The sequence below is a fragment of the Equus quagga genome, chromosome 3 (assembly GCF_021613505.1).
Source record: "Equus quagga isolate Etosha38 chromosome 3, UCLA_HA_Equagga_1.0, whole genome shotgun sequence".
Taxonomy (NCBI): domain Eukaryota; kingdom Metazoa; phylum Chordata; class Mammalia; order Perissodactyla; family Equidae; genus Equus; species Equus quagga.
The window spans coordinates 124603024-124747202 of NC_060269.1; the positions used below are offsets into that span (position 1 = coordinate 124603024).

Genomic DNA, 144179 nt, shown 5'->3' on the forward strand with positions numbered 1-144179 from the left:
CCTCTGTGGCTGGGGGCCTTCTGGGGAGGGGAATGGGGCTGTGCTATTGGGAAGGCCTGGTGTTGATGAGGGTAAGATAAGAGAAGGGGGGTGTGTGTGTGTGCACACACGTGACCAGTCACCCCTGCCCTCACTCCTTTCACGGCCTTCCTTCTAGCTCTGCTTCTTTCCACATCTCCTCTCAGCTTACAAAGATTAAAATCAGTGGTTCTTAATGTTCCTTGGGCCTCATCCTGAGAGTAATACACATCTAATACACACAGAAAATGTCATATCATATATCAGGGGCCCTGGGACCCAAGATTAAGAATATCTGACCTGTAGAGTTTGTAAAAAGGCAATTCAAAGAAAAAATTAATATACTTAGCCAACAAATATGTGGAAAGATGGGCAAACTCAGTAACAATCAATTGAGCCAACTATGAGATAACATCTTTCGGCTATCAGATTGGCAAAGATTCAAGAGCTTGCTAATACCAGCTTTGGCCATTGTAGGGGGAGATGAGCGCCCTTGTGATGAGCGTAAAATGGAACAACTTTTTGGAGAGCAACTTAGCAGCAGCTTTCAAAATTTTAAAAGCATAGATCCTTTAACCCAGTAATTCCAATCCTATGAAACTATCTTTTAGGAAAACAAACATAGGTGTGCAAATAGTTAAGGATGTTCAGTGCAGCAATGACTAGACAATTGGAAAATGCCTAAATGACCACTCACAGAGAAGTGGTTACATACATTTGGGACATGTCCATCCCATATAGTGGAATACTATGTAGTCCCAAAGAATGAGATCGATCTGTATTGACAATATATTAAATGAAAAAGGCAAGTTGCAGACCAATATATGTAACACAATACATTCTGTATTAGAGCACTCACAAAAACATCTGTGTTTTATATAAATGCTTTTATATATATTCGTGTATGCTTAGAAGATATGTATACATGGATTTACATGAAACTTATAAAAGTGATTAATCCTGGGGAGTAAGATTTGGTTGAGGGGATTGGGAGGTGCCCAGAATTTTTCTTTTGTGCATTTCTCTGGTGTTTGAATTTGTTTTAACATTAGCTTCATTCTTAAAAAATAAAGGTAACATAGGAATTCCCCACCTTGAGTTTCTTTTCAACTATACATCTCTATTTTAAATTTGAGATGGGGGGAAGAGGCAAGTGGCAAGATGTGCCTCAGTTTCCTTCCCTGATTAAAATACTTCAATAGGGCCTGCCCAGTGGTGTAGTGGTTAAGTTCACATGCTCCACTTTGGTGGCCCGGGGTTTGTGGGTTCAGATCCCTGGCCCAGACCTGCACACTACTCATCAAGCCATGCTGTGACAGCATCCCATATACAAAATAGAGGAAGATTGGCACAGATGTTCGCTCAGTGACAATCTTCCTCAAGCAAAAAGAGGAAGATTGGCAACAGATGTTAGCTCAGGGCCAATCTTCCTCAAAAATAAATAAATAAATAAGTAAATAAATCCATGATGTCCCAATGTGTTGAGGATCAAGTCCAAACTCTTTAACTTGGCACTGCTGGTTCTTCTTGATTTGGCAACTTGCCTGCCCCTCCAGTGTCTTCAGCAATCCTCCAACTCAAAGACTGCCCTCACTGGAACTCACTAGGACGTGGAGTTCCCAGGATTCTCCGTGGTTTCTGGTACATGTTAGCTTTACACAGGTTGCTCATTTACCTGTAACAACATCCTCAGTTGCCTAACACTCATCCCGTCCTTCAAGACTCAGTTTAAGCATCACCTTCTCCAGCATATCCAGCCCACTAGCCATCTGCATCCCAGTCTGGGTGGGGTGCTGCTCCTCTATGCTCCCATGTCCCTAGGCATACCTCCTGTATTATATCATTTGTTGTGTCCTACTGCCACTTTACTTTAGTGTCCTGTTTCCTCTAGGTGAGAACACCCTGAGGGCAGAGGCTGTGCTTTGTGTCTCCGTGTCCCCATTGCATAGCCCAGTGTCTAGCCACGGGAGGCCCTCACCAAGGGGCTGTTGGATGGTAAAATGCTCACATCCCCTTTCTGGGATCTACTCATTGGCAGCCTCAAAGAAGTATGAGAGACTGAATTTTTAAATTCTTCACAAATTACTTTTTTACACAGAGCCTAAATTAAAATTTAGAATCACAAAATCACAGCAATTTAGAACTGGAAAGGACTTAAGAGTTATCTAGGGGCCGGCCCAGTGGCATAGTGGTCAAGTTTGTGCAGTCTGCTTTGGTGGCCTGGGGCTTGCTGGTTCAGATCCCAGGTACGGGACCTACACACCACTCACCAAGTCATGCTGTGACAGTGTCCCACATGCAAAACGGAGGAAGACTGACAACCTTCCTCACCAAAAATAAAAAAGAGAAAGAGTTCTCTAGAGGAGTCATTTTCAATCAAGAGTCCATGCACTAGTGCAAGTTTTCACATTCCAAGGCAAAATGAGAAAAATAGGAGCAATGGACCAGATTAAAAAAAAAAAAAATCAGGTTAAATGCATTTGGTGTAAATGATGCTTTCTTATTCAGAGGTTATGTCTCCCTGTCATTTTAAGGGAATTTATGAATTATTTGCTAGGAGATTTGGTTTTTTTTTTTAGTTTAATTGGTCTATAAAATCAAAGAATCTGGAAACCTCAGCTCTTGTGTCTTTCTTTTCAGAACTAAGACCCACAGAGATTATGGCTTTGCCCATGCCGAAACAAAGAAATGAAGATTTCAGTCTGGTATCCTTCTGCTGTGGTGTGTAATGCAATTGTGTACATATAAAAATCTTATGTATATTTGGTGTGATTGGTTTTCTGCTCAGCATTTTAAATTCAGAAATGAAACAATCAGTGAGCCTATTTGTTGTATTGCAATCAGAAACAGGCTTGCTCTCTGAGAAGTCTCTATAACCGTACCATATTGCTATCTGTCAGTGTTTGGTGAGGTTTTAAGACATGTCAGAGTCTTGAAATTATCTATGTGTAATATTATTCACTTTGATATGGAAATAAGACCTGTATCCTTTCAATTTTTCTTTGCTTCGTAAGTTTGCAGGTGTTGTAAGCGCTTAAAAAAAAGAATTTAAAATGACTTTGGATTTGGCTATTGCCTTAATTCTGATTTTAAACATCTGAATACTGCCAACTAAGAAGTTCCACTTCTTGGGGCCGGCCCCATGGCCGAGTGGTTAAGTTCGTGCACTCTGCTGTAGGCGGCCCAGTGTTTCGCCGGTTCAAATCCTGGGCGTGGACATGGCACTGCTCATCGAGCCACGCTGAGGGAGTGTCCCACATGCTACAACTAGAAGGACCCACAATTAGGAATATACAACTGTGTACCAGGGGGCTTTGGGGAGAAAAAAGGAAAAAAATAAAATCGTTAAAAAAGATAAAAGAAGTTCCACTTCTAAGAGTTTATTATAAGCAAACCATGAGAGGTGTGTACAGAGATGTATGCATAAGCGTGTTCATTAAAACATTTGAGGTAATAAGGATTAAAAAAACATAAATGCCCAATAGTAGAGAATTGGTTAAATACACTTCAATATAGTCATTCCATGAAAGGTGTTTTGGTTATTAAAAATGGCCATATTTTTATCTTCTTCTATAAACTTGTCTTTATTTTCTAATTTTTATCTACCACAAACATATTGTACTTATATAACTAAAAAGTTTTAAAATCTGCCTACCAGAGTGCTTTGTCCAAAATGATGTTCCGTACTTGTTTTTCTCATGCTTTTGTCCAATTTGACATTATTGATTAATATAATTTGATAGTCGAAGTTCAGTATATGCAGACTCTAAGGCTTAATTTTTCAATTTTAGTTTTTACATCCTCCATTTTTACGTAGTCTAGCTTAACTTCAATGCCTGACATTGAGCTGCTCTAGGTCAGCACATGATCCAAAGGAAAGCCGTCATTTTCATTTTGAACTCTGTGCTCTCTGGCAAGTTCATATTTGAGGCCTGTAGATTCTCATTAAGTATCACTAGGAACAAGCACAACCATAAACTCAAAGATCTAGAAGACATTTGAGAATGTAATCAATCTAAGTATTCCTTTTTCGTCTAGACTTGACTACATCATTGCTCAGAATAGGAACGTTGGCCATGGGATTTCCCAGGGTTGCAGCCTATTAGCCTGAAAATCAGAGGAACAGCATCCTTAGCATTTCCAGCCCCAAAGTAGTCTCTTTGAAAGAGGAAGACTAGAGGTGCCAGACTGCATCATAGCCATGCATGCCCGTGTGTGCACCTGTGTGTGCATGAGTGCGTGTGTATGTGTGCATCTGAGAGAGGAGAGGGGCGAGGGAGGGATGGTGAGTGGGGTTGTCTAAAGGGGTTCTGGTGTCTTTGGCACCCTTGGCAAAGGTTAATTTGCCCTTTTATAGCTCTTACAGCCTCCAATAGTTCTTCCTAGTAGTTGTTCTACTTTTAATTAGTTAATTAATTAGTTGTTCAGTGTCTGACTCTCTTTCTAGAAGGCAAGAGACATGAGGACAGGTACCATGTCTGCCACCCCCTCCCCCAGCTACCCAGTACTTAGCTTCTTGCATGTATAGTGAAGATTTAATAAATATTGGTTGAAAAAATGCCTATATGGGTCTTAAAAACCCCTCTTTCTTTTTTTCTTTGTCTAACAGCTTCTATGCCTGCTGGAGCTTATCTTCCTCTTCTTCCTCCCCTTCTTCTTCCAGCTGCTTCTTAAAGCCCGGTCTAGAGCAGACGGGGACCATTTTGTCAGACTGAAGGAGGTGCTTAACGGTCACTTCTGCCTCAGGAGGGTAAGCCCACCTCCATCCAGAGGTGGGACCCAGGCCTCACACTGTGTTGTGGAGGCTAGGATTGGTTTTTGCTCCTACCTTTCCTAACTGTTCCTATGCTGTAGATATTTTGTGACAAAAACCAAGCCTCTGGTTCAAGGGCTGCGGTAACACAGGCTGGAGCCTTTTCAGGAGGGCTGATTTGGATTATAGTGTGGCTGTGGGAACTCCAGCTCTCTTGTAAAGATGCGTGCATCCTTCTTCCATTTGTGCAACATGCTGTGCTTTGCCTCCAGAGAGCCTGGTGAAGGCAGAGATTTTCGTCTGTTTTGTTTACTGGTCTGTCTTCATCCCCAAGGGCAGTGCATGAATGCCCACTCTGTGGCACTCAGTAACTGTTGAATGAGTGAATGAATGATAAAATGAGCTCATAATGTTGAATGCCATCTTGTGTTCGATGTGCCGTTATGACTACAGTTTACCCAGATAAGAACTTGAAATGTGTGCTGTTTATGAAGAGAACACTTCTTCGCTCATCCTCTCCCCAAAATTATAGTTCCAGTACTCTGCTGCACAAGCTTTCTAAACTGGATGTCAATTCTCCCATTTTCCTTTACAGGACATGCCAAACTATGAATATTGGCAACCATGTGCCAGTCAGTATGTTGTTATAAATTTCCACATCTTCTGATCAGCCACAGACTACAAATATTATAAATCAGCTTTTTGGGGGGGGTGGTGGGTAAATGCTGTACCTGCAAATCAGTATTTTCCACAAGAACACCAATTTTTGCTATGTGGTTCAGAAATTAGAGAACAAATGGTGGTAATATATGCTAAACTTAAAATTAGTATGCCTCCTTTTGTAAACAACAAGAACTTGGTCACTTCCCAGTCTGCCTTGTCTCTCAGGAAGACCAGAGCTAAGATTTGTGCTGCCTCTTCTCACCCTCAATTTTCTGAAACAGAGTTTTCATCTCTTTTCCCTTCATAACTTGTTCTTTTAACTTTTTTTTTTAATGGCATTATGCTTTGTTGAGAGTGGCCTCAGATTCTTTTTGGTACATGGAAAATTATAATTAATAAGAAGAAAAATATTTCCCTGACCGTTCACAGGTGCTTTTCAAAGCCTGCCTTCCATGACGCTATCAATGCCTCCTTCTAATCGCTGGGTATTAACCCTCTTAATGAGCTGATTTCTCCAGTATCACAGACACTGGGAAATATGCATGTTATTCTAGAACATTAGAGTGCAGCAGAGAGAGCCCTAGGTTTGGAGTCAGCAGAGCTGGGTTCTTGTTACAACTCTACCTACTTAGTGGAGTGATCTTGGACAAGTCACTTAACCTCTCTGTGCCTCAGTTTCTCTTCTATACCTTGGGTGTAAGATCATGTGCTATACCCACTTCATTGGATTCTTGTGATGTAAATGAGATAATACATGTCCAAGTGTTTCATAAACCTCACTAGTGTGTGCATTTCTGGGTCTCCCACAAGTCTGTATGTTCCTCAAGATCAGGGCCTACCTCTTGTTCATCTTTGTGTCCTCAGGGCCTGGTTTGTTGATCTGAACTGAAGATGCACTTTAAGAAAGAGCACCAAATGTGGGTGACACTAAGTTACCCATTCTTTTCTTTCAGAAAAGTTCCACTGGTGTCTGTTCATTAACAAACCTTCGTTGGTCACTTGGGCTTAATTGAGTACCAGGTCCCTCCATGGGGACAGCTGGCCAATGCAGCTGTAGCCATTTCAAGATGCCCTTGACAGTTGGCCACAGAGGCAGCCTCCATCCCTCCCTGTTGTCTCCTGAACACAAAGGCAGAGAGGAGCTGCCACTTATTATCACATTTATTATGCTTGCACTTAATGTAGCATTTACTACGCACCAGGCACTATTCTAAGCTCTTTAGTTATCTATCTATTATCTATCTCTCCATTACAAGTAAGGAACCTGAGGCATAGCTAGTGTGTGGTGGATCCAGAATTCAAAGCCTGGCCATCTGGCTTCCAAGTTCTTGCTTTAATCACTCAGTTATATCACATCTTGGTGGAGAGGTGCGTACCTAACAGTAATGCAAAGTTGTGCTAGAGCCTCTTGTCCAGGACACTGTACTCTGTCTAATTAGAGAAGGATTCAGTGATTTTTGTGGAGTTTAAAGATAAAAAGTGTCATTAGTCCAGGCATGTTAAATGCAGTGTGCTAAGGCTTTGTTGGAGATCTGAGAGCAGCACAAATGGAGGGCAGGCGAGACTGGCTTAGCTGAATGAAGGTGCAGACAGAAGACAATCAGGAGGTGAGGTGTGGCAGCTGAGACCCATGACTTGGAGCTTGCATCTGATACCTGAGGAAGGTAGACTGACCTGGGTGGGTTAGGGAGGGAGGTGATAAGGTCAAAGTCCTGTTTGACCAGCGTGATGTGGGATGAGTCGGCATTCTTACAGGAGGCCTGCAGAACTTCATTCATTGCTTTCACAATATAAGAAAGTGGATTTTGTAACACAGGTGTCCCTATAATACTGCCCTGACTGTTTACTTCTGCTTCAGTCCCTGAGCATATGAGCAAATACTTCAGGCACTATAACGAGCAGAAACTTGAGACAGAGCTTATCTTGTAATGCTGGGTTTTGCATCATATCCAGGGTGTGGTGTTACTTTAGAAGGCAAGTTCAATAATTACGTGTTAACAGATTGAGCAAACAGTTCATGTGCCCTGAGAAGGTCAGGATTTGTACTTTGAGAGCCCAATGAACTAACTTATTCAGCTGGACAGCAGGCTTAGTACCTGGATGTATCAAATGGTCATAATATGGTCAACATATTTATGTATGTGCGTATGTATGAATTGAATATATTGTGTATATACACACATACATACACACATACATATATATATACACAGACATATGTATATACTTATACTGAATATTTATATAGCACCTTGTATTTAATCATACTTGTTTACAAAATAGCCCAGGGAAGTTTGGAGATCTTAAGTGAATCAATTAAAGCTAATTCAGGCAAGCCCAGGTCACTGACCCACCCAACTGTGTCCTCTCTTTGTTATATGTGATCTATTAAGTATAGTACTTTGTGTTTTTGATGTTCCCTAACAACATAAGGAAGTGACAAAAATTAACGTTAAAAGCATTAGGGTCACCTAAACTGCCTTCTTTAGAAAATAAAAATGCTAATTAGTTACAATCTTTATTCTCTTGCTCCATTGTTATTTCTCTCTGCTGGAGAGAGATTGGAACCATGTTTACTTCTCTGTTCTTAACAGGGCTTGTCAACTATTGTCACATAGTAAGTGTTTATAAGCATCGAGAATAATGATCCACAGCCCACACTGCCACCTAGTCTCTGTTTCCCTGGTTTATTGCCCTTAGATTATTTCTTCCTTTTCAGTTTTTGCATTTTCAAGGACAGTGCAAGCCATAATAGTTATCTGATTCAGGGCTTTTCAAACACATTTGAAATATGGCAATCACTTGTTATTCTAGCTTGATAACAAACCTAAAGTCAAGCTTTCAAGCACTGACTTGTCCTTTCCCACCTCCTTCCAGCTCCTACAGATTTAAAGTGAAGGACTTTGAAATTACCTGCTTAATTGGGCTACATGTCACTGCTGTCTCTTTAGAAGTGGTTTTAGGATGCAGGTGTTGGTTTTTTGGATCTCCTCTGCTGTGATTTTTACATGTCTTGTTTTCATTGCTACACTAGTTTTGCAGACCAGACAACATCCGTGGCTTCCCGGGGGGAGTGGAAAGAGGCACACCTTAGATTGTTCTACTCCCTTTGAGGTAGATGCCATCGGAGTTTGGCCCTCCTTTGCTTGGTTATTCAGGTATCCTGGACTTCAGTCTCTGCTCCTTTTGAAATGGTCATCATATGTCCACATAAAGACTTTTGGTTCACTTAGAGCAATGCCAGGAGAAGCATGAAATTACTTCCCAAAGGATGTGGTTCCTGCCCCCTCAGAACCAGAAAGGGGAAGGCCACATGTGGACCAGTAACCCATCCTAGCTGACTGTCCGTTTCCTCATTTGTAAAGTGTAAGCATCAGACAAGATTGCCTCTAACATCCTTTTCTGCTCAAATATTCTATGAGCCAGAGGAGACTAAGAACACATATAAACTGAGAATTCTGTGAGTTTAAGAATCATTTGGAAAAACAGGATTCTGACACCAGCCAACAGGACTGAGACGGAGTTTGCTGTCAAATGGAATTAAATTTGAACTCAGTTCTGCCAGATGCTTGCTCTGTGACCTTTAGTAAATTACTTCTCTCTGAGCCCTAGATTTCTCCTCTTTAAAATTTATCTGTTTTAGGGGCCGGCCCAGTGTGCTCAGCAGTTAAGTTCACACATTCCGCTTTGGTGGCCTGGGGTTCGCAGGTTTAGATCCCAGGTGCGGACATGGCACTGCTTGGCAAGCCATGCTGTGGTAGGCGTCCCACATATAAAGTAGGGGAAGATGGGCATGGATGTTGGCTCAAGGCCAGTCTTCCTCAGCAAAAAGAGGAGGATTGGCAGCAGATGTTAGCTCAGGGCTAATCGTCCTCAAAAAAAAAGAATTATCTGTTTTACAGCAATTCAAAGAGACTCATGCACCCCTATGTTCATTGCGGCATTATTCACAATAGCCAAGATGTGGAAGCAACCCAAGTGCCCATCAACTGATGATTGGGTAAAAAGATATGGTATATATATACAATGGACTGCTACTCGGCCGTAAAAAGGATAAAATCATCCCATTCACAACAAGATGGATGGACCTTGAGGGTATTATGTTAAGTTAAATAAGCCAGATAGAGAAAAACAAATTCTATATGATTCCACTCATATGTGGAAGATAAACAAACACATGGACAAAGAGAAGAGATTAGTGGTTACCAGGGGAGAGGTTGGTGGGGGATGGGCACAAAGGGTGAAGGGGTGCACCTACAACACGACTGATGGACAATAATGTATAACTGAAATTTCACAAGGTTGTAAACTATCATAACCTCAATAAAAAAATTTATCTGCTTTAAATTACTGTCTATGTAGCAGGGTTGTTATAAGGATTTAATAAATGTACATAATACATTTTAAGTAATGCATACCTAGCTGACACATAGCAGTCACACTGTAGATTGTAAAAGTTACTATGATGACAGTAATCTTATGAGTATATGGTTTTTGGAATAGCTAAGGGTTTGGAATAATAGATTCCATCTAAGGAAGATGGCACATGAAGAAGTTTTTGAAACTGAAGAAGAACTAAGAATGATTTTGAGGATAGAGTAGCTACTGAAAGAAATGATGCAAAGGATGTGATAAGAAATTGAGGTGAAGGGCACTGATGGACAAGACCATTTATTAACGTATTTCTAGCATTTGATGAGAAAAATCTCCTCATAATCAGTATAATGTCTTGTCTAGTGTTTTATCTTCCAGACACAGAATCATTCTTTGTATTCAAAGGTGATAGTATAATGATGACATATTGTTGCTCTTGTTATCCGTAATAGATATGGGTGAGTCTGAAAAGACCAACTCAAGATCAGCAGATCTTTCACCAATACCCAAATGTGAAGATTGGCTTTATTTTGCAGATACTATCAATGCTTATGGCCAGCCCTGGTGGTCTAGTGGTTAAGATTTGGCACTCTCACTGCCTTGGTCAGGTTCATTTCCAGGTCAGGGAACCACACCTCCCATCTGTTGGTTGTCACACTGTGGCAGCTCCATGTTCCTGTGATGCTGAAAGCACGGGTATTTCAAAGACTAGCAGGGTCACCCATGGTGGACAGGTTTCAGTGGAGCTTCCAGAATAAGACACACTAAGGAAGAAGGATTTGGCCACCCACTTCTGGAAAAAATTGGCCATGAAAACCCTATGAATAGCAGCAGAGCACTGTCTGATGTAGTGCCAGAAGATGAGAGGATGGTGCAAAAAGACCAGGCAGGGTTCTGCTCTGCTGTACTCACGGTCCCTAGGAGTCGGAATCAACTCCGACAGCAGTAATGATGAATCAATGCTTATGGTGCCTGTTGCTTTTACTTTTTCTGCAAACATCTGGATTCTTGGCAATCCCACCTTACTTTAGATCTTCTTAACCTGGGCTCCTCTAGTCTCAGGGGACTTTTGAAGTCCTTGAAATTCTTTGCATAATTGCATATATAAAAGCATATGTGCATTTGGGGAGGGGACCCTGGCCAGAGCAAAGGGATCAGACTCAAAAAAGCCAAAAACTGCTGCTGAAGGTGTCTTGGACTAGGAAAAATTAAAATGACTTCACAAGCTGAAAAATTGGCATAACCCAGACACAGGGAGTTCCCCCCAGTACCTATGTGCTTCTGTGGCTTGGTGCTTCCGCTCTCTCCTTTCCTCTAACAAACAAGGTTAAGTCTCCTTGGCAAGATTTTCACAAGTTCACATCAGCTCTTTTGGTGTAATCCAGGCTCTGGTTGAGTGGTCTGGAGTGTCTCTGGTGAGGGGACGTGGACACTTCACTTTCTTCACTGTCCCTAGAAAGAAAGGGCTTTTTTTTTTTTTTTAGGAACCTAAAGTGTCAGAGAATAAAGTTTTCTGGGAAAGAAATGAAAACTGATTTTGACAACAGCAACCTAAATGTGTAAAGTAAAAGTAGCAGGATGAGATTTTTAAAAGAAAAGAAGGAAAAGTGTTTATTTTCCAGCTTTCATTTGCAAAGAGAATCAGTCCTTTGTGCCTGGCTTTGCCTTCAGGCCTGCTGGGCTGCAGGGCCATCCCCCCAGGCAGCTCTTGGCTCCATTCACTCTCTTCCTCCTCTCCTGCTCTTCCTGCTCCCCCTCTCTGTCTTCCTCTTCTCCTTTTTCTCTCTCTGTCTCTCTGCCTCTCACACATGCTCATCTTTGAAAGGTGCAACCTTTGTTATAAAGCCAGTGCCAGGATTTGGACTATCTTAAGGAGATGCTGACTGCCATAAATCTAGATTGGGATAGCAAGCAAGTTTTAGTTAACCTGATTTGAAAATGCAAAACTTCTCTCTTTTTAAGAAAGGGGAGGAAATAAATAAACAGAATTTGTTGAGCCTCTGTGAGTCCAAAGCTGCTGTTAAGCTTTCTGAGGATCTCAAAAGCCCAAAGTTTGTTCATTTACTAAATTATTGTACAGTGCATATTAGATGCTGGACATAGGGATCGCTCTCTAGAAGTTTATCTTCTACTTTCAGAGACAGACCTCACATTCATGAAACAACTGAGAATAAGGTGCAGTCAGACTTCTGAGAAGGGAAAGATTCAGTGGGCTGGAAGATTACATCAGATCATCAACAGATAAATATTAAATGTCCTTCAATAGGGGAATAGTTAAATAAAAGAGGTGGTTCCAAATGATGGAGTACTATTCAGCAGCCAAAAGTAGTGAAATAAATCTATATGTAGCCACATGAATAAGTTTGAAAACATTGTTGAATGACTAAAGCAGTTTTTAAGATATGTATAGCATTATACCAAATATGTAAAAAAAGAAACCAGATAAAATAACATCATTTATTCTTAGTGTGTGTGTGTATATACTTCTTTTTCAAGATCTGAAAGGAAACACACTGAACTCACAATCATGTTTACCTTTGGGAGGGAAAGGAGATTGGGATAAGGATGCCTGCCAAAGAGATCCTTAGTTTTATCTGTTTTGTGCTGACTTTGCATTTGGTGATTTACTCTGGTGACTGGCAGTCTAGAGGCCCAGCCTCTGCAGAAAGCAGTTGATGGTTTTGTAAATATCTTGCCTTCTCCTAACATACCACATGACTTCCTGGTAGCCAGTGCCTCTCGGAGGTCCGGAGAGCTGGGTCTCTTCCATTTTTTGAGGCTTCCAGCACAGTAATAAATGAAGAAATGCCACAAGAATGTTATGACCAGCACAGTACATTTTAAATGTTTATATTTAACCATTAAAGTTGTGTGATGAGTCCTTTGTCTTCAATCTTGTCAGTATATCTCTGTGATACCATCAAAAGTCTACATTTTAAGTTGTGAGCCAACGGTTCTCCTGCTGTACTCCCCTAAGTGGCCCCAGGGAACCATAAGAAGACCCTGCATGAGACAGGCTGGTGGACTGATGATGGGAGAGCCTGTGAAAGTGAGTTCTGTTGCTTTCAGTGCTATCTCAGGGTTTAAGGTCTCCCCTAGGCCTGGCTTTTGGATCTATAGCATCTCAGTTTCAGCACTATGCATTTGTCAAAGAACATCAAATGGGGAAAATTTTACCTTTCCAACCATCTTCCCCGACCCCCATTCAGGGCATTTAAGGTCAAACAGGCTTTCACTACACACCCTGTGCTAGCCTAGCCCAACTCTGCCTCCCCCCATGCCCAAGGAGAGACTTGGGGCCAAATGTATTGCTGCAGTTTCATAGACCTGTAGAATGTCCAGGTATTTTATTTTTTAAGTAGGAAATGTTCATTCTAAGAAAAAGTTGCAAAGGGGCATAAAATATTAGAATGTGCATCTATTTCACTTTGTAGAAGGGAAATGGATTTCACTTTAAAGTCATTACTTTTGTGCTTGGTGAAATTCTTGCATAAATATCTGGAGAAGTTAATAGCTCAGGCCAATTATGAGCACACTTTTGAAATGTTTTGAAGGGGTGTGTTCCTCCAGTCTCCCTCTTTTTAATATTATGAACGATTTTATGTAGAATCTGAAGTGTTCTCATAATTCAAATTACTAGTCATTTGAAAGAATGCATCTAAACAAATACACTCCAAAGTGAACCAAATCCCTAATGTACATTTTATTGGATGAGAAGGCAAACAATATAATTATACTTGAATTTCTGGGAATCAGAAGTAGTCAAATAAAGTTTACACCAGAGCCCAGGGCAGGGTTTATAAGTTCGTAATACATGCGTTCATTTTTCCCAGCTTGGAAAGTTTGCTAAAATGAGCTGAGGGCTACTTCACCAGACTAACAAAAAGGAAAATGTCTATCAGTTTTTCTTTTGTTCTTTCCAGATCCTGTTCAAGAGTGCACTGAGCCAGCAGGTTCACCAGAAAGCTATTGAGCATTTGCTGGAGCACATTATGCAGGGTGAATTTCTTCTGGAATGTTGCCAAGGGTTTTTTATGCTTCTGTGGTAGGCATTTCTGGAACATTGTCGTTTAGCCAAGCAAAGAACATTTGCTTAAAGGATAGAAAATGTTTAAAAATTCTTGTTTGTTTAAAAGCAGATTAAATAGCAACATGATCTTAGGGTAGGGCGGCAAAAAACACTTATTTCTCAAAGTGATCTGATTAGGTTATTTAATTTTTTTTTTACTTTCAACAGATTCATAATTTTCCTATTAATACTAACTTCTAGAAAGTATCTCCCGGTGCCTGCTTTTCTTTGATGTGATTAGTTGTTTTTTAAAACTGAGTTTTCACTTTAGAGAGTTCTGACATTTGTGTATGTAGGAGCTAAGAAAACTTAGAGGTGCAGAGAATATGCTAAAATAGAATTTCTTTTTTCACTTTCAATTCCAGAACTATTCTGTAAAAAATAAAAAGGAAAACATGAACGTGTTTTTAAATTAGAGTAGATAATATTTTTAAAGTATTGCAAATTTGATTTTAAATTCCAATGTAAAAAATGCACATAAAAATACAATGCATAAATATCTCCCCAGAAATTATTCTCTAATGAATAGTAAACTCTGATCCAAAACCACCTCACTTCAATAATGTTTCAATTAGTACTAAAGTTCTCATCATACTCTCTGTGATACCTGATGATGTACAAGGGCTCTCTCTAAATGTGGCAAGGAAAAATCCCAAATATAAGAATTTGAATCTTGTCTCTGCTATTCACCAGCTGTGTGATCTTAAGTAAGTTACTTAGCTTCTCTGATCTTCAGTGTCCTCATCTGTAAAATAGGAATAGTAGTGCCTAGCACATGGGGCTGCTGTGAGTATCAGAAGTGTATGTAAGGAGTTTCAACAGTCCCTAGCATGTTGTAAGGGCTTAAAAAAAAAAAATTTGTTCCTTTCTTGTCTTCTTCAATTCATTTCACCAGTACAAGTCAATCTGGAGATTAAAATAGGCAAACCGTGATCTAAGTTAGGATTCTGTTGTTTTAGTGTTACGATATTTCTGGCTGCTTCATTTTATACTTGGATTTTGAATATCCAAATTTCTATAAACATTCTTTAAACAAAATTAATCTGTTTTTATTTTGATGAAGATAGGACTGATTCTGATATGTTTGGAGAACTAAACAATATGCAAAAGAACTTTGTTTCTAAAGAGCTGACACTATCATGAAAATGTACTTAGTGAACAGAAAATATGATGATACCTTCTCCAACTCAGTATTTAAATTAACTCATAAGGAAAAACGTGGCAATTCTTCTTTTATACCTAAAACCTGTGGAATTTGCTGCCTCCTGTATTCAGGTTTGGGCTGTGATCTTAAACTTGGCTCCCTTCAATTGATTTTTGTTGTCTTCTTGGCATGTTCCCACAGCAGAACCTCCCATCTGCATCCCGTACTGCAGTTCACAGTACTCAGCCCAGATAACTCTGTACTTCCAGGTCACTCAGGTACCCCTCACTGCAGGCTGCAGGCTCTCACGCCACAGTGTCTCGGCCAGTTTAGACACTGCAAACATGTGGGCGTTCCAGTTTCTGCTATTTTGTTTTGCTTCTTTAAAAACAGCTCTGCCCCCACCCCTGGCACGTCACCATTTCTCCAAGGCACTCATTGTGAGATGGGAAGGCTGGTGCCTGTCATTTGCATTCCAGATTGAAACCAACAGAATCTAGATTTTTTTCCCTTTCTTTTTCTTTTGTGCTATGACGAGCAAAAGAGGATATGAGATGTACTTATTCTTTTGTAAAATGCAGAAGTATCACTTCCAGGAGATGTTGCATTTTCCTCATTCATGTTGAGTTGTTTATGTAAACCATAGCCCCTATTTTTCATAGATATGTAGAAAGTATGAATTTGGTAGAGATGTTGGGAAGAGGAGGTGGAGATGTGGAAAAACTACTTCTTTCTCATTTGCCGTGAGGCATTTAATTCCTGGAAAGAAAGATGGCAAATAAACCGTCCTGCTCCTTGGGGCCAAGAACTCGTGTTATGTGTGCGTGTTATGAGTCTGACAGCTGCTAGGTGCAGGCTTATGTGGATATGGCTCTCTTAGCATTGGCGTTTGTGGTTCTGCTCCCTGCACAGCACGCTCTTCCAAGGCAAGGTGGCTTGCTGATGGACCAGGATCTTGGAGTAAAGAAGAATAGATTTGATAAATAAGTTCATAGCAGTTAACAATTTAATTTCTTTAAAAAGAGAATGTCAGGATAGAGTGTGGCCAAATTAGCATCCTCCCTCAAATGGATTCTGGATTGAGGGGTGGAGTTGGAGACAGATGTGATATGATCTAAATGGGAGTTCTTACATATTTAAAAATACTTCTTGGGAGGAGAGTACTACTGAGTATCTGTGGGTCAATATAATGCTTCTTAGCATTATAAGTTTTCTTGAAGTTAAGCATTAAGGTTTGGAGAGTTTACAGTTAAGGCATCAGCATTTCTTCCCACCTTCCCTCTCCTCACCGGCTTCTTCCTCGCTGCCCCTCTTCTCTCTCACAAAGGGCCCGAGACTTGTCTTCTTCAAGATGCTCAAGATGTCGTAAAGGACACCTCCAGGCAGACAAATGTGGATAGCCCAGAGTGGAAAGGGCTATAGAAAGGGTATGTCCCTGCCACAAAGGGCATTCAGAAGCATCAATCTGGAAAGTCTTCATGGAGGAGGTGTCTTGAGGATGACTAGACAAACAGGAAGTGAGGAGGGAGTGGTGGTGATAGGATCCTGTGAAACTAGTTCAGGCAAAGGGAAAAAGCGTATAAACACTAGCAGTAATAAGAGTGCCTGGTACTTGTTGAGAGTTCATTGTGTGCAGCGACCTGCTAACTATTTTACATGGATTATCTCATGTAATTCTCACATAAAATGAGATTTTATCTCTATTTTAGAGACTTTATCTCTAAAGAGATAAAATAGATTTTATCTCTATTTTAATCAAGAGAAAATTAAGGCAGAGTGAGGTTATGCTACCTGCCCGTAGTTGCACAGCTAGTGAGTAGGAGAGCCAGGATTGGAACCCCAGAGTCCAGGCTCTTAGTCTCATTGCAGAAAGGATCTGCTCTGTTTGTGAAATATGATTGGCTTGATGGAGTTAGAGCCCAGCTTGCTTCCTGAAGGCATGGTGGAAGATTGTTGGATTTTTATCTGAGGGACTGACATGTTTCTTAATGACAAGTCTGGTCAGAATTTACAACTGGAGGGTTTTTTTCAGGGGGGTGGTGAGGAGTTGGAGTGTGTAGGTGGAATTGCAGAGTTTTTTAAATTCTCTTGCTTATATTTGTATGGAAGAAAAATTTTTTCCTATAGTTTTCTTCTAGGCATGTGTGTGTGTGTGTGTGAAAGGTAACTCATAGATGGCCTGGACTGTGGTGGGGTGGGGAGCATGTTTGGGGGCAGAGGAACAGTTAGGAGACCACTGCCATCTCAGGTAAGAGATATTGATGATGTTGATGATGATGAAGATGATACTTACTGTTTAACTGAGCACTTACTAGGTGCCATCGTATCCTTATTTAATTCTCATAGATAGTCATATACTCAGTGTACAAATGAAGAGACTGAGGTTAAATAACTTGACCAAGTTCACACTGCAGGCAAGAGGCAGAGCCGGGGTATGGATATACGTCTGTCTGATTTCAGACTCTTAACCCTTAAGCTCTGACGGCATGCTGTAGTAAGTGAGGTAGGCATACTTAGGGAGGTGTAGGGCTCGTGAGGTGTCAACCAAGTGCAGAAATGTCTAGGAAAAAATTAATATATACATTTAGAAACTTGGAAGTTAAACGATGACTGAGTCCAAGGGAATGAATATGTAGAGGAAAAAGTTGGGTGAGGATGGTGTCCTGGGGACCAGTCCGTGGAGGGAGACTGATGGAGAATGGAAGACCATTGGAAGCAGAGGTGGGGAATAAAGCCCCTGCTCCTCAGCTCCGTGACTTGTCCCCTGGGTAGCTGTGGACAAGTCCTTTACCTGGCATGTCAACCTCTGCATCTGTAGAAAGGAAGGAAATAACCCACCTTCCTAGATGACCTCACAAGATCTTTTGTGAACATCAGGGAGGTGCTAAACAGAAACATGCTTAGGAACTCTGGAATTCTTTATAATATAATGAAGGCAAGAAGGGAGCAGTGGAGCGGTCTGAACCCAGGAGTGGGCTGAAGATGTTGGGGGAACAGAACTGTGAGCTCGTTAAGTGGAACAGGGGGAAGTTACTGAGATGCGCCTGTGGATTGGGTCCAGATGGAAACCCTTGAAGAAAGAACTCCCTAAGAAAGGTTCAAGAGTAGGACAAGAGAGGGAGGAACAGGAAGAGAGAAGTTCTGAGGAGTGTGAGGAGGTTGGTGCCACAGAAGAGCCTAGTCTGGGTCTGTAAGTCAGGGATTTCTGACCCTAACAGGTTCTTTGACCTTTAGCACATGGCCTCCACTTCCTGGGCCTCCATCTGGTTAGCCTAGATGGACCCAACAGCCCAAACTTGGAATGATAAGCACTGCTACATCTTACCCCGGGTCCAGGGCTGTGGGGAACATTGTGTTGAGAAGGGTGGTGAGGCCAAGAGAACAGGTGTCAGGGTGGCTGGGTAAAATGCGTGCACAGCTTGGGGGAGGGCGTCATCCACGTCTCACAGCTGTCTCCTCCAACCCTGGCCCAGAAAAACAGGAGGCTCTCAAACCAGGAAGCTGTGGAGGGTCCGAGGGAAAGCCTCTCTGGAATTCTGGGGACTAGGTAATCACTTGTGAGATGTCAGCCAAGAGGCCTTACCTCTGTGGGGCTGAGCTGGGTGGGCCCTTGGGAAACATCTCTGCTTTGTGAGGAGGCTGAAAGAGGGTGCCCTGGGAGTGGCCAGATTCTTCTGAAAGGTGACTCCTGGGGTCTGGGCCAAGAAAGGGTTTCGGACAGGAAAGGGGATTCACAACAGGGCATGCTTGAGAAGAATTGTTTAAGACTTTAAGCCCTCGCCTAAGCAAGTAACATGAGACTGGACCTATAAGTTACTTTGGCTATATATAGTGTGTAACCTGAAAATGCCTCCCCAGCAGCATTTGTGTCTTCGACCTCACAGTGTGTGCCTTACATAGAGGATGGAGTGGGGGAAGGGATTCCGCTGTGGACAGACAAAAGTGGGGAAGCACTGGCTTTGAAGACTGAATTTCCTCCGTTTTTATGCCTGGGGTGTAACCAGAGACCAGTGTCAACAAGGAATCTGGCTCAGGAACCCTTTTGTTTGCAGCTCTCCTTGGGGCGTGACTTGCTTTTTTCAGAGGTCAATGAATTGTAAATCGTGCAATTTCAGGTTCTGCTGAACCAGGGTTGGGGAGACTTCTGAGGGGGTTGGTGGGAGAGGGGTGGATGGTGTCACTCAGACATCTAGGACACTCTTGGTGTCTATCTGTAAAACCAGACCTGGCCACATGGAATTCTCCCAATCACAGAGAGCAGAAAATATATGTGAATTTGGGTATTAATGTCTGAATTTGCTATAGCAGTGGATCTGTGTCAAATCTCTCAAATAAGGTAATATACTAAGTTCAGAGGGAGTGAAAGCAATAAAACCAGTTATTTAGTATGCTTGATTACACTTTTCCGGTTATAGCTATTTGTTGTGGCTATGAAGGTATACACCCTGTGCTGTGGGGAAGGGTACCAAGCTGGGAGCTTCTAAAGGTCTTAATCATTTTTGATCTGCATTTCCCCTCCTAAACCCTAGGCTTAGCAAAGGACCTGATGTTTATTCATGTACTCAACACAAATTTAGTGAGCATTTATCTTATTCCAGCCACTGTTCAAAGGGCTAGGGAAATAGAAATCAAACAAGTTTTTGCCCTCTTGGAACTTACAATCTACTGGGTTGAGGCAGACGATACAATCAATATGTTGTATAATGTATCAATTGGCAAGAAATGCTATGAAGAAAAATAAAGAGGGGCACAGGAGTTAGAGAGGGGTGGTATCTCTAAGGAAGTGGAATGGCAGCAGAAGTGTGGGAGTGAGCCCCGAGGCTAACTGAAGGAAACCTGACCAAGACAGAGAGGACGTTCCAGAGAGGGTGCAGGAAAGTGGTGGGAGGGAGGTCAAAGGGGAGGCAGAGGCCATGTGGCGCTTTGTGGGTCACCACAAGGACTTGGAATTTTACTCTGGAAAAGATGGGAGCTTATGGAGGGTTTTCAGCAGAAGTGAGAAAGGATCATTCTGGCTGCTGTTTTTAAAATAAATTGAAGAGGACAAAGATGGAAGCATGGAAACAGGATACAATAATCTAAGCAAGCGATGATAGTGCCTTGGTCTAAGGATTTACCAGATTCTAAATATTTTGAAGGAATAGCTGGCAAGATTTTTTGATGAATAGAATGTGGGCTTAGAGAGAAATAAGCAAAGATGAGTCAAGATCTTGAGTCTGAGCAGCTGGAAGAATAGAGCTGTTGTTTACTAAGTTGGGGGAAGGCTGGTGGAGGAACAGGTTTGGAGATAGGGGATCCAGAATTTGGTTTTGGAATTGTTAAGTTTGAGATGTCTGATGGACAACTAGTAAGACGTCCAATAGACTGTTGGGTACATGAGTCTGGAGTTCAGGGGAGAACATGGGGCTACAGGTATAAATTTGGAAGTGGGAAGCACATAAAAAATTAAAGCTATAGATGGGATGAGGACACCTAGGAAGAGAGTATAGGTGGAAAGGAGAAACAATCCAGGACTGAGCCTTGGGAACGCCAACATTAGTGATTAGAGATATGAGAAGGACCAGCCAAGGTGATGAGGAGGAACCAGTCAGACACAAAGAGAGAATGATGTCTGGAAACAAGGGGAGAAGCTATTTCAAGAAGGGAGTGTCCAATTGGGTCAGATGCTGCTGATAGATCAAGTACAAAGAAGACTAAAAATTAGTCATTGGATATGGAACATGGAAGTCATTGGTGAGTTTCACAAAAGCAGTCTTAGTGGAATTGTGGGGATGAAAGCTCAACTGAAGTAGTTTCAAAGCATAATGGAAAAAGAATAAGTAGAGATGGTGAATATGTAGACAATTCTTTCAAGAAATTTTATTATAAAGGGAAAAAGAAAAAATTGAGGCAGTTGCTGGAGGGAGAAATATCAGTCTCTAACATGGCTCAATAGCATGCTAGGAGCTGCTTTTTAAACAGCAGGTCATTCTCTTCTGAAGAAGTCATCTCCAGAAGAATTCTGGGAGTCTCTCCTATGACTGTCCTATTGGGGCTTGCCAAACACTCTATACAGCATCCCTATCTGTCACAGATATCTCCAGCATCCTTGGGTCTGCCAGATCATAGGAGCCAAGGGGGGCAGCCTGAATCTGTCACAGAGCCCTCTCTTGCTCTGAGCCCCACTCAAAACTATGAGCTTCTTAAGTTACCCAATACATAGGTTGGAACAGTATTCCCTATTTCAGATTATGTTTCTCCAAAACCCAAAGGGGCTCACCAAACATTGGATTTCTTTCCTAGAAGTAGGAAGCCTAAGGTACAATAACTTGTTCTTTACCTTACAGGAAATGTCCTGAAATGCCTTAGATCACTGAACCCCTAAAAACTTCACTAGAGTGGGAGACATTGCAGGATCCTTTCTCAAGGGAACCCAGGCTTTGGGTCTGAGAACTGGCTCAGATATGGAAATTGTGGGCACATCAGCCTTCTCCTTGATAGCTCTTGATCTTTTTCCCTTGTTATGCAAGTCATGTAACACCCTTATTGACTGCTCATCTATCTCACTCCTAGGAACACCATGGTCTATTAGCCATCATCAAGACCTCTGTGTGTGTAGGCACTCTGGTTTCCCCTCTGGCTTGCTGCTTGTCATGGTTTATGTCCATCTTGACTCTGATGGTTAAGTGCTGATGTCTGGCCTTTGTTATTCTGGAATCCTATCATTCCCATTGATACTGGGAGTCCAGTTGTATGGCAGAGTCATCTATTCTCACCCTGCTCTACAGTGGACAGTCATCACTAAGCCTCTCAAAGATCTTGTTGCCCCTTACTGATATCTTCCTTATTGCCTAGAGAAGGAAATGTCCTCTGAACCCTCCCAGGAGACATGAGTCTCACATGATAAATTTGTTCTAACATTCTTGTCTCCATGAGCATTCTGACCTCTTTCTCAATATTCTGCCATGGTACTCCAGCCTCTCCCTGTAATTCACGGTGAGGTGTCATCATGTCCAAGCTTCAAGGAGCTGTTCAGAAACACGCTAATACTAACTCTGAGGGGGCTCCCAAGTCAATAACCCCTCTCTCACCTTGATATTCTGCTCCCCTCCTCTCATTCCTGTTTATCATCCTTGCAATCACTCCCACGTGTGTCCCCCTAGTTCATGCTAATACATCTTAACCAAGTCCTGCAGCTCTTTCTGAGGATGTTTTCTTCTGGATCGGGCACTCTACTTCTCCACTTGGGCACCTTGAGACCTAACCCCAGGTATTGGTCCAGAAGTGGTGGTTGGAGGCAGAGGTAGATCTTGAGGAGGGCAACATAATTTTGTTACAGTCACTCAAGAATCTAGTTTTGAGCCAGCCATGATGGCCTAGCAGTTAAAGTCAGCGCTCTCACCACTTTGGTGGCCCAAGTTTGTTTCCCAGTCGTGAAACCATACCACCTGTCTGTCACTTGCCACACTGTGGCAGTGGCTCACATAGAAGAACTAGGAGGACTTACACTGGGGCTTTGGGGAGGAAAAAAATAAAAGAGGAAGATTAGCAACAGATGTTAGCTCAGGGTGAATCCTTCCCTGCAAGAAAAAGAAAAGAAAAAAAAAAAAAGAATCTAGTTTCATCCAGATCTGGAGAAGAAAACAGGAGCAACATATTCAGGTTAATGTCAGTCAACTGATGGAATGTTTTAGATGAAGTAAGAGAAGTGAAAGAATGTATCCTTGGGCTCCAGGCTTCTCCCTGCAGGATTGAGAAGAAGGTGGTGGTGGCAACGTGTGGGTGAGGCTGGAGAGCGCTGTCGGAAGGAGGTTCAGTGCACTCCATTGGTGGGTTTTCACAGATGGCTGTGCAGTTCCAGAGCTCTGATTCCTGGAGGCAGAACTACACCATTGATTCAGACATCTGTCTGTTCATTAATTCAGCGTTTATTGAAAGCCTCTTATACTAGTCACTCTGTCAGGTCCTTGAGTTCAAAGATGAATAAAACCCTGTCTTTATTTTTCAGAAATTCAGAATGTAGTGGGAAGTGGAGAGAAATGCTACTGTTTATCACCTTACACATGCTAGAATAGAGGAATGTATAAGGTGCCATGGGAGTCCATAAGAAATAAGAAAAACAGTCTTGCCTGGTGGGTGTGCACACAAAAGAGTTATATACGGCCTTGTCTAGTTTCTTGTCCGGGCACACTTCCATTCCTCCTTTCTAGAGCCACATGGCCACAACCACTGGTCAGGGGTAACTTAAAGAATCCTGGCGTGGTAGCTCAGAGGACTGTGAGATCCATCCTCCTTTCTGTTCTCAGCATCTATACCTAGTTTTTAAATCTGTTTTTGTGACCCAACTCCTCTTGTCCCCCAACTCCATTGTCCTAAATATGTTTTCTACTTTTATACCTGTTGTACCATCAAAGATCCCTTGAATCCTTCTGGCCTAAAGTGTAGACTTTCGGGCAAATCCTATTTCCTTTCCTCTGTATCAGCTTTGGGAGAAGGGAAAGGTGTCTTAACCTGTGCATAGTTGGCACCTTGATTGTCTAATTTCAGCCTTACATTGTTTCCATTTTACAAATGAAGCCCAGGGAAGTTAAGGGATTTGCCCAAATTCATACAGCTAGAAATAAAAAAGTAGTATTTTGAATTGAGATCCAATATTCAGAATACTGATCGATAACTTAAAGGCTCCCAGGTGACCAAGCACATCTAAAGGATGCAGCCACAAAGCTTTTCTATTCAAAGTCTCCCAGAAGAAAAGTCACTAAGACTTTGTCACCTGGTTTATACAGAAGGCACATGTATATTCCTGCCTAGTAGATAATACTAAATAATTTTCCAAAGTGATTGCACCAATTTACATTTCCATCAACAGTGTATGTGCTAATTATCTTCCTTAATATTTGGTATTGTCAGTCATTTGAATTTTAGCCATTTTACTGAGTTTGTAGTAGAATCTCATTGAGGTATTAATTGCATTTACCTGATTATTAATCAAGTTGAGCACTTAATCTAATAAATTCAATATTTGCCATAGATTGTTTTTAGAGATACTTTCTCTCAGATTAAGGAAGTTCAAGGCTATACAGTTTCTTTTTAGCACGGCTTTAGCTGCATCAAAGAAATGTTAACTTGTGATATTTTCATAATTATTCGGCTCAAAATATTTTCTAACTTCCATTGTGATTTCTTCTTTGAAAACACAAGTTTGTTTAGAATGTATTTTAAAATTTCCAAATGTTGTGATTTTCTGAATATCATTTTGTTGTTGATTTCTAGCATAATTCCACTGTGATTAGGTAACATGCTCTGTATAATTGCAGTCCTTTAAAATTTGTTGAGGTTTGCTTTAAGACCCAGAATTTTGTAATTTTGGTGCACAAAATAAACGTGTATTCTACAGATTTTGGGTACAGTGTTCTTACAGGCCCATTAAGTCAATTTTATAAAGGCATACTGCTATAAATGTGAACTGATTTTTGTCTGACTATTCCATTAGATCTTAAAGAAGTTAATAAAATTTGAGGCTATGCTGTTAGTTACAGACAAATTTAGAATAGTTATGTCTTCTTGATGATTTTAATTTTTATCACCATGAGGCCTCTATCTTTAACATTGCTTTTAGCCTTAATAGTTTGATATTGATGTTATTATATCCGTGAGAATTCTTGTGTTTTAGACTTGTCTTTTGTAAATAGCACATGCAATTCCATGTAATTCAGTATGACAATCTTTGCCTTTTAAGCAGGGAATGGAAACATTTACATGTAATCTAATTTCCAGGATTTTTGGATTTAAATCTACCATCTTACTCAGCTTTTCAGTTTGTGCTTCTTGTTGTATATTACATTTTTTTTCCTTTCTTGCTTTCATTTGCATTGATTGAGGATTTTTAAAAAGTTATTCCAATCCTGTAAATTCTTGTAGTGATTACACTAGATATTGCAATTTGTATACCTGACTTATAAAATAACAATATTAATTTGTTTTTTTCCTTCTTCTTCTTCCTGGACAATGCATGAACCCTAAAACACTATAACTGTATTTATTTTGCTCCTGATTTAATTCTCTTGCAGTGTATCATAAATCTCTCTATAATTCTCCACAAGACATTATTTTTATTGTTGTATATAGTCACTATTCATTGATATTTATCATTCCTTCCCTCATTTCTGGCCTTTTACCTAGAATCATTTCCTTTAGCCTGAAGGCTATATATATGTCAGTTCAGATCTGTTGGGGCTAAATTTTCCCAGTTTTGGTTTGTCTGAACAGTTCATATATATTTCAGGAATAGAATTCAGAGTTGGTAGTTATTTTCTTTCAGCACCTTGAAGCTATTATTCCATTGTCTTTTGCTTCTAATTTTGCTGCTGTGAAATTAGCTGTCGGTCTAATATTGTGACTTTGATGGCAATCTGTCTTTTTCCTCTGGTTGCCTTTAAGATATTTTCTTTGTTTACAGTCTTTAGCAGTTTTACTATAAAGTGCATAGGTTTTTCTTATTTAACCAGCTTTAGGTTTCTTGAATCTGTCAACTGATGTACTTAATTAGTTTTGGAAAAGTCTCAGCTATTAACTCTCCAGGTTGTATTTCTGTTCCATTATCTCCATCCTCACCCTCTGGGACTTCAATTAAACATACGTTAAGACTTTTCATGGATCTTTTCTGTCTGTACCATGATCTGAGAAAAGATAAGTACAAAAACTGAATGTAAGCATTTTGAAGACTTTATAGCAATTGGCAGAGTAATTTTATGTTTTATGAATATAATAAAAACTTGGGCTTATATTCGGTATTTCTTTTTCTTATTTCATTGTTCTACTAATTTGTTTAAAATGAATTTTATAAAAGTATCAGCTCGTAACATTTTGGATATTTAAAAAAAATTTATTTGGGAAGTGCTTTTCTGTTATCTCTTATACTCTCTTCTAATTTTTTCCTTTGCTTTTTCTCTCTGTGCTTCATTTTGGGTATTTCTTTCTATATCACAAATTCTCTCTTCAGGTGTATGAAATTAACTATTAAATCCATTCATATGTGGATTTAATATATGTCATATTGTGTCTTAATTGGTTATTAGTAATTTTTAATTCTAGCATTTTCTTTCTTTTTATTGAGTACATAATAGTTTACATCTTTGTGAAATTTCAGTTGTACATTATTTCTTGTCTGTCACCACAGAAGTTCTCCCCTTCACCCCCTGGTAACCACTGAACTGTTTTCTTTGTCCATGTGTTTATTTATATTCATATGGTGTGTCTTTCTCGTCTGGCTTAGGTCCATCCATGTTGTTGCAAATGGGATGATTTTATCTTTTTCTATGGCTGAGTAGTATTCTATTGTATATATTTATACTGCATCTTCTTTATCCAATCATTGGTTGATGAGCATTTGGATTGTTTCCATGGCTTGACTATTGTGAATAGTGCTGCAATGAACATACAGGTACATATGTTACTTTGGATTGTTTATTTCAGATTGTTTGGGTAGATACCCAGTAGTAGGATAGCTGGGTCACATGGTATTTCTATTTTTAGTTTTTTGAGGAATCTCCATACTGTTTTCCATAGTGCTGTACCAGTTTACATTTCCACCAGCAGCGTATAAGGATTTGCTTTTCTCCACATCCTCTCCAACATTTGTTGTTTTTTGTCTTGGTGATTATAGCCATTCTGACTGGTGTAAGGCGATATCTCATTGTAGTTTTGATTTGCATTTCCCTAATAATTAGTGATGTTGAGCATCTTTTCATGTTTCTGTTGGCCATCTGTATATCTTCTTTGGAAAAAGGTCTGTTCATATCCTCTGCCCATTTTTTCATCAGGTTGTTTTTGTTGTTGTTGAGTTGTATGAGTTCTTTATATACTTTGGAGATCAACTGCTTGTCTGATAAATAATTTGCAAATATTTTCTCCCAGTTGGTGGATTGTCTTTCCTTCTTTTTCATGGTTTCCTTTGCTTCGCAGAAGCTTTTTAGTCTGATATAGTCCCATTTGTTAGCTTTTTATTTTGTTTCCCTTACTTGAGTAGACATGGTATTTGAAAAGATGTGGCTAAGACCGATGTCAAAGAGTGTACTGCCTATATTTTCTTCTAGGATTTTTATGGTTTCAGTTCTTACATTCAAATCTTTAATCCATTTAAAGTTAATTTTTGTGTATGGTGGAAGACAATGGTCTACTTTCATTCTTTTGCCTGTAGCTGTCCAGTTTTCCCAATAGAGACTTTCCTTTCTCCATTGTACGTTCTTGGCTCCTTTGTCAAAGATCCATAGATGTGTGGTTTTATTTCTGGGCTTTCAATTCTGATCCATTGATCTGTTTGTCTGTTTTTGTGCCAGTACCATGCTGTTTTGATTATTATAGCTTTGTAGTATGTTTTGAAGTCAGGGATTGTGATGCCTCCAGCTTTATTCTTTTTTCTCAGGATTGCTTTGGCTATTCAGGGTCTTTTGTTGTTCCATATACATTTTTGGATTCTTTATTCTGTTTCTGTGAAGAATGTCATTGGGATTTTGATTGGGATTGCATTGAATCTGTAGATTGCTTTAGGTACTATGGACATTTTAACTATGTTTATTCTTCTGACCCATGAACATGGAATATCTTTCCATTTCTCTATGTCTTCTTCAATTTCTTTCAGTAATGTCTTATAGTTTTCAGTGTACAGGTCTTTCATCTCTCTGGTTAAGTTTATTCCTAGGTATTTTATTCTTTTTGTTGTGACTGTAAATGGGATTGTATTGTTGATTTCTTTTTCTCCTAGTTCATTGTTAGTGTATAGGAATGCAACTGATTTTTTAAAATTGATTTTGTACCCTGCAATTTTGCTGTAGTTGTTGATTATTTCTAATAGTTTTCTGGTGGATTCTTTAGGGTTTTCTATATATAGAATCATATCATCTGCAAATAGTGAAAGTTTCACTTCTTTCTTTCCAATTTGGGTTCCTTTTATTTCTTTTTCTTGCGTAATTGCTCTGTCCAATACCTCCAGTACTGTGTTGAATAGGAGTGGTGAGAGTAGGCACGCTTGTCTTCTTCCTGTTCTCAGAGGGATGGCCTTCAGTTTTTCACCATTAAGTATGATGTTTGCTGTGGGTTTGTCAGATATGGCCTTTATTATGGTGAGGTACTTTCTTCCTTCAATACCCATTTTATTGAGTTTTTATCATAAATGGATGTTGGATCTTGTCAAATGCTTTCTCTACATCTATGAGATGATCATGTGATTCTTATTCCTCATTTTGTTAATGTGTTGTATCACATTGATTGATTTGTGGATGTCGAACCATCCCTGTGTCCCTGGAATAAATCCCACTTGATCATGGTGTATGATCCTTTTAATGTATTGCTGTATTCGGTTTGCCAATATTTTGTTGAGGATTTTTGCATCTGTGTTCATCAGTGATATTGGCCTGTGGTTTTCCTTCTGGGTAATCTTGGCCTCATAGAATGTATTAGGAAGCATTCCATCTTCTTCAATATTTTGGAATAGTTTGAGAAGGATAGGTACTAAATCTTCTTTGAATGTTTGGTAGAATTCTCCAGAGAAGCCATCTGGTCCTGGACTTGTTTTTTGGGGGGTTTTTGATGACTGTTTCTATCTCTATACTTGTGATTGGTCTATTCAGATTCTCTATTTCTTCTTGATTCAGTTTTGGGAGGTTGTATGAGTCTAGGAATTCATTCAGTTCTTCTAGATTATAGAATTTGTGGGCATATTGTTTTTCATAGTATTCTCTTATAATCCTTTGTATTTCTGCAGTATCTGTTGTAATTTCTCCTCTTTCACTCTTTCATTTCTTTTTTTCTTTCTTTCTTTTTTTTTAAAGATTGGCACCTGGGCTAACATCTGTTGCCAATCTTGTTTTTCTTCTTCTTCTTTTTCTCCTGTAAGCCCCCCAGTACATACTTGTATATTCTAGTTGTTTGTGCCTCTGGTTGTGCTATGTGGGATGCCACCTCAACATGGTTTGATGAGTGGTGCCATGTCTGCGCCCAGGATCTGAACTGACAAAACCCTGGGCCGCAGAAGCAGAACACGTGAACTTAAACACTTGGCCATGGGGCCAGCCCTTCATTTCTAATTTTATTTATTTGAGCCTGCTCTCTTTTTTCCTTGGTGAGTCTGGCTAAGACGTTGTCAATTTTGTTTATCTTCTCAAAGAAGCAGCTCTTAGTTTGCTTAATCCTTTCTATTGTTTCTTTTAGTCTCTATTTTTTTTTATTTCTGCTCTGATTTTATTATTTCCCTCTTTCTGCTGACTTTGGGCTTTGTCTGTTTTTCTTCTTCTAGCTCTGTTAAGTGCATTTTAAGATTACTTATTTGAGATTTTTCTTGCTTGTTGAGGTGGGCCTGTATTGCTATGAATTTTCCTCTTATGACTGCTTTTGCTGCATCCCATAAGAGTTGGTATGTTGTAGTTTCATTTTTGTTTGTCTCCAGGTATTTTTTAATTTCCCCTTTGATTTATTCAGTGATCCAAAGGTTGTTCAATAGCATGTTGTTTAGTCTCCACATATTTCTGACTTTCCCAGTTTTGTTCTTGCGTTTGATTTCTAGCTTCATAGCATTGTGGTCAGAAAAGATGGTTGGGATGATTTCAATATTCTTAAATTTATTGAGGCTTGCCTTGTTACCCAACATATGGTCTATCTTTGAGAATGTTCTATGGGAACTTGAGAAGAACATATAGTCTGCTGGTTTTGGATGGAATGCTCTCTATCTATCTATTAAGTCCATCTGGTCTAGTGTTTTATTTAAATCTACTATTTCCTTGTTGAATTTTTGTCTGGGTGATCTGTCCATTGAAGTAAGTGGGATGTTGAGGTCCCCTACTATTATTGTGTTACTGTTAATTTCTTCCTTTAAGTATGTTTATAATTGCTTTATGCACTTTGGTGCCCCTGTGTTAGGTGCATATATATTACGAAGTATTATGTCCTCTTGGTGGAATGTCCCTTTTATAATTATATACTGCCCCTCTTTGTCTCTCATTGTCTTTTTTAACTTGAAGTCTGCTTTGTTTGATAAAAGTATGGCAATACCTGCTTTCTTTTGTTGGCCTTTAGCTTGGAGTATTGTCTTCCATCCCTTCACTCTAAGTCTGTGTTTGTCTTTGGAACTGAGGTGCATTTTCTGGACTCAGCATATTGTTGGGTCATGTTTTTTAATCCATCCAGCTACTTTGTGTCTTTTTATTGGAGAATTCAATCCATTTACATTTAGAGTGATTATTGTTATATGAGGGCTTAATGCTTCGATTTTCTCTTGTTTTCTGGTTGTTCTATGTTTCCACTGTTTCTCTCCCTTTGTATTTCTGACTGCCATTTCATTTTGGTGGTTTTCTAAGGAGAATTTCTCAGTTTTCTCTCTTTTTGTGAACTATGGCTCTGCTCTGATTTTTCATTTAGTGCAATTCTAGCATTTTCATTGGCTTCTTTTCAAAAAATAGTTTTCGGTTCTCTGCCAAAATTTTCAAGGTTTTCTTTCATCTCTTTCAACAAATTATAGTTTTTTTTAAGTCAGTGTCTAAAAACTAATATCTGAGCCTCTGCACTCCATGGCTATGTTTTCTTGATTTTCATTCATGTGGTTTTGTCTCTTTGCTTTTCTACTTGTGTGTGTGTGTGTGTGTGTGTATTCAGATATTTTCAGTGTGAAGGAAAAAGGTTTGCACTCTTACCTACTCTTTGCAGTGTCTTCTATACCCTTGGTGCTCTCATAAGATGAAAACAGGTGAGGTAATAAATATTTGTTGTTTTAAACTGCTTAGTTTGGAGTCATTTGTTACTCAGCTGTAGGTAACCAGTACACTTGGGTTTGAATACCAGCATTGCCCTTTACTAACCTTGTGTCCTTGGATATAAGACTTTGCCTCTTGTAGCCTGTTTTCTATTTTTTTCAAAATGGTAATAATATCTACTTACAGCGTTGTTGAAGCACAGTCTCTGATATATAGTAAGTTCTTAATAAATAACTATTTTTATTTTTATTACATTTACTATTAAGTAAAGTGAATGTTTAAGAAGAAAGAAAGCTATACAGCAGATATAAAAAGCAAGCACAAAATCTCACAAAGAATAGGCACCTTGGGCCCTTAAGTGTAGGAGCATGTAGCTTTATCTGCTTTCCTTGATTCTAAGAACATTATGTGTCAGAGGCCACATAATGAGGATCATGAATTGTCTGAAAAAGGTTAGTCAAGTTGTCCCCAGCTACAGTGAGGGAAGAAGAGCTTTTTCCCTACCTCTGTTGGGTGCCAGGTGGGCTCTGTCTGTAGCTGTTTCCCCCAGATACCTCCAGCTGTTTGGGATCCCAGGTTAGGAATGGACCTGACCCATCCCCTTGGTGAGGACATGGAACACTAAGATGAACAAAGAAGTAAACCTCTTACTCAGATAGTTTAAAATTGTATTTGTTTTCCTCCCAATGGTTTTCTCATTAAAAATTGAGTGCCTGTGCCAATGCTGGCTACAGACAAGGCCTGGACATTCTCTCTACAGACAATTGCTGGTGGTCTGAGCTGACTCACCCCCACACCCTCACCTCCCCATGTCTCTTCCCCTGGCACCTGATTTTGGGAGGTTGGCATTCTTGCAGTAATCTCAGGCTGCTTCCATGAGCCCTGGGCAAAAACAACAGGGCTTTCTCTAGGGAATTCAGGAGTGAGCCTCATGATATAGCTACTGGCTTTTACCACTATTCCCATGACATTTGGGGGAGGGTTTTTCCCAAATAAGGGGAATTCAGAGTCCTCTTAGTTGGTGATGCTCTGGATCTCCACAGCACTAGAGTTGGAAATGTTTACACAGATACATTTCCTATTTTATCTGTCCTTTAGATAGGCATGTAGAGCATTCCAGTTCCATTAATGTCTTTCACTTCTGCCCTTTATCTGTGTTAAAGCCAGTTAGAGACACTGGTACTTGATTAGTGACCTTGGCATTGCTTGTACACCTTGTTGTGCCAGGAATGAACTGAAGATGGACTTGACAAGAAGCAGAGGTTATGGGTGGGAGACTTTGGCAGCTCCCAGAGGAGCTGTCCTGAGTGTTTTGTTAGGCCAGTTCATCCTCCTCTATAGCTTTCCTGTGTTTGTGTGGAGTTCAGTTCAACAACAACTTGTTAAGCACCTACTTTATATCAGGTCCTCTTCACAAGAAGGAGCTGGGGATACCAAGACTAATACAACTCTCTCCTTGCCTTCAAAGAGCTTAAAATCTTATTGGGAGAGGGACCTGTGATGGTGACTTCAAGATGACTGTAAATTCTTTTTACTCCTTCCCTTGAATTTGAGCTTGTCCTGTCACTAGCTTTGACCAATAAAATGTGGTGGAAGCAATGTTGTATAATTTTTGAGGTTGGGGCTTAAGAGATCTACAGTTTCAGCTTTTGCCACTCTTAGAACACTCTTAGAATGCTTCTTCTTGGAAGCCAGCCACCATGTAAGGAGTTTGTCTACCCTAAGACCACCATGCTGTGAGGAAGCCCAAGCTAGCCACATGGGGCTAAAGTATGAGAGGAGCACTGAGGCTCCACATGTGAGTGAGACCTCTATGGGCCTTCTATTTAGCCCAGCACCTAGCTGAATGCAGCTGAGTGAATGACCTCAGCTGATGCCGCATGGAGCAGAAGAACTACCCAACCAAGCCTTGCCTAAATTCTTGACCCATAGAATTGTGAGCAAATAAAATAGCTGTTGTTTTAACCCATTAGGTTTTGGTGTAGGTTGATACACAACTATAGGTAATTGAAACACACATGTGTTTTCTTAATGATGGAGGTATGCATAGGCTGTTATAGGAGCACAGAAGGTAACTGAGCCAGCCTGTGGTGATGAGAGGATGGTCATGGAATGCTTCCCAGAGGAGATTTTCTTGAGTAGAATCTTCTCTAAAGACATAGATTTGATCCAGGTTGGGGGAGGGTGATGTCTAGGTACAGGGGAACAGAGCAAAATAGCATGGAGGTGATTAACAGGGTGGTACATGTGCGAGGGAGCTTCAAGCAAGTGTAAGGCAGGGAGTAATGGATAAAGTTACAGAGGTGTTAATAATAATGATAGTACTGTTTATTGAACATTTACCATGTACCAGATAGCTATCTAAGGTTTTATATGTATTAACTCATTTAATTCTCACAATAACCCTATATTATTTATTCCTTTTCTACATTAGGAAAAAATGAGACACAAAGAGATAAGTAACTTGCTCAAGGGCACAAAGCAGGCAAATGCAGAGTAGGAATTTGAACTCAGGCAAGATCTTGGAGAACTCTGTGAGTCTCTTTAAAGAGCTTGTTCTGTAGGTGATGTAAAGTGACCCAGAGGATTTAAGGAGGGAGTGACATGGTTACTTTGCAAGATTTTGTAGTCTTTCTAATTTTCCTGACTTTGGTTATTTGCTTTGCCTGTTGTCTATTTCTCTATAGTGACAAGTAGTGAACTCTTTATAACAAACAGGGCCTGTGTGCTTATCTTTGAAGGATACAAAGAGAGAGGGAGGTATGGGGGACATGTGCTACTCCACAGCTGGTGATGGGCAGGGAGGGGAGGAAAGAATGCCCAGGGAGACAATGGTTGTGGTGGCCATCAAGAGAGGAAAATGGGCCACGTCCTTGACCCTGAGGAAGGATGAGAAGAGCAGCATATGGAGCCTGCCTGTTCTGAGAAGATCTTTTAGGCTGAGGCACAGACAGGCTCATGCTTTGCAGACAATCTGCTTTTCTCTCTTTCCTCGTCCCCATCAAATTTCAGGTGGTTAGCATCAAAATATTAAAAACAGCTGTTGGGTTCCAGCAGCAATTAGCAAAGAAGAGAGCATTTCACATAAATTTAGAGTGCTTATCTGGCCACGGCCATTGCTTCCTGAAGGGGTCCTTATGGCTAAGCTGTGGAATAGCTTCTCCTGCACACACCACACCCGCTTTCTCTCTGTTCCCAGCTCTGTCCACCAAGGGCCATAGAACAGATTCAGTGGAGTCTTAATTGGTGAGCAGACTTGTCACATCCTCACTTCAGCAGATTTTGTGCAAGAAGAGAAGAGACAGAGTAGGTAAGAAAAAAGAGATCTGGCTTAGATTCTAGTAGAAGCTAGGAGATCTGGCCCTCAGACTTAAGTTGGCTTACACTTGCTTTGTGTGACATGGACAAATGTCTGAAATTCTCTAGATCCCAAGGTCCTCATCTGTGATATGAGGGTGTTGGGTAAAGACTCATTTCACCACAAATAATAAAAATAACCATAGCTATTGTTTACTGAGCAGGTACTAAAAGCCTGATGCTGTGCTAAGCGCTGTACAGCTTATCTATTTAATCCTTATAACAACCCAAACTCAGTGAAGCTCACTGAAGACTTTCCTGATCATCCTGTCTAAAGTGCCCTGTGTTAATTATCTATTGCTGTGTAACAAATTACTTCAAATCTTATAGCTTAAAACAACAATAAAAATTTACAGTCTCATTGTTTCTGTGGGTCAGGAATTCTAGAGCAGCTTGGCTGACTGGTTATGGCTTAGAGTCTTTTATGAGTTTGCTGGGGCTGCAGTCATCACTTTCAATATGGCAGGTCAGCATTGGCTATTGGCAAGGTTGATGCTGGCTATTGGCAAAAGGATTCATTCGTCACCAGCCTGCCATAGGACATGAGACCATTTGAATGCCCTCACAACATGGCAGCTGGCTTCCCTCAGAGTGAGTGAGCTGCGAGAACAAGGTAGAATATCTTTTATGACCTATGCTTGGTCGCCACTATTCGTTACCATGGTCAGCTCTATTTGGTATGGCAAGGACCACACAAGGGCAGGAATACCAGGAGGCGGGGATCATCAGTGGCCATCTTTGAGGCTAGCTGTCACCCTCCTCCTAAATTTCTATCATATGACTGTGTTTTACTTTTAATAACACTTATCTGAAATTATCTTATTTGTGTGCCTGAGACCCATTTCCTCCCCAATAGAATGTAAGCTTCCTGAAAGCAGGGATTTCATCTCTTTTATCGCTGTATCCTCAGTCCCTAGAACAGTGCCGGGTGCATAATTGATGCCCAATATTGAGCATGAGATGGGTGCTGTTATTATGCCAGGTTCAGATGCAGAAACAAAGGCTCAAGGAAGTTAAACAATTTGTCTGAAGTCACATAGATAGTAAGTGTACATAAGTAAGTGTCTGTATAAATGGATTGTGTGTATGGTTGAGATTGTAATGAGAGAATGTGTGGAAATGGTAGCTGGATCATTAAAGGGGAGATAAGTTACTCTGAACAACTGTTATGACACAGACCCAGAGATAATACTTTGACCTAAGTCTTATTTGCTTCAAAATTCTTTGAAAAATTTGTCTCCAAGGGACATGCTTATTAAAATGACTAAGTAAGTTTTCCTTTAAAAATTCCACAAGCAATTTAAGTCATTATTTGACTAGCAAGTATATTGCCAAATTACACATGGCTTGCTAACTTGATTATGTTTGTGGGAATTATCCATTTTCTGGATTATCTGCCAGAAAAAGAAGAGTAGTGTCTGTTGGCCACCCACTTTCCATTCTCCTTCTCAGGCTCCTGAGGGAGGGGCCCTGGTATTCATCAAACATACAATGGGGCCCTCTTAGATCAATGCCTCAGCCACACCCTCTTTTGGCTGGGGAGATGGAAATTTGGGGAAGAATAGAGAGAAATTATTATGAAAAGCCCTCATTTACCCTCCCTCCTCTGAAACGTTCTAGGTGCTGAGTTTTGGGGCAAAGGACGTTGACTTGAGACCAGGGTGAGATCCAGGGGAAAGGCTGCTGGAGTTGGCTGCTGAGGCTGGCTCTGAGCTAGGCTTGAAGCAAAGGTGGTGGTGGTCTCTGAGTTTCTTCAAGGCCCAGCCCAGTTCACCAGAGTAGGAAAGCAGAGAGAGACTCTGTGCAGGAGGCCTACTCAGGAAAAATGAAAGAGTGCATTTAGCTTGAACGTATCCTCAGGAACCTGTGGGTAGCTGTGGTTGGTGGGACCAAAAGCATACCTGGCTAAAAGATTGAAATGAGCTTCCCCCTCAAATTAGTGAGTTGTCTTTACTAACAGTATCCAGACAGAGACTGAATAGCCATGTGTCAAGGAGAATGGCACTCTCCCTGTGCTTACCACTTAGGCTTACCACTTAGTTTATTCAAGGCAGATTCTAGGAGGGCCCCACCTTTCCTTTTCTATGAGTCCCTTTTGAGGAGCCACAGCATGGTGGTTAGAGCAAAGGCTTTAGAGTTTGCTTCAGTTTGTTCCCCAAGCTCTGGCACTTTCCATGTGACCTTAGGCAAGTTACTTAACTTCTCTGTGCCTCCATTTCCTCAAATGTAAAATGGGGATAATAATTGTTCTTACTTCATAGGGTAGTTGTAAAGATGAAATTGGAGTAATATAAGTAAAGTTCTTAGAACAGTACGTTGCATTCAAGAATTAATGTAACAAACTTATATGGAGCAGTATATATATTGCCACGTGCCAGGTCCATGAGAATGGTGAAGGATACCTGGTTCTGGCCCCCCGTGAAACTTATATTCTAGTGTGTGTAGAGGGTAGAAGACAGAATAATGCCCCCCAAAGATATCCATGTTCTAATCCATGAAACTAATGAACATGTTATGTTACATGGAAAGGGAAAGTGAAGCTTGCTGATGGAATTAAGGTTGCTAATAAACTGGCTTTAAAATACGGATATTATTCTGGATTATCCAGATTGGCCCAATGTAATCACAGGGGTCCTTAAAAGATGGAAGAAGGAGGCAGAACAGTAAGTGTCAGAGTGATGCCATGTGAGAACGACTTGACCTGCTGTTGCTGACTTTGAAGATGGAAGGGAGACAAATGCCGAGGAATGCAGGTGGCCTCTACAAGATGGAAAAGGCAAGGAAACAAATTCTCCAAAAGGAGCACAGCCCTACTTATATCTTGATTTTAGCTCACTGAGACCCATTTCAGACTTCTGACCCCAGAACTCTTAAGATAATAAATTTGTGTTGTTCAAGTCACCAAGTTTGTCGTAATTGATTGCAAAAGCAATAGGAAACTAATACTAAGGCAGATAAGAAATAAGTCAACAAATGAGTATATAATGTGATTTCAGGTAATGATAAATGCTAGGAGGAAAATGCAGTTTAAAGGGCTGGGGAATGATGGAGGTAGGGGCTCTTTCAGATAGTCAGAGAAGGCATCAGTGGGAGATGACATTTGAGAAGAGGCTTGAATGAAATCAAAGGAGAAGCCATGGATCTGCATTCCAGGCAGAGGGAATAGAGCCTACAGAGGCTTTAAGGAGAGAAAGACCTTGAATAGTTGAAGAATGGTCAGTATGGCAAGGCAGAGTGGGCAAGTGGAAAAGCAGTAGGAGGTGAGATCAGACAAGGCAGAGGTTGATCTCTACAAGCCCTTGGAGTTTAGATTTTATGGTAAGAAGCTTGGATTTTATTTCCAGTGTGATGAGAAACCATGGGAGAGGATCCGTTGGAGAGGCATGATATGAGATGATTTACATTTTAGAAAGCTCACTCAGGCTCCTGTGTAGGCAACAAACTGGAAGGAGTTAAAGAGTGGAACTAAGAAGCCAAATTAGGAGGATACTATGAAAAAGATGAATTCCACTTAGTTGGTGGTAATAGAGGTAATGAGACAGAGTTGGATTCTAGACATATCTCGGTGGTTAGAGCTTACTGGACTTTGTGATGGTTTGGATATGGGGTTTGAGGGAAGGAAACAAATCAAAAATACCTCCTAGGTTTGGTCTGGAGCCACTGGGTGAATGGACATGACATTTACTTACATGAAGAAGACAGGAGTAGGATAGGTTTGGAAGGTGAAAATCCAGAATACTCACCTAATAAATGCTTAAAGATCATTATCAATATCTGATACTTCTGACACACTGATCTATTGTTATTTCCCATCTCCAAATCTGTACTCATAATATTTCCTCCATCTGGGACTTCCTCCTCCCACTCTACTGTTGAGGGTTCAGTTCATATCCATCCTTCAAGGACCATCTCCAAAGTCACCTCTTTTCTACTTCTACTATGGAGAGATGTCTCTTCCTTTTGACCCTACAGAGGCTACTGTTTAAATCTCTTTAATAGTTTGCTTTTGGACCTCATTTATCTAAGTGCCTTATCTTCCCTACGAGATGGTAATCTCCTTGTAGGCAGGGATGTGTGTTCCTCTTCTTGAATTCTCTGCTGCATAATGGCTTGCACGTAGGAGGTACCTAGTAAATGATTCTGAATGGAATTGATTGTTATGGAGAGGACTGCATTGAGGGGGGAGTTGAACTAGGTATTCTCTAAGGCTAGTTTCGTGATTGAGATTTCATGATTCATTTGATTGCAGGTTGGTTGTCCCCACCACTCAGAAGGTTTCTAAGTTGCCTAGTTCTGCACTTGATTAGGGAATGCATGGAGAATGCAATCTACCTTCAATGCCAGCCCAAGGAACATTTTAATTAGGAAGGAAATATTGGGTTTGTAAATGTACACAAAGATGGTTTTCTGATGCCAAGTATAAATGGTTTCAGATTGTGTGCAGTTTTATATTACCTATCCCTACTTTCTACTCCCTCCCCACTCTAGTTAATAGGGCCAACCTTACAAGAGGTCAAAAACAGGAAATGATGGTAGGATGCCAGTATTGCCTTCAATTATTCCATTTCCACAACTGTGCAAGAGTCTCACATGTACTATATATTTAATGACTTAATTTTGGCAGCATATGTATGTATCCATTTCCAATGCCAGCATAGATATATTTTTAAAGATTGCTTAATGAAGCATGCAATTAAGGGAAGTTGTTGTTTTTAGCAATAATCTATATTTTTACTTTTATCTATGCATCAGCTTTTGCTACATGACAAGTAATCCCACAACATAGTGGCTTAAAATAACAACCACTAATTTAATTTAATTTTTTTGGTGGGGGGGAATTAGCCCTAAGCTAACACCTGCTGCCAATCCTCCTCTTTTTTGCTGAAGAAGGCTGGCCCTGAGCTAACATCCGTACCAATCTCCCTCTACTTTATATGTGGGACGCTTGCCACAGCATGGCTTGCCAAGCAGTGCATAGGTCTGCACCTGGGATCTGAATTGGTGAACCCCGGGCCACTGAAGTGGATCATGCGAACTTAACTGCTGCACCACCAGGCCAGCCCAACAACCGCTAATTTAATTCTTAATTCTGTATTTTGGCACTTTTGGCTGGGATAGCTGGGAAGGTCTGGGCTTGGCTGGCTTGGCTGATCTTGGCTAAGTTCACTTATGTATCTGTGATCAACTGGTGGGTTGATTGGGGCTGGATGGTTTGATGGCTCAGTAGAGGTGGCCAGGAAAACTGAGTCACTCTCCATAGGGTCTCTCCTCCTCCAGAGGCTAGCCTGGGCTTCTTTATATGGTGGCAGCAAGATTCCACAAGTGAGAAAAGAATTGAGCAAAGCCTCTTGAGGCCCAGATTCTGAACTTTACAAGGTTGCTTCTGCCGCATTCTATTCCCCAAAGCAAGTCAGAAGCCCTGCTTGGATTCAAGCGGTGGAGAAATTGCCTCTTGATGGAGGGAGAGTCAAAGCTGCATTGTATAGGCTGTAGATACAGGGAGGGGTGAAGAATTGTGGCCATTTTTGCAGTCTGTCACAATCAGTTCGGGTGCTTTTGGCTTAAGTAACAGAAAATTCAACTCTAAGTTGTTTAAACAATAAAGACATATTATCTCACAAACTAAGAAGTTTGGAGGAAAAGTGATTACAGGGTTATTTCAACTGCTTGGCAATGCCATCATGGTCATAGTTTTTCTTTTATTCAGCTTTCCACTCTGTTTTTCCCAGCGTGTTCAGTTTTGTCCACATTTTAACAAGATGTCTATGACAGTTTCAGCCTTTACTTATAGATGACAAAGTCCAGAGGAGAAAAATGGAAGTCTCTGTTCTGTATCTTCTTTTAGAAATGAGTAAAATCTACCCAGAAGCCCTTGCAGTCTTCCCAGTGGGTCCTGTTACATTATATGCCTGTGCCTGAGGATAAATGGATTGAAAATCTCTGCCTGTCAACTTTGTACTATTAGTTGTTGAGGTAGGAAGATGGGAATTAGAGGTGGTGAGCTATGCATACATTTCCCTCAAGAAATATAACAGCTTGGGAATGTTGAAAGTAGGGCAAGTTGTTCTACCCAGAAAGTAGCTTTGGGTTTATCCCTCTAGATAGTCCTAACATTTGCAGTGATTTCAACAACAACAACAACAACAATAATAATAGATGGTAAACATCTGTGCAAACATAAAACTAATTCAACTGGTAGGAGGTGATGTCTTTGGGTCAAGGAATTTCAAGTAAATTTGAACACATAACTTTTTAAAATCTCTGGTTACATGATTCTTATTTTGACTACTTATGTTTGCTTTTTGGACCATGTAATAGAAAGTGTATTTCTTTGAATCTTAGAGGCCACAAATGAAGTCTGAGTTTCACGGTCTTAAACAGTCAAATAAAGAGTAAAGGGATGAAAACACAGCCACCAGCTAGGAAACTTTAAAGCTTTTGTTTACAGAGTACATTTGTCCTTAATTTAATTAAGTCTCACAACTTCTATTAGTTCTCCTGTCTTTAAAATTTGACCTGGAGTGACATATATGGCAAATGCAAGTATCGTTTTTCTAGCAAGTCTCAAGTAAAATGTGCCTCTCCTTTAACTATTCTCCATAAATTAAATATCTTGTAAAAAGGCCATCACCTTAGCAACTGTCAACTCAGTCAACTTTGTGAAGCCAAGGTAAAATGGCAATAAACCTTCAGAAAGGGCCTGGGTAATTTTTTGACCATTAAAGAAAGTGAAAATTTTTTAAAAAGTGACTTCTGACTGTGCTTTGAGAAAGATGAAACTATGTAAATTTAAAGTAAACACAGTTTGAATTAAAAAAGAAGAAGTTAGCCTGAAAAGGCAAGCTTGAAAATCTCATTGTTCTACTGTTTCCTTCCATTTATGATTTGTTTGAATATCTATTTTCTCTCCTTGTTAAATTGCTTACACTTCAAAAGCTTTTCCTCTTTCTGTAAGTATCACTGTTAAAGTGAAATCAGCCAGTGCATTTAGTGAATTCTACACTCTGGGTTTCTTTTATAGTATTTTGATCCTTTGGTAGGATTTTGTCATTAGCACGCTCGTTCGTGAGTTTGGGGGGTTAGGGGTTGTCAATTCTCTCGCCTACAACAACTTAAATATCTGTGACAGGACTTTCAAAGGCAAACCACAGTGATTTTAGAAAAGAATTAACAAGGTGGGTAATTGGTCAACGATCAAATGTTGGTAATAAAAAGTGTAAATCTAACATGGCTGGCTTAAAATATACCATTTTCGGGGTCACACATCACAGAAGTGATATAGTTCAGACATCAGAGTATGATGCTGGTTTGAAGTAAATTCTGGGTAAGTTTCACCTTAGAATATTGGATATTTTCTAAGAACAAAAAACTACAGTAAGAAACAATCGTTTCTTGCACCCACCATACATATGTGTAGAAGAAAGCCTGAAGGAGTTGCCCCCAAACTGTGTTGACTGTGATTATCTTTGAGGTGGCTCTTGTTTGGGGCCAATTCCCCATTGTGCTTAGTTTTGGTAGAGTGCCTTGCTCTAGTTGTCTGTGGAAGCTGAAAGAGGAGCCCCTGCCTTGCTCACTGCCTAGCAACCAGGGTGTGGTCATATGAACTAGGCTTGAACATGGAAACTTCCACCTGGAACTTCAAAAGTTGGGTATATGACACAGGACCTGGAGTAAGGTGAGGCAAGTGAGGCATCTAGGGTGCTAGGGTGTAAAATTTAAGGAGACACTCATTCTCAGAGTCCATCTCAGAGTGCCAATCTGCATTGATATGACCCCGAGTGCACGAGTTCATGCCTCTTAAAATTTTTTGCCCTAGGCTCCTGACTTGCCTCCTCAAGTCCCAACCATGGTGACACTTGGACAGTCAGCAAGCAGATCACTGTGGGGGTGGAGGTGATGACAGTGGAATGATGGTAGGGGTAGTGCTAGTGACAGCAGAAACAATGAAGATGGAGGCAGTGGCTGTGGTGCTGCTGACCCCAATGGTGGCATCTTGTACACTAGGATGGGTTTGGCTCTGCATCCTGTGGCAAAGACTCCTGGTCCTCCTGACTTTGGTTTTGTCAGCAACTGAATAATCCTTCCAATACATTCCTTTTCCACTTAAGTGAATCAGACTTGGTTTCTGTTGCTTGCAGCCAAGAACCCTGACAAATACAGTGGGATTGTGAGCAATTTATTTTTTTTCTCCTTTATCCTTTTCTCTGTTTTTATTTTTCACGTATTTATCCACCAGATTACTTTTCATGGGAGGCCAATTATTTTTATCAACTTGTTCTGTCATCAAGGAGACCAAACTGTCTAGGGTGAGGTCCAGATTGAGTTAATTCAGCAATTCAGTGACATTAACATCAAATGCCTAGATTCTTTCCACCTCTCCACTGTTCCATGGTTGATGTTGACTTTATCCTCAGGCTAGTGGCAGCCTGGCTGTAGCAATTCCAAGAATTATATGCAGAAATGACAATGTCTATAGGAAGAAGAGAAAGGATCTCTTCCTATGATGATTTCTTAAGAATGAGGAACAATTTTCCAGGAGCCCCAGTGCCAATTTCACTCTCATTTTTTCTTTTTTGCTTTTTTTTTTTTAGATGAAGATGCCCGTTTTTTTTTCAAAGATTTTATTTTTCCTTTTTTTCCCCAAAGCCCCCCAGTACATAGTTGTGTATTTTTAGTTGTGAGTCTTTCCAGTTGTGGCATGTGGGATGCCGCCTCAGCATGACCTAATGAGTGGTACCATGTCCGCACCCAGGATTTGAACCAGTGAAACCCTGGGCCAGCGAAGCTGAGCGCCCGAAATTAACCACTTGGACATGAGGCCAGCCCCTTCACTCTCGTTTTATTGGTCAAAATTGAGTCACACGCGTAAGCATGGCCTAACTCTTGACAAGGGCAATTCTCTCCTTAGACCCATCAGACCTGTTCCTAGAGCTGGCATTGGTTTTCCCTGAGGCACGTGACACTGTAGAGGAGAGGAGAATAACTGAATGAAACTGGAATTCTCTTAGGAAAGAAGAAAGGTGCAATGGGGCCTGGATAGTCAACCTGCAGTATCCATAATTTACTTTGACTGCTTGTTGAATGCTCTGCTCGCTTTAGGGTGTGTGGCTACAGTCTGAGTATTAATGAGATCATGTGTTTTCTTAAGCTACTGTTAATTCTATCTTCTGATACCAGTTTGAAAATGCTGACTAGAACATAGTAAAACAGGGCAGACACTGTGGAAAACAGTAAGGCAGTTCCTCAAAAAATTAAACAGAATTACCATATGACCCAGTGATTCCACTCCTAGGTATTCACAGGGTCACAGATATTTGCACACTCATGTTTATAGCAGCGTTGTTCACAACAGCCAAAAGGTTGAAGAAACCCAAGTGTCTGTTGACAGACAAATGGAGGAATAAAGCGTGGTATATACATACATTGGGATTATTCAGTCTTGAAAAACAAGGAAACTCCGATACATGCTAAAACATTGATGAAACTTTAAGTGAAATAAGCCAGTCACAAAAGGACAAATCCTGTATGATTCCACTCATATGAGGTACTTAGAACAGTCAAATTCGTAGAGACATAAAGTAGAATGGTGGTTGCCAGGGGCTGGGGAGGAGGGGAAAATGGAGAGTTATTGTTTAATGGGTACAGAGTTTCAATTTCACAAGGTGAGAAAAGTTCTGCACAACAAAGTGAATGTACTTAATGTCACTGAACTGTTTGCTTAAAAATGGCTAACATGGTAAATTTTGTGTCATGTATATTTTACCACAATTTTAAAAACCACAAATTTTTTAAAAAGCCCATTGTGAGGGTTAGTTTCACATGTCAACTTGGCTAGGTGAAGGCCAGGTTGACCAGTTGTTTGGTCAAACACCAGCCTAGATGTTGCTGTGAAGGTATGTTTTAGATCCAATTAACATTTAAATTGGTGGCCCTTGGTTCTGTTTCTCTGGAGACTAATGCACCTATATTTTTCATAAACATTATGTGTTAATTATAGACATTTTATAATTAAACAAACACCCTCCTCTCTCTGTGACTAGAGGATGTGGCAAACCTGAAGACCCAGCAGCCCTGGACCAAATGTCTGTAGAATGGGTGGAAGTTGCATAGGAATAGATGAGGAAGTGTGTGGTTGGGAAAACCCCACAGAGCTTTCCCCGTGGCCTGGAATTCCCTCCTCTTACATAGTCCCCTGCTATATTCTTTATGAAACCACTCAAAACAATAGCTGGTATGACAAGCATGCAAAAAATGTTAGCGGCTTCTATTATTATTTCAGGAGAAGATGCATCTTCCCCAATCATAATATTTCCTTTTATGGGGAAGAAGCTGCACTGGGGGGATAAGCTGGCCTCTGTCTCGTCTTTCTTCTCACAGATGGCTGAGATTAGAAGAAGAAACCCAGTGTATTAGTCTCTTAGAGCTGATGTAACAAATCACCACAAATCGAGTGGCTTAAAACAATAGAAATTTATTCTTTTGCAGTTCTGGAGCCCAGAACTCTAAAATCAAGATGTGGACAGGGTTGGTTCCTTTCGGAGGCTCTGAGAAAGAATGCCGCATGCCTCTCTCCTAGCTTCTGGTGGTTGCCATAATTCTCGGTGTTCCTTGGCTTATAGATGCATCACTCTAATCTCTGCCCCCACCTTCACATGGGCTTCTTCTCTCTGTCTTCCACCCTTCTCTTCTGAGGACACTTGCCATTTGATTTAGGGCTCACCTTAACCCAGGATGATCTCATCTCAAGATCCTTAACTTCATCACATCTGTAAAGAAATTTTTTCCAAATAAGTTCACAGTCACTGATTCTGAGTGAACGTACCTTTTGAGGGGCCACTGTTCAAACCACTACACCAAGCATGTGTATTTCTGCCTCTCTTTTCGTTCCTTCTTGGGGTGAACCTGACTGCTGAGAATATGTGCTCGGCTCTGATTCTCCTGTTGTAGGTTTTATAGGAGTCTTGCCCTCCATTAGAAAGCCTGCCACGGCCATGCAATCCTTGTGATAGCGTGGATAAATCTATCCAATTCTCAGTTCAGAATTGGAAACACACTGACCTGCAGCCATAAAGCCTTATTCTTCAGTATCAGCTTTATCAGGTAAAGGCAATAGTTTGGTCTCCTATCTGCCCTATTCTTCTATCTTATTTCTCAATTGGTTTAGAATTCAGAAATAGAAGAAAGATGTCCTGTTTCTGGCTCCATTGAAAATTCAATTAATATTACTTATGGTCAGCTCAAATGTCAGCAACTTTCTAAATTTTTTCCCTCATGCACACAGGCAGAATTAGCCAGAACTTCTGGGCCTCCACAATCCTTCACATTATCTTCTGTTAGTACTTTTTCCCTTGGGATTACCATTATTCACAGGCTATCTCCCGTCTTATATCCTCTCAACCCCATCCCACCATGGTCTATGAATGAAGGATTAGGACAAGCAGGAACTATCCTTTGACAACCCAGACATCCTCCCAAGAATACTATAGCACAGGATGCATCATTAGCCATCATGCATCCTGTTATTCTGTCATGCTTTTAATTTCATTGTCATCTTTGTTTTCTCTGCTGTTATGGGTTGTGAATAAGAAAGGAAATGTCACTTTTTTTTTCTTTAACTGAAAGTGGGATCCAAAGTATCTTGTATTTTTTGTCAAACCAGATATGGTCTTTGCCTGCTAACAAAGGCTGGTCTTTTATACTGCTTTATATAAAAATTGAGAATTTTTTTACCTTTGAAAGGTTGAGAAATACAAAAAATGCGTAAGAAAGAACATAAAGCTCACACATTACTCTGCCATCCAGAGTCCTTGGCAACTTATCTTTGCAATTTGTTCTCTCTCTCATTTCCATAGATGAGTGCATAGTTAATTCACTAACAGTACTATATAACTTGTGTGTACTTAATTTTATTTAAGATTATATCAGTGAGTATTTTCCCTTGTCATGATACATCCTCCAAATCATGATTCTTTTGGAAGGCTGTATAATATTCTTTCTTAGAAATACAATTTATTCAATTATTTTCCCCTTGCGGGGTATTCAAGTTGTTTTTAATTTTTAGTTATTTAAAATAACTTTTTAAAAATATATTTTAAAAATATGTCACAATTCTGACATTATTTGTAGCAAAGTCAAACAGATGGTAGAACTTGATGGCAAACAATACAGTGGGACAGTGGAGAAAAGTCAGTGATGGCTTGAGTGCCAGCCTCAACCACATCCCACTTGTATTGCAAGCTGCTGCAGACCGTACTTCATGCATGGGTTGACATGATGTAAAGTGGAGCCCTCCTTCCCTGGCTACAGCCGATTGAAGTGAGAATTCATGCCTGACCCAAAGGCAGCCATACATGGGATGTCCAGTAGCCAACGAAATGGGCTGATACAAGAGCTCTGCCCAATGTGGTCACTGTATCTGAGATGATGACTGGCCAATCAAACAAAGCCTTTTTCATGTAATTTGAATTCCAGACCTATTGGGGACACTAAGCCAAAGGGTTGGGCAGAAATGGGCAGATGCCCTGAGAGAAGTAAGAAAGTGCTGTCCACATGGCAGTGGGAGCCACAACAAAGCAGGAGCAATGGAGTAGAAAAAAGAAATACAGGGAGTATTAGGCAGCACGAGCAGAGAAAACAGAGGCAGAATGTAGCTGAGTCACCATACTGGCAGAGCATTAGGAAGGGAGCAACAGATGCCTACTGCTGAAGCCATGTCAAGAAAAACAGGTGGCTGGAGGTATACTATATCTTGACTGACATCCCAGCTCCGCCAGGCAGCTGCTAAAACTGCTTCCTGCTCTTCCCCACTTCCTCGTATATCCTTACAATGAACCACATTCATCCGAGCCACCACAGCATGTCTCTTTTCCTGGCAACCTGAAAACGCCTAATCAACACCATATAATCATTTCTCTATCACGGCACATATCAGGTGGCCTTATGATGATTTGTTTTTATGATTCTCCCTGACTAGTCTTCTTAAGGTCAAAGATTGTGTTCAATAAAAACATCCACAGCAACCAAGACAGTGCACTAACACACAGTAGGTGCTTACTAATTGTTCGATGAATGAATGACTGGTGAGGAGCGTGAGTGTACACGTGGCCAAAACAGCCAGTGAAACACAAGGAGCTCAATTAGAGCATTTCTCAAAAGGAGATAGGTTTTTGGTTTTTTGTTTTATCTGCTGTTAATAAGGGGCATAAAACCTTTTAATCTCGTGAAATTTTTATTTAAAACAATGGCCAGGCAAAAATTCTCCGTTAATTTTGTTGTAAATAAAACACATCTATTTATATATATATTTATTCACCAAACGTTTATTGAGTCCTTTCCCATATCAGACATTACACTAAGCTCTTAGTATACTGCATTATACTAAGCTGTATGGGGAGAAAGCACATGATAAGATAGGATCCCAGCCTTTACGGAGCTTTCAGTCTAGGAAAGGAAGCACGCCTTCCACACCAAGAAAAATAAATAACGTGGAATGGCTACAGTGGTCCAAAGTGCTGGGGAACTTCATTGCTGAAATGTGATTTTAGAAAAGACATGGAAAGTTGCATGGAAAAGTGACAGCTCTAAGGAGATAGCAACATTGTCTGTCAACAGTGGTTGGTAATACTCTCTACGTTGTCAATTTAACAGAACATGAGCGTTAAACTTCAGACTTTTCCAAGTTGTTTGGAATGTAATAGGCTGTGAGCTCCAGAATTTACTTTTTCCTGGTAACATTCATCCACTGTCTTAAGGCAAGGTGTTGTTATTACTATTTCAATTGAGACAAGAATTCACTAATTATTTTTTCCAAAAGGAATCTTAGCAAAATAGTACTCTGATATAACAGAGTTGCCTCAGCTGGCTGATGTTTTTTCATAAGCTGAGTGAGTTCAGTTTGGCAACGTGGGGTTTCAATAGCACCATGCTGACACTTGCTGATAACGTGTCAGCAGTTAAGTTGAAATTTAAAATTGTGACTCAAATTGCAAAACGACATTTATTTCACTGGATTCAAACTTTGAACCACAATCACTGAGATATCCAAGTTTTTTTTAAAAAAATGATATTGTTGAATTTCTCATCATATACCACAGATATGTTTGAAGAGCCTCTTCCCAGTGAACCCGAATTAGCAGAAGATCCTCTTCACGGTTTATGTAATTAAACTTTGAAATAGAATTTCCTATTACTCAAAATTTTGGCCCACTTTCAAACTTTGGCACAAATTTAATTGAAGAATATCCTGAGTGTTGCAGTATGCTGTTTAAAAATTGGCTACTGGAGCTGGCCTGGTGGCGTAGGCAGCCTAGGGTCCGCAGGTTCGGATTCCGGGTATGGACCTATGAACTACTTATGAAGCCATGCTGTGGCAAGCGTTGCATGTATAAAATAGAGGAAGATGGACACGGATGTTAGCTCAGGGCCAGTCTTCCTCAGCAAAAAGAGGAGGATTGGTGGTGGTTGTTAGCTCAGGGCTAATCTTCCTCACACACACACACACACAAAGGTTACTATTTGTAACTGTTTACCTATATGAGCCAGGATTTTCTCAATACTGTGCAAATAAAATAAAATACAGAAGCAAACTGGATGTTGAGACTAATATAAGCCTGCAATTGTCATTCCTTATCCCAAATTTAAAATTTTTGCATTATATTTGCAAAATAGAGTAGACTCTTGTTTTTACCTGCCCAGCCTCTTTCCTTCTTCTTCTGGTAACAGCACCTTAGTTTTCCTCTGAGACACCATCCGCCTCCACTCTCAGTCCATGGAGACTCTAGGTGGGCACCGGTCCCACCATGACCATTCCGTATGTACCACTGTCCAGAGCATAATGACAGGTCCAGGCATGGGCCCACCGAGGCTTAGTTCTGGGACTGTGTTGAGCTCTGTTAGGAAGGAGATTGCAACTGGTAAAAATGGTTATAAGCCCAGAGCTGCTGGGGACCATGGCAGGGAGGAAGCCCATCTTGAGAATGGAGCAGCCAAATAGCGGGACATGGAGCTGAAAAATGGACAGAAAGCTTTGATCATATTCTTTCAGCCCCTCAAACAACTGATCCTGAATCCTGAAACTACTTCCAGATTTACGTGAGTCAATAAATCTTTTTCCTCTTCCACGTTTTTTTCCCACTGAATCAGTTTGAATTGGGTTTTTGGTCATTTGTACTTGAAAAAGAATCTTGACTAATGTGCAGACGATTATAATTTTTCTCACTGGTTAATTTAAGAATAAGCAAATATGATAAAGCTGAGATTATAAAAGTAAGTTTGCACTAATAAATCATCACTTCTCTTTATTATATACTTTCAAGTTCCATGTAAGAATCACTTGACAGAAGTTCTCTTGAAGTATAAAAATTTAAAAATAAATTTAGAATATAAAAATATAAAATGCTTACAACCCTCTGGCCTACAAAATAAGGTCAAGTGCATGCAGGTCATTACAGACCATTTGTAGTCTGTCCTGACCTACCTTTCCAGCCTCAGGCTTTGCAATCCCTCTGTGCCAGAATTCTAGCACTCTCTCCAGCTGCCTCTGCCCTTCAACTCTTCTAAGTCTTGCTTAGCTTGTACCCTCTGCTCAGAATACCCCCCTTTTCTAGCTGTTGGCTTTTTCCCCTTATTCTTCATGGTGCAACTAAACAGCACCTCCTCAGTAAAGCCTTCCAGTGTCTCCCCATGTAGAGTTAATTGCCCTTCCTTCTGCTTAGCCGTCATCACAGTCTCACCGGTATTATTGCTCAGGGTACAGAACTGCCTTCCTTCTAGTCTCAGTCACATGGGCAGGGCCTACTTCTTATTTGTCTCTGTATGCTTCCTGCTTAGACTGTCTGGCACCTAGCAGATGCTCAAGGCCTATTAGTCAAGTGACGATACAATGCCGGGACTTGGGGTAGCTTTTGCTCTTGTTTAGTGTCTTAGGTGCTACATGCCTTCCTCATCCAGGGTGGAAAGGGAGCTGTATACACTTAGTAGTTGTGCTGTCAGCATTCACAGTCACCAAGCACCATAAATGACCCATGTTCCACTCATTCAAAGAGTCCAGTCCAAGGGTGAACTTTTATTACCTCTATTTATTGACCCAAACATAAACTCCTTGGTTTTAATGGCGCCTTGAGCCAAATATAGAAATGCACAGATCAAAGAGCCTCCAAGGCCATTCAGTATTGTGGATAATATCATTCTTCATCAGTGTGTATTTTGGCTTAGGGGTTTAGTACTTTTTTCCTTGGTAGTTTCTATTTATCACAAGAATGGGAGATGCTTACCCAAGGAGTTTGCAAGTATTTCAAAACATGTTCGGCTATCAGGAGGCTTGCTTCATATCCAGACATACTGGGTGTGTCACCTTCTTAGGGCATCACTCATGCCTCGTGTCACCTGCATCAAGCTGCTTAATTGACTTGCGTGCTTTGGGCCACCTGATCTGGTAGTGACTTCCCGTGTTGCTTTCCTGAATAACAAATGATGGATATTATACTTACAAGTACTAACTACTCCCAATTTAAATTGGACTTGTTGGACAACAATAAATGCTCTTAAACTGGCCTTCTCCTTCTTGGAGTTTCTTGGGGATCAAGCACCCCACCCCATGATCTCCATGTTGAGGAAGAATATTACTGTGGACCCTTTACCCTGTGTCACAGTCAAGCCATCCTCACACTTGGAAGAAAACGCTGGTTTAGCTAGGGCTCATTCTTTTAACTGGTGGGTAATTAGTTGTGATGACCCAGTTCATACTGAATGATTAGAAAACAGCATGTGGAAAAGAGTGACAATACAAATGCTTAGGGTGTTTGGGTTGGTCTAGGGCCAGTCCAGAGGTATCAAGACTAAACTCCTCTCTTAGGGACTGAATTCTGCTGGATTGTCAGTGGTGGTGGGGGTGAGTGGGGGTGGCTGGCAAGAAAAGTGACAAGGTCCTATTCCCTTGGGCATTCCTACTTTGTTGGACGATGCAGGCAAGTTATAGGCTGGAGAATGTGCTGACATGTTAAAAAGAGATGGCCGCTCTGATTTTCCAGTGGTCAATCCCATCTTAAACCATTTTATTTTCAAATTGTTCTTTTCTGTTGATTTGATCATCTGTTCATAGCCCTCTCTGGGTTTACTCAATTGCCCCTTCCTAGCAGTTGGGGCCAGGGAAACCTTATAGGAGTCATAAAATCAAAGAGGGACAATGGTACTTGGAGTGGATGTGTTGCTTTTCGTGATTAAAACCTGAAAAATTCGGAAAAAAAATTTTCCTCCCATTCTCTTTAGATCTTTTTGTGATTGTGAAAGTGTAGAATTACACATATTTTAGAAGGTAGAATAAAATAATTAAGAGCATATGATCATAAGTGACTGGTCTATGATCTCTGGGACCCATTCGGGTGTTGTTAAGGAAACGGCAGGAGCATTGGAGTCTGCTGGACATGGGTTCAAATCCTATCACTGGCTTCTACTAATGTGCATAGAAGGATTACTCTGAGGTTCAGAGAGAGAATATGTATCACAGTACCCGATTCCTAATAGTGTGTCTTGTTGTACGATAGTCTTTAAAAGTAAAACTAATTGAGTATTTTTCTTGAGGCTTTGGTAAATACACACACCATGCAAGAGTAAACCGCTTACTATCCCCAGAGATTCTGCCATTTCTGCAAGAGAAGGCAGTGGTGGGCCGCCCTTTCTTTGCTTGCAGACTTCCTCTTACTGCATTTCGATCTTGAGGTTGGTGCATGTCTTCCTGTATCCTCAAAGGACTTATGGTTTAGTGGACACTGAGAGTAGCATCCACTTGTTCCCGCAGAGATTTGAAACAAGGGGCTTATTGGCCGTCCCACTCAAAAGGCCCTGGACAGGGAGAAGGAGAAAGAGGAAGTCAAGAGATTTGGCAGTTGGAAGGAGATGAGTGCTCTCTGTATCTGCCTGGCAGAGTAAACGCTCCTAAATGCAGAAAACATAATACTGCCTTTGTTTGCTGGCAGGTTGCTGGTATCTTTGGTTTTTAAGTTTTTGCCTGCTTCATAGAAGCAGGCAGAAAGCAAAAGATGCTGGATTCCCTTGAGTCTAGCAATTTGTAGTGCCATGATATTAAAAAATTATTTTAATTTGTTGGAATGCAAATTCGAGTGGAAAATGTGGAATTGTTGCATAAATTTGTGATATTTTTAAGCCTAATAGTCAAAAGCATTATAACTTTGTGAGAAAACCACAAAATGTGAAACGTTTTAATGCTGTTAACCTAGCAGAGTCCTCTGAATCGTGTAATAGGCACTAAAAGTATTGTAGACATTTATCTCTCCCCCTCCACATTTCCAGTAAAAGTGGGGGATGGTGAAGAAAGGCTTTTTTTGGTTCCCCTTTTTAATTAATTAATTAATTTTTTTGAGGAAGATTAGCCCTGAGCTAACTGCTGCCAATTCTCCTCTTTTTGCTGAGGAAAACTGGCCCTGAGCTAACATCCACGCCCATCTTCGTTAACTTTATACGTGGGATGCCTACCACAGCATGGCATGCCAAGCCGTGCCACGTCCGCTCCTGGGATCTGAACTGGCGAACCCCAGGCCGCCGAAGCAGAACGTGTGCACTTGACCGCTGCACCACCCGGCCGGCCCCTTGGTTCCCTTTTATGCCTTAAAAATTTTCAGTGCTACCTTTGTATAATTCATTGTCGTATGGGGGTGAATGCATGCATTCTGCCTCAGTTCGAATGCCGGCTCCACCCCTTATTCACAAGTCCCTTGACCTCTCCGTGATGTGGTTTCTTGTAAAATGGGGTTATCTTGAGGATTAAGTGAGTGAATATGTGAAATCCTTGGCAATAAAGCATTATATAAGTGTAATTCATTCTTCCTCTTTTTATATACGATCAGTTTATCCTCAACAAATTTTTGTGAGGAAGATAAAGCAGGAGTTACTAATGTCCTTCTGGGGAATATAGAGTTCAGAGTGATTTGATTCTGGGATCAAATATTTAGTAAGCTACAAAAATGGTATTCAAATTCAAGCATTCTGGCTTTCCACCATGTCTCCCCTAATTTCAGGAAATTTTATCCTTTTAATCTTCTCCTTAATGCTCAGGGAGTGAATTAAGTACAACTATTGATTGAATAGGCCTTCTTCAAATATGTATTTATTGATTGAATGGAATAACTAAGAAGTAGGTATTCCATAAAGTAACATTTGGTCAACTTTCCTTATATAATATCACAAACATTCAAGCATTTTATAGGAGTATTTTTTTCCACTTAGAGTAACCAAGTGTTTTATTGTTACTTTTGAGGTTAGATTGAATAAAGACAACTGATGCTTGAACCATTATTATGCCAAATTCAACAATTAAGTGTGAACAAGTCCACGTGCACGATGACATAACTCAAAAGCCACATTACAAATGATGCAGTCATTGAACACAGAGCATTTGCACAATCCGAAAGTATGATTAATCTCACAAGAGATCTATTTCCATATCATTTGTCCACTATGTGGCTATCATCACTTTTAATCAAAACTCTGAAGCCTGAATCACCCTGACAGGGCCTGAAAAACAGCAACTATGACAGGGAAGAAAATCTAGGGAGAAATTCCTTCATTTTGTTGATGTGTCTACTTGGAAGCTCCAGGAGCCGGAGAGGAGGAGGAGTTGATTGCGTCTGTGGTGGAAGAGAGAAGTCGGTGAAATCCACAATGACACAAAAGGGCCAAGACGAAGGGCAAGAGCTGCTTAGGGCAAAGAGCTTGTTAGGAATAGATCAGGTTTGTTGTATTTCTTTCAAGTCTTTAGAAAATTTAGAAAGTTGCTTTCACAGAATTTTTTTTTATTGAGAGGAACTTCAGAACTTATTTGCCACAACTTTTTCACTTTTTCTGGTCAAGTAGGCAGTTGAGACCCAGAAGGATCAGCAGTTCCTCCAATGTCACAAAGCAGGTTAAGCATAACCCAGTCGACACTAGGTCTTTTGGCTCTTTTTGTTTCCGCAGGAGCTCATTGCAGAATCCTGTGCCTGATACATTGTTGACACTCTGCAAATATTTGATGAATGAAAGAAAGAATGAATGGCCCTGTCTCTCAAGCCGTTTGTTTGTGGACCATTTTTGCCCCCCAAATTAAGAAAAGGTGAAAGAAATTGTGCTCTGCTTTGTAGTTGGGCACGGAGATTAAGACAGTAAAGTTTTTAGTTCTGGTACAAATGCAGAGACATCAGCAAAATGACCTCCCTTCTTTTTAATTTTTCCATTTGCCAAGGGGGAATCATCTAGCAGAGACGTGTCTGACAAGAGGGCAAGGTTCTGAAGTAGCCGCAAGAAGAAAAATCCCGGGTAATCCAAACTGCCCTTGAAACTCTCTTAGGGAGGTGCCACAAGGGAGCCTGGCATACTGTTTCTCAGCCAGTTTTCCCTCCATCATTGGAGCACTGAGCTGTTTTCTTGTTTGAATACCAGTGAAACAGTTAACTCAGATTTGGGGATCATGTATATGAAAAATGTGTATTTGAAGCAAAAGACTGCACAGTGGGGGCTGGCCCTGTGGCAGAGTGGTTAAGTTCCCGTGCTCCGCTTCAGCGGCTCTGGGTTTCACTGGTTCGGATCCTGGGCACGGACATGGTACCACTCATCAGGCCACATTGAGGTGGCGTCCCACATGCCACAACTAGAAGGACCCATAACTAAAATATACAACTATGTCCTGGGGTGGATTTGGGGAGAAAAAGCAGGAGGAAAAAAAAAAAAGATTGGCAACAGTTGTTAGCTCAGGTGCCAATCTTAAAACAAAGACTGCATGGTGAAAGACTGCCTGGTGAATGGTGTGTGGGCTCGGAGGCAAACCCAGGATGGGGCAGATTCATTGCTCCTGTCTCACGCTCACTCTGGAGCATTTGCTTTTTAAAACTAATATCCACCGCCTACTCCCTGTATATAGTTGAACTTACAAAAGTCAAATGAGTATAAGATTTGACTCCACTGTTCTACCTAGTCCACGGGGAGGACTGAACCAAGTACTAGTTAAGTCTTCTAGAATTCAGATCTATATTATGGGCATTTATTTTATTTGGTGGAGCTTTTTAGATAAAGATGAGTTGGCTAAACTCTAGAATTAGATGAATTCACTGGCAGTGCTATGGATTGTGTTGCTGTGGGGGCTTAAAAAAGAGCACGTTTTGGGGGCTGGCCCCGTGGCCGAGTGGTTAAGTTTGCGCGCTCCGCTGCAGGCGGCCCAGTGTTTCGTTGGTTCGAATCCTGGGCGCGGACATGCCACTGCTCATCAGACCACGCTGAGGCAGCGGCCCACATACCACAACTAGAAGAACCCACAACGAAGAATACACAACTATGTACCAGGGGGCTTTGGGGAGAAAAAGGAAAAAATAAAATCTTAAAAAAAAAAAAAAAAAAGAGCAAGTTTTGGTATGGGTATGCCCAGGAAAAGGAGAGTGAATAATATGACCACTGAGTTTAGAGATATCTGAATGCAAAAGGAGTCAGCCTCTGCTGCCCTTGCCCCCTCTCTCCTCCTCCCTTAAAAAACAAAACAAAAAATTCCTGGTTTACTCAAACTTCCTCTTGAAGACTTTGTTCGGGCATCAAAGCCTTCTGTGACCCCCAATTTCCTCCATAGACTGCTTGTTGCTCTTTCTGCCTCTCTCTCCCTTTTCCTTCCTTTCCCTCCTACCCATCTCTCCTCCCAAATCTCCATTCCCACTCTGGTTTGTGTTGCCTACTCACAGTGGACACACACCGTGGTCTCATGGAGATGTTTGTAAGAATTTATTAAACTCATTACAAATTAATCAACTCCAGTACGCATTACAAAGGAGGCCTTTGGACACAGACACCTAGCTGACTTCCTAGAGCAATACCTGGGGAATTTTTTTTTTGGCTCCAAGCGGATGGTGTTTTAAATTGTTCTATATTTGCTGATCTTGGGGAGATTGTTCAGAACCATCCAGCATGCACAGGAAGCTTGGGCTCTTGGCCCAGTCAGCTCAGAGTCTAAATATTTGGAGGATGAATACTTGGAAGTGCATTTAAACATTTAAAGCATTTTATTTGTTTTTACAGTAAGTCTCATTGTTAGTGCAATATAATTCCGCAGCAAGACTCTATCTGCTGAAGGCCTGAACCTCCCGGACAAGTCCAGGCTGGGCTCCACCTCAGCTCTTGGCTGGTGGTGCGTGGCTATTGGCTAATTCCACAGCCCTGCAGTGGGTTGTTATTACAATCACTTACCTTCAACACCCATGTTCAAAATTCATGCTAAGAGTCTGACCCAACTCTGCACTGAAACCAGGAATGGAACTTAAACACACACACACACACACACACACACACACACACACCCCATTTTCCAAACCAAATGCTACAACGTTTCCTTTCTTTTGCCAGGGCTGGATCTTTATTATTATTGCCAACTTTCAATTCTACCCTGATGATCATCTGTGGTCAATTTTTCTCTCCAGCCCTCCAGGCAACATACCTTTGGGTTGGTATATGCTTGGAGAATACAAACTAATATGAATGCATTTGACTGTGTAAAACATGATTAGGGAAGCAAATTTGTTGTAAAAGCAGCCTATGTGTTTATAGAACTCAGAAGCAGTTACAAGCAGTTGGGGGATTTTCCATGTTTTTAAGACCCACAGATATACTCTAGGACATCAATTAGATGAACTGTTTACCTATCTCAATCAAATTATCAAGATAATTGCCAATATCTACTTTGCTATGCTATAGTCACCAACTCTTGTTGTCTCAATGGAATGGGAGTGAGCATCAGCTTCATTTCTGAAATTTGAAGTAGATTGGGGTGGAGGGGTAGGGTGATATGGGTGTGCACCTGGCCTGGTAATTGCCACAGTAAGGTGTCTTAGACAACATAATAACCCTCTCAATAGAATTGGGGATATGATGGCAACAGGAAAAATTATATTAAACTGGGCTCCATGCCCAGACTATCAGCCTCAAATAAACAAAATGAATGAGAAACATTTCAAGAGGGACTAATTGGTGAATCAGGGACACTGAACAGGCAGAGAAGTGCTTGCTTGAGGAGACAATGCTTTCACCTCCTTGAAAAAGCTTTGTCCAACCTAATTAACATGCCCAATCTAATTAAAAATCTAGCCATAATCCCAGTGGTGGCCCCTCACTCCACCCCTTTCCATTGTCAAGATGCTCAATAGGGCCCCCACAGCTGAAAAATTACTGAACCAGAGTCTATTTGAGCACGCACACATAATTCCCAACCTACTGAGTTGGAGCAAAGTGATTTGTACGGTGGATGGTGGTGTCTCACTCTGCAATGATGTATGACATGGATTAATGCAGAGCGGCCATCTGCTGTGGAGGAGGGCGGTAGACAGAATTTGTTCCACTGTGCAAGATGGCTTCCTAGCGCTGGCCAGCTGGCTTGGGGTGGATGAAGCTGGACAGGGCAAGTGATGCCCTGGCAACCCTCTGGGGAAATAACTCAAGGGCCTCTCCATTATGTACCTGTATTTCTCCCTGTCTTCTTCATGCATATATATACATTATACAGCTGATGAGACACAATATAATTTGGAAAATGTAGAAGGGGGAAGAAGCACATGATCACCATAAGGGTTAAAAGTTGCTGGTCTTGAGCATGAGAGCTAACGTTGAGTTTCCTGGTAGCCTGGGCAAAAAGAGGAAACCTGACAAATCATATAGCTCATGTTATCTGTGAAAAGAAGCAAATTGGTTTTTAGAAGAAATAGTTTTTCTTAACAGTTGTCAAGTCTATTTTTTCACCTTTGACTTGATAGAGAGGAGAAGCTGAATTTCTCAAGGTATATATATAAAAATGTCAAACTGCTAGAGAGCTTGGCCTATTGACTGGGAAAGGACCAGAACATTGATCCCCCAGTGACCAATGAGAAATAGGTAGCACACAGCAGTTCTCTGAGGCTGAATGATTTCACCTGATCTCTTAATACATCCCTTAAACACTGTGTCAAAGAGATATCCACACTCCCATGTTCATTGCAGCATTATTGTTTTTTTAATGTTTTTTCAAATACAAAGAAGTTAACGCAGCAAATTAAAAGCACATCTTGAATGTCTTCATGTTCAAAATGCAATGAAAAGAATGACTTTTCAATAATTCTCTGCATTGTTAGGTAACAATGTCACAAATGTAAACATTTGTTTCTACTGGGGAAGGAAGGCAATCAATAGAAATATCTTTCACTTTGTTCTTCACTGCATACCCACACATACCCACTTGCACACACTCATATTTACCAAACAAATGCCCCCCCAAATAAAAAGAAAACAATAGCAGACTAATCCCTCAAGCTACATCTATACTTTGTATTTAAGCAAACAAACAAAGATCCTGGGAGTAAGTGCAAAATGTAAAGTTAGTTGAAAGAAAAATGATGAACAAACAGCATATGCAAAATATTCCTATTATATAAATATTAAAATATAATGTTCTCTCTTTCTCTAGAACTTTGGAACCGTATTTTTGGCAGCATTATTTACAATAGCCAAGACATGGAAACAACCTAATATCCATCATCAATATATATATATACCACAACTTCTTTATATACATACGTATATATGTATATATGTACACACATACACACACTGAAATATTATTTGGCCATGAGGAAAAAGAAAATCCTGCCATTTGTGACCACATGGGTGGACCTTGAGGACATTATGCTACGTAAAATAAGTCAGATAGAGAAAGACGAATACTGCATGATCTCACTTATATGTGGAACCTAAAAAAAAAAGAAAGGAAAGAAAAAAAACCCCAAACTGATGGAAAAGAGAGCAGATGTGTGGTTACCAGAGGTGGGTGGTGCAGGGTGAGGGAATTGGAGGAAGGTGGTCAAAAGGTACAAACTTCCAGATGTAAGATAAATAAGCACTGGGGATGTAATGTACAGCATCATGACTATAGTTATAAACGCTGGTGTATGGTACATGGGAAAGTTGTTAATGGAGTAAACCTAAGAGTTTTCATCACAAGGAGAAAACTCTTTTTTTCCCCTTTTCTTTGTTTTTTGTATCTATATGAGATGACGGATGTTAACTAAATTTATTGTGGTAATCATTTCACAGTATATATAAGTCAAATCATTATGCTGTACACCTTAAACTTACACAGTGCTATATGTCAATTATATCTCAGTAAAACTGGGAAAAAAAGAGAACTAATAGGACCATGATTTTTACCTTTTTCTCTTTGCATATCTGTATTCTTTAAAATTTCCACAATGAGCACGTATGACGTTGTCATGCAACTGTATTGGTTCTGGGTCTGTTTGACCTTCCATCCATTCCTCACCCTTCCCTCCCTGGCTCTGTTCAGGGGGCCTGATCCCTCCAGGTGGAAATTCTCAGGCTCCTGGTCAGCTGGCTTCCAACTAGGCTTGGTCCGTGGAGGCTCTGGTGGGAGTTTGGAGAGCAGGAGAAAGGGAGAAGTCAGGATGTTTCTCCTTCTCCCTCTGTACTGAGGTGGTATCGCCGGCAGCTGCTGCCTCTCTTCCTTGCTCCAGCTCTCGCCGGAAGCCTGCCATAGTTCCAGCTTCCTCTGGGTAATCCCAGGCTCTGGGTTTGGGTAGCATCACCTCCTCCCTTTGTCCTCCAGCCTAGGAGTGGCTGTGACTTCCTGCTGTGGCTCGTCTCTGGATTGCCTCACAATCCCTTATTTGGCTTGTAAGTTTTTTTCATCTCATTGAATTAAATTTCCTCTGTTTTAAATATTCAGAGTGGTTTCTATCTTCCTGGTTGGGCCCTGGCACCAAGAAACAAAAATGAATGGGGCAAAAGAATTTAGAGGAACATGAGTTGGAGAAGTGACCAAAGAAGCAGCAGGCTCCACAGATAATGGCAGCACATGCAAAGGAATGTCCAGTCTTGGTGTGCACAGCTGGAAAGGACTTCTGGTCACCTAAGGGCCTTTGTAGGCACCTTCACACCCAAGAATAGCAATTTTACTTGGAGATGTCAGCTCTAGTAGTGAAGCATAGCAATATGTAAGATATAGAAAAAAAATAACCCCATAGGATTTAGAGTCCTAAATCATGAACTCAAGTCCTGGATTGTGGTGGATCTTGCGGTTGACTCTGCAACATCCACTCCACCACTCCCACATGGCATAGCAGCCACGGGATTTGGAGGGAACTGATCCAACCCCTAGCTTTTGGGCTGTGGCCTTGATTGACATGGTCATTGGCTCATGCATGGGTATGTACCCCAGGCCTGAGCCAATCAGTACAACACATTCCCCAGGCCAATATGTGATAAGACTGAAGCCTAGGACCTGTGTTTGATGATTGGCGAAAGAAAAGTCGTTTCTCCATCTGGATAATGTGGTGGGTCCTGAAACTGTTTCAGCATTTTGCTACTAAGTGGAAAAAGAGCCTGAGGATAAAGCTAATACAATAAGAAGGGCAAATCCAAGACAATCAAAATTTTAAAAAGCTGAGTTTCTGATCAGACTGTGCCTAAAGCCCACTGTACCACTGGATTTTTTCTGTTACATGAGTTTATACATTTCCTTTACTGTTTAGTACATTTTGATTTGGGTTTTCTGTTACTTACAACCAAGAGCATGCTAGCTGATACGTAGAAATGTTGTGTTATTGGCTGTGTGTCCTTGGGCCAGTCACTTAATCTTTCTGATCCTCAGTTTTCTCATCTATAAAATGGAATTATTAAGGCAATTTACCTTGAGGAATTTTTGTTAACCAAAATGAGGTAATAAATGAGAAAGTGCTTTGTAAATTGTAAGCAGTTATTTGAATCTTCTTGTTATCACACGTACAACTTATCTCAATTGCTAATATAGTTATATATCTCTCCTACATAAAAAGAATTTATTTTATCAAGCATACAGCTCTATCAGACCTACTTCATTGCTGTATTGTGAGTATTCACCAAGAGAAGTCAGCGATAACCATTATTTCACTCTGTACAGCTCTAAATAACTTACTTTTGGAGTCCCAGGTGACATATATAAGGTTGAAAGGGTTTACCGCAAAACTCTCAGGAAAGTGGAAACGAATTGGGTAACCCTTGTGTGACCACTCAGACCTCACTTGTAAATGCGTGGTTTTCATGGCCATCTGGAGCAGCCTGTGAAAGTGGGCGTGTGACATTCCTCTCACTGCGTGAAAGTTCAGGCACATCCAGAAAGGACCAGCTGGTCAGTTCTGCCCTTGCGTTTTCTCGGAGTTGCTGCCTCGAGGTGGTTTGGTAACCTGAGAGAGCGGTTCAGGCAGGAACCTTTAAAAGGATTGTAAAATTAAAAACCCCCAGGGAAACAGCACATACTGTTTAGATTTTTGTAATAGCAAGATATTAAGGGCACTTAATTTATCAAGCCTAATTAGATAAGGTCTCTAACATTTAGGGCAATGAAAATAGGAGTACAAAAGAGGTATGCTTTATCTATGTTTTTCTTCTTATAATTGGCATATCTTAGGACAGGACATGGCCTTGCTAACATGGCAGGGAGGGCAGACCATGACTGGAACTGAGAACTCAACCCTCCCAGGGGGCTGGGGCAAGCCCAGGGGACAGGAGCTGCGAGTCCAGCCTTGCTCTTTCTCCCCAAGCACTGTTGATTCTGCCTCCCAATCAGACTTCCCATCTGCCTCTTCTCTGTCTGCCTTGCCGCTGAGCTGGGTTAGGCCCCATTACATTTCACCTGGGCTAGTCTCTCTGCCCCCAGTCTCAAGCCCCTCCCTTTGCCCCCAACCCACATCTACTCATCCTCCACCCTGCCATAGGAGTCACCTTTTAAAATTACACTATGCTTCCCCTGCCTCCCTCCCTTAAAACTTTTCCCTGGCTCCCTAAAGTTCATCCTATAAAGCCCAGACTCCTTAGCATGGCAGGACATTGTAGGATCTGAGTCCTCTTAACAGCCCGTTCAGCTTCTCTCCCACCACCCTTTCCCACACTCCCCAATTTTCTTCCAAATCAAATCAGAGACCTCAGACATAGCTGTTAAAGGCCAGTGGTTATCACAGTTTTATGGTCATAAAAATTACATGAGCTTCTTTAAAATACAGATTCCTGGGCCACATCCTCACAAGATTATGATCCAGAGGGCGGGTCTGGGAATCTGAAATTTCGTAAGAACTACAGTAAAGTTAGGTGCAGGTGGTCCTCGACTGTCTTTGGAGAAACTCTTTATGATAACATTTAACCCGTTGTAGTCCACTTCTTTCCCTTCCTACCTGCCTCCAGCTAGAACTCCTTGAGGGCAGCTTCTGGTCTTTTCACGTTTGTTTCTCCAGAGCCTAGCACAGTGCTTTGCACACACTGAGGGCTCAACGTGTGTTTGTTAAGTGAATAAATGAATCCCCACAGAGCCAGTATCTTGAGGATACGGCCGGGATAGGAGCAGTTGGAGACCAGGGCACTCAGCACAGGTGTCAGCGGGTCCAGAGAGCAATAGTTCAGGGCCAGGAAATGTTGAAGGTGCAAGGGGGCACTGGAGGAGTTGTCAACAAAATGCTGATCGGTGGGCACAAGGTTGAAGGAGGATCCTGTTCTGTGGCGGTGGAAGGGAGGGGCTTAACAAATGATGCATCAAGGCAGTGACTCCCTCACAAGGATGGAATGGTACTGTTAGCTTAAGAGGAGCCTGGAGAACCTGGGCTATACAAGCTGCATCACACTAGGAAAGGGTGGCTTGGTTCTGAGTCCCAGATGATTGCTCTGAAGAGCAGCACTTGCCGATTTTGTCTGCAAATTAGATTCACCTGGAGCAGTGTTTTTGCAACCACATAAACAAATGGAAGTCAGACTTCCAAGTTCCACCCCAGAGTTACTGAATGAGACTCTGGATACATGTGGTGGGGGTTTCAGAATCTTTATATCAGGGGTTCTTTTTTTCTTTCGGTTAACATTGGTTTATAACATTATGTAAATTTCAGGTGTACATCATATTTCAATTTCTGTGTAGACTACACCATGTTCACCACCCAAAAACTAATTACCATCCATCATCATATACATGTGCCCTGTCATCCCTTTCACACTCCCCCTTCTTCCCTGTATACCAGGAGTTCTGAAATTTTATCATCATGTGTCCATGTATGAGATCCCCCCATCCCATTTATCCTGGTTGTTACCCAGTGGGCCATTTGTATTTAAAGAATCGCCTTTGTTGGCTCAGGGAGAATATTTTCTACTATTATTTTTTTGCTTATCTCTTTACCTCCATCTCTGCTGTCTCTTTGTTATTTCTATTAGATGGAAAGAGGAATTTCTGGGTCTAACTTTTATATCTCCAAATTTGTATTTTAGTCTTTCTGTTTCTTTTTCCTTTAATACAGTGTTGTGGAACAATTTCTCAGCATACTCTGCTAGCTGACTACTGCACTCTGATTCGTCTTTTCTGTTATTCAGCACATCTATTGAGATTTTTATTTTGATGATATTATTCATTTCTAAGATATCCAAATGCTTATCATCACAACAGCCTTTTCTTGCTCAGAGAATGTAATATCATCTCTTAATTCTCTAGAATATTCCATGGACAGTACTTCTTTCAAGGTTTTCTTCTGTTTGTTTTGTTTACTTTGTTTCTTCAGATACTAGTTTTTAGATTTGTTTAGTTTAGTTTTCCTTTCATGATTTTGGTTTCCCTTAAATATTTGGTGATTCTGGATTATGTATTCATCTTTGTATTTGATATTCTTTGTTTCTTCTAGATCAGGGCCAGCAAACTGTGGCCCATGGGCCAAATCTGACTACTGCTTGTTTTGAAAATAAAGTTTTCTTTTTAAAGATTTTATTTTTTCTTTTTCTCCCTAAAGCCCCCTGGTACATAGTTGTATATTTTTAGTTGTGGGTCCTTCTAGTTGTGGTATGTGGGATGCCTCCTCAGCGTGCTTGATGAGCAGTGCCATGTCTGCGCCCAGGATCCAAACCGGTGAAACCCTGGGCCCCTGAAGCAGAGCGTGCGAACTTAACCACCCCGCCCTGGGACTGGCCCCAAAAATAAAGTTTTATTGTAACACAGAGACGCTCATTCATTGACGTATCATCTACGGCTGCTTTTGTGCTGCAATGGTGGTGTTGAGCAGCCCACAAAGCCTAGAATATTGATTAACAGGACCCTGAGAGAAAGTTTGCCAACCTCCTGGATCTAACCATCACTTTACAGAAAATACAGCTCAGAGAGGAACATGGTAAGCAATGACTGGCCTGTTGATACATCAACCAAAGCAGAATATAAGTTATTCTATAAGACAAAAGACTCAGTTTCTTCACAAATGAATGGCATAAAAATGAAAAAGGAAAGAAAAGAAATTCACATGGATTAAAAGATATTTAATAGAAATGTCAGTCAAAATGTATGACTTTTGCTTCTATCTAATTTAAACAGGTCACCCATAGAGCACATTTTTGAAACAGTGGGGGAAAATCGAACATGAACCAATGTTTCTGATTTTTGCTGATCTGAAGCGAGTCACCCTACCACTCAGCGGCATCAAACAACAGCAGTGTTTTAATGTTTGCAGGTTCTGTGCGTCAGGAATTTGGACAGGGCACAATGGAGATGTCTTCTCTGCCCCATGACGTCTGGAGCCTCAGCTGGGAATGTCAACTGGACACCTACATGTGGTCCCTGGTGTGGCTGGATTCTGAGAGGGACCATCTTGAAAGGGAGCTTCTGGAGAGTAAGCCCTGCAAGAGGACCAGGTGGAAGTTGGGAGACCTTCCTGAGCTCACCTTCAGAACCAGGCAGCATCTCTCCTCTCCCCCTGTTGTTCCAGTGAGTGACTAAGGGCAGTCCAGAGTCAGGAGTGGGGCATTTAGACTTCACGCCCAGATGGGGGCGGGACCTTGCAGAAGATGGGAGATGTTGCTGCAGCCATTTTTGGAAACTACCATCTGCCACAACTGGCTATTAGATGATAATAAATTATTGTCATTTGGGCGGGGGGGGGGGGTAATGTTTTCATGGATTATTTTTTTAAATCCTTTGAGTGTTAGAGAGTCACACTAAGTATTTATGAGTGAAATGATAGGATGTTTGGGATTTGCTTTAAAATACTCCAGAAAAGAATGAAAGGTATTGGTGGTGGTGACATAAATGAAACAAGAATGACAGAATGCTGATAGTTGTTGAAGCTGGGCAGTGCATACTAGTTGTTCGTAATATGCTCTTTAATTTGTATATGTTTGAAATGTTCCCATGTGAAAACAAAAAAGAAAAATCTGGTTTTGCCTGTTTATGGATGTTCTTTCTTTCTCCCTCCAGCAGTTGTGGGTGAGTCAGACCGCGGTGCTGAGTGGGGAGCATTGGTCGCTCATCCTCCAGGTTTAGGGGCTCCCTGTTCCTTCAGGGTGTTGCCAGCTCCCTGAGGCATTTCCTGCCTCTTCCACCGAAGTGCTTCACTCCCTGTTCTAGCCTGAGGCAGCCCTGCAGCCTACTTCTTGGCGCAGTTGGTGGAGGGGAGGGACCCACCTGCTTGGCGACCAGGATTGGTTATGGTAACCTCCCCGTGGCTGCCGCACAGCTCTCTTCCACTCACAGTGTCTGTTCCCTCCGTGTTTGGAGCACACCATGGGCCACTTCCGCGTGTGCACCTGTCTCCCCCGAACGATATTTTCGTGTAATTTGCTTTGTCAATTTAATCCTCTGTGCATTCTCTATTTCAAGGATTCCTTGAAAGTTGTGATGTGATGATAGCATGCTTTTTATACCTTTATTATGGATTTGACCTCACCTCCTCCCCCTCAGTCCTCCAAAATAACTGGCTTTCTGTCATTTTTAGAAATGTTGGTTGGAATGGAAAAATATTCATGAGCATTAAGTTGGCTCTTTTGAGTCAATACCCCTGAGCTTTTTCAATGCATTATACCCAAACGGTATATTTACAGTTTTGCATTTTGTGGGTTATTGAAAACCTAAATTAGAACTTAAATATTTTCTGTTTTATTAAAAACTACTTGCAGTAATAATTACTCATGATTACATGTCATACCTTTAATGTATCCTGTAATTTATAATTTCTGAACATTTACATTTAGACCATTTTCAAATTTTCGATATTAAGCATATTGACTGGGATAAATAACTTTATTTCAATATTTAGTCTCAATATTAATTTTATTTTCTTAGAATAGTTTCTAAATCATGGAATTACAGTGAAGGAACATGATCTTTAAAATGACTATTGATATATATTGCCAAATTTATTTTCAAAGAATTTCTGTCCATTTATGGTTTTCTTCCTGCTCCCCAGCAATGTGGGAGAGTATCCATTTCACTTATCATTAATTATTAGAATTGCTTTAATCTTTACTAACTTAATAAGTATTAAATATCTCATTCTCTCATGTTCTCCTATTATTTTTCTAAATAAACTTCAGAATAATTGTACTAAATAAAAAAAGAGAGAGAGAGAGAAGAAAGAAAAAAAAGAAAACTAAAGAATTCCCATTAGGATTTTTATTGGTTTAAAAAAATCCTATGGCGCTTAAAAATTGCATGCATAATACATGAATATACAGTTACTTAAGAAATCAAACATATCAAAAATATACAGAGGGGTTAAAATTTAAATACTCCTTTCATCCCCTTTGCCTCCTCTCTTTCAGTTGCTCTCCCTCTCCAGAGATAAAATTTTTAGTGAGTATCAATCATATCAGGCTTTAAAAAAATCCTTTTGAGTATTATATTTATATGTATAGACATATATAATTTTGGTTGGGTTTGATTTTTTCTTCTTTTTTCTATTCTTGCTTTGGAAATACTATCTCTATTATTCTAATAGTTATTCTTAAAAATGTAGTATACTTCTTTACACATATTGTTCGCTCAGTGTTTAGAGTTAAACCATAGCTGCATCCTTTCTAAATAATAAGATGAAAGTCTTTGTAAGTTTTTGCTTCCCTCTTCTCTCATTTCCTACCAAAATGAAATCATCTGGGGCTTTAATTCCAGATTTTCATTATTTTTTTACATTGTATATCATAGTTATTTAGACTTAATTACTCATCTTTCTACACAAGGTTTTTTTGTGCCCCACCACTTTTTTCTTCCTTATAACAAGTTTTACTTTTCCGAAACATGTTCTCAAGTAATTCTTTCAAGGGACTGAGGATGATAAATTTTCTGAATCCATTCATGTTTAAGAAAGTCTTTATTTTGTCCTCCCGTTTGAGTGCTGTCTGATGAGGTATATAATTTCAGATTAAAAAATTTTTTGTCTGAGAATTCTGAAGATTTGCTCTGTTATCTTCCATCATCCAGTTTTGTCAATAAGGAGGCTATTGCAACCGAATTCCCTATTGTTGTTGTTGTTGTTTAAAATAAGTGACTTTTCTCTCTCTGTAATCTTCTAGGCTTTTATTCTCAGGGTTCAATGCATGACTCTGAGAGTGAGTGCCTCCTTACATCTCCGCCCTTGGCCCAGCCCTGAAGCCAGGCACTGTATATTCTCTAGAAATAAAAGTAAATAAAGTAAAGATGCTCTCTGCCTGCATGGGGATTACATTTAAGGGTTGGGGCCGAGAGAGACAAGACTATAAACAAAGTAATTAATGTGAGAAGAAGGAAAGGAACATGTTGCTATAATAGAGAACAATGGATTGGGTGTGTAGCTCCTTAAGATGAGGTAACATATAATAACATATACAATTGTTTTTAAAAATTGTGATTGATGGGCCTTTTTAATTTGAAGACTGGTGACTATCTTCAGCTCTGGGAATTTTCGTCTTCTGCTTTAAAGATTTCCAGTTTCACTATGATATGCCTTTATTTATTCTGTTCAGGACGTAATTGGTAGTCCTTTTGTGACTGCAACTGAATATTTATTAGGACTTTCCGCTGTACACTCTGTGTCTTATCTTCTCTTTTCTATCTTCAACCTTTTTTTCCTCCATGCCACATTCTGGACATTTTCTTTGTATATATCTTTTGATTCTCTAATTCTTTGCTGCTTTGTCTAATCTGCTGTTAAATGTGTCCTGAGTTAAGAACCTGAGTTCTTAATTTTGGCCATTGTATTTTCAGTCCTATAATTTCTATCTGATCATTTTTCAAATCTGCAGTGTCAGTTTCATAATTTAAAGATCCTTGCCAAAATTTCAAAGCTTGTCTTTTGTCTCTTTGAACATAGTAAGCATAGTTGTATCACAGTCTGTGCTGTATCTATTAGAATCTGGAGTATCTCTGGGTCTATTTCTGTTGTCTGTTGTTTCTGCTGGTTCTTGCTCATGGTGTTTTGTCTTTTTCATGTGCCTAGTTATTCTTGATTGTTTCCTAAACATTTTCTTTTAAAAACTTGGAGAAGTAATTTGAGGCGTGAGATGATGTTATCTTTATCATGAGACAAGTTATGTTTGTTTCTACATCACATGAATGCATTAGCAATCTGGACTCACCTTAATCCAAATATGCATTGACTGAAATTTTTTAGCCCTCTTGATGATGTAAAACTAGGCTGTGGCCTGTGTGGGGGCTGATTTACTTCCAGTTACCTTTACACCCAGGGTGTAGTCTTTCAGGGTCCTGACTCAAATTAGGAGTGGAGGATATATTTTATCAGAGAACTGGGCTGACCCCGTTCTTTAATTTTTTTACTCTTCATCCCTGGGAGGCTGTCGGTAGCAAACTCACCCTCTTGGCCTTTTCTCCCAGATTGGCAAATGTGCCCTCCACAAAAGTGTGAGTGCCAGGCTCGCTTCTCTGAATTCATGTCTTCTCCCAGATCTTGGTCCTTAAAGTAGAAGTTTCTCTCTCTGGTAAACTGAAACAAGCATTTTTGCCAAAAAAAGAATAAAACCTATGAAACTTCTCTGTGAAATGAGAACTCCCTCCACACCTTAAGCAAAGCTTCTCAAACCTGGCCGATTAACAGAGTCACTTAAGGAGCTTTTAAAATGGCCCAACCCTGGGAAATGTGTACCTTGGGAGGTGAAGACTTTCTCAGGATTTGTGACCATGAATGGTCTTAAGGTAATTTCCAGAACCCCAATGTCCATAGGTACTTTTTTCTAGGAAACCACCTGTACTTAGGTATCCCCACTCACAGAGCCTTTTTCCTATTAACAGCTATCTGGGCGGACACTGAAGCCAAATCTAACCCAATCAGAGTACACAGCTCTCCTGGCTTTAGTGGTTTCAGTCTGTCCACATAACTGAATCAGGGACCATCAGTGTCCTGCCTGGGATTTTTTTTTCCAAGGGCGATCAGATAAGATTTGTATCTTCCACTGTGGTTGCTGAGGTTGGGGGATGTGAGTCTGGCTTTGCTGGTGGCCATCTTGCCTTCTCTCTAGAAAGCCTGTCTAAGAGATGAAGAAAGGAAGAGAGAGAAACAGATCTCTGACAATATGATGAAGCTTCTGAATCTTGTATGGGAGACCAGTGGCATCCCTGGACTTCATAGTTAAGTGAGCCAATACATCCTATATTTTCTGCTTTGGTTAGTTTAAATTGGGTTTGTATCACTGGCAAACAATGAATTCTCTGTCTCTCCATTCTAGAGAGACTGGTGGGACTAGGCTGGTTGCCAAGACAAGAACTCAAGCCCAGGGGAAGAAAGTAAATTCTTAGCTGTGATACATGGGACATTTGGTCTGGTAGAACCAGAAGCACAGTTTTGGACTGGGAGCCCAGAAAATGCAGTCAGCCCACAGACCAACCATCTCTGTCCTGCACTCATAGAAGACATCACTAATCGATCACAGAAGTCTTTCCTATGGAGTCAGGACAAGCTGTTGCAACCTTGCTCTTCTTAACATAGAGCTCCAGGCAACCACTATAGTTGATTTGAACTTGTGTGTATTTCCCATCCTCGATTTAATGCCTGAAGACTAAGATGCTTTTGTCTAGGAACTGGGGTTGAGCTTGAAGGTTAACACAATTTTATTTGGGATTTCTTCCTTGTGGATACATTCAGAGTATTGCTTAGTCAGTTTATTATTATTAAAAATACTATGAATAATGGTAAATTATTGAGCTTTCTTTTTATATATTTTAAATATTCTACATGTAACTGTAAATTTTGTTCCTGAATCCGTATCTTTCCACTGGTATCTTTGTTTCTCTTCGTTGTTCCAGAGTAATGATTTTTTCAGTTGGTTCTGAGTGTTGTCAAGTGCTGCTATTTTTGGAGTTGTCTCTCAGTCGTTTACACAGAAAATCCAGGAGATCTTGAAGCTGACACAATGGTGTATTACTTGGCAGTTACAGATTTTCCTCTTGCAGTGGTACAATGCTTCCTTTTGCTAACCACCTTAATTTTCCTGCCCTTATCAATCTGAAAATCAATTATAATAGTCTATTATGTGGATTTCCATCTAACCTTTTGTGTTTGAGTCTAACCATTTCCCCGTAACCAAGCAAGCAGCTGTCCTCCTCAAGTGATTCAAGCGCGATTGCTAAGAGAATTTGCAACAAAGAGTTCCACAGGCTTTAGCTATCAGTCAGGACAGACAAATATCACTTAAACCTCTGCCTATTTCTAACTCTTCTTAAAATCCATTAAATATTACAAAAGCAAAGTCAACTATGTTATTGTTGTAGAAATAGTAGCTGTTTTGTCTCAGGATTTTAACTGACCCATAGATTAAATTTAAGATGTCTTAGGACAAATATAAAAATCACCCAATGCTTTTTAAAATGATGGTATATCAGAAAGATCACCATGAAATGTCCAATGATAGGGTTGAAAGTGCCTTCACTTTAGCCAATGATAGTAGTTACTGTTACCCACCATCATCCACCTCAGTTCTAGTAGCTAACATTTGTTTAGCATTTACTTGTGCCAGACATTGTACCAGTGCTTTACCTGCATTATTACATTTAATCCTAGCATAAGAAAGATATACTTTTATTCTTCCTGTTTTACAAATGAAGTACCTGAGATGTGGAGAGATTGGGTAACTCTCCCAGTATTATAACTATTAATTAATTAATGTACTGCCTGCATTCAGACCTAGATTTGTGTGAGTCTGGAGCCTGTTTAGGTGAAAAATGACTATAAAGACCTGCCTATATATTCATTAGGATCAGATACAAGTAACAGAAGAAATAAAAAGATGGCAGTTTAGTTTATCCATTTCCCTTGTTTTTAAGGGATTTGGGGAGAGTCAGTCCAGAACTGGTATGGTATTCCATGTTGTTAGAGACTCACGCTTCAATTATCTCATTGCTCTTCCAATGTGTGTCTTCTATTCCTGAAGTCACCTAATAGCTCAGTATAGCTGCTGGAGCACCAGTCATCACATCTGCATCCTAGGAAGTAGGAATTCACACTCTAGTTCTATTTCATGCCTTTGGTTTGAAGTTAGTCACAAGGTCACACCTAGCTTCAAGGAAAGCTAGGAAATGTAGTCTTCCTTCCGGGCAGCTGTGTGCCCAGCTAAAACTCAGGAAGAGTGGAGAATAAATGTGGGGAGTGGTTCAAATAACACTGTGCTGCTGTCATATTTTCAGGTGCTTTTCCCATAATTTGGATGAATGTCAGATTTTTATATTTTTTCACCCAGTAATATTTGTATCAGTTTTAAAAAATCAACTCAGAAAAATGCCATTAAAATGTTCCTTATATTTTACATTCAGACATTTCACAAGACAAATTAGAGCCCCAAATCTAATATGACATAAAGCAAAAGCTTGACATTATCATTTGTCTACTACATAGTGGCCGGTCCTGCCCTTAACACAACATGAGAAGGGGAGTCTGCTACCAAGGAATATTCTCTCGGGCATGCTTCTATACTCTCTTGGCAATATTTTCCTGCTTAACCATCAACTAGAAGTCACAAGAGAACAAGTTTTCTAGCTGCTGACTCTCTCCTTTATACTGTGACAAAATCTGAGCTGGAAGGTGAGCTGTGAACTTTCATTCATTCGATAAAAAATTCCAGCTATTGTGCTGGGTGTTTCATTAGTAATACTAACAATAGTATAAGTCTATGTTCTTGTTTATTTGCCAAAGGTTTTACGTGCCTAGCATCTGCTTTGATCTTCATCACTGGAAATATAAATGTACATAATCACCAAGATCAAACTTTTTCTTTGTTCAAAAGAAGTATTTATTAAGCTCTCTATTCTGGGCACTGGTTAGCCATGCAGAGAGGAGACCCAGTAAATAACACCTCTCACTACCTGAGTTCAGAGCCAATTCAGAGACAAAATAAAGGGGTAGGGTAGATGAAGATGAAATTGTCATCTTTATTACTGATAAAGGCCCTGTTAGGACGTGCCTTAGGTGTGCGGCAGTGGTGACCTTCCTAATAGCGGACCCTCAAGTTCGGCAGGCTTCACACCCAGTCTCAAGCGATGCTAATGACCACAGACAGCCAACATGGGGCCCTCCCGATAAAACCTGTGGGACCAGGGCACTAGCCGATAGACTGACTGAGACAGACTTGCTCTACCTCCTGGAGGAAGGCCGAGGTTATACCAAGGAGTGCGCCTCCCCACGGAGTGAGCAATAACTTTCCCCCACAGCTGTTTCTGGCCCCCAGAGATCGACCTGGAAACACAGAGGAAGCTCCCCTTCATCACAGAGGAACTGTTTCCTGCCTGTCCAGCTTTTCCCTTCACCATCCTCCAGCTCCCCTGACGGACGCAGAGGCTTGCTAGGGGCTGAAGTCCCCTCTTGTGCCTTCAGGTGCATCAGCTGTGTCTGTCGGTCGGCCGACCAATCCCCTTCTACCATCCTTCTCCCTGACCACCTTTCAATGAGAGGTGGCCATGACTTTTTGGTTTTGGATGCTGAGATGTAGGTAGAAGTTCCTGGGGAGGATGCTATTCCCAATCTAAAAGGCAGAGCCTTTCCAACAGAGGAAGTTTTTTTGGCCCTTCATTCTTCTTCCATCTTCCTGCCTGGAATGCGCAGATGGGGTCCAGAGGAGGAGCAGCCATCTTGCAATGAATAGGCAACTCATACAAGGATGAGAAATGGTCCCCTGCTGAGAACATGGAGCAGAGCTGGAAAACGCTTGGATCCCTGATGACATTGACGCGTGCCTTTATGGGATGTGGACCAGTTATCTCAAAGATCCCTAAATGATGTGTGATCCTTGCTGTGTGCTATGGGCTGAATGTTTGTGTCCCCCCCAGATTTGTATGTTGAGACCTAATCTCCAAGATGATGGTATCAGGTGGTGGGCCTTTGGGAGGTGAGTGGGTCATGAGGGCAGAGCGCTCATGCATGGGATTAGTGCCCATGAGAGGCTCTAGAAAAGCTCCCTAGCCCCTTCTGCCATATGAAGACATAGCAAGAAGACAACCTTCCACACACTGAGAAACTTGCTTTCTCCAGACTTTGAATCTTGGACTTCCCAACCTCCAGAACTGCGAGAAATAAACTTCTGTTGTTTATAAGCCACTCGGTGTATAGTATGTCGTTATAGTAGCCCAAATGGACTAAGACACTATGCATTAGAACCTCGGAACACTGAATTTTGGTTATCAGGAGCTATCCTTCATTTTTAAAATATTCTTTTGGAAACAAGTATTTGACTTGACACGTTCTGGCATGGAAGGCAAATTAATGCTTTTGGAGTTCAATATTCTTTAACTTTCTTGTTTGAAGCATGTATTAATATAGTTTAAAAGTTAAGTGGGCCTGAAGGATGAGTAGGCTGGAAGACTGAGAACAATTTGAAGAACTGACCTCTACATCTAGCACTTCATATTCCTAATGTTCAAGCTAGAAGGGAGCTCAGGGAGCTTCCAGCCCAGAGAGTCTCAGGTCGCTTTACCATGGACCTTGGACTTCCCTGGCGGTGCTTCCAGGCTGCCTTGGGGGATGTAAGAAAGAAAGCTGAGCAGATGGGCTCAATCCCTGACCCTGGTTTAGCCAGAATGCCTCCACTTTTCTCTGGGCTCTCCACTGGGATTCCTTGTAAAATTAATTCAGGAGAAAAAGGCAGGGAAAGTTTATGTCATCAAATTAAGTTCAAAATTACTTGTGTAGTCAAAATTAAGTTTAAAAACCACTTATGTTTTCCTACATTCTTATTTTATAAATAAGGAAGCTGACACTCAGCAAAGTTCAAAAGACTTGATCAAGTGGCTGACTACAACTGAGTTTCCCAGTACCCTCCCTTCCTGTTCCTATATATTGTTATTCCTAAATTAATGCTCAATTTCCACAGATTATGCAAGAGGAAATTTTCTCCAAATGTTCATCTCTGTGAGATTGGATTTCTTTGGAACAGCTCCACATCCAGGAAGCTCACAATAGGAAAGCCACAGGACTATAAACCCCAGTCATAGAGAAAAAGGACTTAATAAAACTGAAAATTTCAGAGGTATATGGAATTCAGGTTTGGTTTGATCAGGGCTCTCATTCTGTAAGCCCTGTTCTCTTCCATGGGCTAACTCAGTCTGGTTCCCCACATGATAGTTGCCTGAGGGGACAAGCATGAGAATGCTGAAATTGTGAAATAATCCTGACCTTTGCTCTGACTGGCCCATCTACTGCAGCAAGCTGTCCTTGTTTCTAAGGACAACTGCCTTGTGTTCTTGGTGTCTGTCTAATGATCTCTTTATCATGCCTATGCTTATTCATGGTTTTATAAAAGTCTCTCTTTAACTGAATTATCTTACATGATCTAGTGATAAATTTCCTTATTTTCTCCATCCCTCTGGTAAGGCTTTACCAGGGGTGTTTTCTTCCTAGTGCCTCATGATTTAGAGTTCTATATTATGCCGGCTTCATTTTTGACATTGTCCAACCTGAAAATCTGGATGGAATTGCTTAAGATTTGTAGCATTTGCCATCAAAGTGATCTGGAGAGTGGTCTGCTCATCTTTTCTAGTTGATGCGGTTATATTCCCTCTGTAGCATTTCTTGAGTATGCTCTCTGTCAAGATGACCATGGAATGGGAGGCTCGGGCCTGGGGGTATAGGGCAAGCACCATAGTGGGTCGAGGTGGCTCAGGGAAACTAATGTCACCAGACCTCTCGGGCTTCAAACACTGCATTGGAAGACCCTCTACTGCAGAGAATTGGGACTGGGGCCAGGGGATATGTCCCAGACTCTGAACTTTTGAAATATCCCTGTGCTTTCTATTTTGTCTGGATTAGCAGCAAATCCTTTAAATCAAAATGACCTGTGTCTTTGTTCCTAACAACAATAAAAAAGGATAAAGCTGGCTTGGGGGAAAGGAGCCCTAAAGCAGGAGTAGAGGGTGATGGGGAGTCAGGGAGAAAGGGATGAGGGGGCCCCACGAGAGGCTTAAGAACGGAAGGCCTGGATTCTTGACAGAGTTCTTGCTCCCAAGGGTATATAATGGGAGGATAAGGGAGACAGCTGGCGGCCCTTTGGGGATTTTGAGGACTATCTCAGTCAAAATACTACCTGGTTGTAATTTCATTTGCAGAAGGTTAAACTAAACAAATAAATCAAAGGAAGAAAAATGCCGCATGAGCAACAATTTTTATAGCGATGTATGTGTAACTGTACATAATGCTATATTTGCTGCAATAGCAGAAACAAAAAGCCTTTTGAAGGTTCGAGGACAGAGAAACGGTAAAATAAACCAAGATATCGATACAATAATATGCATCCATTGTAAGAAACGTGTATGATGACTCTTTAGAATTATGCTAGCCAATACTGGAGTCACTAGCCACAAGTGGCTATTTAAATTTGCATTTGAATTACTTAAAACTAAACAAGATAAATTCAGTTCCTCAGTTGTTCAAGTGCTCAAGAGCCACATGTGGCTAGTGGCTACCGTCAAAATGCAGGTATTGAACGTTTTCATTATCGCAGCACTGCCCCAGAAAACTGGAAAAATGTTTACACGTGATCATTCAAATGAAACTCAAGCAGCTTGAGAAGCGTGTGTACCGATTACACGAGGTAAAAATCATGTACATGCATGGATAAAGATGAGTCAAGACAAGGAAGCATTCAAATTATTTCCACCTGGGAAATAAAGGCACCAGGTGGGTTTAAACATTACCTTTTAGAGTGGCCTGGAGTTCAAATGCTAATACGTGAAATTTTTGAAAACCTTCTTTGGGAAGCCAATTGTACCTGCTGCCCCTGGGCTAGACACAGAGAAGCCATGGAGGTGGCATCAAGAGATGGGAGAGTAAGGTTCTTATGCTGGCTTTGCAGCTATAATAGCTCTCTGATGTCATGGAAGTCACTGCGGCTCTCCCGGTTCTTCCGTCAGATGATCTCCAAGATCTCCTCCAGCTTAAAGAAATGATTCTCTTAGTCTTCCAGTGGAGGGCAGGTGTTCAAGGGGGCTGTTATGCTGGTTCCCGGGAGGCTGCAGGAATGGGGAGACAGAGGCAAGTGACCAGGTAATGGGGGAGTTCAGCAGAGTCTGGCGATCACTGGGGATCCCAGGGACCAACGAGGAGGGGTAGAAAGGATTCCTGAGGATGGAGAAGCTGGTCAGTGACAAGATGGGGGATTGTATTCCAGAGACTAAAGAGCTATAAGAAAAATGGCATCTGTGTTTATTACATGTTAGAGATGACTTTGTATAGGACCTAAGCGAAGCTGCAAACACAGCTGAGAAAATCCCAGTTCTGTCTGGTTTCTCAGAAACTCCGCCCCTGTTTTTCCGCTGGCTCTCTGGTTATAAGTGGTTCACCAAACATCCTCCCATTGGCTGGTGAATAGCACTCAGAGGTGGGCAGTTCTTCCATGCGTTCGACTCCTTCTCTGATGTCAGATCATAAATCATACTTCTTGAAAATCACTTATTCTTGAACATTTCCTCTCTGAATTGATTTTACAGTTATAGCATTTTGTCTAAATCATTCACATTTCATTTTAAAGTTTGAAGATATGAAGCTTTTCATTCCATTTCCTCCTTATATTTTTTTTAAATAAACATCACACGGAGAAATGCTTCTACTAAATAATTGATATTATCATCCACCTTTATGATTCTGGAGGCATTATAACTAAACATTCCCATGCCTTTGGTATGTATCATATAAATTATGGTGTGCTTTCCTGTTTATACTTTTATTGTACATTTAAACAGAGAAAACTATGTGAATCTGTACTTATGAACCCCTCTAATAGTGCAAAAAAATGTGCATGGTTGCTGTGTATGTGTGTGCGTGATCTACACACTCATTGAGTAATGAGCCACTTACTATATGTCGTGTCCTGTGGGAGATCAAAGTTGAAAAACACATAGTTCTGTCTGTGAAGAAGCTTGTAATCAAATGAACATATGCTTTGATAATTTCTGGACAGCCCCCGAATTAGAAAAATATTAGGTCCCAAAAGTATGTTGTAAAGCCAATGGCTCAGAACCTAAAAGGCATTTTTCCTTATAAAAATTATATGTTTAATAGTTTTCAGATTCAGTCTTCCCCAGGTGACTACATGCATAATATACCTGAGCATAAATATATTTAGTGTAATTTAATTCAATTTACCAATACATTTATGGCTTTCTAAGGAACTAGAATACAAAGATGAGTGAGATATATTTCTTGCTCTCAAGCAGCTCATAGTCTGGTAGAGAAGGCAAATTAGTCAACACATAACTGCCAACAATGGGTGGCTTCATGGAGAGCATGATTGCCAACTTACCAAGTACATGGGCACTGTTGCTAAGGGACAAACCCGGAGGCCTGGAACACATTTTCCACTGACGGAGCTCTGGTGGTAGAAGAGGAAGGATCTGCCTCTCTTACTCTTCCGATCTGCTGATCAGGCTATGGAGAAGCATCGGTTTCAAGGTAGTAAGACCGTGGCCCAGAGCAAAGGCGGAATGACTTGTCAGACCAGGACTTCCTGCCAATGCAACTCTGCAGGCTAACTTCCTGTTTTCCCTTGCTCTTCGTCAGGAACCAGGAAGGACAGCCTGCTTTTCTTCCACTGACAACACCATTGATTTCTTTCCTTTCCTGACCCATTGTGCAGCTAAGAGGAACCCATTAGGAGCTTCTGACTGCTGTTGGGATAAAATCCAACCACCCGTTAGGGCTGGTCCTCATTAATGTCTCCATCTTCTCCTCAGCCACACCCCGTGTTTTCTTTGCTACAGCCATGCGATACTCGTTGTTCCTCAAGCATGCCACATTCTCCAGTCCTTTCCTCCAGTTTCTCGTATATACTCTTCCTTTGGCCTAAAGTCCTTTCCCTTCTACTCTTGGCCAGGCTGAAGCCCTGTTGTTCACCCATCCTCAGCTCACATGTCATTTCCCTAGGGAGTTCTTCATTGACCTGAGATGAGGGAGCTCCGAGATGACCTGGGACATCGCTTATCTTGGTCCTCATCAGACTTCATGTGATTATTCCCTTCACTCCTTTCTCCAGAGGGAGGGCACAGACCACACCTTTCAGGTTCACCATTGTATTCCAGGGCCTGGCCCAGAATTTGGTGGTTGCAGGGTGGGCTTCATGGGCATGCAACCTGTGCAGTTGCACAAGGCCTTACGATCAGAAAAGTGGGTTTAATGCTTTGCTTGCACCATCTTGAAAATTTTTAATAATTTTTGACAAGGGGCCCTACATTTTCATTTTGCAGTGGGCCTCACAAATTATGAAGCTGATCCTATAGGGATGAATAAATGAATTAGTGAATATGTGTTATCCTTAAAATATATTGAACAAAGGAAATTAAGCCTTCTGAAACCCTAATTCTGAACAAGAAAAAATATATCTATTTGCTATTTTTATATATTCTTTGTTCATGTGAAGAAAGAGAAGCAGTACCTGAAATGCACCGTCTGTTCTGTGACATGTATTTTCATTTAAAGTTACTTTTTATTCAACCACAACATTTATGAATTAAAAAAAAATCAAGTCCGGAATGATTTACTTTGTCTTGTACCTGATTCATTATAATTGGAAAGATGGGTATAACTTCTTAAAAAGGAAAGAAAAAGGAGGAAAAATTCTGCAAAGAGTAAATGCCACCTAGACTTCTACCTTTTGAGGGCTCATGAACGTCAGCAGAGACGTCTGTTTGGGTTGTAAAAGCAATATTAGAAAAGGATGAATCTCAAAGGAAAAAAGATGCAGGGTGTGGATATTCCATTCAAAAACTCAAGACCACCATTCAAGAGAGACTATGTCTGGGCTTCAAGCTTTTAAAGCCTGCAAAGGACCTCCTGGTAAGCTTTGTGAGGGCAACAGGAGAGCTCTAGTTCTTTTATTAAGGGCCTCTCGGAACCAGCAGGACCCAGTGGCTGTCTTTACTATCTTTGATCAACTGTGGAGAATGTAGATTCCAACAGAGTGGGGCCTGGAGTTTCTCTACCATTTTGAGAAGCTGATTTCTTCTCACTCCCATGGGTCCAGAGGACTACCTCCAGGTCCAGCTATGCAGATCACTTGCTGTGTGACCTTGGTGATTTCCTGTCTCCAGATCTCAGCTTCCTTGTGTAAAGTTGGAGATAGATGAAGGCTTCACGTCACCTCCACCTGGGTTCCAGTACCCTGAGTCTCCGTCCCCAGGAGTCTGGAACTCACATCCTGATCTCATCCTCTGGGTTCATCCTCACCAGATCCCCATTTGCCACTTCCTGAACCTTCCTTTCTTGCACATGCTGTTGTCTTGTCCCCATGTCCTAATGAATACTCTCCCCTTGCTCTCCACACTTCCTTGATTTGCCTGCCTCATGCCTACTCCTCCTTCAAGGAGGTAAGTGCCACCCTGCCCAACGCTGTCTCGAGTTTCACCCTCCACTCCGCATTCAGCACAGTCCTGCCCGGGGACTCTGTGCATTCTCCCAGCCCTCTGCTTTCTTCAGTTCTAGCTCTTGTCATGCTGCATCATCATCGTCTACTTCCTTGTTTGTTTCCCTCAGGAGTCCCAGAATTCTTTGGGGGCCTGGACTTTGCCTCTTCAATATCTAGCACAGTCACTGGGACATAGTAGGTGTTCAATTAATGTTTGTGGAATAAATGAACAAATGAAGGAATGAATGAATACCTCATTATCATCCAATAGAAAGCAGTATTTCGCTTAACTGGGCCTCCTGGAAACACAGTGCCTTAATGAGAGAGAGTCAAGTGATAGCAGTTTGGACTGGTGGGAAAAAGGGGTCCCTGTGCCACTCAGCTGACCCTTCTGCTTGGCCTAGGCCCAGTTGGCTCAGCCTATAGTGTAAGTGTGGAGAGTAGCAACAGGAGGCATCAGGAAGCTCCTTGGGTTTTATTGACCTCGCCCACATTTGCCAGACATCCTTACCGTGTCTTAATGGGACTGGAAGTAGGAAATAGGAGAGGGACACAGTTCTCCCCACACATTGTAGATCCTGCCAGGTTTGCACAATTCCTCCTTCAGAGATACCCAAGAGTGTATGTCAGAGACACCATCCCTAGGCTTAGCTATGGGAGTGATGTAGCTGATAGAAGTCGTGTATTCAACATTCATGTAGCAGGTACTATGCTGGTGCTGGCGCAGATTCATAGAAAACCACACATGATATGTGGCTTCAAGAAGCTAAGAGTCTATTGCCGGAGCCAAGCAGTGAACAGAACGTTATAGTGCATTGACAATTAGGTAATCTTTTTTAACCTATTCAGGATGTGAACAGCTAAATAAGCCCAAATCTCTGCTTTTATGGAAATGGAAATGTCAAGCTGATATTAGAAATTTTTTAATTGATCAAGTCCTTTTATTTACATGATCTTTAGCCCTCACAGAAACCTTATGAATTAAGTATAATTGTCCTCTTTTTAGATAAGAAAACTGAGGCTTAGAGAAGTTAGGTAATTTGCTAGAAGTCACCTAATTTTCAGGAGTATCTTGGCATCAGTACCATTCAGACCGTTCTCCTAACTCTACTCCTGGATATTCCATTGTCCAGAAGCCCTGGTACTCAGGAAGCAGAGTCTAGGGCTCACTAAGGTCCCGAAGTGCCTTTGAAATGATCAAGAAGATGATCAGACTCAACATATTTAAGTTGTGTGTTTTTCATTCTTTGAAAATTAGACATCCATGGAGGGCATGTGAAATAGTAGGAGCAGTTCTGGGCATGAGGAAGGGAAACTACAGCCTGGGGTGGAGGGGTTGGTTGGGAGGGAGGTGAGACAAGATCTGGGGCTCCTCTGGGTATAGGGAGTGACTTGGGGTGCTACTCTGGCAGCAGAAGCTGGGCTGGGGAAGGAGGCCAAGTGGCCCAAGGCGTAGTCATCAAAGGACAGTGCATACTCAGGCCAAGTCCAGACCAGCATTGGCACCAATTGGCATCAGCTGAGGTAATCCAACACTTGGGAGTCAGACAGGATATTAGACCATGGCCTAGAGCATTGCAGTCGATGTGACCAAGGCCAACACCGAATCTGAACACAGGCCTGCCTGACTCTCCTCCCCCCAGATTGGTGGACAGTAGTACTCCAAGGGGCTCCATGGCACCCAGGGTGCACAACATCCAATTCTGTTTGACGTTACGTCTGAATTATTAAGTCTCACCCTCCACGGTGTATCTGAGGCTACTAACCTTTTGCCCTAGCTAGAAACTGAGGCATGTCTGGGCCTGCCAGTGGATGGAGCCAATAGGAGATCTCGTCCAGGCTAGGCAGAAGCCAGGGAAAGGAGGAAGGGCCTGGTAGTAAATGTGATACCTTGCAATTAAGTGGAAGAGTAAAGAACTCAGAATACCGCATTCCTCAACCATTCTGAAATGAGTTTACTGTAATTCCAGATAAAAACAAAACTGTCAGAGCTGATACTTAGAGCCTCGAGGCAAGGCTGGTCTATTTTTTTCTACAGTTTCAATATAATTCAGCACTTTCACTTTGCAAAGCTAGACCTGACCTTTATGTGGTCTGCAGAATGCTGACTCAACATCAGGGTAACCAATGGTGCAATCATGACATGAAACAAGACTGGTGGTTGTCAGGGTTTTTAAATCTCCTTACTCGGGCTATCCCACGATCTCTGAAAACTCCATCTTTATCAGACATTAGAGCCCTTGTGAAACAGAGGCCTGGATATGCATACATTCATCTGAAACCTTTTTTAAAAGGATTTTTTCCTAGTTTGTAAGAGATAGAGTGCTGACTTAGCTTAGGTCTTTCCTTCTTTCTGACAGTACTACAAATGGCCACTGAAGGGCTGACATAAAAGGAAAGGGGAAGGAAGAGGGGAGAAAAGAGGAAGGGCCATGGGGGACGACGGAGGGCCCGCCAGGAAGGCCCGCTTTTACTTCCTTGGAAATATTTCGTTCACTTCCAAAACCCTAACTCAAAGTGTTCCTGGAAAAGAGAAAGGCTTGGGCTCTCGCACATGTCTGTTTGTATGATTCTTATCTGCCTTGATTTTATGGTTCCTCTGGAATCAAACTGTGAATTTAATTATTCCCCATGTGAAAAACATAGACAAAAGTTCCACTCTCTTCTCCAAAACACAATGCACCACCCGCCTCCTTACCCCCACCACACTTCAAAGCACCAAATTGACGTCGTTGACATACTTATCGTAAATCAAATCTGCTGTGCACACCAGTAAATAGTGCCGGTAAGCCAGGTGTAACTGAATCAGATTGTTCAGCCTTGACTTCCAATGGTGAGAACAAGTATGTGCTGACAGATGGGAAAAATGACGAGGCATGGGTGTCCCGCACCTACCCTTTCAGAAGACATGGAACATTGCTGGAGTGTGGGACAAGGACAACCTGGAATCCCTGATGATCCAGTGCTCTTGAGAAGCAGACTAAGGAGAAGCCAGATGGGGTCACGTTTTAGAATTTCATGTGGCCCCCGGGTGTTCCTGGTGAGTTCTCTGCAAGAATAAACGTGCACTCTGGTACAGATAAAAGGGAAGATCCGGGAAATGACCTGTGATCTGGCCGATGGGACCCAAGCCCTGGCTGAAGCCTCAAGCAACAGCCCCTGAGCCAAGTCTTCTAAGTTGTTCCTGACGCTCATACCGCACCTTCTGTCCTTGTTCTAGAAACACGATTCTTGTCTTCGTCCTTATTTCATCCCTTGTGTCACGTTATATCCCACCTACAGACCGCTGATAGCCTTCCTTAATGTTGCCCACAGCTGCTGCATTGATTTCTTCTAGTTTTGCCTCCTCCCTGTTCCTCCTTTCTGTGCTGTCCTCCCTTCCTCCCTCACACTTCCCATGCCCAGCCTTGGACCTCCCTCCAGCTGAGTCTCTTTAGGGGCAAGTACAGGTCTGTCACTGCCAGATCCCCTCAATCATTACCCCTTCCCAAAAGGTTCATTCCATTTTCTCCATGAGGAAACTCTTCAACTCCTTAAACGGCATTTTCCATAGCATGCTTCATGATACGATCTGTGAAAATAGAGCTCTAAAGTCGAATCATGTGCTCTCCCTCTCTTTCAGATTCTTAATTTGTATTAACTTATCACAGACATGTTGTTAGTAGAGAAACCAATTTTGCTCTGTAAATCTGACTGTAGAGTTGTTTTTGCCATTGTTGCTCGTGTCGGGCCTGGGATTCCACAGGGCCCACTTTGGGAAACATTGCCCTTACCGCCGAGAGGTGGTACAGTACAGTCAGTCTCTGAGTGCCCTCATGTGGAACCGCGCTGCCTCTTCCTAGACATGTGACCTCGGGTGAGCTACTTAATCTCATCTTCATCTGTAAAATCAGGCTGATCATAATATATTGCTTTATCAGGACAAAATGAGATCATTGGAGCAAGATGCTTAGAATAGTAGCTGGGATATTTTGCCTACTCAGTAAATGACATTTGTTATGATTATTTTTTTATGCTTTTTTGGGCTACCTCTAGTTCTGTAGTCTACAATATTTTCAAGATACTCTTTCTTGGCAATAACTAACACCCAGGACTACCACCCTGTGCAAACATTTTAGATAATTTCCTGATAATTTATGATCTTACACTATAAGGGGCTTTACCATAAAGCCCCTTTGCCATATTTTTGCTCACTTCTGCAATCTTAGGTTTTCCTGCACTGTATTTAGTCACTTAAATAGTGCTTCAATTAAAACAAAATCTCCATGTTGGACAAAATATCAGCTTGTATCTCTCCCACAAAACATTGAAAGTGATTCAGAACAAAACAGTCTCTAGAGGTTCAAATAGTGTCCTTTCTTTTGGGAGAAAGAATGACTTCTTTTTTGTGCCTATGCCAAAGTCTGAGATAAAAATTAAATTAAATTATTCCTTATTTATTTCCTTTTTCTTATGTTATCTTCAACTGTCTGATGACTCTGTCCACTCTGAGTGCAGCATCTTTTCTCCACCCGGAGGTTCTTGCTCAAAGGAGTGAAAACACACCTTTAGAAAAACAAACAAACAAACAAATAACCAAGAAGCCCCCCAAACTCCCAAAACAAATTTAAAAATTTGCTTTATTCTCAGTTACAAATTAACACCTCAATATATTCTTTTACAGATAAGGCTGAAGTTCTCATTGACTATCAACTCGATCTCAGGACTCTTATCAATTTGCGGGTACACACATTTGTGCACACACACATGCATGCACACACATGCTGTCTTGTTTGCTTTTACATAAATTGAATACCATTTTATTTTTCAGTCTATGGCCTTTGATTAAAAAACATCTTTCATATTAATTTAATTGATTCACGTGTTATCCCTTATCACTTACAGCTATAACTTCACGCAGTAAAAACATACTCCAAGTACGAATAATTAATACCATTAATATCTGTGGCAACTTTTTCTTATTAGATTACTTAGGTCAGTGGTTCTCAAACTTTTCTACATAAAAGACTCACTTGGGAAGATTTGAAAAATCTCAATGCTCAGGCTCCACCTGGGGCCAATGAAATCAGAATCTCTGGGAGGTGGGCCCAGGCATCAGTAGTTTCAAAAGATGACCATGTAATTCCAATGTGCAGCCAAGTCTGAGAACCAGAGGTTTAGGGGGTGTCTGGATCCCGTCTCCTGAATCCTGATTCCAAAAGACTTCTCATTCAAGTCCGTGTTTAGGTTCTGAATTTGTCACTCATCCAGGCTCCCAGGAACACAATTGGTCTGCCTGGGCAGATCAGGAGAACCTGCTCTTCACTCATGGCCTCCACCAAAAAGAAAAGCTGAGAAATAGCTTTATATTGTCATTTCATCTCTGAAAATTGGGAAATATTGTAAGAGGTTCCTTTTGAGCTATCAATAAAACTTTATAACATAATTGAGGATACCTATGGAGGTTTTTTCCCCTTTTAAAATTTACATGTCAGAAGAGATTTATTTTCCAGAGCTCTGGGATAAGTCCAGCATTTAGATGGTCCTTTGGCGACAATACCAAGGATTACAAATAGCACTAATGTATGGAATCACAGATGCCAAGATTGTATAGGAAATAAACAGGTAATGATTATTAAGGGATTGTGGAAAGCAGAATAGTGAGGAGCAAAAGCAAGGACTTAAATTTAGACAAACCCATGTTCAAATATTGGCACCATCACTTCCTCTGTGACATTGGTCAAATTACTCTATCTTTTTGAGGTTGTTATCTCATCCATAAAATAAGCATAATAATGTCTACCCTATATATTTGTTTTGATGATTGTTAAAAATTTTGTCAAAATACCTAACGGTTATTGGCACATAGAGGCATTCAACAGATGCTATCTGTTATTTCCATTTCAAAGACTGAAAATTGTCCATTATTTAGTTGATAGGTGGCCTAAACAGAATTTGAACATTGATTCCCTACTACCCCGACATTTACATTCCACAATTTTAAGAGAGGTGAAATGATCCACAGGGACAGGAAATAGATTCCTTTTAAGGGGGAATTTTAACAGCAGAAGTGGCTAGGCAGACTTGAAATATTTAAGTATTACCAGTCCTCACTTTGCCTCGTTCTAATATGCACAAATTTCAGTTTCCCACAGTTCAGTTAAATAGCACCAGAGCTCAACAACACAGTTTAAATTTCAGTTACATGATATATTAACTGTGAGCAATTGTATAAATACAATAAATTGCAAGCTTTGCTGCTAGCTCTTCAGTCCACAAATCCCTACGTAAATAAGATGTGCAATATGATCATGAATAATCACATCACTTCTTTCAAAGTCTGTTGGTGATTGGTCACTGGACATCTGTTATTAAGTTCATACACAGACAGCAAGGCCTGTAGTTGTGTTGCTTCCTTGTCTCTCAGTGATAAACCCATATGAGATTTTACAAAAATGGATGATCAGAAGAAAGGATTGGCCTACAAAAATGAAAGTGAAGCAAGGAAACCAAAAGGAATAATGTTGGAAGTGAATTTGAGTTGAATATAAGTAGAAAAAATAGTTGAATGTGAGAGGTTCTGGATATGCAGCCAGAGAAACTTAGTGAAGTTGCACTTACTGACATAAACGTGGAAAGTGGTTGTAATGAAAACGATGAATGAAGATGTCTGAGAGGAAGTGATACAGGCAAAAAACTTCACGCTAAAGGAATTCTTGGATATTTCTTTACAACATTGAAAGTGCAAAGGAGGAAATGTTGGAAGCTGATCCAAACTTAGAAACAGGTAAGACAATTTGCTAAGGTGTGGGAAAAATTGCCTGCTCCATATTGTAAGTTATATGATGAGAAGACAAGCACTGTTCACACTCCTCTTGATCAGTTTTTGACAAAGAACTAAAACACTGATTCTTAATATTTCTAATGTTTCAAGTTACCATCTACTAAACAAATAATAGTTTTACTATTTTTTCCCTATCCATTTATAGTTTTTGATAAGAGTTTTTAATATTTTGACAAAACATTTTAAATATCACAAAACCAACGTAATTTTCCCATTGATTGTTAACATTGCTTAGTGCAGTTTCCGTTTGCACGGTCATTTTTCTGGTCCCATGCTGCCATGCAAAGCCTGCACTTCCAAGATGTATGAAAGAGCACTTGTAGTTGAGTAAGTGAGATTAAATGTGATCAACAGGAAACTTGGCTCCTCCCTCCGCTACTTCTGGGGAAAGCAAATAAGAACACCTGTGCCCCTCCAAAAGCCACATGTGAGAGGAAGCCTATTTGGAAAAAACTCTAAAGGGAAAATTACTTAGATTCTTTCTGAGGCTTAATCCTTTCCTAAGAATTTCTTTAAAATCTGTGCTGTGAACTATCACATCTGCTTCTGCAGAACCATTAGCTTCTAGAGTTGCAGGCAGGATTTGGTGAGAGTACACACAAAGAGCACTTGCCTGGTGCCTGATATGTAATATGTGTTCAATAAATTATCACTATTATTATCACGAATCTTGTTTGACTCTAGGGTGACCAACTGTTCCAGTTTGCCCAGGACTGAGGAGTTTCCTGGGATGCAGGATTTTCAGTACTAACACTGGGACACCCCCAGGCAAACCAAGATGGTCGTCGCCCTATTTGACTCTCTAGCTCAGGATGAGACAAAATACTGAAGCTATTGCAAGCCATTATCTTGGGGTTTAGGAAGTAAATAGAAGAGAGAAAATTCCCCATGCATAGTTTCTAGATTAGAACTTTAGGGATAGAAAAGATGTTGTGGCCCATGCTTCAACACTGCACAGCATGGTCTACAATCTGTGCCTTGTAGACTCTGTTATTAAAGATTATAAGGGAAGAAAATAAATGACATATTCAATTGATAAATATCATGCGCCAATCATTCTTCCAGAGGCTGAGGGAAACAGTAAATAAATAAGACTCATTTCCTACCCTATAGAAGCTTACTTTCTAGAAGAGGAGACCAGAAGTTATATATACCATGAATTACCAAGAAACCACTCTTTACAGAGAGCTGAAACTGTGCCAGATGATTTAGACAGGTGATCTCATTTAGTCCTCATGATAACCCAACAATGTATTATTATTCCATTTTACAAACAAGGAAACTGAGGTTCAGAGAGGTTGAGTTCTGCAAAGTCACAAAGCTATTGGGTGTTATAACTGATCTCAGGACCCAGGTCTCTAGTGGCTGAGAGCTTGGGCTCCGGAGTTGGCAAATCTGTTTGAATCCTGATTTCTACTGGTTTGCTATGTTACAAATGCCTGTGAGCTGCTGTTTCCTCCTCTACAAAATAGGACTAATAATACTATCTATCCACTTTTGAGAGTTGTGAAGATTAAATGAGAAATCCACTTAGCTTGATGCATAGTAAATGCTCAACAAGTATTTATCATCATTACCATCACAACAAAGCCTGTGTATTTCCCCCACAGCAGGTGTCCTCTTCCATTTCTAGGCAAATCCTTAGGAGAAGGAGGAATCAATGAAATGCTTCAAGAGCTCAGAGGTGAGGAAGATGGTTTCAATCTGTGACGGTCAATTAAGACCTCTTGCAATATTGGAACTTGATCATGAATGGACAGACATTCAACAGGTGGAGATTGCAGCAAGGAGAATATTCCAGGCAGAGGGAAGGATTTTGGCTGAGGCAAAGAAGCAGGAAAGCACGATGAGGTTAGGGAATAGCAAGTGCTGATGGTTAGAGTGTAGGTTTCTTGTAAGGAGACAAGTGGAGTGAAATCCTCGCAACTCAGGTGGTGTTTCCAGGAAGCAGGACCTTTCCTTTACAAGCTGTTCTCATTCTCTTCTCAATTCTGGGCTCTCCAATGTGCTTAGATCAAGAATTGATCCACCTGTGCTTGTTCCTTCTAGGGGCTGCTCCCCCTGACCCCGCAAATTGCTGTCTTCATCCCTCTTATGCAGTGTGCGGGAAACAGGGTTTGTGTTCTAACTCTTCCAGGGTGTTCTCACATAAGTCCCCAAACCCATGCTGACAGGCTGGGATTGGGGTTGGGGCAGAGGCTGAAAGAGTGTCACAACAGATTAGACTGTCTGGAGAAAGATGGGGAAGACAGCACTTGTTTGCAAAGATGGACACGTTTCAGGTTTTCTGGCTTTTTCTAAAGGATTAACAAATCAAAACAAAACAAAACAAAACAGCCTGTGGCATGTATTGGAGGCGTGTATTTCTCAGAAGGTCTGTTTCTGAAAGGATGGTCCTGAGTGGTGATAGGAGATTTAGAAGGATGAGCTTTCATTTCTAGAAAGGGGATTACACAGGGGAAATCTCTGGAAAGGATAGAAGAAAAGCAACAAATGCAGTGTTATGACCTGGAGAATAATAAGTGCCTTTTCCAGTAACATAGGCCAAAAGAAGTTGCTCTGCTTGGAGGGTGTTGTGGGCTGAATTGTGTCCCCTCAAAATTCATATGTTAAAAATGTGACAATATTTGGAGATAGGGTCTTTAAAGAGGGGATTAAAGTTAAATGAAGTCATGTGGGTGGCCCCTGATTCAATCTGTTATCCTGATAAGAAGAGATTAGGATACAGACACACACATAGGAAAGCCCGTGTACAGACGAAGGGAGAAGACAGCCAACTACAAGCCAAGGAGAGAAGAAACCAGCCCTGAAGACACCTTGATCTCACACTTCTACCCTCCAGAATCTTAAGGAAATAAATTTCTGTTGTTTAAGCCACGCAGTCTGGGGCATGTTTCGGCAGCCCTAGCAAACTAACACAGAGGGCCAGCGAATATTGTCAGCGCGGCTTCCGATAGCATTCCGTATATTTCATTTGTCGATTATTTTTCATTTGTATGTAATGAAAAAAGAGACCACATACTTCATGGATTTATCTATTTTTTAGGATTCTGTCAATGACAAAAATGAAGAAAGTGAACTTCCTCCCCCAAGATGGATCCCAGTGACCCGTGTAGGCTGTGTGTGGCTCCCCCGGGGGCAGCCCTGGAGCAGGGCTCAGTGTTCCATCCTCTTCTGCAGCATAAGCCAACCATCTAGGTTTAACTGAGGATTGTAAAGGGAGATGGCAGAGGGGGGCTCGATCATACATCGAACAGTAAACAACTTAATCAGTAACCTTTCAGATTTCTGTCCCTTTGAAGCCTCCTCACCTGGCTCTTCCTTTCAGCCCCTTCTTCAAGTAGCTTCCTGATTGCCACTTTCTTGACTCTGTTGAGCTTTGTCAATCGTAGGGCTGCCAACCCACAGCTCCCAGATGCTCAGCCTCCACTGGCTTGCCAAAGCCTTGACCCAACGAAAGTAGGTCTTTCCTAGGAGCTTAATCTGCTGCTAAGGAAACTATGGTCCTTTTCTCTGTGTTTACATCTTCTAGTGGGCAAATTTTGCCACCTTTGCCTAATCTACCAGACTTTTCTCTGTAAGAAGTGTGGGAAGAGAAAATAAGACACAGCTTTGGCTTGATGTAGAGGGGTTCCTGCCTGGCCAGGCTGGGGTGGGGAGGTACTCAGACAGGAAGGACACTGACCCTTCCTGAATCTGAACAACTGGGCTGAGTAAGGGAGCAGGATCCCAAGAGGAGTCCACCTGGGAGAAGGAGAGGCGAGCTTCTCAGTGAATCTGAGGAGGCAAGAGCAATCTAAAGACCCTGAGGAGGGAATGAGCTGGCATACCAAAGGGCAGGGGGAAGGCCAGGGAGTAAGGTGCTGCAGGGAGGGAAGGGACACATCAGAAGTAGGTGGGGACAGTCGTCGGGGGGGCCTCACTCCAAGTGTCAGAATCTCAGCAGATTGAGGCGTACCTCATCACCCCCAGTCCCTAAACCCACATAGGTGCCTCTGAACCATAGTGTTCAGTCTTGTGCCCCAAAAGTAGCCTTTCCATCACCTGTCACTTCCTCCTCCCAAATTAACTTCACTGTCAGGGGGAATCTGGGAGCCTCCCTGTTCCCTGATGAAGTCTCACTTTTTTTTGCTATTTGCTATTAACACTTCCTTAGGCCTGACTTTCAAAATTGTGTTTACACAGCCTAGGAGCTGCAAAGTCTTTCGAGTCTGACACAGAGGTGTCTTTAGCCTTTCTCTTGATATGTGGCCAGAAACTTGCCATATAGATCCCAGCAACTTCCCACACCACTGGATGCCTGTTTGAGGGCCAGCAGGCATTCTACCGCAGAGAGATTTTGTGGCTTTGAGGCCTCATATAATTCCTAATACTAGAACCTCACAAACTTTCCGGTAATTTGTTGCTTTTCCACCCCTGGGGTTGGCCGGGTCTATGGCATTTCTGCTCCATGGTCAATTCACAACTCAAGGTCTCCTCTGCAGTCCTTGGCCTCGTATTCTCCCCAGGCGTCTATAGCTTTGGGCAGTGCTTGCTGGAAAGTCAGCCCCACTAAAGGACTCCAGGCTCCAGGTAACCCTGCAGCAGCAGGCGAGGCTGGGGCTAAGGAGTGGAATTCATCTCTGCAGTAGATCTCCTTTCACCTTCCAGGACAGAATCCAATTTCTCAAGGTCTTAGGTGTCTCCATCAAGGCTAGCTTAAACACCATCCTGCAGCCTGGATTTTGTGAGGGAGTTTCTTGGAGAAAGTGCACCTAACATCATGCACACTGGCACTTCTCATACACTGACACTTGTGGATGACCTTCAAAAGTCATGTCAAAGCCAGGGTCATTTCACAGCTCCCCTCTGCCAGTGTGGTACATTTGAAGACCTTTGTCATGGTGCCAGTCCAGCCTCCTCTCTCTCTGGCCATCAGGTTGAGGGTGCCCACCTAGCTCTCTTCTCAGAGGACAGTTCAATCTGAGCTGAATCTGACTCCACTGCCTTAAAGATCGTGGGTGGGACTCAGAACCATAGCCCAAGTATGGTTGACCTCTGACAGGAAGCCCTGGTTTCACCCCAAGCCAACCACAAATTTTGTCAATATGTTCTCATCCCTCCAAAATGAAATGTAGAATAATTTATTAAGCTTGGAGTAATGTAGACTTACTGAGAATTTGATGAGGAGAAGGAGAAAAGGACTTACATTGTACACCATGTAGCAAACAACAAAACTCTTGTTGACCACTTAGTTTTCCACACCTCCAGCCAATTAATTGCCTCATCGGCCATCAGCTGCTTGGTCTTCCACCCCCAACTTCCCAAACTCCTCTCTGAACCTTTTTTTCACATGTATATTCTGCACTTGTTTGATGTAGTTCCACAATGTCGATGAGATCAAATTGGTGGGTAGTGCTGTTCATATCTTCTATAGTCTTGGTAGAGTCATTTTCAAGTTGTCTTTTGCTCCCTCTACCCACACTGTTTGTTTCTTCTGAGTTCCTTTTCCATTTGTTTGTTTGGTTGGTTTTTGGTCTCTGTCTTTTGCGTTAGTTTTCCTCAAGTTTCTGATGATCCTTGATTGTCCATCAATAGGTAAGAGCAAGACGCTAAAAAGCTGATCAAAGCTCTGTGTTTCTGCACAGAATTTGTTGATTTGTGGGCTATACCAAAAGGTGACTAGGTGGGAGGGGGACTCATAAATGCCTGTAGTTCTAAGTGTTTATTATTGAAAGTTCTATTTCTCTGGAGTAGAAATATCTGGGGTCAAAAGTGGGCAGGCGTATGGGTCTCACTGTTCAGTGTGTACTTAACCCCCTTGACTTCAACAGGCAACGCCCACCTCGCCCTCCTCTGTCCTCCACGGAATCTTCCAGCTTGATTTCTCTGGAGAATAAGCCCAGTGGGGGAAGGGAACTGCTTCACTCTTCTGGGTGAAGGTAGGAATCTGAGTATTTAACTACTTTTCATTAAGGTTTTGAACCAGTCCTGGTATTTCCAGCTCTGCCCAACACTGCATGATTGTGAACTGAGGCTTCTAGTTCCTGAGTCTTTCCAGGGTGCTATGATGTGAATGGGCTTTCTTTTTGGGCACCATCCCCTGACCCCAAGACAATTAGCTTTCAGTTTTCTTCATCTTTTTTTTTATTAGATGTCTAGAAAAAAATATTCATCAGTGGATGATTGAGAGAGGGGAGAAAAATAGGCTTTGTAAGGTTTGCAAAGGAATTGGTGTTTTAACTGGGTCCTGGAGAATCAGTTGGATTTCGACTGTTGTAAGATTGGCTGGAGTATTAGAATGTAAGGAAGAAAATTCTAGATCAAAGAAACCACATTAGCAAATGAGTAAAAAAGTGATTTAGGTTAAATGGTTTCTTTTTATCATTATTATTTTATTGAGGTCACATTGGTTTATAACATTGTGTAAATTTCAGGTGTACATTATTAGATTTCAGTTTCTGTGTAGACTGCATTGTATTCACCACCAAAAGTCTAGTTTCCATCCATCACCAGACATCTGTGCCTTTTTACCCCTTTCACCCTCCCCCTGTCCCCTTCCTCCCTGGCAACCTCCAGTCTGTTCCCTGTATCTATGTGTTTATCTTCCACATGTGAGTGAAATCCTATGGTGTTGAATGGTTTCTTTACTCTAAGGTAGTCACCAACTTTACGGTCTGCTTTCCATCTGCAAAAATTTGGACATCTCTGACCCACTGTTGTCTTGTTTCCTATACTTTGTTTTTTTTCTATTTTTGATCTTTTTAAAGATCTTTTTGTCTTGACTGTCAATTGAAGGGGGCTTGGAGATGGAGCAGTAATAAATGCATTTGTGTAATCTAGTGTTTCTCAACTTCAGCACTGTTGACATTTGGGTTCAGACAATTCCTTGTTGGAGGGAAGGAGCTGCCCTCTGTGTTGTAGGATGTTTAGCAGCATCCCCTGCCTCTACCTACTAGATGCCAGTAGCTCCGACCCTCAGTTGTGACAACCAAAAATGTCTCCAGACATTGCCAAATGTCCTTTGTAAGGGACTGGGGAGAATGGGGAGGGAGAGCTTGTTGAGTTGAGAACCATTGGTTTAATACATCATCTTTTATTGGATGTCTAGAAAAATAGACTCATCAGTGGTTGATGGGGAGAAGGAAGAAAAAGGGGCTTTGGAAGGCTTACAAAGGATTGGCATTTTGACTAGGCTTGAAGAATCAGTTGAATTTTGACTGGTGGAAGATTGGCTAGAGTGTTAGAAAGTAAGGAAGGAAATTCTAGGTCAAAGAAACCACATGAATAAATGGGAGCAGTGATTTAGGTTCACTGGTTTTCTATAATCTTAGTGCAGGCACCCGTGGTGAGGGAAAGGCTACAAAGGAGGCAGATTATGAAGGCCTTGATGGTGAAAATATGGAGCCCGGAACATATCCTGCATTGACGTGATCACATCTGTGATTTTTAACAATAACTCTAACTTTAGAAAGTGAGACGAGTTCTGGAAGATTAGTTAGGTGTCTACTGCAATAGTCAGGGATGATGAGGCCTGTGGGGCCATGGGAATTGGAGATAGAATCTTCAGGTGTCTTCATTTCCATGATAATTAAAGGAACCGAAGGGAAGCCAGAGGATGACCAGTGGTTAATGAAATCTCCAACACATATATTTAAATACTAAAAGAAAAACTGTCTTCATTTAAGGAAAGTACCTCACCAGTGGGAATTTCAGAGGGTAGATGCCCTTACAACCACACCCATGAAACAACAGCCTGCTATATTGATGTATTGTCCACCCAGGGTCCAATTATAGTAATTGCCTATAACATGTGGCATTGATGCTTGAGGTTAAAAAGGGAACTAATACTTCCTAATGAAGACCGTTTGAATTTGCATTTGCAGTCAAGGTGGTCTACAGAAGAGCTGAAAGGCTTTCAGAGGGAACATCGCTGCTGTCACCCTTCACACCTCAGTTCCTAATCTTAGTAAGAGAAACTGGAACTACCCTTTTATCTCAGGTCTGCTTGGAAGATCAACCCAGTTTGGCTTTTTGACAGCTGTAGTTTCTTCTTTTTTTTTGAGGTAATTGTAGAAACTATCTCTGAATCATTTTGTTTTACAAGTAACAAATTCTTTACAAGCAGAGAGTGAGAAAGAGAAAGATAGAAATTGTTTAGAGATCTTGGAATTTGGAGGGTTAAAAAGGAAATATTTATCGATGTGGACTTCCTAGAGGCCAAATTGCAAATGAATGACTGAGACAACGGTTGTCCCTCCAGGGGGCAGGTGAGGTTGTCCCACCACAACACTCCAACTTTCCCCTTCCCCACTTTCAAGTTCTTCTCATTACCCCATCCTCCTCATTAGTGAAATGATGGGGAAGTTTTGTGTAAAGTAAATACTTCCTGATTTGAGTAAAATGAGAAAAAAAGTACAGAAAGGAGATATGGTTTTGAGAGCAAAGGGAAATTGACTAAGTGTGAAATCTTTGTTAGCTGTATGAACTTGGGAGTCTCCATGTTGAACTTTCTTAGAAACACAGGTGCCCAGATCCTCATACCTAGCAACGGAGTGAGGAGTCAGGCCTGATGTAAGTGTCTCCATGAGACACCTTTATCTTAGATTTGATTTTCAGACCTGGCTTCCCACTGGAAGCTGTCACACAATTGACTGCTATGGGGTTAGTTAGAAAGTTGTTCTGGCAATAGAGAAAATGCCAATGAAGTTTGAAGATTCTAGAGGCATAAATAATGTTAGCAGTGACTTGCTGCTTAAGAGGATAAACTATTAGCTAGTGGAGGATGTGTGTTCCTTTAATTTCATATTACCTCCTTTGAATTAAAAGGGATGAGACCAATACATTTTAACAAGCGATTCTCAATCCACACCTGTGCTCCTTCCATACAAAGTACCCAAGGCAATTGTAAGAAAAACAGGTAATTTTCTACAACTTCCTAGTCCTAGTCTGCAAAGTTCATCTTTTCTTTCAATTCACAGAAGTTTTTATTTTGGTGCCCTATGACATATTAGCGGTACAATGCCCTGCTGGTTGCAGGTGGGTGGAAACATGACAGTGTACATCCGAAAATTACCCAGTGCAAATTTTTGGTCAGCATGATAAAGGATTATGTCTATTGACGTGTCTGTTTGCAGTAAAAGTTTGCTTGTCGAAAAGGGTGCCGTTTTCTGAAAGCTATTAATAAAAGAGGAAACCTTACACAAATTGGACCTGGGAAGAATAGAACAAATGTAGGTAAACTTTGTCACAAATGCTATTTTAATGATCTTCCAGTTGTTCAGAAGGAGGACAGTTATTGGTTAAATAAATAAACTGTAGGATGAAAACCCAAATATCTACAGACTCAGTCTATGATTTGCTAATCATTGCTAGACTTTTGCTGGGTCAAGGGCCATGCCTTTGATAGACACATTGAGAGGACTATTGTTGCCAGATGGTCAATTTCTCCTTTTGTTCTTTTAAAATTCTCTAAATGCTAATTACCTGCTAAAATCAGTAAAGCTCTTGAACTATTTTCTTGTTCTTATGATATAGCGGGGTGCCTGTTGGGGTAGATCTGGACCTCTTGCAACCTGGAAAACTGCCATTTGGAAGACTGAAAGCACTGTGTACCTGCTGATGGAGCCTGATCTCTCTCTTCGGTGCCGATTGGTTTGGAGAGAGGGTACTTTGTGGGGTTATTTGACAGGCCCAGATACCAACGATAACGATAGCTAGCATTTATGTAGTACTCTCTACGTGCCAGGCACCCTTCTAAATGCCTTACATACATTAATTTATTTAATCCTCAAATGGCCCTTTGAAGTGATATCCCCATATTACAAATGAGGAGACTGGGGCACAGGGATATTAAATACAATGACTGCCAGTATATGGTAGAACCAGAGTTCAAAGCCAGGCTGTCTGATGCCAAAATCTATGTTCTTAATATCACGCTTCCTCTTGAGATAATGACGTCAGGGCAGAATCTGGAACTCCCTCGGTTTAAGCAAGATGGTGATTCAGACCACTTTGGGAGCATTAGAGACTAGAGGGGTTGAGGGATTCTGAGTTACATATGTTTTTATTGTCTGAAATCTGAAATATGCTATTTTTAAGCTGTGATCACAGGGGTGATGATGATCAATGTAGGAAAAGGATACAATTCATTATTTAATTCATCCAATTAGTCAACAATATTTATTCTCTTGTCCTCTCTGCATCAGATAGCCACACAGAACCAGAAGACACGGTGGCATTCCTCTGAAGGCACAAGCATCTCTGACCTTCCGGTCTGGAGACTGTGGCTTCCTGGGACCTTCTCAGGGAGTACGGGCAGCTCTAGGACGGCCTTCTTTCTCTCTCTCTGCTGGGACTTGTGTTCTAGAGAGCGTTCTCAGGAGTTCCCGGCATGGCCACCAGCACAGTGAGTGGTGGTCCCTGGTAGAAGTGGGAGGGGCAGAGGGAACACACAAAGCTGAGGGGACCCTTCCCATGGGAGTGACTCCGGAAGCACTTACGATAAAACCTCCACTTCCTCGGTACGGGTCTCAGTTCCCTACCTACAGCTCTGATGGGTTTAGGGGGCTCATCTTTGTTTGGCAACAGTACCTGACGTGATGAAGGGCTGTTTCCTCTTTATTTATTCCACATAGGGTAAATTTTTATATGTTTTACTACAGAAATATTAATGTGTTTGATTATGTGGGCTCCACCAAATCCCACCAAGTGTGAAAATATATGATGTGCACCTAGATTACTGTGCTGGATGCCTTTTGTTTGCCCAGATCTGCTCTCCATCCTTCTTCATCTTGCTCTGGACCTGGGAGGCCGGCTGTGTGGATACTTCAGTAGGCACCTTTTGCCCTCCAGCTTCGGGTTGGGATTAGCCAATGGGAGGCATCCGTTGAGATCAGAGGATGGGGAGAAAGAGAGATGGGTGTATTTATTCCCCTGGCTGCCTTGCTTCTGGGCCATGAGATGGCAGTGGCTCAGTTCTTCTATGAAAAGCCACAGCTCTTGTCTGACAGCCTCTCCTAGGGCTATAGTTACAGCCCTGTCTGGGTTTCTTTAACCACTACCTTCCCCTATCCTTTCAGGCCTATGAATTACTAATGTGCTGGGATATTTAAAATATAAGATACAATTATAGGACATAAGGCATCATCTCAAAACTATCTAGGTCATTGAGAATGGTGGAATAAGAAGAATTATGGCTTGGAATGTGGAGATGGTACTTTATTGTGTTTGGAAGAAAAAGGGAAGGAAGGAAGGGAGAGCCAATTAAGTTCAGAGAATGATCATTTGTCGAGCACCTATTATGAGCTAGGTTCATTCACATGTTTCATCTTGCTTAATTCAACCAACAGCCCTGTGAGATCTGTTGCTCTTCTTATTAGAGATTAGGAGCTTTATGTTTAGCAGCTAGTAACCACTGCTAGTCAACCACAGCTAGTAACTCTTGACTGCATACCTCAAGAAGAGATAAAAATTGGTGCTTCTGTCCTCGGTGCCTCCTAGGACAGGACGCCCCTCCCTGACACTGCTGGGCTAAGAGAAAAGGATACAGGAAAAGGGAGGCCAGGATGTCACAGACAATGATGGGTTCCAGATATCAGATCCTTTCCTATTTTCACAGAGGGTGAGCCAGCAGGAAGGGACCAAGACTAAGGGAGAAATCACCTCTGGGAGGGATGAAAAGGTATAGAAAGTGGGTAAGCACTGAGAGCTAACCTCAAGTACACCTATGGCAAGTTTTCTGTAGGCTCACCTGCTTACTTTCAACTGTATTAGAAAAATAAGAGGCAAGGTCTTCAGGTCGTTTTGTTTAATAAAAACCATGAACATGAACAGCTCAGAGAGACCCTTGGACCTATTGACCCATAGGAATGCCATGAAACTTTATTTTATAGACGCTTCACACTGAGAGGGTCCTTTAATTGAGACATCATTATCCTTTAGACTCACGTGTCAAAGGGCGGTCTTCTGTTTTGAAGAAGGGATTACAAATACTTCTCCCATTAAGAATTCATACTGTTCTTCTGATGATAGTACCTAAAACTAGAACTGTGTGGTAGATAAAAGTGTGGCTTTAGACTCAGGCAGAACTGGATTCAAATTCCAGCTCAGCTACGAAATAAGTCAGGGTATAGATTGGCTATATAAAAGAAATCCAAAACAACAGAGATTTCAATAGGAGAGAAGGCTATTTTTTTCCCTCACTTAATAGTCTGAGATAGGTGGTCCAGGAATGGTATAGCTTCTCTATACAATGAGGCTGTCAGGAGCCCGGCTCCTTCAATCTTGTTGTTCTACCATTCATAGGATGATGACTTTGACTATATAAGGCACAAGATGTCTCACTAGTTCATCAATATTTCAGCAGAGCATGGTGGGAGAGGAGAAAGCTGTGGTAGTCGGGGATGGAGGAGCTCCTTCACTTTAAAGGCAGGTCCAGGAAGTTACCCATACTGTACCTTTCCCATTGGCCAGATCTTAGTGTATGTCTGTACCTAGCTGCAAGGGAGGCTGGGAAATGAAGTCTTTATTCTAAAAATTTATGTGTCCAGAAAATCAGAGGTGCTGTCACTATGGGACCAGCTGTGTGACTTTGGGCTAATTAATTAAGTTCTGTGTCTCAGTTTCTGCATCTGTGAAATGGGAATAATAAAAGTCTACCTCACAGAGTGGATGTGATGATTAAAGAAGAATGTGTTTAAACACTCAATAAAGATAGCCATGATTATTATTAAGCCATTATTATTCTTGAGACCGGGAGCAGTTACGGCACCACTCACTTAGCTTGCCAGGATCCTGACCTTGCCACTCCTTTTCAGTGTAAGCTCATGGTTGAATCCTTTAAAGACGATTCTGGTTAGGACTTAGTGACCAAAAAATTAGCTACTGACAGCAAAAAGCTAAAGGTACATTCTACATTATTCTTAAGAGAAAAGGAGTTGGCAGTGGCTGTCATTGCCTTCCCCGTTCACTGGCTCATGGAGGACCATGGCTTGGGGGTGGGAGAAGGAGGTGAGGAGCAGAGGTTGGCTGCATCTTCTGTGCCCAGTCGTGTCTAAGGCTTACCTTTCAGCTCCAAAGCCCAGCAATTCAGTTTCAAGCTGAAGTATGCCACCTCACCACACATTGCTTTTGCTTCCGTTCTCTACAGCCTGGCCCCTGTCCAGCCCACCAAAGAGCCAGCTGCATTTAGCTGGAAGTTAGCAATGAATTATTATTAGAAAATGACTTTTACAATTGCCCAGTTTGCCTTTTGCTGGCTTTGTTTCATGAGGCTGGGTAATAATGCGTGTGTTAACTCAGATGGCAGGGAGAAGCTTCTTTCTTCCAGAAGAAGTATGGCTCAGAACCTCATTAGAGAAATGGGTTTGCTCTATGATGTGGCTAATCCATTTTAAAAGACGCTGTAAAATATGTGGAGTTAAGAGAAGTTACCTGAGCCTGTCTGAGGGGTAGTTAGTGCTGTGGCTTATAAAATACCAGCTCTTCCATACATGTGGATTGAAAGCACTCTTTTGTTTTCAGGCAGCTACAGCTTTGCTGAACATCCTCAATTTGAAGTCAGCAATCATTTGTTGCAGCCTACTGTGTGCCAATCTCTTCGATAGCCCTGGGTCTGCCACCTTCCCGGGGTGGCATTATCAGCTGCTTTTGTAGATGAGCAATCTGACCACAGGGCACAGTTCAACCTCAGAGTTCTGCGGTGATTCTTAGCACATTTCAGGATGTTGTTTCCTGGCCCCACTCCTCCTCATGGAAAGAATTATCTCCTTAACTTCATCACTACATCTGGCAGCAAAGACTGAGAGCCCAGGACAGTTGAAAACATGCATATATTTTAAATTGACAGGGGTTCGAAGTTGCTCTTCTTGGCTGTAAATCATCAAAGAATTCCTCAGCTGCAAGGGTTTCACTGCTAACACACAGAGATGCTAATGGAAGACGTAAGTCAACAGCTTTTCTTGTTTCCTTCCCTCCTTTCCCCTTTCTACTTCCCTCCCTTTCTTTTTTCCCTCCCTCCTTCCTTCCTTCTTCCCTTCCTCCCTCCTTTCCTACTTTTCTTCCTTTCTTTCTTCTCTCTATCCCTCCCTCCTTCTTTCCTTCCTTTCTTCCATTTCCTCACTTTTCCTTTGCTTTCCTTCTTTCTTTGCGTCTTTGTCAATCTCTGTGATTGCGATAAACAGCCTAAAGATTTGGGGGTTTTAGTGAACTAAGGTTTACGTATCATAGCTAATCACTAGTTTGTCCTCACTATAGTAATCTTACTTGATGCTCTCTGCACAGTTAAGGGAACCAAAGTGAATTCAACTCCGCACTCTGGTTATCCACAGTGAGGACCTATCCCTTGATGTGCATCACATACAGCAAAAACTTTGGTTTTTCAAGTTGATTCAGTGTCCCTCATTTCCATCTGGGTAATAGAAATCATAATGTAAAACAAAGGCAACTCCAGTTTCTGCATAGAATGAGGGCCATGTGTGGAACTGAAACCATGTTTTTGCAACGTATTTTCCAACAACAGTTTGGGGAATCTCCATTTGTGATAGCAAGGAAAGCCAGCACAAGGCAGCAAAGATTCCCCCCCCCCCCCCCCCCCACTGGAAATCTTTTAGTCTTTTTGTCTTGATTCTTTGCCACGTAAATCTAAGGAAACAACTTGGCTTAAATATAATAGTTATGCATTACAATAACCTGTTGCTAGGTGTCGTTTCAAAACAGTTTTTATTTCCAATATATGTCCTTTGATAATGAAATAACATGACCCTTCTAGTAATTAGTAATGCTTTTCAACAATCACTCTCACAGAAGGAATTGGCATAACTCTGCAAGTATAGTTATGTTTTGTATTAGTATTTGTACATAGATACAGGAAAGATTCTATAGACATGCAGAAATATTATACTTAACAACGTAGAAACCAATAAAACCCCAGTTGGAAAGCTTCTCATTCTCCTGTTAGATTCAAAAGTAAAAGCCTGGAAAGGGGTAATCTGTAGATTTAATCCTTTGCTTATTAAAAAAAAATGTCTTATTTCTTCAAAAAAATACAAAACAGAATGTAAAGATTCTGAGTAACTTGAAAGAATGGCAAGACAGTTCTTCTAAACTCACAGAAATTGGCTTCAACCATTTTCTTTTTTATTCTAGAAAAAAAAGACCATTTTCTATGATGTAGGAAAATGACCCATAAGGTATTATTCAAAGAATGGAGAGAAACATTTCATTTTAGTTGATTTCAATGTCAAAAAGTTTGCAGGAATTGTTCATAATTTAAATTTAAGTGAGAGAAAGCAAAACACAAAATATCATGAGCCCAATTTTGTAAAAACTGGAAAAGTGCATATTAAAAAGATTGAAAGAATACACACTAAACTGTTAGCGTTTGTTTTCTCTGGATATTGAGATTATTTATTGGTGATGTTAACCTTTTCCTTTGTTCTTTTGCACCACTTCCCATTTCTATAGTGATTAGGTTATATGCATTTAAGAGAAAAATACGAATTTAAGAAAACAAAAATTAAAATAATGCACGTCTTCTCTGCTAATAGAAATAAAACAGGAAAAAATAGAAAAAATATTGCTTTGGGAAAGTGGAACTTTGGGGTACTTTTTTTTCTTTCTTTATTCCAGGGGTTGGCAAACTTCTCTGTGAAGGGCCAAATAGTAAATATTTTATGCTTTGTAGGCCATATAGTCTCTGTTGCACCAAGTGTACCCTGCCATTATAGTGCAAAAGCAGACATGGACAATACATAAATGAATGGGCATAGTTGAGTTCCAATAAACGTTTATTTATTGACATTGAAATTTTAATTTCACATAATTCCATATATTATGAAATATTATTCTTCTTTGTATTTTTCCATACCATTAAAAAATGTAAAAACCATTCACAACTTGTGGATTCTATAAAAACACATGGCAGGCCAGATTTGGCCTTCAGGCCATCCGTTCCCAACCATTGCTCTATTCTATTAGTCCATGTCCTTCAAAAAAGTGTAAAATAGAGATGCATTAATTTTTTCCCAGTTGTCTTACTTTAAGAATTCTAATAACATCAAGAAACTTAAAAATGAATGCACATACCCGCGTCACTCATATTACAAATGTTTATTCCTGTGCGTAGGAACCAAGTTGGGTTCTGCTGCTTCAGCCCAAATCCTAGGTCTGCGTGGTCAAGGTCTGTGGTAGGTCAGAGTTCAGGTCACGGCTAGTCTGACTTCACTGTGCTGATGAAATGGATGGGGGTCTTTCCCAACAAACCTGGCCATGTCAGGGCCATCAGAAACCATTCCACTCAAGGTATCTGGCAACTGTTTCAGTGACATTTCCTGAGCCTTCATCAGGACCTCAGCATGGAGGAAACAATAATTCTCCCGTGGTCACAAGACTGAACTGAGGGAACTTTCCCTACTAGGATGAGTCAGAAGTAACCCCACACTGGTACCTCGCTGCTTCAAAGAGGATGTTGTTTATAGGAGAGGGGGTATATGAAGCCAGAGGCCAGCGCGGTTCAACGTCAGTAATTTTGTGGTCCTTCTAAGTGACTGTTTTGTAAGCTGTGGTGATTTGGGGCAGGAGGGAGTAGACTCAGACCCTAGTTGTCTTTTTCAAGTATTAGCAGACTGTTTTGTTGGAGGCTTGCTTATTCCCAGAGTCTTTTGTTATTGTTGCTTTTCTTGTTTCTAAAAAAATAAGAGAGTTTTTTTTCTTTAACTGCTTTGTTACCTGCTTCAATAGAGAACAGACTCCTCTTGCAAGATCGTGGTAGCGGAGGAGAGAGAGACAGTTGGTATCTGGGGGATGAGCACAATTGTGGGAGACTGTAAATGCCAGAAACCCAACAGAGAGGATGGATCAAGGGAGGCAGAGTATGTACTTCCAATCATCCATCAATAAATCTGTCACAAAGCACTCGCTAAATACCTGTTGTGCTCTGGATCTCTACAGCTGTACAGAATATGTGCATTCTGTTCGCTATTCATACTTAGCAATCAGACAGGCATAACATGCTTCGAGAGGTGCTGAGGGGTCACTGGAAAAGTGCAGGGAACCTTTTTTTAAAATACAACTTTGCAACTTATAAAATCTCAAAACTTTGCTTATCAGAAGGGGGCTTTATTCAGGTGACATTACAGAACTAATCAATATCCTTTATTTGAGTAAGAAAGTGTTTTTTTAATAGTCCATGTTAAAAAAAAAAAAAGCATATGTATAGGTTTCCTATTTTATTTGGTAAAGAAAAGTCCCACTGTAGAGAGATACACCTTACAAGGATTTGAACAAAGGAACCAATGAGCCTCCTTGATTTGCTGTGGGAGGAGTACCCAACTTTGGAACCCCCGTGGTCCTGGAAGTGATCTGTTTTGGAGCATCTCTGCAGATGATCTCTTGACAGTCATCAGAATGGTCTGCATGTCCTAGAAGGATATCAAGACACCACCCTGAGGTCTGGGCTGGGGTGTGACGCCAATGGCCTGGAGAACTGGAGACATCATAAACATCCTCCCTCTTTGACAGATCTGCTCTTTTATCCCCTATGAAAACAGCAAGAGCCATAGGTAATCTCTTCAGGGGAAGAAATGGATTTAGGTGATCTGGCCCCTCCAGGATCTGGGCAGGGGTGGGGTAGGTGGGCACTAGGATGCTAAGGATACTTCAGATTTTGCCCTCGTGCAGGCTGACAGAAGACAGCACTTCTCACTCCCTATCAGGGATGTAAGACATTTCAGCTTTGAACTACATATTTTTTCTTGAGGTCAAAACATTTTATAAGCTCATATCTCTGGAACCACAAATGGGAATATTTCACTTGTTTTTCAGAAATTAATTTTACCGCCTTTTCAGGGACAGTTTATTTTCTTTTAGAGTAAGCTACCCCTATATCATTATTCCCGTTTTAACGAATCTCCTGCTTTCTGGGATTTTTTTTGGTTCAATGAAACTAAACTGGAATAAGTAGTCAAAACAAAAGAAAGGGTGTGTGTGTGTGTATGCATGAATGAATGAGAGTTGCTGGTATATAACAGGTAAAATATGGGATTTATGAATTAAGGAGGCACAAGATAAAATCCTAACTAACTCCAGCATTTATTAACTAAGTGATTTGGAGCAAATTAGACGATCTCAGTTCTTTCATCTGTAAAATGAATATAATCTTCACTGTTTAGCTAACACACCAATACAGAGGGGAGGCGCTCAATAAATGACAACTTTCATTATTATAATGAAAACTCAGAAAAAATTTTACATAATTCCTGATCCTCTTCCATCTTTTTAGAAGTTTGATTTTGATTATTTTACCCATTGACTAGTAAATCTTCACACCTGTTGTTAACTTCGGTTTCAGGACTCCAGATTTCAAAATGCGTCCAGCTCTAATGTCATGGAGATTGGAACAGGGAACCAGACCCAAGGATCATGGATGTGAGGGTTGGCCAATCCATTTTGCACATTGCACATTCACGGTTCTCAAATTGGCCATCCTTAATGTCTAATAGTGCTATTGCTCAGGATAACTTAGAGTTATTGAAGTTATTTGCCAAATTACATGCGTAAGAAAGAGTATGCATTGTCTCAACTTGACTTCCAGGCAGAATGGGGCCCAGGAAGTGAGTTCTGGACAAGCGTTCTGGAAATCTAGGCTGAAAAGGTGGTGAGCAGGGTGAGAAATGCTAGAGGAAATCTGGAAGTCAGTGTTGAGATAAGACCAGAACTGAAAGAGGAGCGGACAGTCCACCTGAAGTGTTACCCTACAGAGGCTGAACAGAGCTTTGGATGGCATGAAAACAGGATTCATGGGAACCCTGAGGACAAAGTTCAGAGGTTTGGGATGGAGATAGGAGAGAGGCCCGAAGAAACTCCTGGAAATATGAGAAAGTTGCTGTAGGACACCGCTGTAGGGAGAAGGGGGCGCAGAGCAGGGTGAGGGAAGTATTGAAAGTGACAAACTGAGTCAAACACACACAAAGAACAGCCTTTACACCACATACTGTTGGGGATTAAAGAGCTCCTAAAAAATATTTGTTTTTCAATAGTTGAATTTTACTACTTAACACCCTAAAATGATGGTTCTCAACTTTGGCAGCACACCAGAATCATCTGGGGAGCTTTAAAGAAATGCCAATTCCTGGTCCCAAACCCACAACAACTGAATGGAATTCGATGCGTGGGTCCCAGATGTGGATGTTTTGGAAAAAGCTTCTCCACTGATTGTCCTGCGCATCCAAGTTTGAGAACCATTGCCCCAGAACATTTTGAATGTAACTTATCTTAATAAACTGATTACCACTTTACACTGAACAGCCAGACTTATAATCTATGCTTTTATTTGCTATTTAAATGTTTTCTTTCTCTGCTGTTGCTGTCAGCCATCCTCTCTCTGGAGCGATTGGTCCTCCCTCCTGCTCTCCTATAATTTTAATTTGAATCTTCTAATGATGTTTAGAATATCTGGGGAAGCTGCTAACCAAACTTGTTAGAATTGTGGTTCACTCATTCTACCCATTTGACTAGTGGCTTTTTGGTCCTCTGAACTTCCAGTTTCTAGGTCTCCATGTATTAAAATGTCTGTAGTTGTTAGGTCACGGGGATTGAGAACTGGGATCCCAGAACCATGAATCATGGAGAAGAGGGTAGGCTGGTCCGTTTGGTGCCATGCAGCCTCACAGTTCTTAAATTGGAGACTTGCAGCAAGAGCCTCAGGGAGTCTACTAGGTATGGAAAGGCAGAACGGAAACAACCTAGAACATGCAGACCTGTGTTTTAATCCTGTCCTTTTCATTAGCTATGTGATCTGGGGACATTTATTTTACTTCCCTGGACCTCTGTTTATTTAACTGTAAAGGGAGACGGACTAGATGGTTTAAAAGACTATGGGTTATTTTAAACAGAAAATCGTATAGAATAACATAACAATTATGCATGTACCTACCTCCCCTGTAATAACTCCTATTACTTTGCCCTATTTGCTTCTTTATATATTGTTAATAGCTTTGAGTCCCCTTCTGAACCTCTCACTAATATCATTCTCCTCTCTTCATCCTCAGAAATAATCATTATCCCATTATTGGGGTTTATCATCCCCATGTATATTTTTTAAACTATAACTATACCTGTCCACAAACAATGTATCATAGCATCTTGCTTGTCTTCACACTTGAAATGAATGGTATGACTAGCCTTATAATTTTTCAGTTTGCTTTTTGAAAATTTAATATCATGTTTTGAGGTTAATCCATGCTGCTGTATGAGGATCTGGTGTGTTCTGTATAATGTCCTATTAAATGAATATACCATTAGATTTAGCCATCCTTCTGATATGGGTCTTAAGTTGTCCAGAATAGAGAAACTTTAGGGTATTCTCCAGTTTGAACCTTCTAGGATTTAACTTAAAAATATGATTTTTCTGAAGAAGTTTTGTAGCAACACTTTGGCTTTTCCCATTGTTCTCAGGTGTCCACTTTTCAAATAGTACCTTGTGGGCATGTATGAGAGCACCAGAAGCCTGATCCTGGACCAATGGGGTCATCCGTACATGTAGTGAGCATCAGAGAAGCCATATCACGCTGTGGCTAAAAGCACAGACTTTGGAACCAGCCAGACTTTGTTTTGCATCATAACTTTGCCATCTGTGAGCTGAATGATCTTGGGAAAATTATGTAACCTCTCTAATCTGAATTTCCTCATCTTAAAAATGGGGAAAACAATTTCTACCACATAAGGTTGTCATGAGGATTAAAAAAGATAGTGGATGTAAAGTACTGGGCAGCATGCCTACCATCTAGCAAGTACTAGACAAAGTGTGTACATGTGTGTGTATGAAAGAGAGGGCGAGAGCTCTGCCAGGACCAGTGTTCATGTTTACTGTACTCTCCAAGGTATTTCCAGCTCAACATGATGCCTAGCACATAGTTTATACTTAGTAAATATTTGCTAAAAAAAGAATAAATTTCTTACAAAATTAAACATACTCCCACTATATGATTCTACTTGGTATTTACACAAGAGTTGAAAAAAACTACACAAAAACCTGCACAAGGATGTTTATACCAGCTTTATTCATAATTGTCAGAACTTGGAAATAACCAAGAAGTTTCTCAGCAGGTCAATGGTTAAGTAAACTGTGGTACATCCAGAAAATGGAATGTTATTCAGCACTAAAAAGAAATGAGCTAGCAAGCCATAAAAAGACATGGAGGAACTCTAAATGCGTATTAGGTAGTGAAAGAAGCCAATCTGAAAAGGCTACATTCTGTATGATTTCAACTATATGACACTCTAGGAAAGGTAAAATAATGGAGAAGTAAAAAGATCAGTGGTTGCCAGGGGTGGGAGGGGAGGGATGGACAGGCAGAGCACAGAGGATTTTCAGGGCAGTGGAAATACTCTCTATGATACTCTAATGATGAACACAAGTCATTATACAGTTACCCAAATCCATAGGGTGTACAACACCAAGAGCGAACCTAATGTAAACTATGGACTTTTGGTGATTATGATGTGTCAGTGTAGGTCCAGCGATTGCAACAAATGCACCCCTCTGGTGCGGGCTGTTGATAATGGGAGAGGCTGTGCATGTGCGGAGGCAGCAGGGATATGGGAAATTTCCTCCCCTCAATTTTGCTGTGAACCTTAAACTGCTCTAAAATATAGTCTAATTTAATAAAAGAATAAGCAAGTATGTAAGTCTAGAAGTGAGACTACTGGAAAATGTTTTTACCAATGGAATCGAAGGAAGCAAAGTCTATGAAATGACACAGAGGAGTTTTTGAGCAGTTCCTATTAATAAAGGGTGACTCAGAGAACTTGAGAGAAATTTTCCTGAAGATCAAATATTCTGTCATACAAATCAGTCACTTCTTTCAATCCCCCAAAACAACCTTCCTGAACCTTTAGGCAAATAATAGCCCTAGAAGCAGCCGACAGCTCAGATATTACCTACAATTTCCTTTTTGTCACTGTCGCAGCTCTTGGCCCTAATTACCCATCCTGTCTGTTGGGAGTTTGTTCTCTAGACGGCCTGACTTCTTAAGTGAACGTCCACGTTTACACTAGAGCAGCAGGCACTTCCTGGCTGGCTCCTTCCAGACAAGGAGCCTCTGTTCGTCTTGGGACTGAAGAGGAAACAGCTTCCGAGGGTCCCAGCTGGTGAGCGACGAGCCCCAGCACTGGGACAGCAACTTCACATACATATTTTTGAGCAGTGGATGGGGGCAAACCAATAGATTATGATATTGCCAGCCCTTTAAAAAGCAGCACTTAGCAATAGTGTTTACGGGGCTTGCATTTAAGAAAACAAAAATGCCTATCTACCAGGAATTCCTTTTAAGTAATAGAGAGTTTGTAAAGATGCCATTTCCAAATAAAGATCTTTTGACAGAAGCTCGTGCTAAATAATGGTGGCGTATTGTTATGGTTCTGTTTTACTTTGGAGGTTGTGTTTACATCCTGTCTCAAGTCTTTAAAAATACTGTATATACATTTGGGATTGTACAAGTTTACTTGGCTCCTACTTAAAAAAAAAAGAAAAAGAAGATGAAGAAAACTAGTGTTTCTACTTGACATAGAGGTTAGTAAATTGAGTGTGGCGGGTTTGTGGTCTTTGGTTTGCTCAGCTTAAATTGATTCAAATCCCTGTTTTGAATCATCTTTGGTCTGCCTTGGGGGTCAAATTGGGGCCTTTTGTTAGGGGCCATCCTGAGCGGTGAGAGGGCCAGGGAGGTGGAGGAATGACAAGTATTATAGAATTATAAGTTGCTATTGTCTCACACACAAGCTCACATAACCAAACTATTTTCATCTGTTGAGGGGAAGCTGGATAGAGAGAGAACAAGCTCTGGGGACAGAGATGAAGGAAGGGGTGGGGCAGGCAACAGGGCCATTTAGGCCCGACTGTCCCTCAATACTCCCAGCCCCCATCCCACTAACCCATCGCCTTTTTGCTGACCCGGAGAGGGAGTATAAATGACATACTTTGCCCATACAGAGCACTAACTGGCAGTGGCCTTCTTGAGCTGAGGCCATTTTCCAAGCAGCTCACTAATCAGAAGTGACTGAGGCTCTGGAGAGAATACAGTGCAGCCTCGGTTCCACCCTCCATGCTAATGAAGAAGGCAGTGAGGTGGATAATTAAGGGCAGTGATGTGAATAATTCCACACTGATAATCCAAAGGTAATGAAATGCATTATGAGTTTTGGGGACAGCAGATTTCCTTTACCAGCCAAGGCTGTTTTATGATAAAATGAGCTTGCTTTTTCCTAAGCGGAGACCAGTTGACTCTGGGAGGAGCCTGCCTGGGACAGCAGAGGTTGTAGGAGGAGTCCCTCTGGGATTAAGAATTCACACAGCCCTTAAAAACAACCTTTAGGAAGCTTGCATATCCACGTGGGGAGACACTTGTGATATGATTTTAAGTGAAAAAATAAAGAAGTATACAAACTGCAAATTTTGGCCAACCACAGTGATGTGTAAGACAAACAAAACTAATACCAAACAAACTTTGTATACGTAGAAGAAGGACTGGCAGGAAATACACCAGAATGTTAACAGTAGTTACGTGAGTACTGTGACTGTAGATAATTTCTTTTATTCTTCTCTCTACTGTTATTTCCTAAATGTTCTTACACTAACTTAGATTATTTTCATAATGAAAAAAGTGAACACACTCAAAAGAGAATTTGGCTTGGGAGGATTCTTGCCTAGAATAGTCAGCGGAGAACTGACTGTGATGCTAAATTTTGACTGATGCGGAAGGGTACGGAGTCCAGGCAGGCTCGATTTTACTGCAGAAGTTGGAGGTCCCAGCAGCCCTCTTCCAGATAGGAATATTTCCTCTGTTGAATTCGGACTGTATGTGAATCTCCCTGGCTTTCCTGAGAGCTTGAGAGATGCATTCAGAGGCAGTAGATTCCGGCTACGTATTCTCCTTAAGGTATAACTAATTTCTACCATATTTAGTAGCTTCCTGGAACCTCCTCCGAGTTATGTTTCTTTCTCAAGTCTTCTAGTTTTCTAATTGGATATGAAAATAATGTTATCAAATTCAATGGACTCCTTATTTCACTAAGTCATGGGGCTGGCCAACCTGTGGGGTTTATAGTAGGTATCTGGGAGATGACCAATTACTTCCCACTCTTACTAATGAGACAAATGTGGGGACTTGGTAGTGAATTCTTTATTTCATAAAGATTTTTAACTCATGAAGGTGCTCTGCCACCTAAAAATAAAATCTATACTTCCTTCTACAAATGTTTGGGTTTTAAAACATGAAATCCTTAAGAACCCTTTGAATACTCATTCTCACCATGTTCCTTTTGGTACTCGACCTGCCAGATGTTCGTGCTGCTGTTGGCCATGACCTTGTTTAGGGTTGGGTGGGTTTAATTGTGCATTGCTGGACAGTTAAGATCCCCCTGTTTTGTTCAGTTGAGTTGATTGCAGTACTCATTGCAATCTGATGATATCATCCAGATTTTCAAATCTCGTCCTAATAGTTTAACATACATATTTGTACTAATGTATAATTATTTCACAGTTCTATATAGAATAACCTAAAACATGAGGACAATGATATCTCAAAAATTATTAAGAGAATTAAATGAAGTGTGTATGAGGTGACTAGTGCAGTGTTCAGCAGATTAGTTCTGTGTTGGACCTATCCAGCAAGCACATGACTTAGGATGCTCACTTGGAGGAAACCGAGGATGCCAACAGTACCACAGCTACCCTGAGCACTTCCTTACAAAGTGCTGTGAAGGACCTTGGGCAGTTAAGTTCCTTGTGAAGTATGGAGAATATAATGCAAGATTTTTCTTTTTTGCTTTTGTTTTTGAGGGATGATAGTCCAAAAACTTCTTCATCAAGCAGAAGTATAAAATTTTCAGTACATAGAATACAACAAAGTCGGAAACTGTCATAAAAGGACAGTTTCGAACTAGAAACTTAAAAAGGCTTTGCTGTTTCTTCTTCTTCTTCTTTTTTTTTTGAGGAAGATTAGCCCTGAGCTAACATCTGCTGCCAATCCTCCTCTTTTTGCTGACTGGCCCTGAGCTAACATCCATGCCCATCTTCCTCTACTTTATATGTGGGACACCTACCACAGCGTGGCTTGCCAAGCGGTGCCATGTCCGCACCCTGGATCCAAACTGGTGAACCCCGGGTGGCTGAAGTGGAACATGCACACTTAACCACTGCACCATCAGGCCGGCCCCTACTGTTTCTTCTTTTGAAATGTGTGACCAGATACGGTATGTGGTGGGAATTCTGCCTTCAGTGTCCCACTACGTGTCCCCAGGACAGATCAAGGAGAATGATAGAGCAAGTTTCCAGTTTTTCCAAAAATGCTTTTTTATATTTCTTTTGTAATGTATTAATGTATTCTTAGCTAAGTGTATTAACTGGTATTTGCTTTTAAACAATTCTTTTTCTTTTTTTATTTGTTTTTTTGAGTACTGAAGCTTTTATTCTGATGTCCCCCAAAGTGACTGTGGAAGAAAAAAGTTTCTACATTTGAAATGTTTATATAACCAAGATATGCCTAAGCAACATATCATATTCGCACAAGGCCACTAATGTCACGGATATTAGTAACAAAAGGAAACCCGTCTATGGCAGACTGGGTGAAGATTTCTGTTCCGTATTCTATAAGCCCAAGATTGTTAACTGCTTACTATACAAAAGCTCTAATGACATACAGAGTTTTGTGTAGGAATTCTTGTGCTTCTGATTGGCACATCGTCCACTTTTTAATATGTGGAATTAATACAGACATTCGCGAGAGGTTGTGCAAAACTATTGTACTTACAAAAATGCACGAAAATGAATTCAGCAGTCACTGCACATGCACACTTGATTCACATCTTCAGCAACAAAAGACATTCTAACATTGCAGAACTGAGTAAGAATATTAGCTTCAACAGCAGCTGATAAGCACTAGAGTCACATAAGTTATACCAGAAAGGGCAAATATTGCCAAGTAAAATTCTATTGTTAAAGCTGAAACAGGTAACAGTGCAGCCTTGTCTGACTTCAAGGCCTGTCCCCTTGGCTACTGCTGAAGGGACTGGAGGAGAGCCCCAGACCCAAGGACCATCGTCCTATACTGTGGTTAATAGCTTATAAAGTTATACCTGTCTCTGCCTATCTGGACTAATAGAGGCTTCCTTTCTCAATTCTCTCACCCTGCGAGCTGGAACTCATCACTTGGAGGGTCAGTTAGCAGGAGCAGTAGAGACTGAGTCAGAGAGTGGCTGAGTCCCTAAAGGGGCTATAGCTTTTGTCTTCCCAGCTTCTTTTCTTCTACCCTCTTTCTTCTGGAGATAGACCCCAACTTTCTGGCTATAGTTACCCAAGCCTTTCACTCACCCTAGAGATGGACTTTCTCCAAGAAGAGAGATTGTGGCCACAGGCACTTTACGGAGGGTGTCACAGGCAGAATGTTTGTGTGTCCTCTCCCCCAAATTTATGTGTTGAAGCCCTAACCCCAAGGTGATGGTATTAGGAGGTGCGGTCTTTGGGAAGTGATTAAGTCACGAGGGTGGAGTCCTTGTGATTGGGATTAGTGCTCTGATAAAAAGACCCCAGAGAGCTACCTCACTCCTTCCTCACATAAGAACACAATGAGAAGGCATCATCTGTGAACCAGGAAGGGGGCCCTCACCAGACACGGATCTGCTGGTGTCTTGATCTTGGACTTTCCAGCCTCCAGAGCCATGTGTGACTGACTGCCTGAATGATATCAAAGATAGAAACCCTAAAGGCAAAGATTGATATTTGACTGAATAAAAAAAGAAAAATTTGTGTAAGTTAAAAAAATTAATTATAAGGCAAATGATAAACTTAAAAAGTTACTTGCAATAGATATTTTTGGTGCTGTCAACTGTAGCTGAGTATTAATGCTATGTGCCACTTTTTGTCTTTCTGCAGTTGGGTACTTTGTTCAGACAGTTTTCTCCATGAGGTGACAGAGTGTCGACCAGCCTGTGGGTGTTATATTCTCTTCCATCTGAACAACCAATCCCCCAGATCAACCTGGTTCTAAGACTCGGGGGGAAGTTTAGTATTTGGTTTGTTTTATATGATTTGCTCTCCTTGGAGTACAAAAACAAAACTTCACTGCCCGGTGGGGACTGCTGACTTCATTGCCTGTGTATCCCTGGCTCCGAATCATATAAGATTGGAGGGGTTATTGTACCTTCTTGCAAAAATGAATCATTCTATACAAGCATGTAGTTTAAACGAGCTCAGCTCAGAGAAGTCTCCCAAATTCCCTGCTTTGGTTGGTGCTTTCTTCCAACCTACGAGAATTAACTAGAACACCTGGGTTTTAAACAGGCAACTTCATTCCCAGCTATGACTTCCTTGGTGACCCAGGAAAGCCCATAACTTATAGATCTACCTCATAGAATCAAATCTCCTTGTTCATACCAAATAACACAAGCCTCTTGTTTTACTTTGGAATGTGCTAGACCCTGTAACTTCATCCACAACCTCACAGAACTTGGACGGCTTTGGAAAAAAAGCTATGAGCTGGACAGCAGAAATACAGTTTTAAGGAAAGATGACAGTAGACTATATACACACAGAGAAAAATTCTCACTACTGGGGACTGTCTCTTGGGGTATTCTTGAAAAGAGGATTTCTAAATGACATAAAACAAGAAAACTGGAGGGAAAGCGGGGGAAATGATCACTTCTTCTTGATAGATAAGGTAGAGCTAATTCATGCCCGAGCCCTCCTGATGATCACCTTTGGTTGTGGGGCCCTTGGTTAGTGCCAACATCCAGGACGATCCCCGGGAAGGGGAAAGGAGAGTAAATCGCAAAGGTGAGAAAACTTCATCATTCTGGTCACCTTGTTGCATAATAGACCACAAGAAAAGTTAGTGGCATAACACAACAACTCGTTATTATCTTTCATGATGCCGTGGTTGACATGGCTGGAAGAGCTAGGGGCTATGGGACACCACTGTCCAAGGCCCCCTCCACATGGCAGCTTGGGCTTCCTTACAGCATGGTGATCTCAGGGTAGCCTGATTATTTCTTTTTAATTTTTTTTTTGGAATTTTTTTTTTAATTGAGATATAATTGACATGTAACATTGTGTTAGTTTCAGATGAACAACATAATGATTTTACATTTGTATATATTGCAAAATGATCACCACATTGAGTCTAGTTAACATCCATCACCACACATAGTTACAAAAATTTTTTTTCTTGTGATGAGGTCTTTTAAGATCTACTCTCTTAGCAACTTTCAAATATACGATACAGTATTAACTATAGTCACTATGCTATGCATTACATCCCCAGGCTATTGACATTTTTTTTACAGGTTTTTTGGGTTTTTTTTTTTTAGTTTTTGGTGAGGAAGATTGGCCCTGAGCTAACATCTGTTGCCAATCTTCCTCTTTTTGCTTGAGGAAGATTATCCCTGAGCTAACATCTGTGCTAATCTTCTTCTATTTTGTATGTGGGACACTGCCACAGCATGGCTTGATGAGCAGTGTATAGGTCCACACCCAGGATTTGAACCCACAAACCCTGAGCCACAGAAATGGAGCACACAAACTTAACCACTATATCACCAGGCCAGTCCCTTATTTATTTTATAACTAAAAGTTTGTACGTTTTGACTACCTTCACGCTTTTTTCCCACCTGTCCACCCCTCCCTCTGGGAACCACCAATCTGTTCTCTGTATCTATGAATTTGGTTTTGCTTTTTGTTTGTAGATTCCATACATAAGTGAGATCAATATTTGTCTTTCTCTAGCCTGATTTTTTTTTTTGTGGTGGCCAGCTTCTGCCAGAGCAGGTGTTCCAAGAGGCCAAGGTGGTGGTTGCCAGTCTTGTTAAAGGTTAAGCCCAAACCTGGCATAGTATCACTTCTGCCATTCTGGGTTGGTCACTCACTAGTCACAGGCCAATCCAGACTTAAGGGGAGGGGAAATTAATCACACGTCAATGGGAAGAATGTCAAAGAATTTGTTGCCATCTTTAATCAATCACCATCATCAAGGTGACTTTGAAGGGCAAAAGAAGAACCAAATTAAAGCCCAAAGGAGCTAAGTGGAAGGAACCCTTTTCCCTTCCACTGGCTCAGCTTTAGAGTGTGTAATTGTTGCTTTAATAATTGGAGAGGGAGATGAGAGATACTTGGAGATGTTTCAGAGAGAAGAGGACCCTACGAAGATGATTTAAATGTCGGGAAGTGAGATCTGTACAAAGGGATTAAAAATAGGATTGATTTGGCCTGAAGCAGGGAAGGCTGAGGAGTAGCTGAATAATTGTCTTCAAATACATGAGGGTTCTTGTGAAAGAAGACCATCGAAGCTGAGCATAAAGGGACTGGGCTGGGAACACCGGAGAATTTCCCACCAAGAAATGCGTCTCTGAGACCTGAAAGAAATTCCCTTTTCTGAAGCTGTTTGGAAGAGAAAACATTTTATAAACCTATAAAGGACTTAGGATTAGTTTTACTGAAGATAGAAATAGTAGACCAGATCATCACTCTTTGGTAGGAGAATTATTTTTTCAAATAAAACCTTTTATATAAAACAGACAGAAAGCGATGTTGTTTGTGTTGAAGTGAGGGCATGGCCAAAGCCACACTTGGTCTCCTCCCATCTCTTATCTCCCCAAGAGGCCCCAAAGGTCACTGCATGAGGTCACAAGGACCTTGCTAAAAATAGTTGGAAAATAACTAAAACTGATAGAGTTTCCTAACTGTTCTGTAAAAGATGTGGGTGCTTGGAGACTTTCTTCAAATGGAAGTTAGGCCTTGAGGGTTTTGTGAAATTGTTGAATTCTTTCCATGATTCAAATTTGTGAGATGATGTTCTTTCTGAACTCAGGTTCTGTTCTTTTGTGTATCGTCAAATGCCACTCACACTCACTCATTAGTAGCACATTTGTTACAAAGTGTACGAAAGTATAAGGAAAACAGTGGTTGAAATTTTTCATCTTTTGGTAAATTCATTTCATTTACTTGAATGATCTTCTAGTAAATAAAATCAACAGTTTTACTTCATTAATGATCAATGAAATTAAGGGTTTACTTTATTAATTCTTAAATAAAATCTTTGCATAAAAGAAAAAATCTTATGACCACCGAGGCTATCAACTCAATGTTATTATCCTAATAGTTTCACTAATAATCCATTTACTTTGGAATTCTCCCTATACAAAAGGATAAAATGTATTATAGCACCATTTTAATACACACATGTTATTATAACTTTTAATACTTGAGGAAGTTTATATAAAAATTTTAAATATAAAGGACTTCATGGTTGACACAACTTCAAGTTTCAAGATGGTGGATTGAGCACCTGCTGTGTGTCTCCCTCACATACCAAGGCCATGTAATTGGTAGAAAATATATTTTAAAAAATACACAACTGTATTGAAAATCAAGTACCATCAGGTTGGATTTTTTAAATCCAGCTACGTTTTTTTAAAAGAAATGTCTTAAAGCAAAATGACACAGAAAAGATGAAAATACAGGGATGGAAAAAACTTACTAAGCAAATGCTAACAAAAAGGCTATAGCAAGAGTGATATCAGATAAAAAAGAATTCAAGGATGAAAGAGGGTATTTCATATTGACAAAACTAACGGTTCACTAAAAATATATGGCATCATGAGCTTTTATGTGCCTGATGATGGAGCTTTGACAAGCAGACGGGTGTGAGAACCATAGCATTGTCTATGGTTACAAAACATAAATTAAAACAAAATTGAAAAGAACCTAAAAGCTCGTCAACTGGTGATTGGCTAAATAAGCTGTGGAATATTAGCAGCTTGAAATATATTATAACAGTTACAAAGATTGAGGTCAAGCTATATATTACTATAGCTAGCTCACTAAAATGTATTGTTGACTGAGAAAGCAACTTTGCAGAAAGATGTGTACAATATAAAACCACTATATTAGCACACACATACAACAGTGCTATGTATTCTCTTTGGATACAGAAGTCTTTGTATAAATAAATAATAAAAAAAAATCAGGAAAGAACACACACAAAAGACAATTAGCACAAGGTAATTGTGGTTACCTCTGGGGAGGGGGAAAGAGATGGACCAGGTTGGGGGATGCTTAACCAGAAAGGACTTTAAACTTTATCCAAAATGCTTCCCTTTTTTTGGTGAGAAAGATTGGCCCTGAGCTAACACCTATGCCAATCTTCCTCTATTTTGTATGTGGGACACTGCACAGCTTGGCTTGATGAGCAATGTATATGTCCGCGCCCAGGATCTGAACCCATGAACCCCAGGCAGCCAAAGAGGAGCATGTGAACTCAATCACTATGCCACCGGGCTGGCCCCTGATATGCGTCCATTTTTAATAAGGAAAATTAATTTTTTATTATTCATGTTATTAAGTTTTTTAAAAAGATTCCACAATTTCAGAAAGTTCTGAAAGCCCTGTCCTAGTTGATGTGTCGTGTTGGATGCAAATACCAGAAAACCTAATCTGAAGAATACAGCTTGAACAGTAAGGGAGTTTCTTATCCCGTATAACAGGATGGTCAGCAGAGGAGAGGGTTGATTGATTACAGAGTTCACCCGTGTCATTGAGGACCCAGGTTCTTTCTATTTCTTTGCTTCAACAAATTTTGGAGAAATTTACTTCAAATTCTCTTTGCATCCTTAGAGTTCATTTAATCCTCAGACTCATGGTAAGATGGTGCTAGCAGTTTCAAGCAAACAACATCCAGAATGTAATAATAAGGAACAGGGCTTATTTGTACAGGGCTTTCTGTGTGCCAGACTTTTACACACATTAATTAATTTTTTATTCTCATAAGTCCTTTTGCAGATAAGAAAACTGAGGCACTGAAAGTCTCGGTCATTTGTTGAATGTTACGTAATTAGTAAGTGGTAGACTCAGATCCAGTCAGTCTGGCACAAGAATATGTGCAGTTGATCTCTGGGTTCTCCTCTATACCTATTTTCCTTATGATTTTTTTCCTTTCTTGTCTTTTCTTGTAGTTCTCTCTAAGGAGTAAAGAAACTTTCCCCAGGAGCTTCCCAGCAGACAACTCTTCACATCTCATTGGCACCTGCCCATTCCTGAACCAACTAGATTACTCTTAGCCCAAACAGACCACCCCTGGAGTTGAGAGTAGGGTCAGCTTCCCCGACGGATATTGCTATGTGGGAAAGTGTAGACACGTGAACCAAATCTGGGTTCTCTTTGGAAGGAAAAGAAGGTGGGGTGGGGTTGATGCTGAGAAGATAACCAACAATCTCCAGTAAAGGTAATTTCTATTAGACTTTTGCAGTTCAATGACTCGTTCAGTTGATGCCTGTTATGTTAGGCACAGGAGTGAAAATTTCCAAGAAGCATATACAGTTCGACTCTAGAGAGGAGTCTGGGCTAGAGATTCAGATCTGGGCTGGAGATAGAGATCTGAGCATTGCCAACACATAGATTATCATTGTTTTAAGTCACGGAGATGGAGAAAATTCCCACAGGAGAGAGTATAGAGGTTTCAGAGGAGGTGGTCTACAATAAGAGTTAGTGTTTCCATCCTCCATGTTACTGGATAACAAATTTTCTTCTGATTTTTAAAAAACCAGTATACTTAAGTGTTGTTAGTTAAATAACCACACATTCATTTATTCATTCATTCACTTCATTTGTTTATTAGTTTACTTTATTTGAAACATCATGAAGAATCTTGTTCTTCACCAGTCCAAGTGTTGAAGGGTTCAATAATCAAACCTTTGCAAGAACCACCTAGAATTATCCCTGGCTAAATAAAAGGGGTGAAGTAATCTTGTACTAGTGATGGTAATGGAGTTGTGCCCTGGCACGTGGAGCCTACCGACTTTGCTTGGGATGCATCCTGTACTCATAATCTGAAGAGATGACTCCTCAGTGTGTGTTAGTCAGGCTAACCTAAGAAGCCCCATAGCTTAGTGGCTTAATCCAATAAAGGTTTATTTCTTGTTTGCATTGCAGTCCAACTTGGGTTGGCAGGGATCAGTTCCTTTCATCTAACAGCTCCACAATGCTCTTGAACCCTGAAGTTCCCCACTGGATTCTCAGCATTTGCCTAGTGAAAAAGAGAAGAGGAAAAAAGCCTGGAAGATTGCATGAGAGGCCTTATGGACCAAGCCTTGGGGTGGTGAGCATCACTTCTGACACACATTCCATCGACCAGAACTCAGACACATGGTCACAGCTAACTGCAATGAAGTCTGGGAAATGTAGTCTAGCTAAGTGTGTCCAGGAAGGAGAAGGAAATCCATTTGGTGGACATCTGGCTAGTCTCTGACATGCAATGGATTGAGTGAAACATTTCTATCATGTTAAAATTTCGGGGCCAGCCTTGTGGCCAAGTGGTTGAGTTTGTGCACTCGGCTTCTGTGGCCCAGGGTTTGGGCAATTCAGATCCTCGGCGCAGACATAGCACCACTCATCAAGCCATGCTGAGGCGTTGTCACACATAGCACAACCAGAAGGACCTACAACTAGAATATACAGCTATGTATGTGGGGGGGGGGGCGGTTTGGGGAGAAGAAGAAAAAGAAGATTGGCAACAGTTGTTAGCTCAGGTGCCAATCTTTAAAAAAAAAAAATTTAATGTTTTTGTTTGGTATGTTTACTGTTTCTCTCTAATATCTTGTTCCCGTTTATAAGAGACTTTTTTTATGCTACATTCTTCCTCACTGAATACAGCTTGGGCATTATTAGTATTTCATGTTTCTAATTATTCAGAATCCTCCCAATTTTGCTCGTGTTATTGCCAGTTATTCCATTGTTTCTTCAAAGTTCTCTGCCTTCCATTTCACAGACTTGGATTTCAGTCAGAATCCATTTGATCTCTCCTCCAATGCTTCAGCAGAATTTTTTTCTGTGTTTTTTAGAGTTCTTATACATAGATCAGCTATTTTTATGCATCTTAAAACTTTTAAAGTTTGCAATACATGGACAAACATTCAAAAATACACTAAATTATTTGATTAATTAAGTAAAACCTCAGAAATGCGTACAACTCTTAGAAGTACTTTAATGTGCTACATTAAGTTCAAATCCTGCAACTTGTATTTGACTTTCTGAGTTGTAGAAATTATAAGCTTAATTTTAAAAGATCAAGTAAATAAATACTCAGAAACACAATAGTTCCTAACAAATAATCATTATGTACCCATCAACTGTCATTATTTTATTTATTTATCTTTTTGAGGAAGACTGGCCCTGAGCTAGCATCCATACCCATCTTCCTCTACTTTATATGTGAGATGCCTACCACAGCATGGCTTGCCAAGAGGTGCCATGTCCGCACCTGGGATCTGAACCAGCAAACCCCTGGCCACTGAAGCAGAACATGTGGACTTAACAGCTGTGCCATCGGGCCGGCCCCTCAACTGTCATTATTAACATTTAAAAATTAACCAGCAAAGGGGCCAGCCCAGTGGCACAGCAGTTTAAGTTCACATGATCTGCTTCGGCAGCCTAGGGTTCGCTGGTTTGGCTCCCGGGTGTGGACATACATACTGCTGTCAAGCCATGCTGTGGCAAGTGTCCCACATATAAAGTAGAGGAAGATGGGCACAGATGTTAGCAGGGTCTTTCTTCCTCAGCAAAAAGAGGAGGATCGGTGTGGATGTTAGCTCATGGCTAATTTTCCTCAAAAAGAAAAAGAAAAAAATATTCACCAGCATTATTTTCATGTGATCCAGGCCTGATTAGATAAAAACCTTGAACTGAACCTTGGGGGAAAATCCTTGAGCATTTCAGATATATTGATTTTTTTTTCCCATTGTTGTCATTACCATCAAGATCAACAAGGTGCTTAGAGACACATTAAGCCACAGCTGTTGCAATTAATTGTACCCTTATGGCCTCAAGAGACAAGCCCCAGCAGTGGTGGACAGCTTAGTCCTAGGGAGTGGCAGGTCCTAACAAGGACGCCTTGGCAGAGCGCTCTATTGGTCCCTCCCTGAAGACAATCAGAAGCTTGATTAGGTGGGGCTGGGCCAAGCCTGCCTTGGCGCAGGGGCTGGGGCTGGGCTGGGCCTGGGTGGTGCCTCCTCTTAAGTGCAAGGCTTTCATTGGCTTGGCTGCACCCCATTTTACCAGAGCTGGTCTTAGGGTCATCAATTAGCATCTGACAGGGCGGGCCTACTGGCCCACTCTCAGCGACAGCAGTGAGTGGGGGCTGCAACTCTTCCATGGCAGACCAAGTGCTATAATGTTTGATTTTGCTGAAAATTGTGACCTGAGTCTGCCCGAAATTTGCTCAACGTTTTACTACTCACATCATGTCACACAAGTGCTGTGTAATATTTTAGGATCCTTAAAACTCTGTTTAAATGACCTCTTTGTGGCTTGTTCTGAAGCCAGAATTAGACTCGTAAGGGTTGTATGAAAAGAATTCTAGGCAGAATTAAATCTAATTCAACTATTTGATTATCTGCTGGATCTAAGTACATCTTCCTTGTATTGTTCTGGCCTCAGTGGGATAATTAGTTAGCAACTGCACTAGGTGTTTGTGGAAAAACAAGGTTTGGGGTGATCCCATGCCAAACGAATGCCCAAAATGAAAAAGAAGAGTTCATCATTTTATAACCTGTCTCCTGGTAAATGTAAACTTTGTTTTAATGTAGCCAAGGACCTGGGGCAAAGTAGGAAATCAGGGGAATCTAGTGGAGATGTTAGCAAGCAGTTCAACAACGTGTGCCAAGCCCGGGGAAGCGGAGGGCAGGAGGGGGATACCCTTACGGCTCTGAGGTTGGTCTTAATACACTTTTTTTGTGCCATTTCTTTCTGGATCGAGTCTATCTGCTCTGACTCTTGATTACACGACGCAGGCATTCAGCTCCCATTAAACAGGTCCCTGCTAGAAATGAGCAAAAATAGAAATCACTCTAAGTTGAAAAAGAAGAGAGGAGTGGGAAAATTTGGATTAGTCTCGTGGAACTTCAGCCACACCCAAAGTTCTCTAGGCCAACTTAGAAAGCATCTTTAAGCAAAATGCTGAGAATATGGACATAAGTCAGGAACATCCACAGGATCACACATCTGGCTTTAAAGGTACGCAATGTGCATGATCTGGAGTGGTAGAACAATGTGCAGAGAAGGAGGAGATGCACCAAAAGTTGAGTGATTGAGTGGGATATGGAGTAGCTAGGGTTGGGTTGCTCAGGGAAATTCTGAGTTTTTTCTTTTGGGGGCGGTGGGGGGGGGGGGGGGGGGGGCCATGAATCAGGATTTGGCTAGGCAGGCTCTGAGCCACTTATCTTCTGTAGACAGTGCCCTCAGTGCCCGGGGACAGGGGAGCTACAGCACAAAATTTCCAAGTGTCAGCATCAGGGTGTAAACTGGTTGTCTTTCCTTTAACATCACTTAAACATTCACCTGGATGTTTTAATTTGGGTACCTTTGAAATGTCTACTGTTTTAGCATCATCAGGGTACTATTTAGCAGTTTAGGGACTATAAGAAACTGGCTATATTTGTGTCTAAAAAGCTTTACAGTGCCCTTTAAAACATTCTCACCAAATCACTGAAGATTGTATCAGCACTAAGTATGTTACCTATGTGAATATCCTGAGAGTGTCACCATGAGTAATGTGACTAACGAGCATAATGTGAGGCCACCTGGCACCTCAGGAGCTTCATCAGCCTGACTCCTCAGCTAACTTCCTGGGAGGGACTGGCATAAACATCCTTCGAGATGGCCTTGGTCTCACCTAAGAATTTTCACAGGCAAAGGAGATGAGACAGATCACCCTTCAGACCCTAAGTCTTACTATGAGGGAGGGTTGAAGGATTTTTAAATTTTATTTTGCAGAGATTTATTTTTGGTAATTGACTGAGATAAATTAGTCCCTGGAGAGACCTCAGGAGTTGACCTCAGTCTTTCCAGCCAGCCTATCCCTCCCTCCTGCAACAGGAGGAGGAGGAGGTGCTTGGTGGCAGTAGGGGGAGAAGTTCACAGAAACTGCCACCATTTTCTCTAACCTCTGGGCTCACTCTGACCTCCCAGCCATCCTGGTCTGGGAGAAGGCGAATTCCTATCTCTTGTAAAATCTGTCAAAAGAGACTTTACTGAACAAATGAAGATAAAAACTCTAACCTCTCCCCAACTCTCCAAACAGAGAGGAAATGTAAACTATTAAGATGGTCACATTTACAGAGGCGAGATCCTCTATGCTAACACGATGGCGTAGGGACAGAGCTCTCCCTCACATGGCCTCTTTTATAGAGACTTTCCTTGTGGCTTCACCCACCCCTATTCCTTTCTTCCACAGAATTCTGCTCATTTTGAATGTAAGGTCAAAAGCTTAGGCTCCTATTACTACAGATTCACAATAACAGCAACAACAAAACATTTAAACCATCAGTAACAATATGCAGTAATAAGAGGAAGACGATTCCTCACAGATCCTTCTCTGTGACAGAGCAGTCAAAGTCACCAGCATTTGCCTTTTTGCATAATCTGATGCAATTTTCTGCTCTTGTCATACTCACTATTCAAAGCCCTTTTGGTGAAAGTATAACCTTACATATTTAAAGTTGACATCCACCAAGGACTCACTACCTGCAAGGCGCTCTGCTGGGCACACTATACTCATTTCCTCACTTGATTTTCACAGTACCCTTCTGGGGCCTGTAAGAAGCACATGTAATTGGCTTTGCCATCTTATAGGTGAGTGAACAGAGGCATAGAGTGCTTGGGGAACTTGACCAGAGGATCCATGGCTGATCCATTGTAGAGGGAGTTTGTGAACCAGATCTGTGTGGCTCCAGGTCTATCTGAGTTCACACTCTTCGTTGCTACAAAATGGTGCCAAAGTCTAACAAGGCGGTTTTGCCCGTTGAGGGTCATCGAGGTTAACATTGAGAACTTGGCAAGGAGAGGAAGCTGATAAACAGCATGACTTGCAACTGTGATTTTTATTTCTTCATTCTTTTCCCACCTCCAATTCACGTCTTAATGAGACCAGCTACATAATTTGCAGGGCCCAATGCAAAATGCAAATGTGGGTCTCCTTGTTCAGAAATCATTAAAAATTTCAAAATGGTGACCATGAAGCTGGCTCTACATCTAGGCCAGAGTTAAGTTAGTTAGTCTGTTCTTCCAGCATTCTGTCTCTAGAACTCTCTAAACCCCAACTGGGAGGTCCTCTAGAAGAGTGGCTCCAGGAAGTGGGCATCTAAATGGCCATCTAGATGTCACTGAGGTCTCATTGGTTATATTTCCTTGTGGCCCAGGTCAACGAGGCATGGTCACATTGCCATAATCACACTAGCAGCAAAATGATGCTGCACATTTTAAACTTAACAGTTAGTGTAGTTTTTGTTTGTTTAAGTAAATAGTTGACAATATCTAGGTCAATGGATTCTGTAGATAAAATGGCCCAACCTAATGTCTCCCCAAATAGCTAAAAAAGCAAACCAACTATCCATTCATTTTATTTAGTTTATGCAAAAGAGCTTTGTGTGCAGGAAGAAGGAACACTTTCGAGGCACATCCAGCTCTGAGTCCTCCTTCAGGGTCCAGAGAGTTGTTTATAGCATGAAGAGGCATTTTCATATGCGAAGCCCTAGGCAAGAACCAGGTTCACCCAAGGAAAGACCTCTTTTGCCAAGACAGAACCTGGGAAGGGTGTGGGCCCCACCAAGTAGGCTGTGCCTCAGGGCAGCCTCTAGGCCCAGTAAGCTGCTGGGCCAGAATCTCCCCGTGCTGGGCAAACTGGTCAGGGGAGGTTGCAGGGAACCTGAAGAGACATGCATGAAGGCAGGCACCATACATTGTCAGGGTGGAGACCCCTAAGGGACTCAGGAGACCAGGGCAAGACCTGGGTGGGGCCAAACCTGCAGGTAAAGATCTGTGGGCCTGCAGCTAGTAATAATATGTAACACAGATGAAGCAGTTAGCATGTGCCAAACACAGTTCTCTAAGCGCTTGACAGGCACTAACTAGTTCAGTGGTTCTCAAACTTGAGCATGTATCAGAATCATGGCTGTTAAAACACAGATTGCTGAGCTCCCCTTAGAGTTTCTGATTCAGTGGCGCTCCCTCTCGCTCTTCTTTCTAAAGCCTATCCATCATCCCTCCCTCCCCAGGACATCTTCCCTGCCATTGCTAACTTGGAGTTTTCTCCTCTGAACTCTGCTACCTCTGGGTATGTGGGTTAAGGACACATACCAGGTGTGGGTTTGAATCCTGGATCTATCACTTAGCAGCTCTGTGACTGTGAACAAGCTATTTTATCCCTCTGTGTCTCCATTTTACTCATATGTAAAATGGGAATTATAATACAGTACTTAATTCATAAAATTGTGGTAAGGATTAAGTAAGTATCTATCTATCCATCTCTCTATATATATCTATATAGATAGATATATACACACAGTTATATAATTATACATATAGTGAGGATTTAATGAGTATATATAGATATATTTTTTAAAGTATAAGAAATGTTATATAGGTATATATATATACGTATATGTATAATATATATGTATGTATGTAATTTTTAGAACAGAGTAAGAAATTATATTTTACTTATTTAGTTATGATAAATTATTCCCTTTTTCTTGGTGAAATATAACTGTAATTTAAAATATAAATTGAAGTATCTTTATTATTAGATCCCCTGGCAATTGGATTTGAGGACACCCATTGGGAACCCAGGATAACAGGTGATCCAAAAGAAGTAGGGAAGTAGGTGGAGCTGCAAGAAGGCCTTGGCCTTCATTGGGTTGCAAGCATGTCAGTCATTGCGGATGTCAATCTGCTTTGCAAATGGGCTACTCGTTAGAGGCTTCTCGCAGGAAAGATGAAGTGAAGGGTGCAGATCCTGGAGAGGAGACTGAGAATGAAGCAATGAAAAAGTCCTTCAGCAGACAGAGGGGTTATGTATGGCAAACTGGATCTGCAATATAGACGGCAACCCAAACAAGCCTAAGTGGCCATTTGAATGACCAAACCAAGAGACCACCTTAGAATAATATGGGAAGAAGCTACCTCACTCTGAAGAGCAGAAACTAGATTAGTTACCATTTCTGGCCAGGAAATGAGCTTCTGGAAAATCCAATAGGCCAGATGAAAACAAGTCAGGGCACAAGGTCATTGCTTAGGCCTGGTTAAGAGTCACAGAGTCCACAGGGGAGATGGGGTCATGGAGGCTATTGCTTCGTCACTGAGGTCTTGAATGAAGCCCAAGAAGGAAGATACTTTGGGGCCAAGATAGGGCAGTATCTTTCACATCCCAAGGATCAAACATCATGCCAGGAAGGGTGATTGCAAATGGGACCAGTTACATAATTTTCAGGGCCCGGGGCAAAATGGAAATGCAAAGCGCCTTGTTCAAAGAGCAGGAGAAAAACTGTGTTGAAGCTGGCAACTCCTTCCGAGGTCTCTCTCTCTCAGCTTGCCATGGCTTTTTTAGTTTAGTATTTAACATCGTGCTGGAGCACAGAGGCACTTGCAGGGCAATGTGTACAGACCTTCATAGTTGCCTCCCTGGACTCGTGCACGTGACATACACGCATGGCCCACCTGCTACCGGGTGGTTCTCCCATCCCGCAGCCACCAGACCAATAACGCTGACCCTGGCCAGGGGCAGGCAGGTCAAGGCCAGCATCTCCCTTCCTACAGGCTACCACTCCAATCTTCAGGGGACAGACAGCCCCCCTACCCCGCCCCCACCACCATGGGTATTGCAACTTCCACACAAGACACGCTAGGTATGCGGATCAGGGCTGGGCAAGAGGCTCATGGGCTCAGCATCTGCACTGTGGTGCTACCAGCCTAGGGCAGGGATGGCTGCCTCTATGCTTAGCCCCAGGATGCTGTAGGGTGCACGAGCCTGACCCCCCACCCTCCCTGCGTGTATACCCAGACCCCTGACCAGGCGGAGGACAACAGTGGTCGCTGGGTGGGGGCTGCAATGGGGAGGCCAGATGGAGCCTGGGGAGCCTTGGGAGGGGCAAGCAGGTGGCTGAGAACCTGTCCCTGGGAGCAGCCTGGCAAAGGGAGGCTGGGCCTCTGTGAAAAGAGGTTCAAACCCCATGCCGTGTGCATTCTCCACTGTCCCTTTGGGCTTCACTGACAAAATACAAATTTGAAGATCAAATAACTAAGAATTTCATGACAGTGTCTGCAGAACATTAAACCCCAAGCTAGAGGCCCTTTTGAGCAACTGCAGTGGTCAAAAACCCATGAAACTGGCCCTGATTGGAAAAGAGAGAACTGATCACAGTTCAGGGCCGGAGAAGACAGTGCAGGCGTGAATAGGAGGGCCAGGAAGCAGGTTCCAGCTCTGTCCAGATTAGGAAGACTTGTCCACTTAAATCTACTTTGGAGAAAAACTCTGAATATTTTATTTTATTCAGCATCTCACCCAGATGGGCAGGGTAAAGGACTGAAACTTGGGAGTTTACCTTATAAATTGTGCTATCAATCTCAGTTCAGGTAAGTATGGTTTAGCAAAATATGCTTGGTAAGTTCATCCGATTTTAGTCTTCTGGGAAACTATTTTTGTGTTTCCTTTCTTAGTTTCATAAGTAAAAATGTCTTCTGTGTGGGGCCAGCCTGGTGGCATAGTGGTTAATTTCATGCACTCCACTTTGGTGGCCCAGGGTTTGCAGGTCAGATCTCCAGTGCGGACCTAGCACCACTTGTCAAGCCACGCTGTGGAGTCATCCCACATAAAGTAGAGGAAGATTGGCACAAATGTTAGCCCAGTGACAATCTCCCTCAAGCAAAAAGAGGAAGATTGGCAACAGATGTTAGTTTAGGGCCAATCTTCCTCACCAAAAAAAAAGTCTTCAGAGGATCACCGATCTTGATTTGGCCAAACAAAGAGGACAAGGAATTTTTCCATTCTGAGTTGGGCAGACAGGACCCCAGTGCCTCTCTGGAGGCCAAGTGCAGGGGAAGGCTGGGGCTGTCTCAGCCCTAGTGCAGGGAGATCAGCATGGCTGGACAGTTGGTGGGGGAACCGCAGGGGCTGTGGACATGTTTAGCTGTGGGTGCCACTCCTTCTGGCCTGGACCACTTGCTCCCACTGGCACATCGTTATACACAAGGGGCCATAATCATGGACTGAGAATGATTTTCAATCTTCCCAAGCAACCTACCCACGGGTGCGCATTTTCCTTCCCAGAAGTTACTTTGAAGGCTATGCACACACTCTGATGATGCTGCAGGCCAGTGTGGTAGAGGAGAAAGAGTCTGAACTTTTAAAGTAGTTAGACCTAGAATAGAATTGTGGCTTTGCTGTGTTTACAATTTCCCCCTTGCTCCCTTTCTCCTTCCCCCTCTTTCCATTGTCCTTCCTTCCATCCTTGCACTCCTTTTCACTCCTTCTTTTCCCCTTCTCTTTTCCCTCCCCTCATTCTATCAATTCATTCACAAAATAGTTATTGAATTCCAACTTTATGCTGGTCTGTGCTAGGTGCTGGGGATACAGTGGTAAACAAGGCAGACACACAGTCCCTTCTCTGGTGGAGTGTACAGTGGGGAAGGCATTGAACAATTATTATAAGGGGGATGTGTGTAACAGCAGGCAACCAACCCGATGCTGTGGAAGGAAGGATGTAGACGAGGATTGAACCAGGGTGAGGCATCATGGACAAGGTCCTCATTTCCTCATTGTCTCTTGCTCTAAATTGTGAGAATTAGAGATAATGTGTGCGAAGTGTCTAGTACCATGCTTAGTTCATGATGGCACTGTGATTACTCAAACCAGCTTTGGGATTCTTCTTGGGGAACTGTCACCAGGGTCAGTTTCAAGCTCCATTGATGGTCATTTCTTTATTATCCTGCCTTCCCTTTGCTTATGCTAATCATCTTTTCACCCTGGTGGACCTGGCTGCCGCTCTGAGACTGGGATTCCCTGGGGGGCAGGGGCACCAGTTACTCTCTTTGAACCTCCAGAACACCTACAACAATGTCAAGCACATAGTAACTGCTCAATCAATGTTGCTGGATTAAAATGAATTGGATAATGAAAATTGAGAAGAATCCCAGAGAAAGGGCACCAAGCAATCCAGAGAAAGGGAAAGTCTTAGAGGAAGAAATTGGAACCTATCCCGCTGTTCTGATATTATCTTTATGACCTCTTGGGAGAATAAAAACCAACACACATCACACTTGTTGTCTCATCTTTTCCTCTGATATCAGGCAGACAGGATTAATAAAAGAAAGAATATTTAGTTGGAGTTTTACTCCAAGGGATCCTTCTTAATTAAGTGGTGAGGCTTAATTAAAAACCTAATTAATCATAATAAGCTGTTGCTGTTGTGCTTGGCGATAAGGTATAGGCTTTCTGAGAACATGAAGCTACAGGAGCTCTGAGCTGCATGGATGAGAAATATCCCCCAACCCACCAAACAGATGGTGAACCTCTGAGCCGGGAACCCTCCTGGTGGGCTGGTTGGGGATTACCCGTTACAGGCTAATACACAGAGATGGACTTACCATGGAGCTAATGAAGATTAGGTTTTGGGCCCTTCACTTGCATAGGCCCTACCAAGGTCATGATAGGGGACCTCAGTGTGTGTTTGGCCTTTTTTTTTTTTTGGTAAAATTTGCAATGGTAAGATATTTTTGTACTCTCTTCCTTAAAGGGGGTTTCTTTAAGCTTCAAGTCAACAAAAGTTGGAATTTCCCTACTAACATGTCTCCGAGAAAAGGACTAGGGTGTAAGATGGAGCCCAGGTGGAAGGGCATTAATAATGAGGATGATGTTGATGATGATAATGTAGGTATGACTGTACAGAAAGAAAAGCTGGACACAGCCCAGAGAACTTGTTGGAAAATTGTTTTGGATCAAAAATGAATAGAAAAGGCCTGGCGAAAGTATTTAAAAGTCAATTTATCAAGATCAGAAGGCACATAGTAACCCTAGGGCTAGGGTCTTACCCCAGGGTTCATGGAGGGGCTTCAGGGCCTCCCTGGGCACCCTGAAATTGTATGCAAATTGTCGGTATATATACATTTTTTTTCTTGGAAGAGAAATTCCACTCACAAAGATGGGAAACTCTGAAAAAGATATAATCAAGAATGGATTCTGTAAAATTATATTATTCTAGGGAGTAGAACATAAAATGGTAGGGGAAATTACAATTTATAAGCAAGCATAGTATGTGGGATAATCTTGGTTCTGTCTTCACTGTCTCTTGTTTGAGTCCATGTCACGAACAGGCACAGTAAGACAGGCTGGAGGCAACCTCCAGCTTGGAGGAGGGTGTGGGTGGAGGGGGGAAGCCATGCTAGAACCAACCTGGGGGGCAGAAGAAAGGAAGCTTAGTGCAGCCTCTCAGACTGCCTGCATCTGAGGGTCAACAGGCTCACAACTCGTCAGAGAGGAGGCGGAGAAGGGCAAGGGCACAAAGAGGATGATCCCTGGGGATCTTTTATTATGGTACAAGTTGAATGAGGGTTTCAGGATTTGGAATCCTGGCCAAATCTCCTTCATATGATGACTTTTCATCATACATAAAGGCCAGAGCCAGAGATTGAAAGAAAGGACGGGGAGAAAGATTTTAAAAAAAGGATTCTTGAAAACAAGATAGTACCTACTGCCTAGATCTTCATCTTAACTAGAGGTTAAAAATAGTAGGTCTGAGGCCCAAAGAAGAAGGAACTCTGCTAGGCTCCTCCTTATCAGCCCTGTCAGGAACAGTAGGATGGATCCCAGATGCAGAGGTGAAGTTAGGACCAGTTCAGAAACTATGGCAAGGCTGAAATCACAAGATAAAGGAAAGGCTGAGAAATGGGCTGGGAAGAGCACGCCTTAGACTCCAGGGAAGGAGCCAGAGAGTTCATTGTTCATGGGGCCAGGGAGTGGCATTAGATCAGAACCAGATCTGTAGCCAGAAACCAGGTGCCTACCTGCAGTTTCCACCTACACACCCACTTGAGCCAGGTGCAGCCGCTTCCCTGCCTGCACCTGCAAGACCTAGGCTGGCTGGGCCCTGGGTCTGGTCCCACCCTAGTTGGAAGGATGTGAAGAGCTTCCTGCCTAGGGCAAACATTTGGCTCCTAATCAAGTTCTCCTTCCTATTTTCCCTTGTCTGTGCCTAGCCAGCATGGCCAGCTCTTTGACCCCTTGCTGCTCAGACTCCCATCCCTTTAGAATTCCCTCAAGCCAAGCCCAGCCCTAATGTTTTGTCATGGCTTTTCCAGTCCCAGCCTCTTGCACTCTTCCTGCAATCCTTCAGTGCCATCCTGGCACCTAAGTCAGGAAATAAGGCCAAACCCAGATGCTTTCCCTCAGGATGAGGGGTGGGGATCCCTGAGGGAAGAGAGAGTAGGGTAAAGGCTGTGACTCTGGTCATGTTAAAAAGAGAAATCGCCTCTTCCTTTGTTCCCCAGTAATGTCACTACCAAGTTAATTAAAAATCCAAGAAGGCAAAAAGGTGGAGGAGCCTATGAGGAATGCACATTTTATCACCCTTGGTCCCTGAGCAAAGAATAAGGGACAGTGAGAAAGTCTCTATAATGTTCTGAGAGCACCTATCACAAAAGCGTTATCACTTACATAAGCAGAGTCTATATTCTTTCTCCAGTATGGGGAGCATGTGCTAAATCCGGGCAAGGGTTAACCATTTCAGCAGATTATATCCAGCTTGGGTTTAACTTTTAAGCAAGATGCTAGAGGGCATGTCTTAACTGTCATGCTGCATTGTGACTTTAAGTCTGGCTGTGGAAGCTCTGACTCCCTTCTTTACAATCTCCACAGGTGTGCAGAGGACTTCAAAGCTAGTTCTAGAAGGAGGTTATTGAGGATTACCTCTGAGGAAAAAAGAAAGAAATCCCATAGAACAGATGCTGAGAGAAGTGAACTAAACCCTCCTTGAGCGAGTACCTTTAGATTAATTTTAAAATTCCAAAATCTTCTTGTGCCCTTGCTCAAGAAGGGGGACTTCCGCACTCCAGAGAATAATTTCAGATTGGATAACCTCTCTTCTTTTCTGAAAGTTTACCCAGAGAAATTTCGGTATTACCTTAGGCTGTTGAACAGGACCTGTAGCAGCTCCGTCTTCCAGCCCAGCACACAATACGTTCTCAGACATTGTTTCTTGCTATTGTACTGTCAACTATAACTTTATACTGGAGAAAGTAAAATGTGGGCATTTTAGTATTTGCTTCTCTTCTAAAGAAGCAGTTAAATTAATGAGCATGGTGCCCCTTTTTTTATGAGATGGTGACGCTGCTTCATTGACTAATGTTCAATAGGGGATATACTTGGAGTTGCATTTTTCAACAATGATGTTGAGGCTTGATTGCAGTTACCATAAGTGAAAAACTCCTCCTTCTGAATGTCAATATTTGAGTCCTATTAAAAGCTGAGGGGGGTTTATACATTTCACCTAAAGCTTATTTTACTTCTTGGTATTTTCAACGATTTGTGGCCAATGAATCATGAAAATGAAATCTTAAAACCCCAAGAAACCACCAGAAACCAAACGAGGCTTTTAGCATATCTCACAGTGATTATCCCCATCCCCACTCCAAAATGAAAATGTTTGTTTTCCCCAATTTGTTGACATCTTTGGAATTTCCAGATTAAATTGCCCCATTCTACTGAGGGTAGGATAACTGAAATCGAGTTTGGAAAGTCCTTTTAATTCAGCCAATCTCACTCTTTATCAGAGAACAGGAAAGATAGTAATTTTTCTCATTTCATAGAGGTTTCTCACTCTTTTTTTTCTAGGAAAGATGATTTCTACTAAGTTTTTTTCTTAATTTAAAACTTCTAACAACTTTCTGGTTAAGATATCTACCAATTTTAGTCATTCATTTTCCAGGTAACAATGAAAACAAGTCAATTTGTTTAGCCATTTGTCATGTTACCCTCTAGATGGTCACATACCTGAGCGACAGATCCCCTGTTGCCTATTTCCTCCCATTTCCTCTTACTTATTCTTGCTAGCTATTTCTAATTTCTTTTAATTTGGGGGACTTTTAGTTTTCGTTTCTCATAGTACAGACTTTTAGTTTTCCTTCCGTGTCCCTTCTCCCCTTGCTCCTAGTAATAGGACCCGCTTTTGGTTTTAGCAAAGCACAGTGTTCCACCCTCTTCCTCTCACACCCAAAGTAGAATTTGCATTTCCCAGTCTTCCCTGGGCTGGTTGTGACCACGTGACTAAGTTCTCCCTAACGGAATGGAGCAGAAGTGATGAGCACAATTTGTGTTCACTTCCGTATCAGAACATTGCTCACCCTCCACTTCAACTCCTTCTCTGTAGGCTGGAACTTGGATGTGGCATGAGTGAGCCAGCTGTAACCACAGAGGCATGGGCAACATCCTAGGGGAAGGAAAAGCTTTAATGTAAAAGGAATCTCAGTGCCTGGACAAACCACCAATCTGCCCCGGACCACCTGCCTATCTCTAGGCTGTTACATGAGAGAAAAATAGATTTCTCTCTTATTTGAACAATTGTATTTTGAAATCTTTTTATTACAACAGCGTAACTGATACCCTGGCCCTGACTATACATTTCTTAAACAAAAGAGAGGATGCTACCACTGTACTCTATGCTAGTCAGATCTTACTTGGCATGTAGTATCCCTATCTGTGAATCACATTTTAAGACTTAAAGACAAAGCGGAGGTTTTCAGATGAGAGCAATGAGAATGGTAAGGAATTCAAACCTGAAGAAACTGGAAGACAGATCTCAAAGCAGGAGTGCTGTTTTCAAATGTCTGAAGAGCTGGCATGTGGAAGAATGATTCACCTCGTTCTGTGTAGTTTTCATGGATAGAAGTAGGACTCAGGGTGGAAACAGATTTTGCTCAAGATGAAGAACATTCCTGGTTGTCAGATCTGCATAGAAATAGAAAGGGCAACTCTAGAAGCATCGAGTTCCCTGCCCATGGAGACATCTTAACAGAACCTGGATAACCATTTGGCTGGATTCATAATGACTATGTGTCATGCATGTACATGACACAAATTGTCTCAAATTCTTAGAACAACACTAAAAATTGTATATTTTTTATCTCCATTTGATAGAAAAGGACTCTAAGTCTGAGACAAGTTAAAACTTGCCAAGGGTCTCAAAGCTGGTTAGTAGCAGAGTCCATGTTCTTTTTACTGACCACCATCAAAGTTGATTTACAAAATGGCTTAAAAGTTGCTTCCAGATCTGAAATTCCATGAGTCCCAAATCTTTACTTAAATTCTGAGGCATCAGAGCCAGACACATCTCCTGAAGGTTGATGTGCCTGATCTCTTAAGTTTGAACCCAGTAGCAAAGTTACTTTGAGACTTCTTTTATGTGTCAGAGATTGCCAGCTTATCACACATCCATTGTCTCTTCTTTTTTGGCACACAATAAGAATATAATTTCCAATTTCCCTTGCAGTGGAATGTGAGCAAAAATGATGTGGGCCTCTCTCAGATCTGGCCCATAGAAACATCTCATATTCTTTCTTCTGCTGCTGCTGGATACTGACACATGAAGTGACCTTGAAAGTTGAGCGATGAAGATGATAGAATTTCTCTTTCAGCCTTGTCCCTGAACAACGTGTTGAGTAGAGCCCCCTGGAAACCCAAAATTGCTTTGGACTGTGTAAGTGAGGGAGGCATAAAACTGTGTTAGAACCCTTTTATAGTTTAGAGTCTATTGATAACAGCAATTAGCCTACCCTCTCCAATACTGGTCCTCAGCCACTAAATATCGTAGTTGTCTAACTCCATCATAGGACTTTGTGCAGGATCACCACGTTTATCGACAACTCTACTGGGCTGAACTTTTTGAAACTGCAGATGTTTGACTCTTTTTGACTAAAAAAGCAGAACTTTAATACTGTTCAACCTAAAATAATAGAAGATAATCTGATTCCTTTCGCCTCTCACCCTTTTGACCCCCGCGCAACTCTGCCCAATTGATAGAGTGATCAGTTTCTTTATACAACATCAGAGATGTTTCCAATACAGACTCTCTTTCAAAAAGATTTGCCAAAAGTCTGTTGAATAGCAGCCTATGGTACAGTCCACTGATTTATGCTGTTGGATTCTTCATTATTTTTCTTTCTTTCTTCTTCTTCTTTTTTTTTTTTTTTTACTTTGAACATCAGGAAATTTCTCATGGAAGAAAATCTAGATTTCCAGACTATTTTACAAATCGGAAGATGTAGCAGTACATGTCACAGTCAGCAGGCTCTCAGGAGATCTTCTTCAGACAGGTCATACCTTCTCTAGGTCTCCACAGACCCAACACTCCCCTTTCGTCCCTAACACTGACCTGCATATCACATGCCACACATCTTTGGGATGCGGGTTTTTTTTTTTAAACCCAGCCCTTCAGATCATTTGTGCTTGCACTCCCTGTTAACACAGAAGTCAAGTCAAGGATTAACAAAGAACTGCTATCCTGAGAACGGCTTTCAAAGGAGTTTGAATGCCTTTGGAAGACAGTGAACACTTCATGGGCCATGGCAGGAAGAGTCAGAAAAAGTCTTCCCATTATGCTTGGGTACTGGTTCTCCTTGTGGGGGCGTATACCTAGGATATCAGAATGTATTCTCTTCACTCTCCGGTTTCCTTTCTGTAACACAACATGTGGGACATAAAATGAAGCTTTGTGAAAGAGAAGAATAAAATCATGTTGTTCTGTTTTTAATTGAAAGCCCCAATAGCTGTACTGATTGGTTTTACTCTACCAGAGAGTTAAGCAATTTCCTTTGTCACCTCCAAATCTCCAACTGTGCCGAGCTGCAGTTGTCACCGTCAGCCTCTTGACTGTTGTGTAGGCTCAGGTAACATGCTCATCAGCTGGGAACCAGCAGAGCAGAGAGGCTGGGAGCTGGAGAAGCGGGACAGAGGACCTTCACCTTGACAGGGGGTGGGCATCTACTCAGGGCGGGGCCAGGGCTCTGACAGTCACGGATGGTGCTTCAGCAGGTGTGGTGCTTCTTTTCAAACCTCCGGAGTATGCCAAGGATTAGGTTTTCTGTAGATGTGTACATGATTTTCATTTACAAAGCTTTCCTTTCCCAAGAGTCCAAAAATCAATGAGTACAAAGTGGATCACTGACCTCCCAGAGAATTTTCTACACTCGTGGTATGAACTGGGGGAGGGAGGTGGGTGAAGTAGGGCAGTCAAGGTGAATACTTGAAGCTGGTTTTGCCCAACTTGCGGTATGGGCACCACTGAAACAGGCATGATGATTTGAGGTGGTAGACAAGTGTACATCTTAAAATGTTAATAATGTGACATTTACTTTAACATACATTAGAATGAAAACAATACAACAATATCTCAAACTGTGATTACATTAATATAAATGCTCAGGGTACATAAAGGAAAATTTAGACTTTTTAAAGGGAAATATTAGGTTAAATAAGAATATAGGGACTTCCACTTCCAATCAAGATAGAATAACCGGGACCAGATTTGTCCTCTTGCCTGAAATAGCTGGAAATAAAGATATACAAATGAAACAACAGTACTTAAGATATTGGACATCAGGCAATGATGAGTGGGGATCCCTGATTGACAGGAGACAAATGAGGCGAGCTTTATGACTACCTGAGCTCTTATTACTCGGAGAAAGTTTCCAGGTCATGGTACAGGGATGGAGAACCCAGCAAAGCTGAGTAGTAGTTTCCCTGGGTCACAGAAACAGAGCTGGGCGTCCTTGGAAGTCAGGGTATCTGTAAGAAAAAACAAACAAACAACCCTTTGATCTCTATCTCATACCAGATACAAAAACTAACTCAAAATGGATCATAGGCCTAAATGTAAAACTCGAAGCTATAAAACTTCTAGAAAAAACAAAGGGGAAAATCTTTGTGACCTTAGCTTAGACAGAGATCCCTCAGATACAGCACCAAAAGCATAATCCATAAAAGAAAAAAAATGATAAATTGAGCTTTATCAAAATTAAGATCTTCTGCTTTTAGAAAAATGAAAAAACAAGTCAAAACTTGGGGAAAACATTTGAAAATCTCATTTATCTGATAAAGGATTTGTGGCCAGAATACATAAAGCAGTCTCAAAAACTTAATAAGAAAACCAACAACCCAATTAAAATTGGTCAAAGCGTTTAAATAGACATTTCACCAAAAAAGATACATGAATGGTAAATAAACTCCTGAAAATATGCTCAAAATCATTAGTCATTAAGGAAATGCTAATTGGAACTCAGACCTATTAGAATGGCTAAAATTAAAAGGACCAACCATACAAAGTGTTGGCAAGTATATGGAGCAACAGGAACTCTCATTCACTGCTAGTGGGAATGAATTATGGTACAATCAATTTGGAAAACAGTTTGGCAGTTTCTTAAAAAGTTAAATATACACTGACTCTATGATTCAGCCATTTCATTGCTGCATATACAAGAGAAATGAAAGCATACGTCCGTACAAAGACTGGTACAAAGACATCCACAGTAGCTGTATGTGTAATAGCCAACTGTTGAAAAGAACTCAAATGTCCATCAGTAGGTCAATGGATAAACAAATTGTGATATACCCATGCAATAGCAAACTTCTCGGTCATGAAAAGAAATGCATTAATGATACACACAACATGGATGAATTTCAAAACAATTATACCGAGTTAATGGAGCCAGACAAAAGGTACATACTGGACGATCCCACTTATACAAAATTCTAGGAAGTACAAACCAATCTGTAGTGATAGAAAGCAGATCAGTGGTTGTCTGTGGACAGAGGTCAGAGAGGGGTGGAAGGGAATGATTACAATGTCATACAAAGAAAATTTGGGGGTGATTACTATGTTCAGCATCTCAATTGTGGTGATGGTTTCATAGGTTTATATACATGTCGAAACTCATCAAAATGTAAACATTAAACATGTGCAGTTAATTGTATGTCAATTGTACCCCAATGAAGCTGTTAAGAAAATGTGACTATAGCTGGTTATGGCAAAAAAATTAAAGGTTGAATGACAAAATTTTGGAAACACAGCTTGAACTTATCCTATTTGTTCTCTTCTACCCATCCTTCCTCTCTTAGTCTCTTGTCCTTGTCCCTCTTTCTCTTCCTTCTCCCCAGGTTAGAGCAGGTGATAATAGTTTGGGACAACCATGTATAAGACGTCCCTGACCTCAGTAGAAGAAAGGGCTTTCTGACAATTTTTGCCCTCTAAAAATGCAATGGAATAAGATGTTTCATAAAATAGGAAGCTCTCCATCTCAGGGATCCCTCAGCAGAGACTAAATGAACGGTTGACAGGGATATCGTAGCATCAGATGGGACGTTGTGCCAAATCAATGGCTTTCAAGCTTTTCTTTTCTTTTTCTTTTTTTAATACCATTAAACACTTTCTACAAATGAATGAAATCTTAGGTGGAAGATAAATATTTAGGGAAGACAAATGAGGCAGTTCTTTGAAAAAAGTTGAGAGCCCAGAGTCCTGCCTTCTTGGCCCTATCTTTTACATACTATTGTGGTCCTTCCACACCTTCTTAGGAAGATGACTCTTGTTTGCTCCAACTCTGAAATTCTATAACAGTTTGGTTGCAATGGGAGTAATTGAGGGCCATAAATGAGAAGGTTTAGCCCAAACCACCCCAGTTAGAGCAGGGAGTTGAGGTGAAGGTCTGACCACATCTTAGTCACCTGAGACAAAGTGGACCCATTTGCAATAGAAGAGGCAGTTATGTTCTTTTCAAACAGATTCTGTAATTACAACATTGATAATCTTTTTCCCAGAGGGAGTGTAATACAGCTACTCTTTATCCAGATGTCCCAGCCCTTTTTCCTCTTCACTTTCTGAAAAAGAAAGGATTTCAAATAATGGCTTGGTTAAAAACAGTTTGGTTGGTTGTTTCTCTGTAGATCATCCATTTTCTTCTCCCTTTGACCCTGAACATGCCAATTGTGTTTGACCACACTTGAGTCAATAGGATAAAGGATGCTCTTTCTTTGTTAATAAGACTGATAAAAGTAATCATGGTGAGCATTTACTGATCACCGCATGATGGTCAATTTTTATGTGTCACCTTGGCTAGGTACCCAGATATTTGGTCAAACATTATTCTGGATGTTTCTGTGTGTGTGTTTTTGGATGAGATTTACATTTAAATTGGTGGACTTTGAGGGAAGCAGAGTGCTTTCCATAATGTGGGTGGACCACATCCAATCAGTTGAGAGCCTGAATAGAACAAAAGGCAGACCTCCTCCCAACAAGAGGGATTCTCCAGCAGATGGTCTTTGGTCTTCATTTGCAACATCAGCTCTATATTGAACTGCCTTTGGACTCAAACTGTAACTCTTTCCTGAGTCTCTAGCCTGTCGGTCTCCCCTATCAGATTTTGAGCTTGCCAAGCCTCCACAAGTGCGTAAGCCAATTCTTTAAAATAAATGTATTTATATATGCATCCTACTGATTCTGTTTCTCTGGAGAACTCTGACTAACACATACTGCGATAAGTATTTTAAACGTATTAATTCATCTAATTTTCCCAACAATCTTATGAAGTTTGAACACAATACTTTAAGAGGTGTTACTGTTTCATAGTTACGAGAATGAGGCTTAGTGAGAGAAAGTGATTTGCCCAAGATCATCCAGCCTATAGGTGGTGGAGCTGTGACAATAGCCCCAAGCACACTGACTGAGCCACTTTGCTTTACCACCCTAGCTAACCCTTGACATTTTCTGGCCTTAGTGATACTGAACAGGCCTCAACACCAGCCAGTCTGGAATCTGACTTTGACCCTGACCCTTTCTTCCTCCCGAGTGGCTTCTGGGAGGCTACTTCACATATGCCTGGGAGCCTGACACTCCTGACCCTCTCTGGTAAATTCAGGCGTGAGTCTTCACTCGCTAAGCCTCAACTTCCTCCTCTCCAAAAGGAGAGAAAATCACTTGGCCAGCTTGTGCTGAGCATTAAATGCAAGTACATAGGGCATCCATCTCACTGCCTGCACACAGTAGGTCCTCAAAAGCAAAGGTCCTCCCCTTCCCATCATGAGCTCATATGGATGGAAATGACACCGGTTCACTACAGCTGGATCTTGGACACTCTCAACTGCTTATAGAGTGAGTCCTTCTGTAGGGCACCTGCATTAGTTGGCTGGGCTGCCATAGCAGATTGCCATGACTGGGTGGCTTAAACAACGGAAATTTATTTCTCACAGTTCTGAAGGCTGGAAGTCCAAGATCAAGGTGTCCGCAGGTTTGGTTTCTCCTGAGACCTCTGTCCTTGGCCTGCATACGGACTTCGTCTTGCTGTGTCCTCACCATGTTCCTGCTTCTGAGTACACGCCCCTGGTATCTCTTTGGGGGTTCAAATTTCATCTGCTTATAACAACAACGGTCAGATTGGATTAGGGTCCACCCTAATGGCCTCACTCTACCTTAGTCACCTCTTTAAAAGGCCCTCTCTCTAAATGCAGTCACATTCTGTGATACTGGGGCTGAGGGCTTCAACATTAGAAATTTGGGGGGACACAGTTCAGCCCATAATACTATCTTATCCTCTAGGGGCAAAGGACCTATTGCGCAGGACCACCCTTCATATCCTTCCCTATTGAGATTTCTGCACAGGGTCTTTTCTGCCTGGCTGTCCCTTCAAACTTTCTGCCAGTTTGTCACTATTTCTTCAGGAGTATTCTAAGAGATTAACTAATCTGATCAGAAATTAAAGGCACATAGTTCACTCAAGTTCTATGAACTTGCTTTTCTCCAGTGGTTATGGAAAGCCAACCAGAACAAGTGTCAAGCATGTAGAAGCTGTTTTATTTTCTTAGTCTGTAAACTGCACCCCTTACTCCCCACCACTATCAAACACACACACACTCATCTACCCACACACACACACGCTGCCTATTAGAAAAATCCGCTGAGAAAAAGGAGGCATTTTGAAATATTCTTCAAACAATAATTTATATGTATATACATATGTACTTGAATATGAATATATATATGATGTCACAACCTCCACTGCTCTTGACTCCCGTGACTTTTGCCTCCTTTAAATCGACTCCTATTTGTTTCAGTTACTCTCTAAGAGGACAACTCCTGTTCACACCATGGATCCTATTAATTCTGTCCCTATGCTTGTTGTGTCTTAGGTTTTTTTTACCCCCTAACATCATAAGAACACAAGAGAGGGGCTCTGGTTGAGTTGGTCACCATCCAATATGGAACACCTCTATTGGTAAGAGTTTTTAGGCCAGAATATCTTCATAGGCCACCAGTCTTCCTGATGTCTAACCTACTTCTGGTTGCCCTTGGCTGAGGCACTAATACTGGGTCCAATCTGGGATGCTTAGGAAAGTAGGGTCTCATGGTACAAACACAGTGACTTACTTACAAGGAAACCAAGTGACCAATGTCCTAGGAAGAGGGTGTAGGAAGGCAAGTACCAGACTCTGTGGAGCTTTCTGGGTTCTCAGAGGGCCATTGTGAAGCCTCACATTGTGTCAGCAGAGTAGCCACCATGTTGGCAAATCTCACTTCATTTTGCTGGTAGCTTGCTCCAAAATATTCATGATCCATTTCAGAGAACAAATGGACTTTCCAACGCCAAGAATCAAATTTTACAAAACTGGATAAATCATAGACCTCTGTTTTTATGTCACTTGAAATCATTTAATTAAGACATAAAAACAAATTACTCAAGAGTAAAGTGTGTGCAAAGAGGATAATTTTATATTCTGGAGGAAAAAGAAAACCTATGGGGAAAAGCAATCCAGAGTCTGAGAAGTTGTCCCCACTTCCTTTTTTTCTTTTTGTCTTTTAAACAACATTTTAGAGTGTGGACTTCTACAGCTGAACTGAAATAGAGAGTACAGGGAGCAAGCAATCAATGGGAGTCACATCTCAATGAAGGCTTTTCTAAAATGGTCCAAGAACCCATAAGGGACTCATTCTGTATTGGATTTCTGAAAATTTGCAGAAAGGACCCAAGCTTGGAACCCAGTGATTGATGCCTGCCATCAGCAGCACGTCTGTTCCTTTCCTCCCTCGAAGGCTGAGACAAATTTTCCCTCATTCAACAAGCTCTCAATCATATTCATGAAGTCAAGACTTCAAATGCGGCATAATTATAACTTTAATAGCTGTTCCAGGTAAAACTGATTCGCGTGATGTGGGATCTTGGCAGCAGTTTAATTACTTTAGGGTAATGATGCGAATCTCAGCGAGGGGCCAGTTTTGGCATTGCTGGCTATTATGTGCAATAATTAATATGATTAAGTGTGCTGCTTTACAAACTCTCTTAGTCCCCTCTCTGTACTAATATTTCGGGCTTGTCTTTGAAACTACTGTTTGGGCAAAGTTTCCTTCCCTTTGTTTTCCTCTGGAGGGCAGGATATATTCCTGAAAACACAAGTATCTTTATTGATAAAAAATATTTTCTGGAAACTTTTTGCAGAGATAAAGCCCAAGGAGGAGCTTATTTGCTTTTTTTGTGATCTTTCTCTTGTCTCCTTCCTTCCTTGCTTGTTTATTTCTTGTCTTTTTGCTTCTCTCACTTGTGTAATTTTAAGGCTCTCCAAAAGGAATTCAAGTTTCTGAGCAATGATGCAAAGATTTTAGCCAATAATGATAGCAACTTATGTTTAGGTTGGTTGCTGGTTGTGTGCCAGGAATCGCTATAAGTCTTTTACTTGCCTTATTTCATCTCATCAAAATAACTGATTTCCATATTATAGATAAAAACACAGACGTCTATACAGCTTAGGTATCTGGTCCACAATTGTGTAGCTAGTACGTGATGGCACAGGGATTGAAATCTAGATGGTCTGTGACCCCATAGTGGGAGCTTTTCCATACTGAGTTCTATTGAAATCTGGTAGCTGTGAAAGTAACTTCTCTCTCTCAAAATAAGTCATTCCTGCAACTGATATCTTGCAACATACCTATGTTGAGGGTTTATTTGTGCCAGGACCATGTTAGAGGCTCAGGGACCAAGACACAGCCCCTGCCCTCAAGTAGTCACGTCCTTCTGGAGGTGATTACGGTAGTGTGAGTTAACTGCTATGGTGGGAAAGCAGAGAAAATGTCTTTTAAAATAATGTTAGTGTGATCAGTCAGAGAGATTTGATGTGTGCCTGAAAAATCCCAGTTAATTCCAGCCACTGGATTACTTCTTGCAGAAGTATGAAGAAAAGTCAAGGAGTATTACATAGATGATAGCCTTGTATCATCAAACATTAGCAAAATTTTTCTTCAAGAGACAGATAGCAAATATTTTAGTTTTTTCTGGCATGCAGTCTCTGTCACAGCTACTCAACTCTGCCATTGTGGCACAAAAGCAGCCACAGACAATATATAAATGAACTCTGTTCCAGTAACACTTTATTTATAAAAACATGGGCTGGGGGCCAGCCCCAGTGGCCTAGTGGTTAAGTTTGGCATGCTCCACTTCAGTGGCCTGGGTTCGGTCCCCGGGCATGAACCTACACCACTCATCTGTCAGTGACCATGCTGTGGTGGTGCTCACATACAAAAAGAGGAAGATTGGCAGTGGATGTTTGATCAGAGTGAGTCAGCAAATAAATAAATAAATAAATAAATAAGTAAAAACATGGGCTGGATTTGGCCCATGCACTATAACTTGCCAACACCTGGTCTAGAGCATTAAATGAGAAGTTGAAGGGGAAAAAAATCCAACATATAAGGATTTCTGATATACTGTAGGTGCTCAATAATTGTTCATTTCTCTTCCTTCTTAC

At 41.3% G+C, this 144179-nt stretch overlaps 1 long non-coding RNA gene across 1 annotated transcript; it reads right to left on the minus strand.

Moving 5' to 3' along the window:
* Nucleotides 1–75512: 75512 nt before the first annotated feature.
* Nucleotides 75513–78047, minus strand: LOC124237454 (uncharacterized). The gene is made up of 2 exons (XR_006888008.1): nucleotides 77637–78047; nucleotides 75513–76347 (listed from the first exon to the last, which is right to left on the minus strand). It is a non-coding gene; the product is annotated as an uncharacterized LOC124237454 (long non-coding RNA).
* Between the last annotated feature and the right edge of the window lie 66132 nt (nucleotides 78048–144179).